The following is a 144,179-nucleotide window of genomic DNA, read 5'->3' as shown; positions in this document are numbered from 1 at the left end:
ATGACTTGGAGAAGTCTCTCCTCTCTCTCTCTCTCTCTCCTCCCCAACCCACTGGCCTTGAAGAAGCAATCTTGCATGAGTTCCTCTGCAAGGACATAAATTCTGTAAACAACCTGAATATGAGTTTGGAGGCAGATTCTTCTCCAGCTAAGCTTCTGATGAAACCTCAGCCCTGGCCAATACCTAGATTATAGCCTGATGAGATCCTGAAGCAAAGAATTCAGATAAGCCACGTTCAGACTTCTAACCTACAGAAACTGTGAGATAGTAAGTATCTGTTATTTGAGGCTGCTAAGTTTGTGGGAATTTGTTGTACAACAATAGAAATCAAATACACCCACATATGCCTCTTTCTGTTACCAATTTCTACAACAAGGTTCTCAATTGCAAACCAATTCTAATTTAGACATAAAGCAATTCTGATGTAAACATAAAGCAATTCACTGAAAGCATACCAGATAGGCCACAGAATCAACAGAAAGGCTATAGAACTGGTCTTGCTCAGTGTTTAAGAGGCAAAGGAGAGAAGCAGCAAAACCCACAGTCAAGGTGCTTCAGCATCAGTCTGGTAAGATACCACTGGCACAGCTACACTGTTACCACCCTTTCGAGACAACACTGCCACAGGGCCTTGTTGCTTACAACTGAAGCCATATGTGTGGTTAAGATTACTTAGTATAAGAGTAAAGCATGGGGTTAGAAGAGAAACATGAAAAAGCTTCAAGAAACTCCAACATTCCATGGCCAGGGAGAGAATTAATAAGTGTTCAGAAATGGAGAAGTGATCCATGAATCTCCAGGTGTGACCCTGAGGAGAATTTCCCAGGAGGGCTTCAATTTTATACAGCAATTAATTATTTTCAATTAAGAAATATCACTAAGTGTTCAATAAATATAACTTGTTTCAATAAAAATAATTGTAAAAACAAGGAGAAACAAAGTGTTTCTTTTAGACTCTGTGTCCTGACTTGGGATTTGGAAGTTCTGGTTACTTCAGAGGCAATATTCAAACTTTCACTTGTAGTCTGCAGTTAGAAGGAGGGATCAGGACCCAGGATTTGTGGCCCAAACATCCTTAGTGGGGCCAAAATAATTTCCATCAAATTTCAGCCTATCCAGTCTCCTAATTACTACACATTGGAAAATGCAATATATTTGTAAAGTTGAATGAAATCTTTCCTAAAATAACCCAGATGAATTTTTTTTAATTATTGAGAACATGATGTGGTCATGATATAAACCTGAAAAGTTAATCAAGAAAAGTTGCAGAACTTAACAAATTGGACATGGCAGGCCATCTCATTTCTCTACAGAAAAGCAAGGATGATATCAAATTTTAATCAACTGTGTCTGACATCTCTGGTTCATAGAGAGAATGGGAAAATCTACTTTAAAAGTTGAATGGAGAAGAAGACAGAAATGAAATAGATACCTATGCATGTGAAGGGAGAATGTTCTTGCTAGAGGGTGGATTTCAAAAACAGTGAAGAAATTCAAAAGAAGGTGAGGGAAGGTGGCAGAGAGGAAGAGCTTCTTGACTGAGCAGGCATGAACTCAGGGAAATAAACAGCGTACAGGACAGGGGGACAGGAGGCAAGTGCTCTAGACAGCTAACTGGCTCTGGGTAAGCTATAGGGATAGACTATTCTTACAAGATAGATTATTTTAAAGCATCTTTGTATTGGAAAATCCCATGGACTTTCAAGTCCAACATCTTTCCTTTGTCTAGGAGTAAATCCAAACACCTTTGTGTGACCTTCAAAACACTCCAGTCAGACTGTCTCTATTTCTTTTTGCTCTGACCACACTGTGGTCAGCTGTGCTGTTTTTGTTCCAAACCACTGTTCACACCAGAATCCTGTCTTGATTTACTATTTCAAACCTCCACTTAGCAACTCCCTGTCCTTGGAAATTCTGCTCCTGATCAGCTTCCTTCCAAAGGCAGCCATCACCCAGTCTTCTGTGCCACTATCCTAGCAGTTAACACAGATTTCCTGGTATTATTTGTCTTAAAGGAAATAGAATTTGTCACAAAGAAAGGCAGGGTCTTGGCAACAGGAACAAGTAGGTGAGGGCAGATAGGACCGTGTTAGGAGAACCATGCCAATTTTGAGGCTGGTCCTCAGTTGGGTTATCCAGGAGCTCTGAACAAGATGTTTTAGGAGGTACAGTGAATTCATGATTGATTACGGCTAGTGTTGACCATCAAGCAGGAGCAGACTGATGTTCTGATCAGCGTATTTGGAAGAAGAAATCAAATTGTGTCTGAAGAAGACGTATCTAGCCACAACAGGAAGAAGTTGGGAAGGCCACAGACCTGGTAACAGACCTTATTCACTAGAGTAGGAATCCATTCTCTGTGGGAAGATCTACAACTATTTGGGCTACTACTAGAACTACTACTACTACTACTACTAATAATAATAATAGCAGCACTAATAGCTACCATCAGTTGAATCCCTTCTCTGTGTTAGGCTCTATAGCCAGTTACCTCATTAATTCCTCATAACATCCTTCAAGTGGCAAATTATCATCTCCTTTTTGCAGAAAAGGGTTATGTATTGGATCAATACAGCTAGAAAGTGACAGAGGAAGGATTCAAACCAGGACCACCAGACTCCAAAACCCACCTGTTGTCCTATAAGTCATACTGCCTCTGCAAAAACTGTCAAGCTGAAATAGAAGCTGAGGCCAACCTGTGCCTGAGGAGGAGCTGGGAGTAGTCTCCAATTAAAGGTCAAGATGATCTGGGGTAAACCCCAAGCACATTGGATCTCAGGCTTTCCCTGCATGCAGGAGGAGCTGAGCGTTTACTCAGCATTTCCTGTCCAGTAGGAATTGGGTCAGGGACTGAGTATGGTTGAGTCTGTAGCTAATAGTGGCTGGGGAAGACAAGGGCTGGCATATTCTACTCATCTTCCCAGCTGGATAATGAGCCCCTTGATAAGAGGGACTGAAACTGTGTACAAGCCCCTATGTCCTTGTCTTCTGAAGTAAAATGCTGACTCAAGAGTTAATGATTGGGAAATGTGAAGATGTAGAAACAAAGAATAGCTGTTGGGCTATGGAACTGGTAAAAATTTAGACTATAATTCTACCACACTGCAGAGTCACCGAACACCCAGTCCCCTGAAAGATACAGATACAGGCCTGACACACAGTCCTAAGTTGTTTTTACAGGAAGCTGACCCCCTCCAGATGAAAACTGTGACCACAAGCACATAGACCCTGGACCGGTTGGAACCAGAAGGTTGATGATGCTTGAAACTTCACCTTGATGCCAGCCAATCCGAGAACTGTCCACGAGCTGATCACACCCTGCTCCTCCAGGGTGGGTCACACAGTCTTGAGGGCATTAGCCTGCTATGGTCCCCTTTGCCTGGCACAGCAATACAAGCTACTCTTTTCTACTTCACCCAAAACTCTGTCTCTGCATTTCTATTCAGCACCAGTGAACAGAGGCTGAGTTTCAGCAACAGGACCATAGCTTGGATAATTTCTATCCATCTTAAGGGCTGGCCCACACTAGGTTCTCAGTATGTGCTTGTTGACGGATTGATAGGCCAACTGATTGAATAAAAAGCATTAGGGAAAGCCACAATGGGTTTAGTTCTTCCATTATCCATTATCCCTCTATGCTTCCTCAGACCTGCTTCACAGAGATGTGACTTATTACTCCCCCCTCTCCCCTCCTTCTCAGAAAACATGACATGACCTTTCTAGTTCCACAGAATATATTTACTTTCCCCCTGGGTACTTTCAATTTGCATTAAGTGAAACAATGCTTACTGTGCTTTCTCCTCCGTCCTTAATAAATGGGAGCCCTGACTATCCTGTGTCCAGACAAATAAATGGTCAAAATCACACGAGCTCTGAGCAGATCTGCTGGCCCAGCTCAACAGGGCCAATGGCTGCACACACACCCCATCCTCCATCTCTCATCACCACCCTCCACCCTCATCCCACACTGCAATACTCTGGCTAACTTGTTTAAGACACGAAGGATGGTACATTAAAATGAATGCCTGCAGGACAACATATACCAATCTCTTAGACTAGCCAATGGAATTGGTTAAAAACCAGTGTACAGAAAGCCAGAGGTCTAATGGAGCAGACCTGCATCACAAGTTTCTGTCATCAGTAGTACTGGGTATCAGCTGCATTAGCTCGTATCAGACAAGGTTAAGTCCTTGTTGGTTAAATGCCAAACAAGCTCTGACCACTGGGCTACCTCACTTACTAGGATGCTGCAAGTCCTCTTCCAGGCATCTCGAGGTTCCCTAAATGCTGAGAAGTGCAACTTTTTGTCCCAAGCTCTTGGAGCATTCTGTCTTCTTATCCTTCAGAAGATTCATTTAAGAATACCTTATTACTAATAGTAGCAGGGTGAACCATTAGTTTATTTTTTTAAATCGAGAAAGTTTTTATAGTGAAAGAGGTCACCATTAGTAAGTATACAGGGTTAAGAGGCATGAGTTGGGACCATCCTAGGCAAACCAGGACGTGGTAACCCTACTACTGGCTTCTCAAATTACCATGTGAGTTCCCTACAGGCTGGGTAAGTGGTCCCTCCTCCTCTGCTGCCCCACCTTGCTCCCTTAACCTCCAGTCCTTACTCAGGGCACAGTTAGAGAGCTCGCTACACACCATGTTTAATGGCCCCTGTTAATCTGCAGGTTTAACTGTATAAGAGTGTCATCTTTAAGCCCAGGACCACCTACTCTTGACCAAAGCATGAGCATGAATGTTCCAAAGAATCTCAAAATGCAGTTTTCCAAGATCTTGGTCAACTTTGATGAGTTCCTTTTTCTTCCCCTATAAGCAGTCTGACTGTGGCCAGAGAGGTCTGACAGCTCTGTGAGTATCATAACAGGTACAAGAACTGGGAGAGTGGGCAGGTAGGATGCCAAACCACCAAGCTGGACCTTTCTGAAGCATGGATCTTGAGCAGCAAATGCCAAAGTCAGACAAGGCCCAGGGCCTGCCGGATAAATGCCCTCCCCCTAACAGAGTTGGATCTGGGGACCCCCTGCAGTGGTGCAGCTATTGTAGAATTCCTGGCCCTCCTCGCACAGCTTCTCAAGACCAGCCCTTTTGTGTGTGCTGTCACACCACAGCCTTTCTCTATTTCACACTCAGAGCCAAAGTCCCTGCAACCAGTTTCTGGGGCCCTTGCACAGCAGCAGGAGGTTAAAAGATCATCTATCAGTCTCACTGGCTTCCTGGCTTCACAGTATCAGTCCTGGTTGTCCTGTTCCAGGTCCTCCCCGGGTACTCTTGAGGCTGGATCTGGAGAGTGTGGTCCCTCCATCCTTCTTCTGAGGCTTCACTCTATCCCTCTTTCATCCCATCTTTAACAAAAACAGCTGACTGCTGGCAGACAATATCCATTATCTCTTCATCTCCTGGATCCTATGGGGATCTTTGTACCCTGGGGCTCCCTGAGCTTCTAGGGACCCAGGAGAGGACACACAGTCTTCTCTTAGTAGCATATGTGGCCATTGTTTTAGTCAGGATGACCACATTATCTTACTGATATCCAGCCAAGCCTGTAAGTGTTATTATCCCCTTTGTTTATACCTGGGGAAAATGAGCTAAGTGAGTTGAGTTGAAGTAGTTTGCCCAGAGTCATGGGGCTTTCTGCTACCCTGTAGATAAAGGGGAGTTACTTGCTGAAAAGAGACTGAATATTCTTGCTGAGGCACAAACATAGCTTCAGGAAGTAAAACTAGATAGGTCACTCAAGAAATCCAGGGAAGAGGCCTGAAAAGGAGTTACAATTTGGGAATTCTTGGCAGAAAGACACAACAGAATTATTTCACTGTGAGGGCGTTATTCTGTAACTTGTAGTCAGTGTTAAGTAAACAACTCCCCAGGGTCTGCTAGGACATGAGAGTTAGAAGATCTCTATGTATAGAATTTCCTTAACTACTGTCCAATATTCAATAAATGGAGGCGAAAATTTTAATTCTGGGAACTCTGGCAAAAATATAGCTAAGAAAATATTTCTTTAAGGATTTGAAGTATAATGCTTCAAATGGTACAATTACAAAACTGTATCCAAAACCATGCAAATGGAAAAAAGCAAGAAAATACATCAGAGAGCTAAATGTGGCAACGGACAATTAATTTCTTTTCCAAAAAAAATCTAAGTTTTTACAAAACTATTCTAGTCTAATTTTTTTTTAATAGTGAAGGGAAAGAACGTGACTTGAACAGAAGCTCCACTCTTTACCAGGTTTATGGTTTTTCTTTCTCTGAGCCTCAGTTTCTTCAATTTACATAATGGCTATGTAATTCTGGGGATAACCGGTCTAATCCACTGCCTGATGCTCAGTGTTACTCTCCTTCTCTTCCTAACACTAAGTGAAAATGTCCCACCAAGATCCACCAGGTCAGTCATTTCCCAGTCTTTTCCTAAGAAATGTTCCCCCAAAGCCAGGAGGCTGGCGTTAGGACCCAGCTCAGTGCCCATAGTTCCATCTCCTTCCACCACATGCAAAGCATCAAAAGAACAGCTCTGTCCATGAAAATCATAGCACAGGGAGGAGGGAAATCAAACCCAAAATTAATCAAACAGGATGTGATTCCCTGAGCAAACATGCATCAATTAGGGGAAATGTTACCGTCAGGTACGGGGTTTGGAATTTCACGAGGGACTCATAAGGTGAATAAACCAAGCTCTGGCATTGATTATGGAAAGCAGCAGCTGTATGATGTCAGGACTGCTGTGATCAGTTCAGCCAGAAATTCACTTTTCAGTGCCTTGATTCTTGGGATTACCTTTGTGCTGACTGACAACCAAAGAAAGAAAAACTGCATGGCTTAATGGAAAACTGTTTCTGATCTGTTCATCTAATGGCTGATATACCAGTGCTGATCTTCTTTGCCTGTTTTTCAGCTATACATGCTCTTTAAATCGGAGCAAGTCAAAACAAGAAATTCTTTATTGCCCTTTCTATGTACAAGGCACTATACTGACACAGTGAAGGATACAGAGATGAGAAATAGTCTCTCCTCTCTGGGAGGAGAAGGAAGAAAAGATGATCACTACTGGGACCTGGCTCTATGCCAAGCACTATTTCCCAGGTTTTAAGTCTATTATTATCTAACTCTTTCTCCCAACAAGCATATGTGGTAGGTTATATTGTTCCCATTCTCTGGATGAGAAAACTGAGGCTCAGAGAGGCTATTCATTTGAGCCCTGGCTTGTTGAACTCTGAAGTTCCTATACCACATGGCCTCATAATCTGTTCGTAGATCAATGTCCAAAAATCATCCTATCTCTGCAAAGACCACAGAAAGCAGTAGAAGATAGGGAGCATCAAGCCATTACATCAGATTCATTTGCACCTCCTGGATACCAGGCATCTGCCTCTGCAGAGGCTGAACTGAAAGTCAGAGAGTTTTCCCTACTCACCTGTCCAAGTCTGGGCAACATGACCCATTCATTCCCTGAGAAAGTACCCTCATCTCTCCAGAGAGAATCAATCCCTCCTTCCTTTGAACTCTCACTGTATTTTGTGTGCACTTCTCTTAGGAAACTTATTCTTTTGCTTCACCAAAAAAATCACTGGTTGATTGTGTGCCTATTCCTTCCCAAAGATCCTGCTTTTTGGAATCCTATTTATCCTCTAAGAGTTGACCCAAATCATGGATTTAGCAACTAGCTGCTCTTCACTCTGAGTACACGTGTATACACACACAAACACACACACACACACACCGTAATTCGTATTTCTCAAATCAGATGTGAATTTCAATCCATCAAATCAGCTGTGAAATGTGACTTCTTTCCCCTCTAATTCAACTATCCTTTGAGATCCTCCTCACCTTATTTCATCCTCATTGATGTCTCCCTGTTGTCACTGCAAAGCCATCCCTCCCCCATTCCCATCTGCATGGTAACTCCCCGCTTTACTTGTGAGCCGTGTTGGGGTTCAGGAGCTCTTTGACACTCTCAAAGTAGCCAATTCATCTCCTTGGCCTTGCCAGAGAAGCAGAGACCCTCTACTCTCAGATCCCACAAACCCATCTGCAATCCGAGTTCCCCAGGGCTTCTTCTGGCTGGGAGACAGAGTCTGGAACCTCCTTCTCCAGAACCTATCATCATCTTTACTCACATAGCATTTTCCTTCATTTTTCAACACTCCCAAGACCAGGGGAATCCTTTCTAGTTGGGAGTCAAGGAGAAGGAGAGAGAATCTTTTTCTTCAAAGCATCTAACATTTTGGCTATACCTGCAGTCCTCTTATTTTTCCTAAGAGCACAAGCATTTTGAAACTAAGGACAGTCACATCTTCTCTTGAGGAAATGCACACATAAGGAAAGGCTAACGTGATTAAAAAGAGCAAGAGAATGCTGAGAGGAAACTGGCAAAAAACAAAAAGGCATTGTTTTATGTCAAAATATCTTGCTATGCTCTTTTATTGGCATTTAGCTCAGAGCACTATGGCTTTTTACTTTTGGTTCTACCTCCACCATGAGAAGCAAACACCGCCTTATTCACTGTGGCTAAATATAGGGACATAGCCTGGGAAGGTGCACAGAGATATGGATTGGGTGTTGGGAAAATTGGTTTTTATTTCCTGTTCTGATACTAATGGGATGTGTGGCCCTGAGAAGGTAATTTCCTCTCTATTTCTCCTGTGCATGAACCATAAAATCAGAGGACTGTACCAGACTGATGTTCCTAATTCCTAGTCATCCTCATACCATCTTTCTAATAATCATCCGTATTATTTTTGTTTAATATTTTCCTTAAATTGACTCACTTTTAAAAAACTCAATTAGATTTACTGTCAAAGGAAACTTTATATTGCTGTCATATCACTTAACAAGCCTAAAAAGTAACCAAAAAGAAAAAAAAAATTCACTGATACAAAATAATGTCATTAAATCCTAGCTGAGCATTTTTTGCCTGCCAAATGCTTTTTGCTTTGTTAAAAAGTGAAAATAGCACCCCTCAGAGAGGTGTTAAAGATACAGTAACAATAACCTAAAGCTTTCTTCTTGGTAAATAGGAGAATTGAAATAGATCTGAAAATGAAGTAACATTGTTATTAGAGATTCAGTGTTACTTAAAAGCATGCCCTTACACTAAACAAAAGCTTCTCATGCCACCAAAGGTAGGAGTCCTGGGTTGAAAGCACTAGACTAAATGATACTTAAGTCTCTTTACAGCTCCAAAACTCTGCCTAATCTTATTCTCTTTGCACACAATCTATTTCTTGACCAGATCTTCTTCTCTCGCTTCTGTCCTCAGCCAAGCTGCCCCGCCTCCATTTCCTCCAGTTTTAATGCCTCTTGAGAGTCTGGAGTGTTAGGGAGGTCCCACCTCTACCTCCTAGGTCTAATAGCCCCCTCATGCATCTCCACAGGGCTGTGCTCTCCCTCTGTGCTCCCCACTCCATTCCAGCAGGAAGAGCCCAGCCCCCTAGGGTTCAGTGGCAGATGAGCTCCTGACACACCTGGCCATGCTGCTGAAGCCTGTATTTTTCATATATCACACTTGTCTGCCCATGTCACTCACACCTGTGGTCAGCACTGTGTTGAAAACACACCTGCTCCAGAGCCAAGCCTGCAGAGAAGGGGTGTCAAGCATGGCTAATTCCCCAGCAGGATCCAGGCAACGGCCTGCAGGAACTAGTTTTGATCCTTTCCTTTCCAAGGCCAGCCTGAACTCAGCCCTCCAAGGAAATGGTTCAGCATATTCCTAGTGGTAGATAGGAGAACAAAAATGCAGCCTTTAAATTGATATCTAGAATGGGATCAAAGCTATATGCCACCATCTCTTGAAGTTCCTCTTTGGCCACAGTAATTCCCATCCTTTCCAGTTTTGTAAAAGAATAAGAAAGAGTGACTTGGCTTCCAAGAGTATGGCAGTCAGATACTCAGCAGTGCTCTCAATACACACCAACTATGTGTTGTATAAAACATACTGCTGAGTGCACTTCTGGGCTTCAGAAAGTAAGAGAAATCTCCAAGCACTGGCCCTCCCACTCAAAGGCAAAAAAGATAAAAAACATGAGCAAGATTTATAAGCAAATACGGACGGCAAAGTTTTTCTGAAGTAAATGCCAATATTAGTGATATATCCTGACGAATATGCCTTGGGCCAGAGTTGTTTGCCCTTAGACATTCACACTAAGCTAGAAATCCAGGAAGAGGTTTAAAGAGTCCCAGGTAGGCGGTAACCCTCTGGCTCCCAGAAGAAGCAAATACATTTTTTTTCTTGAAGAAAGCATCCTTGATTTAGGCTACACAGGATTCCCAAAATTTAAAATCAAGCAACCAAGAACTTATAATAAAAGATTAAGAATATAAAGAAATAAATCATCATGAGTAAGAATCAGCAGAAACAGCATATACCAGATGTATACCCTGTACCACACATCTCTTAGATAGCAGTTCTGGTGCACTTGACCTCACCTTTCTCACATTCTGGTCATTGCTCTCATGACCAGTTCTGAGTGGGCTCTGACCAACTTCATGCAGGTACAGCCTGAAAATGTCCCACCTCATGCTTACTGCATGCTTTTCAACTCCTGACCCAGGGCTTCCCTGTTGCTACAAAGGTGAAAAACACTGAGAGACCCTGCTCAGTGTCCACGCATGTGGAAACCAGGATTGTGGATGCCCCATGGGTCAACCTTTGACCAACAGGAGAAGGAGCCAATGGGCAATTTCTTTCTCATACCTTCCTCTAGATAAATGATCCTGGGAAGAAGTTTATATGGCTTCTTGAGAAGCTATTATATAGCATAGTTCTATGCTATGGAACAAACAGTTGCACTTAGTGGCAGCCAGCTGGTAACACATCCTCATTTAGACTGTCTCTTCTTTCCTGCCTCACTCCCTCTGCCTTCATTCCTGCTCCCTAGGATTGTGCTCCCTAAAAATACAATTGCATATAACCTCTGCTTTCTAGACAACCTAGGCTAAGCCAATCAGGAACTGTATATATCGCAGTTATCAGATAAAACATATGAGAACTGTATATGAAATATTTTTTAAAATTAAAAAAAGCAAGTAACTAAACACTATAAAATAGCCAGAAAGATCAGAAAAGGTATAAAGTAGAAAAATTTGTAATTATTAAAAATAATTTTTTTAAAACTCACTGATATAACAGATACAATTAAACTGAAGAGAAAATTAGTGAAGAGAGAATTTGCGAAGATATATCTGAAATAATTACCCAGAATGTAACACCAAGAGCATCAAAAATATGCAAAGTTAAAATATATGGTGGATAGAATGAGAAGGTCTAATACATGTTTAATCAGAGTCCCAGAAAGAAAGAATAGAGATATGATGGAAAATAAATATTTTTAAAGTAGGTGAGAATTAGGCATAACTAATGAAAGACATAAATCCATAGATGCAGGAAGCACCACATTTAACAACTAAGACAAATTTTTAAAAAAATCTACACTGCGTAAAGCAGTGCCACTGACAAAGAAACAAAACCAGCCAGAGAGCAGGGAAAAAAGCAGGTCACTCACAAAAAAATGACAGTAAGACTGACTGTATTAGTCAAGTTTCTCCAGTGAAACAGAACCAATAGTTTGTATGTTTGTATATACGTGTGTGTGTATATATATGTGTGTGTGTGTGTATGTACATATATAGACAGACAGAAAGAGAGAGAGAGATTGATTTTCTTATAAGAAATTGGCTTACACAATTATGGAGGCTGACAAGTCCTAAAATCTGAAAGCTGGAGACCCAAAAAAGCCAGGCTGGCAGTCTCCAGAACCAGAAGTGTTTCAGTTTGAGTCTGAAGGCAGAAAAAGAACCAATGTCTCAGTTCAAAGGCAGCCAGGCAAGAAGAATACTCTCTTATTCAGGGGAGGGTCAGTCTTTTTGTTCTGTTCAGACCTTCAACTGATTGGATTAGGCCCATCCACATTAGGAGGGCAATCTGCTTCACTCAGTCTACTGATTTAAATGTTAATATCATTCAAAAACACCCTCACAGAAACACTCAGGATAATGTTAGACCAAATGGGCACCTCGTGGCCTAGTCAAGCTGACACATAAAATTAACCATCACACTGACTCTAAACTTCTTGACTGAAATGATGGATGCTCAAAGACAAAAAAGTATCTTCAGTGTTAAATGAAAATAACTGTGAACTTAGGTTTGTGTAAGCAGTAAAACTTTCTTTTGAGAATACAGATAAAATAGAGATTCTTATATTAAAATTTATCACCAACAGATATTCACTTTTAAAAAACCTCTAAAACAATGTTCATATATCTTAAACAGGAAGAAGGAAAACTATCCCAGAATGAGGAGAAAAGCTATCCCAGAAGGACATTCTGAAAAGCAAGAAGATATGGTGAGAAAAGAAATATTAAACATTAGATAAAGATAAGCAAATCTTTTCTGTTTAAAATAATAATAATAATATCTAGTTTGCATATAAAAAAGAGAACTAAGATACTTGATAAGCAGGAAAATGTTTCAAATTGAGAGTTGTTCAGAAAGAGAATTACAATATTAATTTCAGATTTCACTGTGTATCAATGGCAAATATCACAGATAACCATCAAAAATAGGAAAATAATTTATAATTTCCATATTATTAGAAGGAAAAAATCAAAAAAGAAAACAGCAAACAAAAAAATTCCTCAATCCAGAAATAAAAGCAAAAAAAGCCAAATGGAGATAAAAAAGAAACATAGAAATATAGGACAAAAAAAGGTAAAAACATGCCCAAATATATCAATAACCCTCATAAGCATAAAGAGATTAAACGTACCAGTTAAAGACAGCAATCCTCAGTTTGGATAAGAAAGCAAAACCTAGTTATATGCTCTTTGCATGAGATATATCTAAAACATGAGAACTGGAAACTTTTAAGTAAAAGGATAGAAAAAGAGATACCAGGCAAATATTAACTGAAAGAAAGCAAGGGTGTTTGTATTATTATCAGACAAACTACGTGTGGTAAGAGTCCTTGAAGGTAGCCCCTGCCTCCTGGTATTCACAACCTTGTACCATCTTCTCTCCTTGAGTAGCTTGCTTCTAATCAATAGAACACAGCAACATTGAGACAATGACACCTCCATGATTCCGTTACAAAAGATTATAACTCCTGTCTTGCTAACAGACTCTCTATTCCTTCTCTGGCTTGCACACCTTGAGCAAGCAAGCTGTCATCTTGGAGAGGCCTGCATGGCAAGGAACTAAGAGCAATCTCTGGCCAACCACCAGTAAGTAAGTGAGACCTTCATCCAACTTCCCATGAGGGATCAACTAATGCTATTGACAACCACAGGCTGACCTTCAAGATGAGCCCGGTCTGACACCTTGATAGCAGCCTTGTGAGAGACTGTGAAGCATGGACCTGGCAAAGCCATGCCCAGATCCTGGCTCATAGAAACTGAGATAATAAGTGTGTATTGTTTTAAGTTTGGGGGTTATTTGTTACTCAGCAAAGATAACTAATATACTAGAAGCATTATTAGATATGGAAGTATTTTTATTGATGACTACTTAAGATAAAGGTTTAACTCACCATGAAGACACAGAAATTCTAAATGTATATGAATCTACTATAATAGACTCAAGCTACATATTGAAATTGGAATTTGCACATGCAGTGCAAAGAGAACTGCGTCAAGAATGACAAAGGAGACCCTAAGTTTCAGATCTGGTAAAACTATGGTATAGTTTTCCATACAATCTTGTGTAAATTACGTCATTTTCCTAAGCCTGAAATCCCTACATTTCTGTGACTGTATGTCCAACATATTTTGTTTCCTTTTCTTCTAAGTTTTTTTGAAGTCTATAAGCATTTACTAAATGAAATAACTTTTAAATATTGCTACAGATGCATGTATTTCTCTTTCATTAACTAACACTGCTGTGGAAGTTCTTTGGGGTTCCTGGGCCAGTCCAAGCAAACACTCCATAGTACACTGAATAGCAGGGACAAGTATTATTGCAGAAAGCCAAGAGAGTTTAGCTCAAAAAGAATCAAACAAGCCCCTTTGGGACATGGCCCACTCCTCACCCCAAGTATCAGAGAAGAGCCCTGTGCAATTTGCTCCTCCCCGCCAACTTTTTAATCAATAGGTTAAGTCATCATGATTGAAGAACCCAAGCCAGATGAGCAGCAAGCAAAAAAGCCACATTCGTGGTAGGGCAGCATACCCCAGAAGATCTGCTTTCAGAGGTGAAGTAAAAGAAGCCTCTGCAGGAATTAAGACCATGGAAGTATGATCACATTGAGGCTGATAGTACCTTGTCCCACCCAATAGGTAAGGACATTAAATAATGCAAAAGTCAGTCTGCCAGGTATTGATTTGGCATAAAAAGTCTCACTGGTGAAACTATATATTTATGCATAAAATATATATAAAAAGCTACAATACAAAAAAAGAAATATACATTCAAAAATATATATCTATCTATACACATATTGCTTTTTCCTTCTGCTTTGTAAATTTAAGGCCTGATTCTTTGTCTTCAGGTAGAAATTTAGCCACATTCTCCTGCAGGTAAGTTGTGTACAAATTCTAGCCTGAGGGAAGACTTTTCTACTTTGTATTTAATGCTGTTTGAAGATGTCTGAGTAGAACTTATGAAATTCCCAGCATCACAGAAGAGGTTTGTATTTTCCATTTAACCCCTGAGTTCTTCCTCCTTTTCACAAATTGTCTCTATGCTGCAGGCGGTCCCCTCCAGCCTAGAGTTGCCTAAGCCAGGAGAGGCCTGTCTGAATCTTTCAGGACAGCTTTGAGTTTGGCATAATATTTTCACCACAACCAATCCCAGGTGAATGTGAAATTTGGAAATATTTGTATGATGTCAGAGCACATTTCTAGCCCAGAAACAGAAGCTGATCCTTTACATCCAGAGCAAAAAACCGACTGTTTAATATCAACTTCTGGCATCAAGCAGGCTTGTTTTCAAATCCTGGTTCAGCCACTTATTATTTAACTTTGGGTAAATTTCTTGATGTCTTATACCCTAAGCTGCCTCATCTGTAATATGGGAATTGATAGTGCCAGTCTCAGAAGCTTTCTCTGAAAAAATTAATTTTAAAATATATATAAAGTGCTGAACATAGAACTTGGCATACAAACATTTTAATAAATTCTAGTTACTATTAATAATATAATTATCACAAAAAAAGAAAAACATAAGAGTTTTATTGTGTCAGAACTCCCCAACCAGTTATAAACCAGCTAATCCAGTGCTGCAGGGACCACAAAGATAAACTTCTCACCCTATTAATTTATAAACCAAAAACCTAAGTCTCAGAGAGGTCAAGCAAATTGCTCAAGTTCACACAGCAAGGTCATGCATATAGTCTTGCAGACAAATAGCAGGACTAATGTTAACCAAAGCAGAGTCAGTAGGGATCCTGTAACATTAATTCAAATAGCTCACCCCTAAAGTTAATATATTTTTAGGACCGATAAAGCTCATGTAATGGGGAATGCTTGGGAATCCAAATCTACTTGGCATTCTCAGAAGCGTCCTTGGGCTGCTTGAAGATTCACAGCCTATAGCTTTTGGCAGTCCCCAAAGAGGGAGCTCTTTCCACTAACAAAATACAAAATGCAAAATTAATAAAAAGACCCTTTGAAACTGACAAATGTGCCTCAGGCAAACTATCTGCCCAGCAGCTGGTTAAAATTTAATCAGGTTTTTTTTTTTTTTTTTTTTTCAGGCCTGTACATCTTTTGTATGGAGCTCCCAGTCTGAGTGTGGTCAAAGTTTGTTAAACAAGAAATAATAGCCAAAGCTTTTTAATTCTGCAAATAAGCAGTGGATGCTTTAAATGGCTCTGTAACATTCAAGAAACTAATTGCCCAGGTCTCAACAAAGCTGGATAATTCTTTAATAATTTTTGTTCTTTCTCTTAGAAAACCTAAATTAGCAACTATACACCATGCAGTGAATCTTAACAACAATTTAGGCTTATGAATTACACTGTGGCTTTTTCTGGGAAGTTGATCATGCCCTAGAGAAGAGAGGTAGAAGAAGAGAGGGAGGGGAAGAATGAGAATGAATATGAGAATGGATCAACTGGCATAATGATGAGAGTTTTATAAAACAAACAAATACTCTATAAGAACTTAGTGAAGAGTCTACTGCTGTCACTGTCACCTGGACACTGGGGACCAGAGGATTTGCAACTCTTAGACAATCATGTGTTTCCTACCAAAAGAACCAGACTAAAAGGCCCAAATTTGATTTGTTTTACCTACTCTTCTCCCATGAACATGTATGCAATTAAAGACCCATATATACAACCATCTAAGATGGAAAGTGTCCACCAAGAAGTAAATTAGACAAGTCCCTGGTTGTCCACAAACTGTAGCAACAATCACACAACTTCTCCGGTTCCAAATAAAGAAGAGAGAGAAGTTTTAGTCAATGGTGATCAAGGAGTTATTTTTGCAGTATAGCCTTGCAAGAGATGAGGGAACTTGAGTCTAAAACACCAAGGCCTTGGAACGGAATTCCTATGGTGTGACAGGTGTATGCTGGCGAGTGAGGGAGAGTTGAGGGGAAGGAGTCAGGTTAGAATGTCCTCCAGGTGCTGCTGTGGCCTGGTTGGGAGCAGTCTTGTATCTTGGAAGTAGACACTGAGAACCTTCTGAAGACATGAGGGTTTCTCCTCTCAATTAATACAGTGAGTAATTGCTATAAATGCTTTATGTTATCATAAGAATCCAAGTCATTTGTATGTTTTTGGCCAAAACTATATCCCAGGCTGCCCCATTCTGAGATATGGTCTGGCAACGCCCCTAATAAGGGGAAGGATAATACCCATACTGCCCAGCTCTCAGCACTGTAGGAGGCAGGCTAGTGCAGAAGGATGCTTCTGGGCTTGAGAGCTGGGTCTATATCTCAATCTCAGTTCCCTACGTACCAACTGCTTGACCTCCGAAATCGACTTCACCTCTTGAAGCTTGTTTTCTTCATTATATGTTGAAATAATAATACCTGACTTTCAGGGTTGTTGGGAAGATTTAATTAGATAATGGTTAGAAAATGAATAGCAGTGTATCATCTATTACTGATGCAGAGTAAATAATAGCTTCTTACACATGTTCATATATACATACTATCATACACCCAGGAGCTCAGACAATTGTTCTTCTCCTGTCAAGTTTTGAGTTCTGTTAACTCATATACCTCCCTAGTTCCAAATTCTTGGCTCCTACTTCATTCCTGCTCAGTGGCACTTGTGCTCACTGGAAAGCCCAGTAATTAATTCCTGGCTTCACTCTGTGATTTCACTCTTTGCTTCTAAGATCACACTTGACAGAACTCTGGAAAACTCAGACAGTAAAATAACAACAACAAAAATAATTGCTGACCATTACCTACTGCTAAATATACCAGGAACTCTTCTAAGAAGTTTAGGTATTAAGCCTCAAGACAAACATGTAAGATAGGTACTATTTTATCTCCATTTTGCAGATGAGGAAACAAAATAACAGAGAAGTGATTTGTCTAAGCTCATATAGCAAAGCCAGAATTTGAACTTAGGCAGCTGACATCCAGAAACTTGTTCCTAAAACTAGAGCTAAAGTTAAAACTAAAGCCAGCCTGCAGTGGTTGGATGGGTGGCAATGGTTGAGCACTTAGTATGTGCTACTCACTAAATTAAATGCTTGATATGTTTTATATATTTAAATCTTCACAATGACTCTGTGAAGTGGGTGACATTACTAAGTTCATTTTCAGATCAGAAAACAGAAGCTGAGATATATTCAACGACTTATTGCAAGTCCATCAGTCTTCAGACTTGCTTAACTGAAATTGTGGCACTACCTACAAATGCATATATTATCTAAGTTGTCCTCTAGGAAAAGCCCTAATATATTAACACCCAGAAATCAAGTAAAAATTTCATATTCAAAGACCTTCATTCCGACTTCTAATTCATTCCAACCCAGTTTGGCTGAACCAACTAGAAATTTTCTACAAATCAACTTTTGGGGTCCCAAGATTTATTTTGTTTTGTCTGTCCCTGTTCTCCTGACTGTAATCATGCATGCCCCAAAACATGCCTGACTGTGCATTTTGCTATCCATGTCTGGGCATTGACTCTGGACCCAACAGAAACCATATGGAATATTTAAAAGTAAATTTTAATTTTAATAAAATTGAATTACATATATGAAAATACTAAGCAGAGTTTTATTAAAATGTTCTATTTTTACTTTGTCTCTATATATTTACTATTGTATTTTCTGATTGCTTATTTGCTTTATATATGTTGATTTTATGTTATTAAGTATGTAAAAATTCATAGCAGTTATATTTCTTATAGATTGTAATCTTCATCTTTTAAAAATAACATTTTCTAAGGAACATCCATTATTTTTCCTGCCCAATTTCATCCCTTTTCTTCTACTAGTAATACTTTAAAATTCCTTACGGTAAACAACCCCATCCTCAACCTCCATCTTTGAAGTTTAGATGGAACTGAACAGGAATAAGCCTGTAACCTAAGAGAATCAGATGGTGTATTCCAACCATTCAGTCACTTTAATTGATTTCGAGATACACACATGATCAAATTCAATGATCATGAGAGTCAGGAATAGAATTAAAAAGAACAATCTCCAATTACCTACTTGAATTCTTAACTTAGCTGTCCAACAGACATCTTAATTTTAATATTACTAAAATGGAATAACAAAATCGATGGTTTTGAGTTTGTCATTTTTTCCCTCTCAATTTTGCTCTCCCTACATCCTTGCCTAAAACCCATTCCTTGCCCAGTCTATTCCAATCGGTAAATGACATCAGTATCTTCCCAGGTGCTATAACAAAAAGCCCAGGGAACTCAACCGAGATGCAACATAGGAGACACCTGAATTTCCCTCCTCCCATGGATGCACCAAATGTTCAGGTACCCATGAAGCAATTCCCTTGGAAAAAATCCAGAAACTAGTTGAGTGACTCTTATACATCAGGCAAGGGAGAAAATAGCCATATTGAAATGGGTAGGAAAGGCTGTGAGACACTCTCACCATAAACCCCACCCCCAGCACAGAGCCATACAATCAGGAGGAAACCCCCAATTCCCAGCTTCTCCCTGAGGAGGGAAGTGTTTGGACCACATATCTAGTGCCCCTACTTTTAAGTCTGCCACCCAAGGGAGGAGCCCCCAAATCACCTACCTCTGAAAGCCAATGGGGTTTATGTTCACAGGTCCTATAGGACTTTAGCAAACAAAGCAGCAGTTCTTAAGAGCGTTGAGTACTTGCTAATGGCTATCCCCCAAGAAATATTTTCAGTGATTTATTCCAAGTCCATCTGACTTCAGACCTGCTTAACTAAAATTACAGCACTACCTACAAATGCATACATACATCATCTGAGTTGTCCTCTAGGAAAAGTCCTAATGTTAACACCCAGAAATTGAGTAAACATTTTATATTCAAAGACCTTCGTCCCAACCTCTAATCATTTCCTAGTTGGCTGAACCAAATGAATAACCAAAACAAATAAAAGCCATCCAAACTGGAAAGGAAGAAGTAATTCCTATTTATAGGTGACATGATATTATATATAGAAAATCCTAAAGACTCCACCAAAAAACTGAATTTATAAAATAAATTCAGTAAAGTTGCAGAATACAAAATCAACATACAAAAATCAGTATCATTTCTATACACTAACAGTGAACTATGGGAAAGAGAAATTAAGAAAACAACCCCATTTACATTAGAATCAAAAAGAATAAAAGCTCAGGAATAAATTTAATCAAGGAAGTGAAAGGTCTGTATACTAAGAACCATAAAACATTGATGAAATAAACTGAAGAAGATACAAATAAATGAAAAGATATTCCACATTTGTAGATTAAAAGAATATTGTTCAAACGTTCATACGACCCAAAGCAATCTACAGATGCAATGCAATCCCCATCAAAATTCCCATGGCATTTTTTACAGAAATAGCAAAAAACAATCCTAAAATTTCTATGGAATCACAAAAGACCTCAAATAGCCAAAGCAATCTTGGAAAAAAAGAACAAACTTGGAGACATCACACTTCTTGGTTTTAAACTATATCAGAAACTTGTAGTAATGAAAACAACATGGTATTGGCGTAAAAACAGACACAAAGATCAGTGGAACAGAATAGAGAGCCCAGAAATAAACCCACAGATTGTCAATTAATTTTGACAAAGGAGCCAAAAATATACAATGGGGAGAGGATAATCTCTTCAATAAATGGTATTGGGAAAACTGGATATCCACATGTAAAAGAATGAAACCTGGACCCCTATATTATACCACACACAAAAATCAACTCAAAATGGATTATGGACTTGAATATAAGACCTGAAACTGTAAAATTCCTAGAAGAAAATGTCAATGATCTCCTTGACATTGATTTTGGAAATGCCTTTTTGGATTTGACTTTAAAAGCAGGTAATAAAACCAAGAATAAATTAAAACTAAGCTAAAAAGATTCTGCACAGCAAAGGAAACCATCAACCAAAAGAAAAGGCAACCTATGGAATGGGAGAAAATATTTACAAACTACATATCGGATAAGGGGTTAATATCCAAAATATACATGGAATTCACATAACTCAATAGCAAAAAAAACCCACAAATAACCCAATTAAAAAGCGGGCAGAGGATCTGAATAGACATTTTCCTTTATATAAGTGAAACCATATAATACGTACATTTTGGTTTCTGTTGTGCAATTATGCTTATAGGATTGCTTCATATTATTGTATGTTGTGGTTTATTCATTTCTATAGCTGTATCTATCCCATTGTATGAATAATACCACAATTTATTTATCAGTTCTACTGTTAATAGACTTTTGGATTGTTTCCAGATTTTGGCTGTTAGTGCCACAATGAATATATTTCCACCTATGTTTTGGAATGGAAAATCTATGCATTTCTGTCAGGTATCAGTTAAGTTCTTTTCAAAACCTTGTAAATGTCTTTCTTTTAGAATGCTGATACACATTTTAGAAAAATATTGCCAGGGATTCTGAAAGGCGCTTTCATTTCTTCGTGCATGTGGAGAAAGCTGAAGGATTCTGTATCACACAAGTTGTGGCTGAGGTTCAAACAGCAAGAGGTCCCCATTAGCCCACTAATCTTCATATTTACCTGAAACAGTCACCACAGTGTGAAAATTTCCAGAGAGAAAGCCCAATTTTCTTGGTGTTGGGTGCCATAAGGATCGCCTACGAGGTGCTAAGGATTGTGGGTCTTTAATCGTGTGAATTTAGTGATAACAGGGCTGCCAGTTTGGGGTTGTTCTGCCTAGATTTAGCATTATCCAGACCACCCTGGCTATCTTCCAAAGTTCTAATGGTTTTTCTTGTGCTTCTGTACTAGGCTGGGTTTTAAAATTCACAGGAAACACTCTCTTATGGGCTCCCTTTCTCACTTGCTAGGCTCTCCCCCACCCATCCTACTCCATTCACCTATTTCAATGCCAAGAAAAGGAAAGTGTGAAATTCTACCCAGCTGGAGTTTCTCTAACTACACATATCAGATGTCATTAGATGGGGAAGTAAGTCCTTGGGGGCCAGCAAGTCTATAGAAAATTCCTAGTCTGGCATTCGAGCCTCTTTGCAATTTGTCTCCCACATAATTTTCAACATCATTTCCCATTGGTTCCAATATACCCTGTTCTGATACAGTTGTGCTGCTTTCCTCACTGCTTCCCATCCGCTGAAGACAAATCCACACCTCCCTGATTTCTTCATACTATTTCTCCTTCCTAGGAAGTCTTATTACATCCCTCCTCCTATTCTATCTACTTAAGTTTTTCACCTTCATTATGTGTATGTGTGTGTGTCTGTATGCACTTCCTATGCTTGAGACACTTCGCTAGGTGTTTGGGAATAAAAATGAGTAAAACATGGATCTACTTTTAAGACACTTTTATTTAGATGGGGGAACAGGAGATCAATATTGGATACAGGTATTCCCTATAATTGGTGAAGGGAGATACCTAGGTAATACCAGGGTGACTGCTGCATACCTGTCTAGATCAGAACTAATCAGGAAGCTCTAGTAGACATGAATGACTACATAATTTGGAGGGTGCAGTGCAAAATAAAAATATAGGACTCCTTATTAAAAATTTATTAAGAATTTAAAGGTGAAAATAACAGAGCATTAAACCCAGCAGAGGGTCCTGTGCCACTACTCAGTTGCCCATGAAGCCATCTCATTGTTAGAGAATACTTCAGAAAGATGAAATCAAGAGAAAACCTCACGCATCTGCCTGTCTCAAGAGGAGATTTAGACAATCAGTCAAGATTGGGATTGGATTAGAGATGAGTAAATAGAAAACTAAGCAAACATCAACAACACAATAAGACAACTATTCCTTCTAGAAAAAAGAAGTTGGGCAGAAAAAGAAAATTAATTGTTTATTTCCGTGGCTCAGCTGTGAATACTGTTTGCATAGTATATTAGCCAGGGTTCTGCAGAGAAACAGAACCAGTGGGAGATACATATTTATATCTATGTATTATATATATAGATATACATATATATACATACATACATATATATTACAGAGACAGAGAGATTGATTTTAAGGAATTGGCTCACATGACTGTGGGGCTTGCCAAGTCCAAAATCTGAAGGGAAGGTCAGCAGGCTAGAGACCCAGCAAAGAGGTGAAGTTGCAGCCCAAGTCCAAAGGCAACCTGGAGGCAGAATCTCCTCCTCCTTGGGGACATCAGTCTTTTACTCTTAAGACCTTCAACTGATCGGATGAGGTCCAACCACATTATGGATGGTCTTATGTTTTACTCAAAGTCTACTGATTTAAATGCTAATTTCATCTAAAAAAATGCCTGCACAGTGACATCTAGACTTGTGTTTAACCAAATATCTGGGCACTATACCTTAGCCAAGTTGATACAAAAAATTCACTGCCATACATAGTCATAATAATTTAAATACAAGTGTGTTCTCCATGCAAATTCTTACTTGGCTTAAGTGAGTCCTTCTTAAGGGAAACTTCCCAGTCTCTCAATCAATCCTGAATGGGTCTGTCCTTATTCTCAGTGCATAAGCCTCATTCTATGTCAGCACATCATTGATTTCCATTGTTTTATATTTAAATTGTTATGTTTGTCTCCTGTGGATATCTTTTGGTTAGATACTTATCTAACCAAAGTTATGACAAGCTATATTGGAAGGATGGGGAGGACAGGAGGTATGCCTGTGTGTACAGTGGTAGGGCTGGAGGAGAAAGAAAGGTAAACCTCATCTTCCACACAGCACAGGGGGACGTCAAGGAATAATGACAAAAGTGACAAGTCAAGAGGAGGCAATACAGCCATGTTTTTAGAGGAAGGGAAGTTGATGCCAACATCATGGGCTAAAAGAGGTGCGAGGGTTGCCTTTGGAGAGGGGGGGAAAGGATAGGAGGGTGTGGGAAAATGCTCTTTTATATAACACACCATGTAGATACATTTGCCTTTTAAAGTATGTGCATGTATAATTTTGATTTAAAAATATAAACATTTGAAGAAAGGAAAAGGAAGAAAAGATATCCACAGGAGACAAACATAACAATTTAAATATAAAACCATGGAAATCAATGATGTGCTGACGGAGAATGAGGCTTATGCACTGAGAATAAGGACAGACCCATTCAGGATTGACTGAGAGACTGGGAAGTTTCCTTTAAGAAGGACTCACTTAAGCCGAGTAAGAATTTGCATGGAGAACACACTTGGGAACGGCTTGGCAGGCAGATGTCTTACATCCCACTTCCCATAAGTTCCATTTTGCTCCTACACAGACACTTACTGAGGGCCCTGCTCAAGTCTCCCCTCATCCTTGACATCTTTCTGCATCCTCCTAGAAAGCTGATACTTCCATCCTCAGAACTCCTGCTTCATATGAAGTTCAGCCAACATTCATTGGATTGCTTAGTGAGTGGATCTTTCCTTGACAAGATCCCAGGTGCTTTGAGGTCAGAGTCCTGTCTGATATTAATAATATCCATGAACACCATTATTAAGCATCTACTCTTGTCTGGTCCTAGGTTAAGTGTTCTGAATCCGTATCACTTTAATCTATAGTTGCCCTGTGAGGGCAATATTGTAATGATCTCTGCCTTATGGAAAAAGGAAATTGAGGCTTAGTGAGTTGACTTGACTTGCTGGCTAGGAATCAGAATCCGATCTTTCTGACTCCAAAGCCTATGTTTTTTAACCTCTTTGTCATGTTCTTCTCCACTACCTCAGACTGCTTGTTTTATCACATGTGCTTAGGACGGTATCAAGCACGTAGTACGTGTATGGAAAACGTTGGTTGATTGAGAGAGAGGGGGAGAGAGCCGCGTTTGGAAGGTATCTTGCTGCCCCCTTGCAGAAACACAGGAAGTCAAATTTCCATAACCAAACTAAGCTGTCATGGTGACAGAACATAGCTCTTCTGACCCTACATATGCATCTAATGACAGCTCACTGTGTGTAAACAGATGTCAGGTTTAAATCAATCTTGCTTCCTGACACCTTACTTAAAAACAGTAATTATGTGCTCATTTTTGAATATGCAACCCTAGGTAAATTATCTATCTCCACCCTCCTCCCCAAGTTTTAATTTTTTAATATCAATTAAGTTTTTTTTTAAGGCACTCACAGCAGGAGACACACACAGTGAGGCCAAAACAAAAGAGTGAGCCTCTGCAGAAAGTGGGAGGGAATAGAGGGTAGTGAGGCAGCAGCAACTGTAGCAACAGAGCAGGGTGACATGAGAAGCAGAGGTCGCTGAAAACACACAGGCAAGCATGAGGGTTGTGGTAAGAGGACAAGGATTAGCAGGGCTCAAGGCAGGGCATCCAGGCTTGATCAGATGCAGAAATATGTTCAACTCCAGCAGAAACAGACATGACACCATGCTGAGAACTCAAGGGGGATCTGCTCAGTCATGCTCTGACCTCTGAGGACTTATAGATTCTGGACCTGCCCATTTGAGACTCCTCAGTAGCCAATGCCTGAGACAGGGATCAGCCCCCTAATGATAATGACACCTCCGCCTTCACCTCCCAGCAAAAGATGCCATTGCAGGAGAAGAGGCATTCCCTTGTCCCTCAGAAGAGAGCAAGGGCTTTTCATTGCATCTCAGTTCTTATTAGCTATGTGATCACAGGCAAACACTTAAGCTCTCTGAATGAGGGAAGACTAACTCTGGAGACTGAGAGGTTGTGTTTTCATTCAGCGCTGTGTAACTTTAAGCAACTTACTTGACATTTCTAAGCTTCAGTTCTTCAGCTGTAAGATTGATATATTAATTGTTCCTAACTCATAGGGATGTTGGGGAGAATAAATGTCAGGCATGTAAATCTCTTACCATATGGTCTACTACTAATGACAAAATAATAATTTTAATTCTTTAGGACCTTGATGGGTATAAAATTGACAAGGATGTATTTGAAGCACCAGCTTCCTTCTCCTTTCTATAGGTGGATGAGAGTTTAATCATGGATTCCAGGTGCCCACTTTGAGTTCTGTTAGATGGGCAGTCCCGTTTGAGAGGAGGAGTACCTGACCTTGGCATCAGTGTTTTATCATTGGCAAAGAGAGCCAAAATGGAAGGAAGGGATCCTAACAGACAGAAATGCAATGGGACAGACTGACCAACAATGGGATGAGATAGATCTGAGTAAGACCAAGGACACATGCTCAACCTGAAGACCAAACATCACAGGAAAAGGAGAGATTATTATCCACTTGTGCCCAAATCACACTAGGATTCCCAACCTCTTCCATTTACTCCAGAGTTTTCCATATAGCAAATGTGACTCCATCTCTTTCTTCCCAAATCTCACCAATCCAGAGGAGATGGTGGGAGGGACTTCTGCTACCCCAGCCATATTTAGCTCACTAAAAGTCTAAGCTAGGAGATGTGCAGATTTCTCAAGAGGCAACTCTTCTCTCACCTCTGCCTGGTCCTGTATATCACCCTGTACCACTGCCTAGGTTCCAGCACTGGCACTGTTCATCTCAAGTCTGAACTACTTGCTAGGACCCAGACCCCCTTTCTCCTTTTTAGTCTGTGCTGCTCCACACCTTCCTAGCTTCTGACCTGGTTACCTGCTCCCATTTTCAGTCCTGGCTCATCTTCCAGATTGGGCCTTGCACTGGTTCAGGGGCTACAAGTTGGCCCCCTCTCTCTATTGCCACAGCTGCCTTGGCTAGGGACTCCCCTTGTGTCCTCCAAGGTTTTGTATCTTCTTCTCAGTATCCCTGGGGGTCAATCTCCAGCTCTAAGAGTGAGCCCTCCCTGCATATCAAATGCATCCCAAACTCTAAAATGCCTCTAGACGATGGGGAATGTTGCTCTTCTGTTCCTCAGAGCAACACAGCCATTCCTTGAGGTCCAGGATTATTTTTTGTAAATGTTTGCTTTGTTTTGTTTACTCAGGACAGAAGCCCTGCGCCATCATTTTAACAAGAAAAAGTGCTTGTGGAAACTCAAAGAAATTAAATGCAGGAGTAAGCCCAAGAGGACTCATCCAGAGACCCCAATATGTCCGAGCTGGAGGTACCCTGTGGGTCCACCTTTCTAATCTCTTCATTGTATAGAAAGGGGTTGTGGCCATTTGACCAAAATCTCTAAGTGCAGTGGGATACATCTAGGATTAGAACTCAGAACCCCTTTTCTTCACCCACTGCTATCCCATCATGTGTATCCAAATGGACACACCTGTTGGCATCTAAGAGCAAACCAGGCTCCCCCACAGTGTATATAGCACTCCTCAGGAATCTCTGCTGGTTTGCCGACTGTCCCTCACTCCAATCCAGGTCCATCAGCTAAGTCAGTCATGGTTCCATCTACTTGGCCCTTTGAACTTGGATTCTGTTCCTTGTCTGGCTCCTCCTCCAGTACTCTGCAGCAGTTCCTCACTTAGACTGTCTCTCCTTGGGCTCCCTGGGACTCACACCGCTAACCTGGCCCACTGACAAGTGTCCAGTCTGGGCCCACCTGCTCCCTCAGGAAGGGGTCATCTTAATACCCCTTTAAACAATGCTCCATAAGTATTTGCCCAACAGCCCCTTGAGCCATACGTAGGCTAACGGCAACAGTAATGACCCTGAGCAGGAGGATGGGTCAGTGCCCAGAGCCACACTCTATTTGAATCTATAGTTATTGAGGTATGGAAAGTGTCTCATCAGTGTCAGGGGGCTTATATTTTTCTCCTCCTTCACTTTTTAAACGCCTCTAAATAGCCAGGATGAGTGAACTGTTTAAAGAATCTTCAGTAAAGTGGGAGTTGCTTTGCAGATGTCCACAGAGAGATGAGGAGTCCAGGATTCTCCCGGACAAGTATGGGAAGCCTTCCAAGTACCGAAGGGACAGGTTTATAAACACCCGCTCCAGTACCTTGCTGGGGACTCAGGCCCAGAGCCAGGCTTCTCCACCCTGTGATGAGAAAGCCATTATCTCTTCATAGGCATTCTCCTTGTGCCTCCCTTAAAGCCACTGCCTGAATGTAGTACTTTGACCAGGCAAACCCAGCCCTCCTCCTTCCCACATTCCTGGACAGAAATGAGAGAGAAGCTGCTAAAAACTTTCTGAGGGAGTCAGGGAACTGATACCTGCTCTGGGAACCATTTTCTTTCTCCCCACCTTCACAAGGCTGCAACACCATGGCCCGGGGCTTTCCTATGAAGGCCACTCTGGGGCCTGGGAGGAGAAGACACAGTGGTCCCTATTGTTCTTCCCTGGCAAAGAAAGTTCCTGATGAAGTGTATGAGGTCATGGCTGCAGAGGCAAGGCACCTCCTAGGGTTTTTGCTCCAGTTCAATTTTGCTTTCAGAAAATCCACGTTAAAGATTTGGCAGATATCAAGGTGTCATGAGACCAGAGCAAATACAGATATGCATACACTCAGTAGCATCCTCTTCATGTCTTCTGTCACATCTCTGATTTATTTGGGAGAGCTGCCACTGTAACAGGTACTCAGCTGAGCCTGGAAAAGCCAGCACACTGTGTAAGCCAGCTGCCCTCTGGCTGCATCACTCCAGCACCTAAGACAGCAGGAAGCACAAAGCCTGTCCCTGACGCATGGTTGATCCTCCAAAAAGAGCTTCAAACGCCAGTACCTGAGACAGAGCCTGCCACACAATGTCTTCATTCACTCGCTCATTGGGCATCTGTTTACTGAGCCCCTGGGCACTGGACATGCGATGGTGAGCAAAACACTGTCCTCCTCATGAAGCCTGTAGCCAATACTAATTAAATAATCACATAAATACATTTTTAAAAATCACCACTGTGCTAAGTACCATGAAATTATGCTGTAAGAGGATAAAATATGTCTTGTGTTGAGGACATAGAGCCCCCAACTCAATTTGTAAGAGGGCCTATACTCATATTACCATGATCAATCAGATTTTACTATGCTTTGTCATTTAGCAGATCCAAAATGTAAGACCTTTTCCCCAGGCCCTTCTCCACCCAGAGATGATGATCACCCATTCTGGGGGCCACCACTCCTCTTGTTCAAGGACATGGCAGACAATGCCACTTCACACTCTCATCTACTGGACCCTATAGGTGTGGCTCAAAGGCCAGCACTAGCCCTAATCAAGGGAAATGGGAATATCAGATGCAAACTACTGGCCATCCAGTGATCTGTAACATTACTTCTAGTCTTTAGCTGCACATTCTACTCACTTGAGAAGATTTAAAACAAAAACAAACAAACATCAAAAACCAAAAAACAAAATCTTGGGCTCACCCTGGCCAATTAAAGCAGACTCTTCAAGGGTGGGACCCAGGTATCACTGTTTTCTAAATTATTCCCAGGGGATTCTAATATGCAACCAGGACTAAAAACATCTGAATGCTATTTTCATCACCAATGCAGTTTAAATGAGGCAACTCAACATCCCTAAGGCCCTGGCCTCTAATTCCATTACTAACTGCCGGTTCTACATCACAAGAGCACAGGCCCAGAGCAGCTGGAGTAATGAAGAGTGATACAGCACAAGATCTACTTACAGAGACTTTTTAGATACAGACATATTATTTTAGAAAGAGCATGGTCTTAACAGCATTTAAGAGTTGCCATATATTTGAAAATTAAAAATCGCAGTCTTTCAGAGCTGAAAGGAGCTTATTAGATATTACCTAAAGCCATTTCAAACCCTCATTTTTAAATGGTAGGAGCTGAGATCCAAAGAGACTAGAATTTACACTGCTAGCTAGTGGCTTACAAGGAACAATGCCAGGTCCTCCAATCTCTTATTCCAGTGGCAAAAGTTGGACATACCAGCACTCACTGACCACCAGCCTCACAGCCTAAACCAGCCTTTCCTTACCTACCTACTCACCTACCTTCTTACCCCATGATTCCTACTATGGCACAGGTGCAACCTTTGGGATATGCTGCCTGGCCTTTGCCTGTTTCTCAAAGAGCAGCAGTTTTTTGCCTCATAAATACATGTGTTTGTTGGCAACTGCTCCTTATATGCTCTCAATCAGGTCACTCCTGGCCCACCCACCACCCGGCCGCTGGGAACGCCTGTCTCCCCAAATACAGACTCTGCCCAGTGACTTGCAGCCCACAGGAAGGAAGGGATAGACCTTCCTTAGCATCTTACTTCACGCATCACACATTCCTAAAAGGGTGAGATCATCCTTCTTCTAAACATTTTATGATTTACAGTTAAAGCAGTATACGGTTTGGACACTACGCCTAATCTTTCTTTCTTTTTTTGTTTTTTAATTCTGCAATAGTTTGTTTGTTTGTTTGTTTAACATCTTTATTGGAGTATAATTGCTTTACGTTGTTGTGTTAGTTGCTGCTGTATAACAAAGTGAATCAGTTATACGTATACATATATCCCCATATCCCCTCCCTCTTGTGTCTCCCTCCCACCCTCCCTATCCCTCTCCCCTAGGTGGTCACAAAGCACCGAGCTGATCTCCCTGTGCTATGCGGCTGCTTCCCACTAGCTATTTTACATTTGGTAGCGTATATATGTCCATGCCCCTCTCTCACTTCGTCCCAGCTTAACCTTCCCCCTCCCTGTGTCCTCAAGTCCATTCTCTACATCTGCGTCTTTATTCCTGTCCTGCCCCTAGGTTCTTCAGAACATTTTTTTTTTTTTTTAGATTCCATATATATGCGTTAGCATACGGTATTTGTTTTTCTCTTTCTGACTTACTTCACTCTGTATGACAGACTCCAGGTCCATCCACTTCACTACAAATAATTCAATTTTGTTTCTTTTTATGGCTGAGTAATATTCCATCATATACATGTGCCACATCTTCTTTATCCATGCATCTGTCGATGGACACTTAGGTTGCTTCCATGTCCTGGCTACCTAATCTTTCTTATAAGTAGCTTTTCTCCAAACACTCAAAACCTCGCACAGATGAGGTGCGTATCCAGGGAGTTGTTCTGTTGGTTCAACATGTGAAACAGAGAAGTGAGATGTGTGAGGTGAGATCACATGTGGAGTCTGGGCAAGAATATCTGGGCAGGTATGAAGTCTGCGATTGACTCTGCTCTGTCTTTAAGATTCCCATTCTCTCTGTTCCTTACCGCCTCATATACTGGCTTCACCAACAGCCTCCTGAATTGCTACCATCATCTCCTTGTTCAGCTCACCACTTTAAGCCTTGCCACCTCTAATTCATCCTGCATACAGCTGCCAGAACACTGTTCCTAAGCTGGACTGTGCTCAACTATGATATTGGCAAAGGTATCCTTCAAGTTTAAAAAAAAAAAAAATTAGTAGATCATTGTGTAATCCTAACACTCTATGCAACTCTGCATGGTAGAGTGGGGGGCATGAATCAGGCCTCCAAAGGGGGCTAGGCTTGAGAAGCAACCTCATGGGACATCTAGAGAATGACCAGCCTAGGGCACAGCCTCAGACACATGTGAGTGCTAATGGATATGTTCTTGGCCCTGGATCCAGTGTGGGTTTATGAGGAAAGGGCTCAACAATGCTGCTCCAGGATTCAGCAGAGAGGCCTAGAGTCTGCTCCTTCCCTCAGGCTCTCACCTAAATTATGTCTATGATAATAGACATAATTTAGCAGCCCTGTAGACACGGCACCCCGTGCGAGGCACAGTAATGGTGGTCACGATAATGGTGAACACGATAATGGTGGTCCTGGGCAGTGGCCTCCTGCTGTCTTCTAAACAGAGTCCAAGCCCCTAGGAAGGCCCTCTTCAATCAGCCCTACAGACTTGATGCTGCCATCATGTACCTCCTGCTCTAGTTAATCTGAATTCCCAGTCTCCCTAACTCTCTAGTATTTCCCTCCATCATGCCCTGCTCAGTTGTTCCCTCTGCATGACACATCCATGCCCCAGTATTCACACGCCTAACATCTCCTGCTCCAATGACATTGCAACTGGAAGGACCCCTCTCAGCTCCTCAGCATTTACTCCTATTATACTTACCCAGCCCTTTCTGGTATTCCAGATGCATTCTCCTTAATTCTTGGAACTGTCCTGAGTTCCTTGAAAATAGATTTCATGCCTCATTAAACTTAGAACACCTAGTCTCATGCTCAGACCCTTCAACTATCATTAATTTGGCCTCTACCCTGTAACTGTCCTACCAGATTTCACCTGACCTCTACCCTCTGACTTGTTAATGCCTTATCATTTCCTCCACCCCCTGACATGCTCTGTGCTCTGATCTGACATCTGCCCCCTAACTCTGGTAAGTTCTTATCTAACCACTATGCTCTGGCTTTGTGTTTCTCTGTGACTTCTAAGCACCCTCCATCTCAAGTATCCTCTATCCTCACTTGTACAAACTTAGAGCTGGGAGATCTGGGTCCTAGGCTGGCTCTGTCATGCTCCAGCCACCTGATCCTGGGCAAGTCACTTAACCTCCAATGGCCTCATTGTCTTCATCTATAAAAAGAGCAAGTTAACCCAGATAATCCCTGCACTCCTTCTCAATACGCAACATTTTATGGTTCTAAAATCCAAGTGGTAAATGTGTTAATCTTCTCTATACATACATTTACACTATCATTATATTTATATTGAAGGGGGCATGCAACAAAAGGCAAGCAGCAGTTCTAATAGATTTTCCTGACCTCCCTGTTCCAACGGGCCCTTTCCTTAGGGAGTGCTTGTTTTTCCTGAGTCTTTGAACCTCTCGCAGGCCTGCTCATTATTTTGTTGTCTGAAGTTAGGCAGGAACGTTTCTGTGATTAATTAAGCAAAAGGCACCAGTGCTAGCTGTGAAAGAACCATCAGATAATCACGCCTTTGGGGTGCTCACCAAGCCTGGGGAGCAGCCAGGCTGGGGTCCTCAGAGGGTTGATTAACTCTGGGAATCTCAGCCCTGCCCTAGACATGTGGTTGCCAGAGACACCATCCCACTTTATAGAAACAGTCAAAGGCTCACTTTGCAGGGTGTTACAGGGATTGGAGAGTCAGGTTTACAAGGTTCCCCTACTGTGATGGGCCCATTGGCAGACCTTGAGGACTAGTGAACCAGAAACTTTAAAACAAGGACTTTCAAGCTTTTCCTGAGGAGTCCAAGATCTACAGCAGCATCTCATGAGCTGTCTGGGTTTGGGGAAGTAGATGAGAGCTAGTAGTGGGGCTCCACCCCCAATCCAGCTCGGCTTTGATCTGTGTATCAGTTTCCTAGGGCTGCTGACACCAAATACCACAATTTGGACGGCTTAAAACAACAGAAAGGTATTCTCTTGCATCTCTGGAGGCTAGAAGTCTGAAATCAAGGTGTCGATCACGTTGGTTCCTTCTGGAAGCTCTGGGACAATCCATCCCATGTCTCTCTCTTTGCTTCTGGTGGTTGCAACCAACCTTTGGCATTCTTTGGCTTGTAGACACATCACTTCAGTCTCTGCCTCTGTCTTTGCCTGGCCTTCTTCCCTATGTGTCTGTGTCTCTGTATCGAGATCTTCCTCTTCTTTCTCTTATAAAACACCAGTCACTGAATTTAGCATCTGCACTAATCCAGTATGAACTTAAGTTGATTACATCTGCAAAGACTATTTCTAAATAAGGTCACACTCATAGGTACCAGGGGTTGGGACTTGAGCATATGTTTGGGGAGGAGACAATTAAACTCTCTATAACTTGCCTTTTATATTGAGCACCTGAAGTGTTTCAAATGCTTTCATTTGAAGAAAGCATTCCATAACTAAAATAAAGTTCGAAATCAAAGTTGTAAAATATTGGAGGGATTATGATAGAAATCTTCCTGCTCCAGAATCTCCATTGAGCCTGGGATGCCAGTCTCACAAGGACTCAATCGGCAGAAAATTGCCACTCTGACCACTCCTCCCCTTGGCCCCTGCCCCAACCTTTGGCCTGATGTTTAAGTCAGGGTTCAGTCAGAGAAGAAGAACTTTGAGTAACATGGCTAAGCAGACTCTGTAAGGCTGTCATCTTCACATCGGATGCTGGAGCTTGAACAGTACAGACAGGAAGGGGAGATGGATGTAAAGTGGGGGATAGCAAGAACAAAGCAGAACCCAGAAGCATGAGCTGGAACCCATGAGGACAAACCAAACCAGTACACTTATTGTGACCTCTGACCTTGTGGGTGTGGGTGTCCTGCGGCAGGCAGGGCCCAGGGAATTGACAGTGAGTATGGCTGCATCCACACAAGAATTTCACCCTAACTGGAAACACAAAGGAAAAGGAATTCTGGGGAATGTAGTTCAGCTTAGCCAAGCGGGTACATCACAAAGCTGCCATATCTAATTAAGGCCTTCCTCTGTCAGTCCCTTCAAACTCTCTGTCCCTCTCTCACTGAACTGTGAATTCAGGACCAGAGACCAGGTCTAACTCATCTCCATAAATCCATGTTGTGCACAGTACCTAGGATTCAATATTAGGTGCTCAAAGAATGATAATCGAACTGCACAGACCTGAACAACAAGGAGACAGATCTCCAAGACAGATCCCAGGATAATCTTGGCATTTCAACTAGACTAGACTCAATAACCATCTACTGAGCACTAACTGTGTGCTAAAAACTGTGCTATCATAGATATTGCCTCTTTAATTCTATTGCAATGCTGTGAGGAAAGGGCATGCATCTCTCTTTTCAGATAACAAATCAAGCTTCAGGGAGATTAAGTCATTTGTTTGAGGCCACATACTGAGAAAAAGGCAGGCTTAGGTTTATTTATTTTTAACATCTTTATTGGAGTATAACTGCTTTACATTGTTGTGTTAGTTTCTGCTGTATAACACAGTGAGTCAGCTATATGTATACATATATCCCCATATCCCCTCCCTCTTGCGTCTCCCTCCCACCCTCCCTATCCCACCCCTCTAGGTGGTCTTAAAGCACTGAGCTGATCTCCCTGGGCTATGCAGCTGCTGCTTCCCACTAAGGCAAGCTTAGATTTAAATCCAAATCTTCTGAAGCCACGTCCACTTCAGGCTCAGAATTAGCTAAGGAAACTTCATCCCTGCTTTCAGGCAATATTAAAAATATCAATAGCATAACTCATAGAGGAGAAAATCTAATTTGACTTTGAAAGGCTGGACCCAGTCTCAGTGGTGCTCTGGAGAAAGTGGAAAGTGTGGTGCCAGAGGCAATTAACCCTGAGTAATAGGAACTTTTAGCAAACCAAACGGGCCACGTGCTAGAGCAGGAGTAGCTGTTTCCAGGCAGAAATAATGAACTTGCAAATAAATCCCTGTCACCCCTCCAAGCCCTTCAGACCTGGCTATGTGTTTACTAAATTAACTAATAAGGAGAGTTATTCTAGAGGACTTCACCAGAGAGAGGTGACAAGCAGCGCATGGAGGGTGAGGAAAACAAGAAAAAAAGATGGGAAAAAAGATGGGAAAAAAGAATCAGAGGAACAGTTCTTGCCCTGGAAGGCTTCCCGGTGGGGAGACTGGATTAGATTCAGGAAAGAGAATGAAGATTGGCCATCTTGAGCTGAATTAGATGAATGGGTTAGAGTGGGTCTGAAATATCAATTCCAAAAATTGTACTTCCTGTTTCCCTCAGCAAAAGAAGGAGTTAGGGGGTTATCAGGAAGTTTGGGCTTGTGGACTTCATGAGAGTATCTGTGGAACTAATAGGTCTAGATCTTAAAATAAGTTCAGTTAGGAGAAAATGATAAAGTTGGGGGGGGGTGGGGAGGAAGGGCTTGTCAGAATGATAAAGTCCTCTATGAGAAAAGATAAATTTCTCTGGCAAGACAAATCAGGAAATAAAAGTAGAACATGCAAATAAATATATACCAAATGAAAAAGGAAAACTAGCCAACTACAGAGCAGGGGATGGGGGTGGGAGGTTAAATAGGTTCTAGCCTTTTCCATTCCTGTTTGAAATGGCATCTTTGGACAGGCCATAGTCTTCTGCCGATCCAAGGAAGCTCTCAGACCTCCTGAGCTTCTGAGGGTACATGAGAACTCCTGAGCCACCTGCATTATACAAGCAGAGGGAGTCAGCAGCACTGCCTAGGCTTACCTCTCTCTCATCTCCCACTGCTCCCACTGCACCATCATCCCACACCACAGGGGAAGATGTCTCATGGAGGGCTTTTCTGAAAGTCTCTAGGAAGTTGGACCTTCAAAGGATGCCTAGAGAAAAGTGTCACTTGTGCTGATGGCCTCAGAAACAAATCTGGGTGTTCCTATGTCCCCTTTCTGAGGTTGGGCATTGCAGAGGATGGGCAGGGAAATGAGAAATTTGAACACTTTTCCTCTTTCTTCTTTATCTCCACAAATCTCTCAGGATGGAAGGGGAAGTCTTTCCTCTTTTTCTTTCTATCAGGTCTAAACCTCCCCTGAATAAACTTCTATGATCTAGTTCACCAGGCCCACCTTTTCATATATAAAGGAACAGAAAAAGGAAATTAGAAATATTTTTCTGTCTTTGTAATTTCTGTACAGTAGTCCCCCCTTATCTGTAATTTTGCTATCTGCAGTTTGTTTCCACAAACGTAGTCAAAAAATATTAAATGGAAAATACCAGAAATAAACCATTTATAAGTTTTAAATTGCATGTCCTTATGAGTAGCATGATGAAATCTCATGCCATCTCACTCCATCCCACGCAGGATGTGAATCATCCCTTTGTCCAGTGTCCTGACTGCCCATTAGTCGCTTACTAGCCATCTTGGTTATCAGATCATCTGTTACGGTACTGCAGTGTTTATGTTCAAGTAACCCTTATTTTAATTAATATAATGGCCCCAAAGTGCAAGAGTAGTGATGCTGGCAATTCGGATATGCCAAAAAGAAGCCATAAAGTGCTTCCTTTAAATGAAAAGGTTGTTTACATAAAACAGACTGCCTGTTATTCCTCCAGCAAAAATGGGTTTATTTGGGATCAACAAAGAATTGCAATTTGGAGTCTGCAACCATGATGAGTCACATGCAAGTCCCCGCACAACAAGGAGAGAACTCTATTAAAGAGGGGAAAACGAAGTTTGGAGGGCTATAGTAAACAAAGAGTTCATAGAAGAAATTGAGAGTTTGAAGTATAGTGGCTTTTCATTGGCTGAGCTGTGACAGTTTCTAATTGGCTGAGCTCTTGCCAGGCAAGAAAAGGAAGTCGAAGTCTTCCTTCTCCTTGCTGTGCTCTGCTATCATCATAGAGTGTGAGAACTCTTCCTCCTGTCTTCCCAACTCTGTTTTAATTGAGGTTTACGTTTATTAATTTTTACATTTCCCTCTTTTGATCAAGATCTTTCCCTGAAAGCACTGTTGATCAAGAGTCAGGTTTTCAGGTTTCAGTGGCTCTTTGTCCCTCAATGCCAGGAAGGACCTTTCCTGGTGTAGTGTTCCACCAAGGAGGGAAAGCATACAGATTAGAAACCTATTGAGGTCACATTTGAGTAACAAGGAGGGATAGGAGGGAGAACTCTCAGGCACTTTTTATCTAAAGTTCGTAAGTTATCAAGATCATAGACACTGGAAATCATCTGATGCATTATGTCATCATCAAATGTTTAGCAGACAAACTTGCAAAGTTTAGATCTTAGTATATTATTCCCTTTTTTTCAGATGTTACATGACCAAAGATGAAATTCCCAACTGACCCAAGCCCACTTTTTAAAAAAGTTTTTAATATAGTCACCCAGCTAGACATTATTATTCACTTTTAGTCAGTTTCAGTTAATTTTTTTTTTGTCCTCATCAGGTTTTTTCCTTTGTATAATTTTAAACTTGGTTGACAATTATAATTTTATCTTAAAACTTATATAAATAAAAATACACTCTTCATCCTACATTTCTTGAATTATTTTGAGTGTTAAAAATAACACAATCTCTGATTTTCTTTTATTTGCATTTGTTTAACTTGTATTTTATCCAACCATATGTTTTGCTTCTTTCTGAGTCACTTTTTTCATATAATTTTTTTTGAATTTGAGATTGCCACTAAATATAAACATTCAACAAATTTGCATTGGTTGTAGTAACTGTTGTACTTCTATCATTGTTTTTAATGTTTCCTGCGGTTGTCTTGTGCTCTGTTTAGTTTTATATTTTAGTGTTTGGGCTGAGTTCTTTTATTGATTTAAAACAGATAAATAATGGTTACTTTAATACCGAAAAATGACTTGAGTGTATGTTTCTCCAATTGTCAACAGTAATTATAACCCCATGTTTATTAATTCTCTTTAAAAAGACAATGAGATTTCACATTTTTAATTCTTCTTGTTCTTCCCTCTTCCTATTATAGCCTTTGGTTAAGAACTGTTTTTACATTTAGTTCATTACTATCTAATTTTATAGGTCTAAGATTTATCTAAGCTAGTGATAAAGGAATTTTATTTTATAACCAAATCATAGACCTGATGTTGGGTTTAAATCTGACCACTTATCCTTTTACAGAATATATTTTCCATTCATAAGTACTCTGTTTTGAATAATTTTTTGGTTGGCTAAAGCACAGATCTTCAGAGTAGGTTATGAGTACTTTGGGGACTATCAAGACTTTTCAAGGGCTCTATGGGTAGAGGCAGTTTGAATACAATCATTTTCCAGATCTTCGAATTCCATATACACTTTTTTCTATAATTTATCTGCTTAGGAATTCTCCCCTCACTGAGGCTTCAGACAAGTTCTCCTTCCCATCACCCTTTTACACTTAACTTTGGTCATATTTTTCACACATCTAGTATCTTCCTATGGTGAACTGATCCATAATATGAACTTCCTGGACATGAAACATATGGATAATTTTAAATATTTGGTATCAGGGAAGCTCATTTAAGCAAGAAACCATAAACTCACCACTTTCTATCTTATTAAAATATTTTTCCAATAAAACTACTTTTTGCATTTATTATTTTTCAAAGTTTTAACATATTATGTTTTTGAATTATGTGCACAGTAATAATTATTTTAATGATAAGTCCATTCAGAATAAATCTTTCAATACTTAGGGCCATATATTGCCAGGAAATAAAAACAAATTTATATGTCCATATTTTTGGCTGCAGAGAAGTATAATAGGGAAGTTTTATATATAGTTCTAATAGACAACAAGAAGTTATAATAGTCAATAAAAGACTCCTGAGCATAAAGATATATTCTGGAAGGACATAGAATAAGTGAGGGAAAGGAGAAAAAGAAGTAATACAGAAGTTTTAATAGCTCAAAAAAGAGCTTGTTTATTATTTTATTATAGATGATATTAGGTAGCAAATCCCCATGGTTTTTATTTTCCACTGTCTGCCACTGTATGTATTTTTTAAAAGTGAAGTAAAAAGTTCACTTTTAAAATATTCATATGACCCAGTTCTCCCTCTCCTCAGTATTTATCCATGAGAACTGAAAACATATGTTCATACAAAGAACTGTATGTGAAAGTTCATAGCAACTTTATTCATAATCATCAAAAAGTAGAAATAGTCCAAATGCCCTCAGCTGGTGAAAAGATAAACAAATGGTGGTACATCCATACAATGGAATATTACTCAGCAATGGAAAAGAACAAACTTCTGATGTAGATGTAACATGTAACAAGGATGGCTCTCAAATGCTTTATGCTGACTGGAAGAAATCAGTCGTTAAAGGCCATCTACTATCTAATTTCATTTACATGCCATTCTGGAAAAGGAAAAACTATAGAGAGAGAAATCAGATCAGTACTTGACAGGGGCTGGGTAGAAACAGAAACTGACTGTAAAGTACATGATGGATCTTTCTGGGAGGAAAAATATATTCCTTATCTTGATTGACGTGGTGATCATATGACTACATACTTTTCTCAAAACCCATCAGACTATACATATAAAAAAGGCCATTTTATCTTTGTAAGTTATTGTCAATAAAGCTGACTTTTTAAAAAAAGATAATATTTACTTTTTATATCATTTGCAACTATTATAACTTATGATGCAAAATTTTAATCAGTTAGAATATGTGAAGACATTTTAGACAGCATTCTTTTTAAACAATAGGCAAATAAAATTGAAAACCGTTGGGCTTTATAAAAAATGAATGTCTGACAATGTATTTCTGCTGCACCTAAAGTGAGTGATAACTTAGCTGGAGATAGAATTTCTGGCACATAACATGTTGTCCTTCATAATATCAGAGATATTGCTCCCTTGCCATCTGAAGTTTAGTTTTGTGATGAAAGAATGTGGTCAGGTTAATTCATTTTAGGGAATCTGATTTTGTTTTCTACATGGATACATGTAGGATGTTTTCTTCGCCCTCAAAATTGAAATTTTCAATAGAACAAATCTGTTAATCACTTTTAAAGTTAGTTTTGCCTAGTGTTCTTTTCAATTGGAAAATTGAGAATTTTGGGGCAATTAAAGTATAATTGACTTGCAATATTATATTAGTTTCAGGTGTGCAAATAGGGATACAATATTTGTATACACTACAAAATGATCATGATAAGTTTAGTTACCATCTGTCACCATACAAAATTATTACAATATTATTGACTATATTCCCTATGTTGTACATTACATCTCTGTGACATTTCTTTTGTAACTGGAATTTTGTACCTCTTAATCCCCTTCGTCTATTTTGTCCATCCTCCCATCCCTGCCCCTCTGCCAACCACCAGTTTGTTTTCTGTATCTATGGGTCTGTTTCTGAAACAGGAGAGAAGGGGGCAGGGCACAACCTTTAAAAGAATGACATAGCCATTGAACTGGTTAGAACCAACTAGGTCCAAGATAGTGGAAGATTCGACTTCCAGTAGACCTTGAGCCTCATTATATGCTCATTGTGATGCATTAGCATGCTAAATGACGCACTCACAGGTGCCATGACGGTTCCGAGGGCAACCATAAAAGCCCCAAAAGTGTGCAGTGGCCCAGTTCCTGGAAACCCCCACCTCTTCTCCAAAATATTTGGAATAATCCTCCCACTCATTAGCCTATGAAATTACCCAGCCCATAAAAACTAACCACCCCATTTATCAGGGCCTCTTGTCTTCTGAGATGGTCCACACTCTGTCTGTGGAGTGTGTTTCTCCCAGGGTCATTCTTGCCTTTTGAGACAGACCACATTCTGTCTATGCAATGTGCTTCTCTCTAAAAAATCCACTTCTTACCTATCACTTTGTCTCTCACTGAATTCTTTCTCAGATGAGACATAAAGAATCTGAGCTTCATTAAGTCCTGAGACCAGGTATGTGATCTCAATTAAAAGACAGTGGGTTCAAGTCCCAATTTGGGTTTTGGCTGTGTTTGAGTCCCAGCCTGTTTGTTCAAGTCCCAGTCTGAGTTGTGCAGTTTCATTTCTGTGTCATTATGTTTGTTCATTTGTTTTATTTTTTAGATGTCACATGTAAGTGAAATCATATGGTATTTATCTTTCTCTGACTTATTCCACTTAACATAATTCCCTCAAGGTCCATCCACATGGTTGCAGATGGCAAGATTTCATCCTTTTTTATGGCCAAGTAATATTCAATTGTGTGTGTGTGTGTATGTGTCTGTGTGTATGTGTGTGTATACACACTCCACATATTCTTTTTTTTTTTTTTTAACATGTCAATCCCAATCACCCAATTCATCACACCACCACCCCCACCCCACTGCCGCTTTCCCTCCTTGGTGTCCATATGTTTGTTCTCTACATCTGTGTCTCAATTTCTGCCCTGCAAACCGGTTCATCTGTACCATTTTTCTAGGTTCCACATATATGCGTTAATATACGATATTTGTTTTTCTCTTTCTGACTTACTTCACTCTGTATGACAGTCTCTAGATCCATTCACGTCTCAACAAATGACCCAATATCGTTCCTTTTTATGGCTGAGTAATATTCCATTGTATATATGCACCACATCTTCTTTATCCATTCATCTATTGATGGACATTTTGGTTGCTACCATATTTGGCTATTGTAAGTAATGCTGCAATGAACATAGGAGTGCATATATCGTTTTGAATTTGTGTTTTCATTTTCTGCAGAGAAGTACCCAGAAGTAGAATTCCTGGATCTTATGGTAGTTCTATTTTTAATTTTTTGAGGACCCTCCATACTGTTTTCCACAGTGGCTGCACCAATTTACATTCCCACCAACAGTGCATGAGGGTTCCCTTTTCTCCATATCCTTGCCAACACTTGTTATTTCCTTACTTTTTGGTAATAGCCATTCTAACAGGTGTGAAGTGATATCTCATTGTGGTTTTGATTTGCATTTCTCTGATGATTAGTGATGTTGAGCATCTTTTCATGTGCTTGTTGGCTGTCTGTATGTCTTCTTTGGAAAAATATCTATTCAGGTCCTCTGCCCATTTTTTAATCAGATTGTTTGTTTTTTATATATTGAGTTATATGAATTCTTTATATATTTTGGATATTAACCCCTTATCAGACATATCATTTGCAAATATCATCTCCTACTCAATAGACTACCTTTTCGTTTTGTTGATGGTTTCCTTCCCTGTGCAAAAGTTTTTAAATTTTGTGTCTTTTATTACTGCTTCAGAAGCATTTTTTCTGGTTCTTATTATGGAAACCCAAAATATCTGCACTTTAGACTTCTATTCTCTGCCCTCTGCATCTATCAATTTAGAGCTTAATATTTTAATCTATTTATCCTATTGCTTCACATTTTAGGAAACATTTTCACATTTGTCCCCTACACCACTGATTAGATTTTCTGCGATGTTTGTTTTGTTCTTTAAAACTTCTAATACAATTGAAGTTTTGCCAGGGCATTTTCAGCATTCTTTCTTTATCTTATCCAGTTCCCTTCTGCAGTTTTACCTTTCTCTCACTCATCTTCATTAGTTTCTCAGTCTTGTGTCTTATACAGAATTTTACCAGAGCAGAAAAAGTAAAAGATTTACTTCTGTTTCTGGTTTTACTCAGCCCATCCAGAGCTATGTTCTTCTTTTTCATTTTGTACATCATTTTGAATAGGTGTTTTCTGTTACTGTTGTGTTTTATATTCCCATTCTTGAATGACAAAAGCTCTTTCAAGACTAGATGTTTATCAAGAGAGGGTAGATGAAGATATTCCCTTTGAATTGTCTCACTGTCCCACCTGACGTGGTTAGAATTTTCCTTTTAGATTGTTAAGATGTAGGTCTGGATAGATGTAATTTTGTATGACTTGTTCAGAGATGCAGCCACCTGGGAGGCTTGGGGTAAGGGCCCAACCTGAAAGCACTCCCAGTGAGAAGTGTCTCTGCACATCCTGGTGTTTGTCAGAAGGTGCTGCAGGGCCACCAGACCATATTAGTTCTTTTGTTTGGACTGATCAATATTTCAAGCACCCCAGACCTTTGGCTTTGAGCCAAAAAAGCCCTGACACCCACCAGCTTCCTGTGTGGATCTTCATGTAGCTTGTTCATATGCTGGTGATCTACCTACCACAGCAAATGTCATTGCAGGTCAGTGCCCCCCAACTGTTGTGAACATGATCCCCACGGCTGACCACTGCCATTCTAAAACAGGAAGGAGCACAACTTTCTTCAATACCCTGTTACCAAGCCACCACAACACTTCCTCAGGAGAATATGTGAGGGTCAGACTTTGTGCCCTCTTTCAATCTGGCCCCAGCTACATTCCATGCAGCAGAAATTTCCTGAAATTTCTGTGGATGACATTCTCTTTATTTTCTAGGTACAGGTTTTTATTTTATCTTTCTTAAACCACTAAAAATATTTCTAAAACATTTAACTTAGGACTTGAAAATGGGGCATTTGGTGTCTAGTTTCAAAACTTTAACTCAGAAATCTGCTTCTGCTTTTAAGCATGGGTAACTGAAAGGTTAGGTGAAAAATCAGAAGAGAAAACAGTGACCGGATGAGAGCCTGGAAACTGTGCCATGGTAACTGTGACAGAAATGTGATGTGCCATGTTGAAAACAGCTACTCAGACCCCCAACCAAGGCTCCAGTCCCAGCCATGCCCCATGTGTAAAGTACTTTTATTCGACCTCCACTTAACTGACTCACTGGATTAAGACACTCTTCAGTCCCTCTGAAGAGCACTGACTGATTCCCTCCACACACTGAATTTCTGTAGCCAACAGTCTGTTCCCCATCAGGCTCCACACAACTGCTCTCATCATTTGGGTATGCTCTTCTGCAAAACTGTTTGTGTCAATACTACTTGTTTTTAACTGTATGCTTAATAAAATATCACACAATCAATTAAATAAAAATATAAGAAAAGAAAATTTTGCTTCTATGAAAACTAAGTTAAACACTTTGGAAAAGTTGGGAAGGAGAGTTGCTAAAACTATATATTGCTGTGAATTAAAAGTAAGAAAACTCTAACAGCTCTGGAAAGTTAAGTGGTAAAATCTGGAAGGAGTCTTCTTTCAGATGGCTTTGAATGTATCATTAAATTCTAGATCCACTTTAATAGAATCAAAACTTAGAATCAGAACTGATATATTATGGAAATGATTGATGCAAGAAAGACTGTTCAGAAATCTAGTTAAATGAGCATACACGAAAGAAAGGTCTTATTAAAATTATGAAACTGTCAGTCTATTCAGGCTGCTATAATAAAATACCACAGACTAGGTGGCTTGTAAACAACAAAAATTTATTCCTCATAATTCTAGAGGCTGGGAAGTCCAAGATCATGGTGCCAGCATATCAGGTATGGTGGCTGGGGAAGGCCTATTTCCTGGTTCATAGATGTTGTCTTCTCTCTGTGTTCTCACATGTTTGGAACGGGCTAAGGATCTCTCTGGAGCATCTTTTACAAGGGCACTAATCCCATTCATGTGGGCTCTACCCTCATGACTTAAGCACCTCCCAAAGGCACCACCTCCTAATACCATCACCTTTGAGGGCTAGGATTTCAACATATGAATTTTGGGGGGACACAAATATTCATACTATAGCACTAATGTATATTTATTTTGCTGGCTATCACTATTGCTGTATAAGATTGTCCAAAGGCAGTTCTCTCTGAACCAATCTCTTTCTTTCATTTTCCCTCTCTCTCTCTCTCCACCCACTCCTCCTCGTCTTTCACAGTCTCTTTTTCTGTCACCCATCTATTACTACCTTTGCTCTATCTTTATGTTTCTCTCTATATGACTTGTGTATTTTCCCTTCTCCCACTTTCTCCCTCAGAGACACAAGATGACTATCCCTTGTTCTGTACGCTATAGAATGACAAACGGAACATAAGGAGCAAACTACTGAGTAGCTCAGTCAAAGCCCACAGGCATTTTCTAGTGAACCACCGTTAAGCCAAGCTCCAACTCATCTGTACCAATAGCCCAGCTCTCTTATTCAGAATTAGACCTTCATTTTTTGGTCAATACCTAGAATTCAGGTCTGGAAGTTTTGAAGAATGGACATAGGGGAAACATATACTAGAAACTTATCAGAATCTGCACTGTTTGATCAAAAAGCCTATTAAAGTGTGGAATCGTAAGAAAATACGTATTTACTTCAGTCTATTTTGATGGTGTGATTAAACCTGGTGAATGATGTCCTTGAGGAAACACTGCCCTTCCTCCAATGGCCCTCAGTTGGAAAGAGAACCCTCAGCAGGACAGACCAGGTTTTGATCTATATCTGTATTTTTAATGTGGTTCTATCCTATCTAGAATCTAAGCACACAATTATCCAGTCAAGGTATCTGGTGTTGTGGAAAGAATATAAAATGTAGAATAAGACGGAATTCTGACTCTAAGACCTTGGGGAAGTTCTTTTACTTCTCTCACACTCCGTTTTCTCATCTATGAAATGGACATGCCATACATATCTCATAGGACCGTTATGAGGATTGAATGAGATTAAGATACTCACGATGCTCAACCAACTGGTTTGGCCACCCAAGCAATAATCCTGCAATAAATATCTTTGCAATAAATCCCAGAAGAGCTCTCCTCTCTTCAAGATTATGGCTACTGTAGATCCATGCGATCACAGAACTCCAAATGCTGAGGTTCATGCACAAAGATATCAGCAACCTTGAAAGGTATTGTGTACAGGGAGGCCTAGCAATTGAGTTCAGGTTAGGGTCTGGGCCTGTGTCATGTGGGTGGTGTCTGGGCTAATCATGCTGTAGTAAGAATTTGCCCTTCAGATTCTTTCAGAGATAGAGCTAGTATATTGCACACCACACCTGTTATACAGCACTAGGGATTTGGAATGGAATCTTTCTCTTCCTCTCTAGGCAACTCTACACAGAAATGAGGCCCCAGAGGGAGAAGAAGGATCATTCTTCTGTCAAGAAAGGGCATGTGAGTAACTGTGCTACCTTGACGGAAAATTTCAGACCTATTGTCTCTCTTTCCTCTCCCAACACACACACACACACACACACACACACACACACACACACACACACACAGCATCTTGTCAGTTGCGGAAACAAAAACGCCTCTTGAAAATGAATTTCTGTGATAGTAAAACATAGTTAAGAGTATGGGTTTTAGAGACAGACACACCTTAGTTTAAAACTGGATTCTGCCACTTAACTACCTGTGTGAGGTTGGGAAAATCAGTCAACTTCTCTGAACCTCAGCCAAGTGTCAAATAAGGCTAATAATAACAACTTTGCAGGGCTACCGTTTGAATGAAGTGATATCACAACACTTGGTTTACAGTATTTGGCACCCATAGTAGTACTCAATAAGTAGTAGTAGTAGTAGTAGTAGTAGAGGAGTAGTAATAGTAATAGTAGCAGCAGCAGCAGCAGCAGATGCAGATACAGGTATTGCTGATGTGTTGTTGCTGCTGTCACTGCCTGACTCGGGATCCAGGCACCACCTCCCTAGTTAGTGAGGGGTGTGGTGGAAACAGGTAGCTCTAAACATGGTATCGTCCCAGAGTGAGGGCTCACTTGGGCTTTTTCTCTTTTTTCCTCCTCTTTCAAAGGAGAGGAATGAATGTTTTCACAGTCTCCACAGGATGGGCATGAAATCTGCACCTGTGCCGACCACCCACACCAGGGATATACCTGGCAACCTCATATGCTTTGTGAACCTCTCACCAGCATTTAGGATTTTGAAATGAAAATGATGGATGACTTTATTCTGCACTCTGGCAATCTCAGCCCTTCCAACAGTTCCAACAGCTTCTAGTCATAACCCTGTGATTTGAGAACAATGAATCTTAATATAATTGAGTTAACTGTATCATTTTTAATGTAAGACAATCTTGATTACAGCCAAAGGGCACCATTAATACGCTGAAGGAATGGCCGAGATTTTAGCATGTGAATGTTGTACAGAAAATAGAACTAATTAGCACTAATTTAATTCGAAGATTAAAGAAAATTCTGCGTTTACTCTTTAAGACAAACCATTTTACTTTGAACAAAGAAAGAATAATAAGTACATTTTTTTTTCCATCTGAAAGGCGATTTTTACTTTTGCATTATTACACTAATATGGGACTGTGGGAATCCTGACCCCATTAGAGATCAAATAATCAGCATTTAATTATTGACAGCAAATTAATATTTAATAAAGACACAAGGGTTCCGGTATATGAAAGGCACCAAGGTTCTGCTGACCCAGAAACGTCCAGAAGGTCCCTTAGTCAGAACATGATCTCCTTGCTGAGGGTAACAAGTAGGGATCCCCAAAGGGTCCTGACAGTTTATTTCCATCCCAGCTACCAAGACGAGGAGCAGGAAGACCAGAGTCTAAGCAATTGCCCCTTCCAGTTCCTACTCCACTCCCCACCAGTTCTTCCTTAATCAAGCACTTAAGCTAAATAATACATCGAATGTCACAACCAAAAGGAGGACAGTCATAATAAAAAAATAATAAAAGAAGTGGCCAATCCCCCTTTTTATTCTGCAAAATAATACTGACTTTGCTGTGGGACTGCTTGTCAGGGATAATTTCTAACCAAAGAAGACATAATGGATTTACAATGAAACGCTGATGCTTTCCCCCAGCCTCGCAAAGATTCTGAAAATAAGCACTATTACATTAGCAGTCCAAGGAAAGCCAAGAAAAAGCTGTTAGGCCATTTCCTGAGAAAGCCAGAGCTATGTGCAGAGAATGGCCTGTGGGTGACCTGGTGTTGGCTCTAAAAATCTATCTGCATTCCCTTCAGAGCTCAGCAACAAAAATCAGAGGCCTTCTCTGGACCTGTTGAAGTGATGGCAGCTGCCCTGGGTGGAATATCCTTGAACCAGGTTAGAGGACTGAGTATTCAGCATGGGGTGCCTGGCTCCAGGCCTCAGTCCCTTAAATCATTTCAGGTAGACACCTTCAGGGCTCACCATTTGGACATGCAAGGTAGATCCAGCCTAACTACTTGGAGATGCCAGGTTAGACTGATGTGCAGGGTTTGTGTTAATACTGACCTAGGGGAGCTTTCGCTGGGCCATTCCATCCAGGCCTCTGGTTCCACTCCACGGTGCAGCTCCGGCTTGCCAAACTCAAAATACCCTGTGTCTTATTTCTACCAATTCCTCATCGATAAGCTATACAAGGAAGTTAACAACAAGCAAATACTTTAGTGGGACACTCTCTGCCAGGCCTGATTCCTTGTTGTAGAGACTAAAGAAGGAATTAGTTACACAGAGCACACAGCAGGCCGACTAAAGGAGTGTACATATTGTGGCTGTTTGGACTGGGAGGCAAAAGCTGGATGCCTGATGGTACTTGTCTGCCTCTCAGTGTGTTGAATTTATAATGTTTCAATAAAGAAAGCATGGGATTTAGAATGAGAAAGCAATTGGGCCTGAAATCCTGGGGTGCTTTGATGGATCCAGAAGCTAAGAGTGGCCTGTAGTACTATCTACAACAGGCAGCTACAAACAAGACTGCACAACTTAGGAGAGGCTCTTCAATGAAGACTAAATGAAACAATGCATGAAAAATTCTTAGCACATTAGTACTGGATAAACCATAGCTATCAATATCATTTTTACTGACCAAGATCTTTCTACTATTTCTTCGTTGGGTTGACACGGAGTTGGAAGAACCCACAGCTGTGACCTAAGCCAACTCCTTCCTAATGGGGAGATGGAGGCCAAGGGAAAGCAACTGTTGGCTTGAGGTTGCATAGTGAGAGTGAGGCAGAGCCAAGGCATGAATCTGCATCGCTTCAACCAGTCTGGAGTTTTCACTGGGAACCCTCCCCTTCCCTAGGCTGGGACCTACAGGAGTCAACTGATGAGGGGAACTGAGGCAGTGCCAACTTTGGATGCTGTACTGTGCTGTGTCTCAACTAGGGTTGGACTCCAAACTCTCTAAGGACACCCACAGCTCTGAGGCTCTGTCTCTGTAGAGCTCCCCTAACATATTCCCATGGGACCTAACAGCAAAGACCAAGGAAGAAAATGGTCAATGCATCTGGAAGAGGCTTCCCAAATGGTCATTTCTAAGGGACAGTGTCTTCTGGCTCGAGAGAGTGCTGCTAGCAAACCAGACCCTGGAACCCCCTAACCACCAATGCCTTTTCCCACAAAATAGCTCCAGAGCCAAGAGAGGGGACTCATATGGCTGTTCTCTCTAATTTGACTCTTGCATGAAATAACAGTTGTAGCTGGGATAGGCCCAGACCTGAAGGGGGCAAGTATAGAACTCTGCAGATAATTACCACCTTCTGCCCAACCACTGAAAAGGGATCTACAGGGCTGTCTAAAGGCAGCAGACTATTTTAAAAGGGCTTTATTTGCTTCTTGCTCTAACCCAGGGGCTAATGTAATGGCTTATATAGCCCACTGTATTCTTTCCCAATATCAACACCCTACTGAAGTATCCTGGGCCTGTGTACCCTTATATCTATTCCTTTCCCTTTTGGGGGGCTCTGGTCTTATAGCACATGGATGCTGACCCCTGCAAGCTATCTCTCCAGGCTCCCTTATCATCTAGCCTCCAGATGGATTTAGCCAATGGGAAGCACTGGAGGGAGACTGGAGAGGAGGAGGAAGGAAGGGCCAGGATGTTTCTCTGCCTCAGGTAGCTTCTCTTGCAGCAGCTGCATTTTCTCTTGGGCCTCAGATCATACTAGACAAGCCTGTCTTGGTTGCAGATTCCACTGGGTGACCCACAATGCTGCTTCCTCCCTCTGTCCCTTCAGGCTCAGAACAGTAGTGCCTTCCCGATTTTGCTAATCTCTGGCTACTACTGTCCTGTTTGACTTAGCTCCTCCAAAATTTCCTGTATTAAAACTCATCCACCACATAAACACTGAAATGGTTTCTTTTTTCTGTTTAGGCTATGACTGATACATACAGTGCCTGCAATATGGCATATCAACAATATAATATTTGTATTCATATTCATTTAAGTATATAGGCTCCTATGACATCCATCAAACAGTATTTTAATTGCCCATCCCGCCTCCCTAAGGAAAGGGAGACAGGGAATGGACATTTGTTTAGTGTCTGTTTTATGCCAGGCTTGGTGGTAATTTTTCCACACATCATACTATTTAGTCCTTGTAACAATATCATGAGGTAGGTTTTAGTATCTAATTTTTAAGAATGAGAAAACTAAGGCCACAAAAGATTATGTCACTAGTGAATTTGCGAGCAAGAATTTAGACTCCAGACCCACAGAACTCCCAAGAAAGCCAGTCAGTATCATTTCTCCTCCACCAGAATTCTTAAGGTGTTCTTGTTTTTGCTTTATTTTTATCGTTGTTGTAGTTGGCAAACCACCGTGCAAATACAATCATACTCTGACCATCATTTTATGAAATTTAAAGATGCTCAGCTGCTCTGATGGCTCTGGTTGGACCAAGGATGGACCCTGGAACTTCACCTTCTCTTCTCCCCATCACCACCACCACAAGGGCTTCTCGAACCATTTTGGAAACACTTGCTCCTGTCCACAAGCTGACATCTATTTGGCTCCCTTGCATCAAGTCTCTTCCTTTCTCAACCTCTCCTATACTCAGGTGCCCAATTAATTTTCCTAAATTTCACCTCTAATCATATTGCTCCCTAATCAAAGAAGGCTTCCCTTTGCCTGCCAGATTGAGAACAAATTCCTCTTATAGGCATTAATGATCCACAACAGGCCAATCTTACCATGGTCTACACCCTTATACTCCACCCGAAGAACTAAGCCTGCATTCCAAATATTCCCATAGTTTCTCTTAATACTTCTCCACATGATGTTTCCTCCTCCTGGAATACTTTTCTGCACCCTCACATTGGCACGTGTCAGACCACCATCTACTCTTCAAGGGTCACCTATAATTCATTTTCTCCATGAAGTCCCCACCAACGTGGTATAATTTCCCTTTTATATCAGGTCCTTGATCACTTTTCGTGATATTCTGATGTGTATTAGAGTTATTCGTGAGCATGTCATATCCTTGCTTGAGAACTGAGAATCATCCCTGGGTTCCCCACTGCACGTACCATCATCCCTGCATATTTTGGGCATTCAGTAAGGGTTTGTTGAATTGAACAGAGTTGACAGTATTTAATTTAATTTAGTGGCAGGTCAGGAAAGCACTCTCCCCTATATTGTAAACTAGGCAAAGTTTGACATCCCTCCATCCCATCAGTGTCTTCTTTCCCTCACTGATGCCTCTCTCTCTTAGACATCATTTGTCTGCCCCTGCCCCAATTGGCCATTAACAGATGCCTGGGGGAAAAAAAGCATGAGTTTAGAGATAACTAAAAGCTTGAAACTAGGAAGAGCCTTTCTCTAGCCTCCCCAAGGAAGGTGCCACCTGAGCCTTCCAGCCCCTATGAAGAGAAACTGTCTCCCACCTACCCCCTCACACACCAGAGGCAGTGAGCTAATGATACCTGTCATGCCACCTCCCAATGGCCAACACCCTTGCTCTTTGTAAATGAGTAAATCAGTCCTAGATGCCGGCCTCAGGCATTGCACATCTAGGGCCTGTCACCTACTCCCCCTTTCATGTTTACTGGACCACCCTTACAAGTATGACACTTTCTCATGTTACTTTGCAATTTTCATACCCTTGAATAAAATGCCTCCTTCCCATTACCCTTCTCTCTCTCTCCTTGCCCCATTCTCAGAGTGCCTAGTTTGTTCAATCAGGGAATTTTTTATTTGCTTTAGCAAAAGAACACTTAAAGGAAGTACAACTAGGCTTAATAAAGTTCAAAAATTCACTTGGAAGATTTTTGTCTCTTTCTTTCTCTCTCCACATGGTTTCTCATCACTGTTTGAGTCTGCATCTCACTGCATCGTGGCTTCCCCTGATATCGCAATTCCCATTCTCCCATCACAGTGACAGATAACACTGCCTTTGGTTTGCCTTGGTACCAGCTCTTGCCCTGACCCTACCACCAGCTAATTAGTCTTTTTCTCTTAGTAGAGTCTCAATATTAGAGATTCTGATTGGCTTGACCGAGTTCAGGAATTGGTTACTACTGGACCAATATCATCTGTTGACAGAGTCCTGGGCACATCCATAGATGTCTAGACCCATCCCTTTGGCAGGGGTCCTGGCTAACATGTAATTACAAAGATGAGAGTACGGATACACAGTTTGAGATACTTGTAAGGATCTCTGATGAGACTAATAGGCTTATGAAAACAGACTAGAAGATGAAAGAAGGAAGAGAGGAAGGGAAGAAAGGAGGAAGGAAAGAAAGGGGGGGGAGGAAGAAAAGAAAACTAAGTAAAGTGCTGAACCTCTGCTACATGCTAAGCACAAATTCAGCTCTAAAACTAGTATCACCCTATTTTAGCCTCACAATAATTCTTCCAAGTAATTATTATCAATTCCTCCTTCCATGTTAAAGGATTCAGTCTCAGAAAAGTGAACTGATTCATCCTGTAGTTAAGAACAATGATTTGAACTGGGAAATATCTGACTTCAGTTTCATCGGAGATGGAAGTTCTGTGTGATAAACTGAAGAAATAACATCAAAAACAGTTTTCCTTAAAACAATCAAAACAAAAGAGTGATTATTGAAGAATGTTAATTGATATCTCACTGCACTGGTTACTTCTGCCTGATGGTTTAATTATTAGTAGCTCAGCGAGTTTCATTAGAGACCTATTGTGCCGATGTTGGCGAAACAACACTGGCATCTCATGTTCAATAATTAAAAGCAGGAAAAACAAACATTCTCTTTGGAGTCCTGTATTTATAAATAGCAGTGGTTTGTGAATCCTTTAATCAATAACTAGGCTATCTAGCCCATCTTGGACGATGGAGACAACAGACATTCTTGTCTCTTAATTCCCCTTGTCTGCTCTAAATTTACAAAATCCAACTGGGCAGAGACTGGGCTGCTTGGGTAGCCATCCTATCCTGAAGCCTGCCTTTTGGCCACATGGCTATTAAAAGATAACTTCCTAAAAAAGCAATATCATGACTTTCATATATACATAAATAAAAAATATAAAATGAACATATATGAAAGAAAAAATTGTAAAAGATGCTACAATCTGTTCAAAGGAGAAATCAAAGAACTATAAATTGATATGGAGTAAAGGAATGCTGAAATGAATTTACAAATTGATGTTATTTTTTTTTGAGGGATCGAAGGGGGAGAGTTAAGTAAACCTATACTGGATAGAGTTTATTTGCATCTCTATAGACAAGAATTATTTTGCAATGCAATATCTCAAGGACAATGAAAAGCTAAAATTAGATAAACCTCAAGCAAGTGTTCTCTAAATAATGCGTATTTTTTTTCCATCGGACACATCCAGTTATCTTTCTTGCTTATTCCAAATTTCCTTACATGGTATAGTGAAAAACACGTGCTTTAAGGTCAAATCAAATTAACTCTACTGCTCGATTGCTACAGGTGACCTTTGACAGGTGATCAAACCTCTCTGAACCTCAGTTTCCTCATCATAAAATAAAGGCACAATACTCACTTTACAGGCTTAAGATGAAGATCAAGTTAATAGCTAAGAGTTTAACATAGTATCTGACACAGAATAGTACTCAGTAAGTGTTCATTCCCACAGGCCTTTCCCCCAAACTCAGCAGCCCAGGGACTTCAGAAATCAGTCTCTACTTGGTGATTGCCAGGAGGGCTGAGTTAATAAAATGGACACTGGACACCCCAGGTCTCTCTGGCCCTTAGCAAAATAATACAGAACCATCCCATCACAATAAGCCTGGAGCTGAGCTGAGATTTAGGAGTGAACATGTAATCAAATGCCACCAGAGGCTGTGATCCTTGGAGAGGAAGAAAGAAAAGAGGCAAAAAGAAAGCCAACATCTCTCCAGGAAGCCCTTCAAATCCTCAAAGCTGACACACAAGGGATTCAGACCTGGAAAGGATGAATACAGAAAAAAATGGAAGTCCACCTGATGTGTTAACCTGGCAGTGGTGATTGTAAATGGTCACTGATGCTATTTCATTCAACAAACACACTGATCACTGACCACAGGACCAAAGCAATAAGGCACTGTGTGGGGGGGGTGGTGGTGCAGTCAATGGTTCTAATCACAGGTGCTGGAATCAGGCAGACTTATGATGGAATCCTAACTCTGTCACTGACTAGTTTTGTGATCTTGGGTGATTTCAGTCACCTCCTTGGCTTCATGTTCCTCCTTGGTAAAGAGAGATTAACAATAGCAATTTACTTAAAGTGTTATTTTCAGGATTAATGAGATAAATTTTTGATGGGCTTAGCAAGTCGATAAACAATAAATGGTAGCTAAAATAAATAAAGTTCGAGAGAAAAACTGCGTCCACACTGGCCTGTGTTACACTCTTTTAGAAGTTCTAACCAACCAAGCTGATGACAGACTTTACAATTAAAGGTAAGGAGAACTAAGATGAGAATCTTCACCACCTGTAGTTTCTCACCTGTGCACATCCAGTGAGTTGGTCTTGGGACAAAGATAGAATTCCTCAGACATTCAGAGGGGATATGACCACAGATGTGCAACCTGAATCCACCTTGGGGCAGCCTAAGTGTTCCAAATGTGCATACGGCAACTGTGGACTATATCGTCCTTGCAAATCTGTCCCAACCAGAAAGTAAGTATAGTTAGAGGCAGTGCTAGTGCCTTGTGCCTCTAGGTGGATCTCAAGCCATTAGTCCCCTCTGAAAAATATTATACTGTTTTGTTCTCACTCTGCTAGACCACCAACATTGAGAAGCATCCTGCCAAGATATCAGCTGGCAGGGGTTTCCCAAGCTCTGCTTTCAGCAGGGAGCGGATGTTGAGGTAGAGAGCAGAATGTCCTCCTGGGCCTGCCTCTCACTTGCATGTGAATCACTTGTCCTTCCTTGTGGTACTTCATAATATGTATACTTCATCCTTTTACCTAAGCGCTGTACCCCCTGTCCTGCTACCCCCCAATTACTGATGAGTGAGTCTGTGTAACAAACCCTCTGAGAGTTCATTAACACTGACCTTCTAGATAGCTCTGCCTTTCCCTCTCCAGGACCACCAGGAGTCTGTTCTCTTAGGAAAGACACCAAGGATAGAATTCCCACCTGTGTCTAGGGCAGGTATGTAAGCCATGTCCTTGAATTCCTGCCCTTTGACAAACTGCAATGTCCTGCATCCACACTATGCTCTGCTGTGGTCCAAGAACCTTGAATGCCAAGGTGAATTGATTACCTTTAATTCTGTGGGTCCTAGGGAGATAACAAAGGTTTCCCACCTGGAGACTGACATTATCTGAATAGGTCATTGTGTATGTCAGTGACCTGTTCCAAACCAAAAGAAAGAAAGAAATTTGAGTATTGAAAAGGGAATGAGAAGGCTCTACATGGGGCTTACTTATTTATTCTGGAAAGAAACCACTGAAATTTAAACAAAGGGTATTCTCCGCAATGTGAAAAGGGAAATACTTTCAGAGATAGGTGAATGATATGACTTTTTTTTTTTCTTGTGCATGTGACAAAACCTGCCCAGTGATGGAACACTGGATCGTTTTCCTAAACCAAAGAGCCAAGGAGAAAAATAGGCAATAGATTTAAAAATGGACATCTTCCCCAGGGCCTGAGCCCTAGAAGCACTGGTTCAGAAGGCCAGACAACTCACTCTACTCTCTGAGCCCTGGGACTGCTCCTGGTATCCCTTTACTGCCCAGCTCAGTGGGTGTCTGCGGATGGGGAATAAGTTAAGCAAAGCTAATGTCAGATCAGGCATGATGGAAAGTGTATATCCCTTCTTGAGACTCTTTATCACTCAGAGTGAGTGTTTTATAGCCCTGCATAGAGGTTGCCATAAAACACCATTTTAAGGAGCATGAGGCCATATTTCATCCATTAACGTCCTCTTGCCCCAAGAGGCAAAACAAACTAGCAGGTGGCTCAGGATTAACATCTTTATTACAGATGACCTCATTATTGTGTTCTCTATAAAGAAAAAATATTACAAAGCATTAACGCACTTTAACTATTAAATTAATACAGATTTACTGCTCATATCCGGATCTAAATTTCTAGGCTTGCAGGGTCGTTATTTTTCTGTGATTTTTTTTGACAATATTGCTAATGGGGACCAGAGCAAAATTGATATGAACTGTGATGGTGGATGCATGAATTCAGGGAGGCAGCAGGTTATGCCTCGTCATAAATCACTCCAGTGGCAGTTTTGCACTAGGACTTACACAAGTATTTTCAATATTTGAGCAAAAGCCATAGAAGGACATTTAGCTGAGAGGACGCAAGTATTAAGATTCCAGTATTTACTCTGTTCTGACAAATGGCAAAACATGAAGACTGTTCTTTAATTACTTGGAGAGGCTTTGGCGCATGACTCCCCCTGCCCCCACTCTAATGCTTAAAGTAGCCATTACTTATTTTATCTCGATGGGTCGCTACTGAATGTTGTTTGGTTTCAGATATGCTTAGATTGAAGTTGTCCTCATTTCGGCTCCTTTCTGGGGTTCTGAGTGATGGTATACACTGGTCATTAGTTAAATAGGAAGCAAAGTATCAATTATATTGTTAATGACCAGCAAGAACCCAAAGCCCCAGAGTTTGGTGAAAATGGATTATGGAACAGGGCTTAGTACTGAACATAGTCTTCTTCCTTCCTTCCAAATCTAAAACTTGGGGAACCCACAGTCATTCACACCTTAAGGGAATGAAAGAGAGAAATGACGTCTATGCCAGTCTATTGATCATGTCACAGAGGTGAGGAGGTGGCAGGAAGCTCAAGAGAAGGTTGAAGGTTAAGAGGGCATTTGCATGAGCTCTGACCTTGTATATTTTCCTTGAACACAGAGCCCCTCCTCTGTATATTTTCTACATTCAGGTTAGCAACTTCTTTGCAGGGAGATGTGGGTATGCAAGGTATAGAGGGGCATTTATGGCCCCACCAGCACCCAGGGGGAGCGGGGAGAAGAGGGTCCTTGAAAGAAAGCCTGGGTTCCCCATGGCCTTAAGGGAAAATACCCTAGGGAAAGGTAAAACATGGAGTCTCATTTCAGAGGATTTGCTGTTCAATTTATCACCATCTAGTCCAAGTTTCATGTATCATTTAGGGTGAGATAATATCTTGACACATGGACTCTGAAAATATATAAACCATGCCTTGGTTCAGTAACTTCCTCCCTGCAAAGTCCTTGAAAGAAGTATGTGTACATAAAACAACAACAAAGCATCTTAACTTGAGAGTAAAAAAAATTTTTTTTTTTTTTTTTTGGCATGCAGAATCTTAGTTCCCCAACCAGGGATTGAACTCATGCCCCCTGCATTGGAAGGGCAGAATCTTAACCACTGGACCACCAGGGAAGTCCCTAAAACTGCTCTTTGATAACAGCAATAGCTATGGCCCCAAATTCTAATGCTGAACTCTAGCCAGCTAGGCCAGCCTGGGAGGAGGAATGCTTGGGATAATCTCAGCCCCCCTCCTCCCTATCCCCGCTCCTTGCTGGCTGTTAAGACAAAAAGGGTAGATCCATGCAAACCACAATGAGAGCAGAGTGCACATGTCCTAGAGGTGAGGTTGAGAAGGTCCTCCAGGTCCCTCTATAAATCATGGAAGCCCCTTCTAAATTGCCACTCCTGGAAAACAACAAAGGTCACCTTAAAAACAGGATGTGAGATGGAGACAGGGTTTGTTTAGCCAAGAACTGACTTCTAGAAAGGAAATGAAATGTGAGATTTTGCCAACCCCAAAACCACCACTGGTAATAGCTGCCATCTAAGGAGTCTACATTTTTGAGCATGGAGTTTCCAAGCATGGAGTTCTCCTTCTTGCCCGATCAAGATCAAGAATCTCTCTCTTCTCTTTTCCACCCCCATCATGAGGAGTCTAGAAACCAGTCAGAAGAGAGAGCTCCAGAAAACGTACAAGCCCATCCCAAGAAAACTCAAGTCTCAGCAGAAGAGGTGGACAGGTGCATGTCCTAATATCTTTGACCCACAGTATTAGGAAACCAACTGAAAAAGAAATGACAAAAAAAATCTTAATAAAAGACAATATAGCAATGTGGAAACCACTGGCTAGTGTTTCTTGATATCTCCCAGGAACATAATCCCAAGAAACGTAACTCTTTCCTTCTCCTTCCAAAACATGAATATTCATGGGCATATAATCAGTGTGCACATGTATGTGCATGCTCTGTGTGTGAGTATATACAGCATTCTGCACTCTGGGTGTGCATGGGTAATCAGATGCATACCTATTGGTGTGCTTGCGTGTACACCCCATGAATAGTCAGGCACCTGTATGTACACTTGAGCATCAGTGATCAATGAATGCATTGTGTGAAGGTATCTTGTGCATATCTTGCACACTATTTTGCATGTGTACACACCCAGGTGTGTCCTGCGTGACCTGGAAAGCATGTCATGTGCATGCACAGGTGCATGTGTAGCTTCTGTGTCTGCGTGTTTTTGTGAGTCTCGGTTGTTAAGCCCTACCACGCACCAGGCTATTTGCAGCCGATGTTGAGCCGCTAATGATTTTAATGAGAGTGCCTTCTGGATTCATATTTTTTTCATAAAATACATCACACTAAAACCAAATCAATGAGAAACATTAATTAGGGGCTTTGTAGATGCCTTCTGTGGTGGTGTTTTTCTTTTGAGAAGCACCAGATGACGAATGCTGGGCTTTATTTAAGCTAAGTTGTTTGACATTTAGATGAGAGAAAAAAGGGGAAGAAACTAGCCAGCCCAGGAACCGTTTTTGACAGCTCTTTGTCATGCAAGGGAGAAAAAAGGCGCTGGCTGTGAGAGTCTACTTTGAAGCCCTGGAAATTTGTAATGAAAAATTTAAGATACAAGAGAGGCAGAAAGATGAGCTATTCACGGGGCTCTGCATACATTAACACTTGTAATGCAAACTAAAGGTTTGCTATGTGTTTTTATAATTTGGCCGCTAATAAATATCTTCCAGAAGTGCTTTGATTTTCTAAGCTCGGGTATGGAGTTCGAATCCATTAAAAAGTAAAAGAAACAATTGGCATTGGACTTTGGTCCCTGATTAGGGGACCATGCACATCAATTATTACAGACAGACCACTGACATATTTCAAAGAATGCTGGAAGCCCTTGCACACTCGGAGGAAGCCATGCGTCTGTGGATATATCCTCCAGTGCAACCGTCTTCTGTGCCGACCTCCAGGTCAACTCTTCCTGAGCCCCCGATCCTCTCCCCTTAAAAACCACCTGGGCATGATTAATAAGGATTCTTTCTCCAGGGACAGGCAGATGCTAGGGACCCACTGAGGAAGTTCTCAAAGAGCAACATCTTCATTACCGAAAGGGCAGAGTTTCTGTGATGTCAAAGCAACTTTTACAAATTTGGGTTACCAAAGCAAATCAGTTCCATCCATGTATTACATCCCCACAGGCCTTGATCATACTCATTTTGCTCAGCCTGTTTGATTACAGCCCAAGACATCTTTGTTTCCTCTCTTCTTTCTAGATCTTCCAATGATCTTCTTCTCCCCAGATCTTTTTTCTTTTGTCTGGAATTTCTATTCCCTGATTAACAAAAACTCAACATCTTTACACACTCTTCAAAATTCTTTTCTCTTTGCCTCATGAGTGGGCAGGCTAGGTTAGGAGGAATGTGGGCCTGGCAGTCAGATGGACTCAAGTTCCAACCTCGAATGAACATGAGAAGGAAGTGGTACATAGAGGCCAAGGAGTGTGCAGGGAGCAGGCTAGCAGCTTTCAGCCTGGGCTCCAGGCTTTGGCCCCCCCACCAAAGCAGCTTTGGGTGGCACCAACATTCAGTGCCCAGGGCCTTCATCTCTCAGGTCGAACACTCAATGCCACTTCCTCAGACTCTTGCTCTGTCTCTCTTAGAAAAGTGTTCATCCAGAATACTCAGTCCTGGAACCTTACACATCAATCCCTCAAAACACCCCTATAAGTTCTTCCAATTCGTCAAGCAGAAATGGTGCAATAGGTCAGGGGTTTTCAACCTCTGTTCTATTGACATTTTGGGTCAGATAATTCTTTATTGGAGGGGCTATCCTGTGCATTGTGGGATATTAGCAGCATTCCTGGCCTATTCATCTTGTTAAAATGGACAACACCAAGTGAACTGCAGGCCACTGGCTATTCTCATGAGATACAACATGGGGATCCAGGGTCCAAGCAGTGACCCTCTTAATCATAGTCATGGTTTGTAAGGCTGGAGAAAAATTACCAAAGGACATGAAGTGGAAAGAGTGGCCTCAGTGAGGGACCTGACAAAGAGATAGCACATTTGACCTGGTAATTTAGAGAGTTTAACAAAAGAACTATTTGTAAGGGTGTGTGCAAGGTTTAAGGAAAGGAGACTGCAATACTCTAGAGCTACTGCAGTTGGGAGCCGCTATCACCTCTGGGCTAGAAGGGGAAGGGAAGGGAATGATTAACCAAAAAGCTGTATGGAGAGGGACTTCTGAGAAGAGCTGTGGTAAACAGCCCATTCACAGTGATCCAGAAGGAGAGGAGCAGAGAACAATGCCCCGCGCCGACCCATTTTCCTCCCAAACTCATTCCTTCCTCCAGGAGCAAAGGATCCACTGAGGCATCTCTGATGGGTCAGACTCCCAGAGAAAAGAGTACCGGCATACCTCCTTTTATTGTGCTTCGCTTTAGTTGTGCTTTGAAGATATTTGCATTTTTTACAAATTAAAGGTTTGTGGCAATCCTGCATTATTAGATGATGGTTGTCATTTTTTAGCAATGAAGTTATTTTTTAATTAAGGTATGTACATTGTTTTTTTTCGACATAATACTATTGCATTCTTACTATTGACTACAGTATAAACATAACTTTTATATGCACTGGGAAACCAAAAAATTTGTGACTCACTTTATTGCAGTATTTGCTTTATTACAGTGGTCTGGAACCAAACCCACAGTATCTCTGAGGTCTACCTGCAGAGTGGAAGGAGAGTGAGTAGACTGAGGGGCAGTGGAAAATATCCAGCACAGGTGAAAGGTGTCCAAGAGATAGTTTCTGGGCTGCTGCCCTGGCAAAAGGTATACTCAAGGAAATTAGGAGAATAATTAGTGGCAAGGCTAAAGCACCAGCCAAAAGTGAGCGGTGAAGAGTGAGCCAGCTAAATCCTGAATGCCTGGTAATGGCAGTGGTGGCTTTGTGATGGCTGCAAATCTCACATCCAAAGGGGTTAGGTTTGTTTCAAGGAGGCTAGAAGGAAGGAAGTCCCAACCAACCCAAACTCCTGGGCTGCTGACTAAGACTTTCATGATTAGATTTTATAATTGTCTTGCCAAAAGTGAACTTCCTTTTGATTTTGACCTCCCTGAGGGCAGAAACCTTGTCTGACTTGTCTGTGTGTACTCCCCAGTGCCTGCCATGGTACCTGGCAGAGAGCAATTGTTCGTTCAGCTTTTGAGTGTGAATGTGAAGGTCCAAGCTCTGGGATTCCCTTATCTGCCCTATATGGTCCTATGAGCCATCGTGTGTAGGAAGAGTTCAAAACATCAAGTTGTACACCTTAAATCTATATAATTTTTATTTGTCAACCATACCTCAACAAAGATGGGGAAAAAAAGAGTTCCCAAGAGTCACTGTCAAAGCAAAGGGTCTACATTCTTTCTTTCCCTTCAGCAGATGGAAGAATCCTTCCCACAAAGTGTGCACAGTTCAAGCAGAGCCCTAGCAACCTGTCCACCTCTCATCTATTTCTCAGGGCACCTGGTAGGGGGGCAAGGAGTAGGAACTTGGGGTGCAATGTTTCTTGTCTCCCGAACTGCACAGTCACCTGAGCCCTTAGTTAGGGAAAGCCACCAGACATCCTTCCAGCAGCAAGCACTACAATCTTGGCTGATTCCAGCTGGTAGGAGGGTGGGCAAAGATGTACCTCTCCATAGTTACAGCACCTAGTTCTTCAGACACATATCCAGTTTTATGGCACCAGGTCACTGGACTTCCTGAGAGTGACAAGCTTCCCTTGGTCTTGACTCCTGCAAAAAGCCAGGCAGTCTACACCAGCCTCCTATGGTATGTTCCAATTGTCTCCCTAAGGAATCCCCTCCCAGTCCTTCTTTTCCTGAGCAGGAGGCTAGGGCCCAAGCACAAATTGCCTCTGCGAAGTTCTTCAGTGTGTTTGGAATCCCAGATTAAAAACATTCATTGTGGGGGCTTCCCTAGTGGCGCAGTGGTTGAGAATCTGCCTGCTAATGCACGGGACACGGGTTCGAGCCCTGGTCTGGGAGGATCCCACATGCCGCGGAGCAACTGGGCCCGTGAGCCACAGCTACTGAGCCTGCGCATCTGGAGCCTGTGCCCCGCAACGCCAGGGGGGAGTCGCGATGGTGAAAGGCCCGCGCACCGCGATGAAGAGCGGCCCCTGCACCGCGATGAGGAGTGGCCCCCACTTGCCGCAACTAGAGAGAGCCCTCGCACGAAACGAAGACCCAACACAGCCAAAAATAATAAATAAATAAAAATTTAAAAAAAAACAAACATTCATTGTACTTCTACCCTGAGCTTAGTATGATGAGGGTCATGAAGGGACCTTAAAAATAATGTATTACCTCAAAAGGATTATAGTCCAGCAGGAAAGGTTAAAAAAAAAAGTTTAAATGGATTCCCAGCAGAAAAGGACTCCTGGGGATACCTCAGAAGAGAGCCATCCCTTGCTGATAGGGATGAGTCATAATGAGGTAGAGGTTGATGTGGGCAGGTGAGGAAGGGATGGAGAAGGGGGTACTTAAGCCACACCTTGCCTATGAGCAGACTCTCATCACCTGGGATGGCTACATCTTTTAAGTTATAACCAATGTGTCAGACCTTCCCCACTCCCTGCCTGCTGCCCCTTCTACTTGTGATTGCTGGAAAAATTTTAAGAAAAAGAAGATGTTCTAAAGATGCTGGTTAAATATCAATAGCTCTGTCTCTGGTTCTCCATTTGAAGCCTTCTTAATTAAGGCACCACTGCCTGGACATAAATGCATTTATGTCTATTAATTTTTGCTCCACTTAGCAGAGTGATCACTTAATTAAATGTCTTCAGTTGTTTTATTGGAAAAAACATAACCCATCCTCCCCCCCACAAGGCATTCGTCCTTCCCACTTAGCTCCTCTGTTGTGCTGTGAATTTAAACATACTATTTGTTGCTTTCCACTCAGTTCATTTGTAATCCCGATGCCACTGCATTTGTAGGAACTCATATTAAAAAGTAATATCTGAGACTAAAGTCGCTAGACTGTTTAGTAGATTTTTAAATTGAAACCAAAATTATACAGATTTTTCATTCTGATAATTCCACCAATTCACTAATTCTTTAATCTTTACAGGTCATTGAACAGTTCCACATTAATGAGATGTAGTTAAGAACAAATTTTACACTTTTTCCTTTTTTTTTCCTTGAAAAATGTTTCCTATCATTTGTAAATTAGAAAGAACTTGTTCCATTTATGGTCCATTTATTTAAAATAATCGAATGCATGGGATCTGGCTGAACACTGTGTGTAATGATGCTTTTAAACAAATTACCATTTATTTATAAGCAAGAAATAGACTTTTAAAAAGCACCCAGACTTGGTTACATTATTAATGATGTTCTCCAAGCCCAACAGCTCTAGGGGGTGTGTGTGTGTGTGTGTATGTGTGCGTATGTGCATATGCACACACATGGATGTGGATTTTATTCCAGTGAGAAGGTTGAGGACTTGGGAGTAAAACTAAGAAAAAAAAAAAAAAGCTTCTAGAAAAGCAGCATGTTTTTCCTTTTTCAGAAAGTTGCAAATGTTACTGAAATTCACCATGATGAGCTATCCATTCCAAAATCTTCACTGTAAATGTGTGGCTCTCATCACAAGCACCCAAAGCGAAAATCAACCCTAACCCTACTTGTTCAATGTGCCAAGGTTATGGAACAAACAGAAAATGTCTTTCATCCCATTAAGACAGACGCATGTACAAGTATGCAAAGCCCATCTCTTCCACCAGTGGCCCAAGAGTTCCTACTTAGAGAACAATTGCATTTTTATAAAATACTGTAGAGTTAATTGCTTGGATTCAAGTATTGTATATCAGTATTATTCCTTGCCACACACTACTGCTGGGAGGAAAATGTTTATCCCGTTAAGTGATAGTTAAAGAGCTTGCATTGTAGAGAACCAGGGGAGATGGCTGACTATGCTAAGAATTAATGGGGAGAGATTATTCTGGCTTCATCAGCTTTGGCCCTATCCATTCATAAGACTATCTCCATTCCCTTTCTATCTTTTTTCTTCTATACAGACCAAATAAAGAATAAATAAATAATAAGTAGTGTCCGGGACTTCCAATATTTAATCCCAGCCCCAGCCCCGCAACTGCCAACAAGTATGCAATCCCCAGAGAGCATTTGTCAGCTCCAGCAAAATCAACTGAAATAGCCCTGTTCACCGGGCTATTTTTTCTTTGAGAAGGGAGTCTACAAGCCTGAAGGAGTTAAGGGAAGATAAAGGAGAAAGGATGAAAAGGGAAGGAAGAAGGTGGAAGAAAAAATATGAATCTAAGGTACCAGAGGTATCAAAGCTGCTAAGCAGAGTAAGATATTAAAAGTTTCCAGGCCTGAGAGAATATGTGGATAGGACTACTTCATGCCAGTGATTTTTTGAGAAATCACGAAAAAAATTAAAGGAAAGGTGCTTAAAGACAAGATGAATGCATGTAAAGATAACTCTTGTATTGCTAGCACCAAGAACTGTGTCTGACATATAATGGACACTCAATAAATATTTGTTAAATATTAATAAATGAATGAATGAATGATGTGTTGGTTTTCCAAAAAAGGCAGAGGTAGATCTAGACTCTGAGGCTAGTTTCTTCAACCACTAACAAAACAATAATCATTAAATCAGTGGTTTTGAAAGCTTAGAAAATAAGCAATAATGGCCAGGTCCCATTAGGACAAATCTTGCCAAACAAATCTAATGGCCATTTTTTTCACTGAGTTATCAGTAGACAGCTATATCTTATTTTCAGTCATGTGTTTGACAAACTATATTGTGATATGTCTGCAATCAGGAAAATGTGGGAATTTGCTGAACATCTATATTAAAGTGATAATGACTAATAGACAAAAAAAAACTCTAGTGGAATCCTATAGGTCCATTGACTATTTGTTGTACTAATAACTGAAGATAATAGAAGACAGTATTTGTGATTGGGACCATGATAAGAAATTCTGGAGTTTATGGTCATATTTAGTAATAGGGCTCTGTCCTCAGCCCTAACCTATTTAATCTTTTTCTCATAATCTTATATAGATGTATCTAACATGCCAATCAAAATTTGTAAATGACAAAAAGTTGGGAGAGTAGTCAGATAACTGAATAAAATATAGGCAACTATCAACCTGACAAGGATAAATATAATGTTTTCAATAGGTTCAAAAAGTCAGCTTCTCATAAATAGACATGGAGAATACCTAGCTAAATAGCAGCAGTCACTGGGGATAAAAACATAAGCTTAAGCTGTTTTAATTTTACAAGTTTGATATGCAAAAAGTATATAATGTAACCCAAGGTTGTTGGTATTTGTATCAATAGAAACTACCACTGACAGGTGGCAGTTGGTTGAGAAAACAGGAAGGGGATGTGATATAACAGGGAGAAGACAAGCTTTTGGCAGGATATGGCTGCTATCTTTAAGTATATGAAAGGCTGTATTTTGGAAAAGAAAAAAAAATCATGTTTTTTGCTGTCCCACAGGAAAACGTTCCAATTGGAACTGTCTAAAAATGGAATAGAATCCTTTGTGAAAATCAATGATCCCTTGCTTGGAGGGAGCCCAATGTCCTTTGTCAGAGCTGTTAAGAAGATAACCTAGCAGAGAGGTTATACTTGGTTGCTAAGATTCATAAAATTCTGAGATTCCTTGATTCTCTGACCCATTTCAAGATGGATCAAAGCATAGACCAGTGGCACATAGACTTGGAAGTTGTGTGTTTATGTGTGTCATTAAAATAAACAAAAAATTAAGTTAGAGGCACTAACACCAAGCTATCAACTTTCTATTTTTTCAACTTAGTATATTAATATTTAATAATAAAAATAAACATCCAAATACCACATCCATCATTTCACAGAAAATCATTTTAAACACTAAAATCTAAGATGAACAAAATCTCAGTAAAAGGATAATTTTTTTTATATTGAATAAGCTTTGGATCATGAAGACCACTCTATTTTCCCTACTTCTCTCATTTTTCCACAAATGAGTAAAAATTCCTTCAAAGCCAACAACAGCATTTGAAAACCACTGAGACAGGCAACATTAGTCAGGGTACTAAGGCCATTTGGCAGTGTTAGTCATGGAGCTAGGATAAAAATGTCAGGTCATCCAGAAAGGGTAAGTGTGGTTTTAACTGCCGCTTCCTTGGTTCATAGATGGTCACATTTTTGCTGTATCTTCACAGGGCAGAAGGGGCAAGGGAGCTCTCTGGGGTCTCTTTTATAAGGGTGTTAATCCCATTTATAAGGGCTCTGTCCTCAAGGCCTGATCACCTCCCACATGTCCCACCTCCTAACACCATCAAATTGGGGGTTAGGATTTCAATGTATGAATTTTGAGACGATACAAATATTCAGCCTATAGCAGCCTAAAAGGGAAATTTCATCATTCCTGTTCATATTTTTCAGAATTTTCCTAGTATCTTCCTACATATAATCTTCCATGTGAATTGTAAAATAACTTGGTCTAAGTTTCAGAAAGAAAACTCTCTCTTTAGTGTTTTTTTATTTGAACTGTTTAAATTTGCAGATTAAACTGGAAAGAGTTGACGTCATTTCCTATTAAATTTTCTCATCCAGGAACATGACTACTGTTCCATTTCCGTTTATTTGAGACTTCTTTTATGTTCCTCAGTAAAGTTTTATAGATTTATTCAAATACAAGGCCTGCAAAATTACTCTTGTTAGTATTATTTCTAGTCCTTTGAAGTTTTTCTTGCTCTTACAAATGGTTATCTGTCTCACTACTTTTTCTGGTACATACGAAATCTATTTTTAAATATTATTTTATAAATGAACTTTTATTGAATCTTTGTATTTGAGTGGTGTTTTTAGTTGGTTCACTTGGATTTCCAAAAATCTTTATGTCTATTCTCTGCTAATATTTATACCTTTTTTCTTTTCTTATTGCATCAGCTAGAACTTCTCAAACAATGTGAAATAAGAGTGATGACAGGGCTTCCCTGGTGGCGCAGTGGTTGAGAGTCTGCCTGCCAATGCAGGGGACACGGGTTCGAGCCCTGGTCTGGGAAGATCCCACATGCCACGGAGCAACTAGGCCCGTGCGCCACAACTACTGAGCCTGCGGTCTGGAGCCTGTGCTCCGCAACAAGAGAGGCCGCGATAGTGAGAGGCCCGCGCACCGTGATGAAGAGTGGCCCCCGCTCGCCGCAACTAGAGGAAGCCCTCGCACAGAAACGAAGACCCAACACAGCCAAAAATAAATAAATAAATTTAAAAAAAAAAAAAAAGAGTGATGACAGTGGGCATTTTTTTAGTACCCCTTATTTATCAGGATAACTGCAATGTTTCTCAACCAAAGGGACCTAGCCTTTAGGGGGCTGTGTGATAAACTCTTGGTACAAGGGACATGGAAGTAGAGCCATCATACTCCTCTCCCTGTGAGATTTTGATAAGCTGTTCTTGAAGTGCTGTCAGTTGCAATTTAGAATCATTGCATAGTGATGTAACATCAGCAAAATTTGTTGTATCATTCAAGTACATCTGAGTGCAAAAAAATGTTAAAAAAATGAGAAACCTGTGTTTTAGTACTTCACTACCTGTTTGATGTTTGCTATTCATTTAGGGTAAATATTCTATAGGATTGTATCATATACCTACATTACTAACAGGAGTTTTTGTTTGTTTTTTCCGTCTGAAATAGATATGGACTTCCTTGAAATGTCTTTTGGAAATCTGATATGGTTACATGATGCATTTTCAAATGCTTAAAGAACAGGTTCTTACAGTGAGGTAGTGGTAATATCTTCACTACACTGTTGCTCACAATTTGCCAACATTTTGTCTAGGACTTTTTCAGCTCTATTCATCTTTATACCCTTAGTATTTCATGTATCCTATGCTTTAGTCAAACTGATGTATATGCTCTCAATGTGCTTTCCGATTTCTGTGCCTTGGACTTTCCTTTCCTTTCCTTTATTTACTTCATTCTTCATTTCTATGTGCTCAAACCCAAATCAAACACAGCATCTTCCATGACAGTCTCCCTGAAAACTTCAATTACATGCCTCTTTCCCCTTCTACACTTAATTTGTTTCTGCACCTTTCTAATGACACTTATTTCTATGTGTCATAGTTGTTGATTTAGCTTATCCCTTCTCCTAGCTGGTGAACTTCTTGAAGGATCTACGTCTGACTCACCTTTATTTCCCTTAGTGTTTTAGGATGGCGCTGAGTATATACAGTGTGAGAACATCCCAGCTCTGCCTCTTTCTAGCTACGTGAACTTGGGTAAGTTACTTAACTTTTCTCACCCTCAGTTTCTTCTCCAATGTGGAATATCAATAGTGAGGTAATGTACGTAAAACCACTTGGAATAATTCCTAGCATAACTTTAGTCCTCAATATCCTCTATTTATTATAACCTATTAGAAATAAGCTTAAGGAAGGCAGGTGTTTCCTCTGTTTTGTCATTTGCTGATTCTTAACACCTAGTACAGTTCTTAGTACATAGCAGGCATTCAATTAATATTTATTTAGTAAAGGTTAAATGAGTAAATAGATGTATGGATGATAAAATTGTCCTCTGCAAGTTTGAATTCTCATACTGGTTTTACTTCCCTGTTATTTTACCCAGAGACAGTAGATCCCATGTCACAGAAACCACAAAGTTCCACCCGGTAATTTCTCTTTCCCTGGAAGTTATATACTAGCCCTAAGATAAACATGCAGCTGAGACAGAAGAAAAGGAGTTGGGGAACCTCTGATAGCCTACTGAGCAAAACCGGGATCTGACTTCCAGCATACAAATACAGTATTCTGTGCCAGTCAATATCTTTGTGGTTACAATGAATAAACCTCTTTATTTTTGAAGTGTTAGATAGTTCAGGTTATTTTTCTGCTTTCTCTAAATGCATGAAGGATAAAACTTATGTGGCAAAGAAGGGAGGGAGAAGCCAAGTGCTAGAACAGAACATAATCCATTAGTAGCAAGGCAGTGGTTAAGACAAGACTTTGAACAAAGATCTCTTTACTAACCTGTGGATAGCTATACCATGAGCTCCTTCAGGAGGCTATCACATAAAATTGCTACAAAAATGCTAAGTTTTGTTCTGTTTTCTTTTACTGTTTCCATATTCCACTTTAGTATTAAAAAGACTAGTCTCGGAACTTCCCTGGCAGTCCAGTGGTTAAGACTCTGTGCTTCCAATGCAGGGGACTCAGGTTCGAATCCTGGTTGGGCAACTAAGATCCCACATGCCACGTGGTGTGGCAAAAAAAAAAAAAAAAGGCTACTCTCTGAAATCACACCACCCTGAGAATGAATTACATATAATCTTAGAAAAGTAACTTCAACCCTCTGAGCCTCAGTTTCCTTATCTCTAAATATCTACCTCATAGAATTACTGAAATGACTAAATGAGATAATGTGTATTCCTGGCCCAGATCTGGACATATAACAGATGCTTGCTAAATGTTAATGCCTTTCTCCCTTCTACCACCGTCACTTTTACCATAATTAGGAGTAACATATGTCTGTATTTCAGAAATACCCTCTTTATTATTGCCATCATTACGTTCAAAAGCTGAAAGATTATTCTAGTTCAAAGTACTAGATATCAGTTTCAGCCATGGAGTATAAAACATAGCATTTACAAAAAATTCTGGCTGTAAATTTTGGGCTTATAAAAGAAATGGTTGATTTGTATTGATCATTGATTTTTTATTGAAGTATAGTTGATTCACAATGTTGTATTTATTTCTGCTGTACAGCAAAGTGATTCAGTAATACATACATATACCTTCTTTTTTTATACTCTTTTCCATTATGGCTTCTCACAGGATATTGAATATAGTACCCTGTGCAATACAGTAGGACCTTGTTGTTGATCATTGATTATTTTGTTCCTAGATGGTAAATGTGAGTTTTCAAAGACCCCTGTTTTTTTTTTTAGTGGAGCAAATTGGTAAAGATCAATCTTGCTTTTCAGTCAATACAGAATATTCTGAAAGAAACAAATGTTAAAACACAACATATCAAAAATCTGTGAGATGCTGCTAAAACAAGAGTCAGAGGAAAATGTATAAAATTAAATGCTTAAATTAGAAAATAAGAGTATTAAATTAATAATCTAAGATTCTACCTTAATAAACTAGAAAAAGAAGAGAAAGTCAAACTCAAAGTAAGCAGAGGAAGAAAATAATAAATATAACAGTAGAAATCATAAACTAAAACAAGGGGGATGGGGACCTCCCCTGTGGTCCGGTGGTTAAGACTCTGCCATCCCACTGCAGTGGGCGGGGGTTCAATCCCTGGTCGGGGAACTAAGATACCACATGCCACGTGGCACAGCCAAAAAACAAACAAAAAAACAAGGGGGAAAATAGAGAAAATAAAATCAAGGGCTGGCTCTTTGAAAAGATCAATTAAACTGATAAATCCCTAGCCAGACAATCCAGAAATAAAGAGAGAAGACAAATAGGCCTACAACAGAAATGAAAGACAGAATATATCTACACATTCTTCAAACATAATGAGTATAAGAAAGTATTATGAACAAATTTATGCTAATAAATTCTATATCTTAGATGAAAGGAAAAATTCCATGAAAGATATTTTTTAAAAGCTCATTCAAGAAGAAAGAGATAATCTGAATAGCTCTATACCTATTAAACTTACTGAGGGTTCTGTCAAATATGTAAAGAAGAAATAATGCCAAGTCTACACAAACTCTTTCAGAAAATAGAAGGGCAAACACATCCCAGCTTATTTTAGGAGGCCAATGTTACCTGAAAACAAAACCTACCAAAGAAATTACAAGAAAAAATACCACAGATTCATATTCTTCATAAACATAGACACAAAAATCCTTTAAAAAATGTTAGCAACCACTCTATTTCAACATTGTACTGGAGGTTCTAGCTAATCCAATAAGACAAGAAAAGGAAATAAAAGGTATACAGATTGGGAAGGAAAACAGAAAACTGTGTTTGTTCACAGATGACATGATCATCTATGTAGAAAACCTGAAAGAATTGACAAAACAAAACAAAACAAAAAAACAGAAGCTCCTGGAACTAATAAGTGATTAAAGCAAGGTTGCAGGATACAAACTTAATATACAAAAGTAAATCATTTTCCTATATACCAGCAATGAGCAAGTGGAATTTGAAATTATAAAAAAGAATAACATATTAGCAACCCCAAAATAAAAACTTAGGTATCAATCTAACAAAATATGTACAAATTCTATATGAGGGAAACTACAAAACTCTGATGAATAAAATCGAAGAACTAAATAAATAGAGAGTTATTTCATGTTTATGGATAAGAAGCCTCAATACTGTCAAGATATCAGTTCTTCCAAACTTGATCTATAGATTCAACGCAATCCCAAGCAAATCCCAGCAAGTTATTTTATGAATATAAGCAAAATGATTCTCAAGTTCCTATGGAGAGTCAAAATATCCAGAATAGCCAACAAAATATTGAAGGAGAAGAATAATGTTAGAAGACTGACACTACCTAAAACCACAGTAATCGAGACAGTGTGGTATTGTTGAAAGAACAGACAAATAGCTCAATGGAACATAATAGGGATCCCAAAAATAGACCCACATAAATATAATTAAGTGATCTTTGACAAAGAAGCAAAAGTAATGCAATGGAGGAACAACAGTCTTTTCAACAAATGGTGCTAGAGCAACTGGACATCCACATGCAAAAAAAAAAAAAAATGAATTTAGACATAGACCTTGCACCCTTCACAAAAATTAACTGAAAATGAATCATAAACCTAAATGGAAAACACAAAACTATAAAACTCTTAGAATATAACATTGGGGGAAATCCTAGATGACCTTGGTTATGGCAATGACTTTTTAAATACAACACAAAAGCCATGATCCATGAAAGAAATAATTGATAAGCTGGGCTTCATTAAAAATTATAAACTTCTGCTGGGTAAAAGACAAGGTCAAGAAAATGAGAAGACAAGCCACAGACTGGGAGAAAATATTTTCAAAAGACAGTTGGTAAAGAACTGTTACCCAAAATATGCAAAGAACTCTTAAAACTCAACAATAAGAAAACAAACAACCTGATTTTTAAAACGGGCCAAAGACCTTAACAGACACCTACCAAATAAGAACAACAGATGGAAAATAAGCATATGAAAAGATGCTCTGCATCATATATCATCAAGGAAATGCAAATTAAAAACAACAATAATATACTACTACACACCTATTAGAATGGCCAATATCTTGAAACACTGACAACATCAAATGCTTGCTAGAATGTGGAGCAACAGGAACTCTCATACACTCCTGGTGGGAACGCAAAATGGTATTGTCACTTTGATGGTTTCTTACAAAACTAAATATACTCTTATCATATGATCTAGCAATCAACCTTGATATTTACCCAAGGGAATTGAAAACTTATGTCCACACAAAACACTGGACATCGATGTTTATAGAAGTTTTTTTCATAATTGCCAAAAGTTGGAAGCAACCAAGATGTTCTTCATTAGGTAAATGAATAAACTGTGGTACATTCAGACAATAGAATATTATTCAGCACCAAAAAGAAATGAGTTATCAAGTCATGAAAATACATGGAGGAACCTTAAATGCTTATTACTAAATGAAAGGAGCCAATCTCAAAATGCTATACACTGTATAATTCCAACTATATGACATTCTGAAAAAGGCAAAACTATGGAGACAGTAAAGAGATCAGTGGTTGTCATGAGCTGGAGCCAAGGGCAGTGGGTTGGAGGGGGGGGATGAATAGGTAAAGCACAGAGGGTTTATAGGGCACTGAAAATACTCTGTATGATAGCATAATGATGGATATATATCAGTACACATTTGTCCAAACCCATAAAATGTACAATACCAAGAATGAAACCTAAGGTAAACTAGGGACTTTAGGTAATTACCACGTGTCAATCTGGATTCATCAACTGTAACAAATATACCACTCTGATGAGGGATGTTGATAATGGGGAAGGCTGTGCAAGTTTAGGGTAAGGGGTCTATGGGAAATCTCTGTATCTTGCCCTCAACTTTGGTATGAACCTTAAATTGCTTAAAAAAATAAAATCTTAATTTTAAAAAGTTAGCAAATCAGATACAGCAATATTTAAAAAGAATAATCCATCATGTTCAAGTGGGATATCTCCAAAACTGTAATATTGGTTTAACATCTGAAAATTAATCAATATAATCCATATTAACACACAAAAACAGAACCATATTATAAATTCAATAGGTGCCTAGAAAGATGTGACCAAATTCAATAACCATTTATGATTTTTTTTAAGTACCCTCAGTGTCTTAGACCATTTGAACTGCTATAACAGAATACCACAGACTAGGTGGCTTAAACAACAAACATTTATTTCTCATAGTTCTGGAGGGTGGGAAGTCCAAGATCAAGGCACGAGTAGATTTAGCATCTGCTGAGGGTTTCCTGGTTCATAGGTGACCTTCTTCTCCCTGTGTTTTAATATGGTGAAAGGGGAAAGGCAGCTCTCTGGGGTCTCATTTATAAGGGCACTAATCCCATCTATGAGGGATCTGCCCTCATGATTTAATCACTTCCCAAAGGCCCCAACTCCTAATACCATTGCGTTAGGGGTTAGGATTTCAACATATGAATGGGTGGGGGGAGGATATAAACATTTGATCCATTATACTCAGCAAACTAGACAAAAGTGAGGCTCAGTGGAAATACCCAGAGCTAGCATAGGATTCAATAGGAAAAACTAAACACATTCCCCACATATCAGGAATAAGGCAATGACATCTGTTTGTATATTTCTGTTCTAAATTTTCCTGGAGTTCCTAGCCAGTACAAAGGAAAACAAATAAAATTCATACAGATTTAAAAGAAAGTAAAACTGTCTTTGTAAGATGACATGATTACCTATGTAGATAACCCCAAGGAATCTACCCAAAACTGTCACTAAAAATAATAAGCAAGTTTATCAAAGTTGCAGGATACAGGGCCAATATACAAAAATCAATTGTTTTTCTATACACTAGAAATGAATAATTGGGAATTGAAATAAAAAGCAATATAATACAATAACAACAGAAAGATGAAAACTTATAGGTAAATTTAACAAAATATGTTTAATATATCTATGTAGAGAAAACTGTAAAACATTAGAGAAAGTAAAGAAGACCAAACTAGGTGACAAATTATGTCATATTCATTGATCAGAAGAATCAATAGTGTTAAAATATAAATTCTCCCCAAATTTATCTATATACTCAAAGCAGTTCCAGTAAAATCTAAAGTTTTTTTTTAACACAAATCTAGGCAAGCTGATTCTAAAATCAGCTTGATTTTATATATGAAAATGCAAAGGACCCAAATTAGCCAAAATGATTTTGAAAAAGAAAAAAATTATAGGACCTACAATCCCTGATTTCAAAACTTATTACAAAATTATAGTAATCAGGACATTGTTTCAATGGCATAAGAATAGGCACATAAATCAGTGGAATAGAATAGAGAGTCCAGAAAGAGCTCACATATATCCTCAGTTCATTTCTGACAGAGATGTGAAAGTATTTCAATGGAGAAAAAGTCTTTTTCACTGGTGGAACAATTGGATTTCCCCATGTGAAGAAGGTGAAGGAGGACAGTGGGGAGGGATGGGGGAGGGAGGAGGGTGGGGAGGTGAGGGAAGGAAAAGGAGAAAATAACCTCAACCCGTACCTCATGTCATACACACAAAAAAATTGACACAAACTGGATCATAGGTCTAAACATCAAAGCTAAAACTATAAAACTTCTAAAAGAAAACATAGCAGAAAATCTCTGTGACCTTGGGGTAGGCAAATATTTCTTAGAACATAAAGAGCACAAAACATAAAATAAAAAAAACAATAAATTGTACTCCACCTACATTTAAAACTTAAAAATTTTGGTTGTTTGAGAGGCACTGTAAAGAAAATTAAAAGGCAATTCACAGACTGGGAGAAAACATTTGCAAATCACATGACTGATAAAGGACTTATATCAGAATATACAAAGAACTCTCAGAACTTTTAATAAGAATGAAACAACCAGTAAAATAATGGACAAAATATTTGAACAGACACTTTATCAGAGAAGATATATGAATGGCAAATAAGCACATGAAAAGATGCTCAACATAATTAGTCATTAGGGAAATGCAAAGTAAAAGCATGAAATACCAACACCCACTAGTATGACTAAAATTAGAAAGACATACAAAGTGTTAGGATATAGAACAACTAGAAATCTCACATATAGCTGGTGGGAATGCAAAAAGATGCAGTCACTTTGGAAAACAGTTCAGCAGTTTAAGTATACACTTACTACGTGACCCAGCAATACTACCCCTTGTATTTTCCTATGAGAAATGAAAATATATGTCCACACAAAGACTTGTACATTAATGTTCATAGAAGCTTTATTCATAATAGCCAAAAACCTGAAATCACCATCAACTGGTAAGTGAATAAACATATTGTGGTATATCCATACAATGAAATGTTTCTCAGCACTAAAAGGAACAAACTACATAACATTACATAACATAGATGAATCTGAAAAGTATTGTTAAGTGAAAGAAGTCAGACACAAAAGACTGTTTGTATTATCTGTTCCTATAAAATTTTAGAAAATGTAAAACTACAGTCATTGAAAGCAGATCAGTGGTTGCCTGAGCCTGGGGGTGGGAACAGGGATTGACTGCAAAGGGCACAAGGAAACTTTTTGAGGTATGGAAAATGTTCTGTATATATTGATTATGTTTACACCACTGTATATATTTGTCAAAATTCATGACACTGTTCATTTAAAATTGGTGAGTTTTATACCTCAATAAAGCTGTCAACCAATCAATCAATAACCATAAGTTAGATCACATCATTCCCACACTCAAAATCCTCTAATAGCTTCCTATCATGCCTATAATGATATCCAAAATCTCTGCCACGGCTTATACTGATGCACATGATCTGGCTCCTACACACCTCTCCAGTCCCCTCCATCCGCTTCTCCCTAAACGTTTTCTGTCATACTGTCCTCCTTGGGGATCCTAAAACACACCAAGCATGTCCTGCGTCGGAGCATTTGCACGTTCCATTCCCTCTGCTGGAGATATTCCTCCCCTTCTCATCGATTCCTCACTTTTCCAGGTCTCTGTTTAACTCTCAGCTTATCCCATCTCCTCCATCACTCTCCTTCTGCTTTATTTTATTCATAGCACCTAACATTGTCTGACATTATTTTATTTACTTACTCATTTTATTTTCCCCATTTGAATTAACTCCTTGAGGGCAGGGATTTCTAAGGTCATATCCCTAGCCAGTAGCACAGTATCTGGCACAAAGTAGGATCTCAGTGAATCCAGGTTATTCAATGAATGAAGCATCCTAAAATCTCTACGTATTGGAATCTATGTAATACAGCCAAAACAGTACACATAGAAAGATACACAGTCATAAAAACTTATATTATTAAACAAGAATGAAGCTGAATGAATTAAACACTGAATTGAAGAAATTAAAAATAAAATGAAATAATCCTAAAGAAAACAGAAAGAAGGAACTAATAAAATAAAAACAAAACAATAAATTAGAAAATAGACTAGGAATTGAAATAACAAATCTAAGAGCTATTTCTTTGGGGGGAAATAATAATGAAATAGGTAAATCACCAGCTTATTTACTCCTGAATAAAAGGAATAAAATTAGAAATGAAAATCAGGGAAATTAGAATAGAGAGGAATTTTTTTTTATTATAAGAAAAAGATTTGCTCTCTATGAGACAAATGTATTTGAAAACAAAATTGCTTTGACCCCCAAACTCCTCACTTTGTTTGACATTCTTTGGGCCCCTTGCTAATCACTGGCTCTCATGTGGCTTCATTCTGCTCTGTGGTCTCTGGGCACGTCTCTGCTATGTGGACCCCTGAGGGATCGATCAGCTACCTTTGGTTAGGTGATGCACGTTCTAAGCATCTCAATTAGTCTCTTGGGTCAGACCATCCATGCTCTGCCAATAACTAACTGTGTGATTTTAGTTGTGTCTCCAAATCGCAGTGTCCTTATCTGTAAATGGAATAATAATGCCTACCTCACAGGTGTGGATAAGTGAGGTGATCAGGTAAAGTGTTGTGCATAGAGTGCTCATTAAACGTTAGTTAGAAGTACTGTATGATAACGCTTACACGTGGAATCTAAAAAAGTTAAACCTATAAAATCAGAGGGTAAAATGGTAGTTACCAGGGACCGGGGATGGAGGGCGGTGGATAAAAGTGATGATGTTTAAGGGTACAAACTTGTAACCAGTAGTAAATAAGTCACAGAGAGCTCACACACGTATAATGAATACAGACAATAATATTGTATAATAATATTATATAACTATATAGCTACATCAGCAATCCTATTACAATATATAAATGTATCAAAGTAACATACTGTACACCTTAAACTTATACAGTGTTACATGTCAAACTTATTCAATAAAATTTTGTAATTAAAAAAACTAAAATAAAAACGAAAGCCTAAATCTTAGTTGGTATTCAGTTACAGGTGAGTTCTGAGTCTGGGCAAGGGTAGCCTGTAAATTCTGGGGAGGTCTGACCACTGAACCATCTAGGGGAGGTGTTGAGAAGCCTGAATCACCATACTTTCCTGGTCCTCTAACTATTCAGTCAGCATTGGCTAGACTGCTATTGCAAACTCATCCTGGGTGTATTTAAGAGACATGGGACTTGGTTCAAGCTAAAGTCCTCATTAGCACTTGGCCTCCACAATTTGCAGAATGCGTTTACAAAGATGTTTTCTGGTGCAGGCCACACCACCAGCTGCCTCTCTTGAATGGACAGGAGTAAACCCTCCCAAGAAATGTCTAGAAGGAAGGCTCCCTTAATGTTTACCCCTGGCTATCTCAGCACACCAACCCACATGCACCTATTCTGGGCAGACTTGGGCACACACAAACATGGAGGTGGCAGTTAGCATCCCTCAGAGCTGCATGACATTCATTTGTGCTGTGCAGAAACTGGAGAGGATACTCACTAAGGCATTTAGAGATTATTTCCAATCACTTCCAAGGATAAACCAGCAGTATAAATAGCCATGTCCTAAGGCAGACTCACAGATGCCTCTGAGTCCTCCAGGGCCTGAGCCAAACGAAAAAGGCAAGGAAAATGCTTTTTCCATCCCAAGGACTTTACGCCGTGAGGCTCCAAGTAGAATTGGGTTGACTGTTCTCTGATAAAGAATACAGAATAAAAGCTTCCAAAGTGACACCAGCTTGAGTGCAGTCACTCGCTCTTAAACTTGAGATGCAAGTTCTCAGGGATGTTGTTCTCATTTTTAAAATAGAAATTTAAACAAATGAGAAAAGAGTAAACAGTTGCCTCAGCCCAAATCCTTCCCAGAATCCTTACCAAGGAGCCTGGGTCTCAGTAAATTAAGAACTGCAGCCTGTCAGAGGCAGAAGGATCCTCAGAAAGCATCTCCTCCATGCCCCTCATTGTATAGCAGGGAGGTTGGGGCCAGAAAAGGGGCCTATGTATGGTGTACAGCAGGTCAGGAATGAGACCACAGCAAGAAATCAGGTCTCCCCACCCTACTATGATGCTTCTTAACTGCACCGCTTCATAGGCCTGTACTGACATAGCTCAAAAACTGCAAATTGTGAACTCAAATTATCTGAACCACTTGGGAACTGTGAGTATCAGATGTTCTGCTCTTGTCCAGATGTTGTTCAACTTGTTAGAGGAAGGTCTCAGGAGATCTTGTGATAAAGTGCCTTCATCACCCACAAAGCCCATTAACAATTCCCAGAAAATAAAAATAGAATCTGGGTTATAAAGTCCAACTTTTTTTTTTCCTTTGTGCTTAGTCTAGTTTCACTTGCTCATAGGGTGCCAAGTGCAGAGGCCTTGCACCCAGCCCTTCAGACCAGAGTACCCCATGCGAAACGGCTGTACCCAACACCTCAGAGATGCTGCGCCCAGCACTGTGATCTGGAGCTGAGAGCACAGCTGCACCTGACCCATCAGATCTCCACCTTCTCCTCACTGACAAGAACCCTGTAGAGCTGCTCCACCAACAGCCTTTCAGAGGGAGCATGTGCTCTAGAGTGCGAGCTTGCAACTCTCCATTCTTTGCTCAAAGAATAAAGCTTTCCTTTGCTTCTGAACCAAACTCAGTCTCGTTCTATTGACTCAAATGACACTGGGCAGAAGGACCCTTGTGGGAGCTGATTTGGGAGGGTCGGTAACAAAATTTTTGGCAACCATGAAGGGACAGACCTTGGCCCTTTTGCCTGCACCTATCCACTAGGCCCCAGGCTGGCCCTGGTTCCAGCAGGACGACAGTGGAGGCTTTGGGAGGTTCACATGAGGATGAATGACTCTGACCTTTGAGTACACTCTGATAGGTTAGAATGGTGGCAGCCTTCAGCCAAATTCAGACCAACTGTGTCCAGCAACCCAATAACTGGGTGTTGTGCGTGCACAGCGTAGCCCCCAGTGTCATATGGACTGCACCCCCTTGAGGGGATAACACTATGGCATCATTGGGGATCGGAGACTGAAACTAATGCATGTATGCCCACTGCCTCTGGCTGGCCTTCCCACAATGCCAGATGCCTGGGGATGGTGCAGACCTGTGGACAAGAGGGAGCCATGACAGTCTTGCCCACTGTCTCACCAGTAGTGCTGTCCTCTTGTCCCCTTTTCAAGGCAGTAGTGGCCACACCAGGGCTTTTGCCTTCCTTGCTGGCCTCCAGGAGTCAACGGTAGCATTCTCTATAGTCACTTTCAGTTTAGAAAAAGAGACTGGCCAGTCCCGTAAGCCAAGAGGCAAGACTGGGAAAAGGCCCAGGTAATGAGGACCACCTGACAAAATGGAACAAGGATGATCCATCTGAGTTCAAGAAAAGGTACCAGGGTGCCCACATGCAAAAAGTTTCCAAAGTAGGTACAGGACCAGTAACTTGACCTCTTCTGATCAGCGCTAGTTTCTCTGAAGTGGGCTGGGGAGCCCTGTGAACCACCTGCATGACCAGGAGCCCCATTATCAGTAAGCCCTGTGAGCTTCAGGCAAGAACAGGAGATACCCACCACCAAACCTCTCCTCTCCTCTCTGCTTGTGAGGTGAACCCTCGATGATTCTTTATCAACTGAGGTTCCACAGGTTCTCCTCCAGGTATCAGCACAGCATTGCAGCTGCCCTTTGATCTGGAGAGCACCCCGTGGGAATTCCTCGTTTTTAGCTCTCACCTGGGAGGAAGTCCAAAAACTCCTCCTTTTCAGCTGAAAGGAGGAAAGAGAAGGCCTCTGCCTCAGACAGCTCTGCCACTCCCTAACAGACCAAGTTGGTCAGAAACTAACGTAGCTAAGTTGCTCTGACTCACAGGCAATCCCATCTAAACTCTGGTGGGATATTCTGACTGAGGAGGGATTAACTATCTCAAGCACAGGCCATTACAAATTCAAGGGGGACCCACAGTTGTATCAGAGTCCACATAATTTGGATGCCTCATTTTGGTCTTTTGAGGAATCCATTAATAGTTTGGTGAGGGTTCCAAATTTCCCAGAGAGGAAATCTTATTTGGGGTCAAATTTTGTGGCACTTGCATACCAACAAATCACTCCAACTTCCCGCATACTCCCCGTAGTTGGAAACGAATCCAAAACAGAACTTCTAAGGTAGGGGGAACCAAATATCCAGCACACCAAAGGATAGTCCGTTAGGGTACATCCTGCAGAACTGGACGTTTTTCAGTTATCATCCCCTGACCCTCTCCACTGGGAGGCCTTGTTGGGCATTGCCCCTGTTATACAGGGCCTAATGGACCAGGGCCTTATTAGACCATGCCAATCCGCCTGTAATACCCCATTCTCCTCATAAAGAAACCCAGTGAGGAGTACTGGATGATACAGGACCTCAGGGCCGTCAATGAAGCCACCAAGGATATACATCTAGTAGTCCCTAATCCCTATACTCTGCTGGCAGCTCTAACATCCACCAGGACCTGGTATTACATATTGAATTTAAAAGATGCCTTCTTCTGTATTCCATTAGCCCAGAGTCACAAGAAATATTTGCTTTTGAGTGGCAGGACCCAAACACGCAACAAAAACAATACTGCTGGACAGTTTTGCCCCAGGGGTTAAAAAATTCCCCACCATCTCTGAAGAAACTTTAGCTAAAGACCTAAAAGATCTACACCTGGAGGAGGGAACCAGATGTTCTGATGGTCAGCTCTGCTAAGGAGGCCTCTGACAAAAATACTGTAACCACCCTGAACTACGTAGTTGATAAAGGATATAAGATGTCCAAGAAAATGTCTCAAATATCACAGAGTAGGGTGACTTACCTAGGCTTCATTCTCACAGAAGGTCCAAGAAGCCTACCCCAGGAAAGGAAAGAAGTAACTTGCAGCCTCACCCTCCTAAAAGTAGAAGATGGCTTAGGGGTTTCCTGGGGATGGCAAGGTTTTGCCACATCTGCATCCCTAACTATGGTCTAATAGCTAGGCTTCTATATGAAAAGTTGAAAGGAAAGGATGATGATCCTTTTGAATGGAATTCAGAATGTGAAGGGGCCTTTCAAGAATTGAAAAAGCAATTACTTCAGGCCTCTGCCCTGGTCCTCCAGATTTAGCTAAACCCTTTGACCTTTACATTTTTGACAGAAGGGAATCACCCTTAAGGTATCAGCTCAAAAACTGGGACACCTTATTAGCTCAAAAACTGGGACTGGTTGCTTATTTCTCTAAACAATTAGATCAAACTGCTAAGGGATGGATCAAACTTCTATGGGCAGTAGCAGCTACTACAACCTTGCTAAAGGACGCTGAAAAGTTAATATTTGGTCAGCCAACCACTATATAGACTCCACACCAGGTTCAGGCTTTAGTAAGTTCTAAGGAAACAGAATGGCTATCCCCCAGAAGTTCAATTCAAGTTCAGGATGTGCTTTTAGACAACCCAGTAGCTGCCATAAAAACCTGTCACAGGCTAAATCCTACCACCCTGCTACCCACAGAAATGGGGACCCTGGAGTATGATCATATAGAAACAATGGACACGATCTATTCCAGTCACCCCATCTATTTCTGATCTAGGAAGTGAGCCTCTCCCAAATGCCAAAAAGGAATGGTTCACAGATGGGAGTTTTATGAGAGAGGGAAAAAGGCCGACAGGATATGCAGTAACCTCCCAGACCCAAGTCATAGAAGCAAGAAGCCTACCTCCAGGGACTTCAGCCCAAAAGGCCGAGGTGATAGCCCTCACCTGAGCCTTAGAGCTCGGGACAAGGGAGATCTTAAATGTTTACACTGACTTCTGGTATGTGTACGCCACCCTACAACCACACGGGGCTATTTAAGAAAGAGGTATGATTACAGGGGAGAATAAACAGGTAAAAGTGGCTTAAGCATGTTGAAGCTCTTAGAAGCAGTGTAGCTTCCAAAATAGTGGCAATGATTCATTGTTGGGGTCACCAAAAGGGGGATGCAGAGGTAATGAAGGGAAACCAACAAGGCAGAGGCAACTGCCAAAAGGGCAGCCCTAGAGCCAGTAACTTGGCAACTACCGCTCATATCTAAGAGGCCAAATCCATCCAATTATCCCTCAATTTACACAAAGGAAGAATTAGACAAGCCCAAAAACAGGACTTCAATAGAGATCTAGGAGGCCATGGGTGGCTAGTTAATGAACATGGGCAATACTTCTTTCCCCAAACTGCAGCTTGTCAAGCCATCAGAGAAGCTCATCAAGGAACTCACTACAGGAGGGAAGCTCTGTATAATTGGTTAGTTGAGGTCATGGTAACTCCCGGCATGAAAAGTACTGTATAATCAGTTGGATAGTTGAGACCTGCCCCATCTGCACAATAAACAACCTCAACACCAGACCCCCCCAGAGGCTCCCAGATAAGCCCCATTCAGACCAGAGGGACATATCCTGGGGAAGACTGGCAGATTGATTTCACTGTCATGCCAAGAGTACTGGGCAATTTCAGTTATCTCTTGGTGCCAGTGGACACATTTTCAGGGTAGGTAGAAGCATTCCCCACTAGAATTGAAACAGTAGCCACAGTGGCTAAAGTATTACTAAAAGAGATAATCCCCAGGTTTGGGCTCCCAGGATCCCTACAAAGTGATAATGGCCCAGCATTTGTGCCTCAAGTGACAAAAAGGATAACAAGGGCACTGGGCATAAAATGGACCTTGCACTCAGCCTGGAAACCCCAATTGTCGGGAAAGTAGAGAGATCCAATCAGACCTTAAAACAAACCTTAGTCAAGCCATAAGCTAGGAGACTCAAGAAAACTGTATTAAATTGCTTCTAATTGCCCTGCTCTGCATGCAGCTAGCCCCAAGAGGTAAGTTAAAGTTAAGTGCATTTGAAGTCATGTATGGTAGACCTATTCCCAAGCCCAAGAGAAGGGACACTTTAGCCCCCATGACATGGAACAACTCAAGTATACCCTCCAGGTAGGAGAAACCATGAAAGCCCTCACGGAATATGATGATAAGGTGCTGCCTGCACCCACCGACCTGGCCCTCCACCCCTTCCCCCAGGAGACTGGGTGAACCTAAGCACCTGGAAAACTGGCAACACGCAAGATCAGCTCACTCCTAAGAGGACCGGACCCCACTCAGTGATCCTAACCACCCATCCTGCCCTGAAACTGCAGGGATCACTCCATGGGGGCATCACACTTGAGTGAGGGGGGCCCCTGACCCCCAACCTCCGGAGAGACAACCTAGGGCAACAGACCCCCCCCGACTCCTCGTGTGAACCTCTCTATGACCTCAGGCTTCTCTTCCAAAAAGAACACAAAATTGTGACCAGGGATATTCAGCCACGGCAGTGAGTCTCTACATCAGGACGCACTTGTACCTACAGGCAAAGACTAAGAAACCTTCATTTGTAGGAAAAATTTAATGCGTGACCATTATTCCCTTGCTAATATTTGGGCCATGCATCCTAAACTGTCTGGTGTCCTTGGTCTCCAAAGTTTAGAGTTTCTAAAACTCCAAATGGTGGTCGCTCAGGGATGCGAACAGTCCGGGCAGAGGCCTGTGACAATCAAGCACATGTAAAGGCAGCTGGGAGAAGCTCTGCTCCTCCACCCGCGGTTATGACGACGCCCCAAATCAGCCAGAACCAGTTAAAGACGAACCTGCGCTCCTCGGCGCCCCTCAAGAGTGAGGAGCAGGACAAAAGACAGACGAGGGAAATTAACAATTCTCGGGAAATACAAATAGAATCTGGGTAATAAAGTCTAACCTTTTTTTCCTTTGTGCTTCATCTATTTTCACTTGCTCACAGGATACTGCATGAAGAGGCCTCGCACCCGGCACTTCAGACCAGAGTTGCCACGGCAAAACGACTGTGCCGGCGCCTCAGCTTGAGAAAGCGCCGTGCACTACACTGCAATTCAAGATGGTGGCGGCGGCAGAGGGCCGCGTGCAGAGAGGCTGCGCCCGGCACTGCGAGCTGGAGCACGAGCAGCACAGCTGCGCCTGCTCCGTGAAGCTCCGCCCCCGCCCCCCCCCCCCCCACTTGAACCCTTTAAAGCAGCCCTGCCCACGGCCTGCCAGGTACGCTACAGGGAGAGCTTGCCCCTCCTCATTCTTTCATGGAAGAACAAAGCTTTCCTTTGCTTCTTTTTTTTTTTAACTTTTTTTTTTTATTATTAATTTATTTATTTATTTTTGGCTGAGTTGGATCTTCATTTCTGTGCGAGGGCTTTCTCTAGTTGTGGCAAGCGGGGGCCACTCTTCATCGCGGTGCGCGGACCTCTCACTATCGCCGCCTCTCTTGTTGCGGAGCACAGGCTCCAGACGCGCAGGCTCAGTAATTGTGGCTCACGGGCCCATTTGCTCCACGGCATGTGGGATCTTCCCGGACCAGGGCTCGAACCTGTGTCCCCTGCATTGGCAGGCAGATTCTCAACCACTGCGCCACCAGGGAAGCCCTTCCTTTGCTTCTGAACCAAACTTGGTCTCATTCTATTGGCTCAGATGACACCAGTCAGGAGGACCCTGTCAAGGACCGACTCAGAAGGGTCAGTAACACCTCTGATGAGAATAGAAACGTGAACTGGGTGAATTTGATGGTCTGTGAATTTCGGGAAGCAGTGTACCTCAGGAGTCAGGCAGTTACTGGGTTGCCTCCAGCTATCTCTCATTACCTTGCTGCTAGCAACCTGATACCAGCCACCATTATATCTAGCCTCAATGTCTTACTGTGACACCACCCAACTGGTCCCCTGCTTCCACCCTGGCCCTCCTACAGTTGATTCTTTACACGGTAATCAGAGTGGTCCTTTTCAACATAAATCAGCTGTGTCACTCCTCCACTCAAAATCTTCTTAGAGAAAGCATTCTTTGGTCGTGTATATCCTGGTGGTGGACATGCTTGCTAGGATATATGCCCTTTCATGCTGATAGTTTGTATATAAAAGTCATATGTTTTCTGAGCCTGAGCTGGCAGTCCTCCCCTTTACTTTCCTTCCTGCTCATTACCTGATGTCTAACCAGCCCAAGCTGAGACTGTCCTCGGTGAGTTGAACAGAGGGGAAAAAACCCAGCTTTTATGACCATAGTTAATAGTGTCACACTTGGAGCCCATGGCAACTACACAATTGAAGAGAATGTTTCCAATATCACTAAACCTAGAGATTGTCCTCTTCTGCCTAACAATCCAGGAAAACTTATAAAAGTTCCACTAGCACAGTGCAGAGCAGCAAAAAGAGAGACCCAAGCTCAGACTTGGGCTTCAGTCCAGCAGATAAAAGTGAAAGGAAGAGAGAGAAGGACAGAGATGTTCCCACAGTAATAATCAGCAGACATTTTTCAGAAGGCGATCGGGAACAAAGAACAAATACTTGAAATTCTAACATTGCATGGATCTGTGCAGCAGAAAAATCCAGAATAGGAATGGCCACAGCTACATCTAGAAAGTTTAAGCTGGACATAAATTGAGGAGTTGGGGGCAGAAAAACTGAGAATTATCTGCAGTCAACAACCATTTCGATTACAATGAAACAATAATTTCAGCCAATATGGTAGAAGACATAGAACAGGAAGGAGTGCTGAAGAGAATGGAATAAGAGGAAAGCAGGTTGATACGGTCAGGGTGCACATGGTGACAAACCAGAGATATGTTGCTTTACCCGCAATTGGCTAAGGGTTCCCCCAATATCGTAATGAGAAGGGATTGGTGGTAAAACCTCCACCACCTTGAACTTTAGTAGATCCTTCAGGAGTAATGATCCTTCAACTTCAGAGTTGCTTCACTGGAGATGCTTGATGAAATGCAAATTCCTGGGCCTGCCCAGACCAACCAAGTCACATCTACTGGGATCTATTATTGTTAATAAGCAAACCAGGTGTTTCTGAGGCAGCTGGGCTTTGTGTTGGTTGTCAGCAGATCTCACCTTGGAAACCTTTGCTCCTTTGTGTCGGCAGTTTGTTATATAAATAATGTGATGCCATGTACTCACATGTGCTCTTACACAAATAACTGTTTTGGGGAAAGAATCACTGAATAAACTGTTTACAGTGATTACCTGTGGGGAGATGGAATGAGAGCCAAAGGGGGAAATGGCAGCACTTTCCTTCAATCGTTTTTGTTTAGTTTTACTTTTTTCACTTTATATATTACTCGTATGGGGACAGTAGTAGTTATCTGGACATGGAGCTTAGGGCCATGGTTTTGTTTGTTTTCCTCTTTATACTTTAAAAATGGTAGCAAATTTTAGATTCACTGTTTCTTTATTCAATGTATTGAGTGCAGGGCTTCCCTGGTGGCGCAGTTGTTGAGAATCCACCTGCCAATGCAGGGGACACAGGCTCGCTCCCTGGTCCGGGAGGATCCCACATGCTGCAGAGCAACTAAGCCCATGAGCCACAACTAATAAGCCTGCGCTCTAGAGCCCGTGAGCCACAACTACTGAGCCTGCATGCCACAACTACTGAAGCCTGCACGCCTAGAGCCCGTGCTCTGCAACAAGAGAAGCCACTGCAATGAGAAGCCCACTCACCACAACGAAGAGTAGCCCCCGCTCACCGCAACTAGAGAAAGCCCGCGCACAGCAACGAAGACCCAACGCAGCCAAAAATAAATAAATTTAAAACAAAAAAACAAAATGTATTGAGTGCCTACTATATGCCAGGCACTGTTCTAGGTATGTACTTGGGCTACAGTGTTTCCAAGATAAATACACAATTGAGCCTAAACTATCTGCTTTGTAAAATATTTATAATTCAACATTTGCACATGATCAGCTATCAGTGTTTTCATTATCTCAGGTTGAAAGTGTTCCTCCAGGTTGGTGAGCTGAGCCCTTAGGAGACAGTGAGGCCAGCTGACAAATGTAACCATGACCTAGGAGCCAAGGGTGCACATACCAGGTAAGAGACAGCTTTGCCCACCCTGTCTTAAAGAATGGTGTGTGGAAAGGACTTATTCTTTCCTGTTATGCTGCATGTTATTCATACAGCAGAGCAGAGCCTGGAGAATTGGAATTGCAGACTTTTGGCACTGAAACTTATTGAGCAAGATAAAAGTGGGTATAAAAATGAACCTGAGATGAGATATTGAGCAACTAGCTTGAGAGACAAGAGTCCAAATTTTTCTCTCCTTTTTTTTCTCCAGATTGGTCATTGTTCATTTTATTTTCTTTAGAGAGAAGAACCAGTAATAGGAGATGACTGGGAAAGTTCCCATTTGCAAGAGGCCCTCTCTTCCTATACCACACCCACCTTCAAAACCGTGTATCAGGACATGGAAGCAACCTAGGTGTCCATCATCGGATGAATGGATAAAGAAGATGTGGCACATATATACAATGGAATATTACTCAGCCATAAAAAGAAATGAAATGGAGGTGTTTGTAATGAGGTGGATGGAGTTAGAGTCTGTCATACAGAGTGAAGTAAGTCAGAAAGAGAAAAAGAAATACAGTATGCTAACACATATATATGGAATCTAAGGAAAAAAAAAAAAAGGTCATGAAGAACCTAGTGGCAAGATGGGAATAAAGACACAGACCTACTAGAGAATGGACTTGAGGATATGGGGAGGGGGAGGGGTGAGATGTGACAGGGTGAGAGAGTGTCATGGACATATATACACTACCAAATGTAAAATAGATAGCTAGTGGGAAGCAGCCGCATAGCACAGGGAGATCAGCTCGGTGCTTTGTGACCACCTAGAGGGGTGGGATAGGGAGGGTGGGAGGGAGGGAGATGCAAGAAGGAAGAGATATGGGAACATATGTATATGTATAACTGATTCACTTTGTTATAAAGCAGAAGCTAACACACCATTGTAAAGCAATTATACTTCAATAAAGATGTTTAAAAAAAAAAAACCGTGTATCAACTTCCCCAACGCAAGTAGATTTTGTAAAATGTGCATTGCATTAAAAGAAATAACTTACAAAATACTATATGCAGAGTTCTCAGAAATATACATGTTTTAAAACTGAAATATGTTATGAGTTCACTGACCTCCCAGAAATATCATATTTATTCCATTATCAATGATACCAATAATTACAACTAGTTACTGTAAAAAGTGTATATATTTCATCTTATTTGACCCTCACAGTCTTATGAGATAAATATTATTATCATCCCCACCTTTTAGGGGAGGAAACTGAAACACAGAGAAGTCAAGCAACACTCAGGGTACTCACTATCAACCCAAGAGCTTGTCTCCACAGTCTGCAGTCTTACCTACTCATTCTCTGTCCCTAAGTTTCTCTGCAGTAATGAACCCAGACCATCCATTAATGTGTGTCCTCGAGCACAAAAGAGGGGTGGACGGATCCACATGAAAAAAAGAGAGGAAAGACCCAACTATCACTGACCCCTGTCCTGCCTGGCCAGAGCCAAACAAGCAGATAAACTTCAAGCAAGCCTTTACAAGACAAAGCCACTCCGTGGACAGTTGCTATCATTGGGCTGCATGAGAAGCCTCCAGGTGTCAATTTATCTGTAAGTTGAGTTTTACTCTCACCTACTGATGCCCAGATGGAAAAGAACATCCATAGACACAAGAGATACCCTTGGTCCTGTATTCATATGGAAGATTCGTATGTGCTTATGGGGAAGTGCTATTTCACAGAATTCAAAGAGCTCACAAAAATAAAAATGAAAATGATTTCTTAAAAATAAAAGTTACCAGATAAGAACTCATTGAAGAAAAGTCTTCAGGTTAATAACAAAAATCACATTTGTAGCCTTTCTTCATATGTCTCTCCCTATAATGCCTCCACCAGATGTTATGGAGACATCTTATATAAGCCTTTTTCCTAAAAGTATCTCTTGGAGTAAGACATGATATTCAGTTCTTGCACCATGATTCCCGCAGGCAACATGGGGCCAATAACATTTCCTAAAAATCTTCAGTGTCTAGGCTGAATAATAAAGAATACTTTCCTCTCTGCTACTCTGTTCTGATTGATGAGAATTGGTAAGTCTGGGACTTTGGGCCAGGAGAGGTGGATGTATAAGTGAATTGTCTTTAGCAAGCACGCATAAAGGAGGGTCAACAGCCACAAAGGGAATAGACACAAAGGACCAACAATTGCAGGGCACCAAACACCCTTTCATCCCATCTTACGGTAACTGATGTACAGTCCCCACAGCCCCAAGCTAGGATTCCCCCGCTTCTCCAATGAGGGACAAGCCAGGGATTATCACAGTTGCATTTACTTTTAAGAAAGAGCATTCAGCATCTCCTTCAGAAGAGGGACAAAGTGAACCTTAACTAGAGCAGTAGAATGAAAAAAGAAATGTCAGAAGAGAGGCAGGAGGCATTTTAGAAATTTAATTAATGGGCTTGTCCACTAAAGGAAGCTGCCAGAGGCCCCTGCGTTCATGGCATCATTCATTCAGTTTGGAAAGCACACATGTATAACTCTTGACTGTCCAGCAAATATTTCTTTCAGTAAACTCCCTAACACCCAAGTCTCAAACTTGAGGATGAGAGATCTGATTTTATATCATAGCCCCCTGAGTCCTAAATACCTGTTCTAACCTGATTCATTCAGCCTTGGCCAGTTTCTGTGCCAGATTTCCATAACCCACATAGCACTCACTCTTACTTGATCAGCCAGCTGGTACTTCCTCCAAAGTTTAATTAGAATACAAAAAAGAAAAACTATACCAGGGAGAGCACAGCAGACGAAGATGGCAATTTTATGGAGTTTTATGTCCATTAATTCTGTCAGACATTCAAAAACACATACAGTTGACCCTTGAACAATGTGGGAGTTAGGAGTACCAACCCTCCACGCAGTAGAAAATTTGTATATAACTTATAGTTGGCCCTCAATATATGTGGTTCTTCCATATCCACTCAACCAGCCATGGATTGTGTAATAATGTAGAAAAAAAATCTGTGTATAAGTGGACCAATGCAGTCAAACCCATGTTGTTCAGAGGTCAACTGTATGGGGCACCTGTTAGTGTCCAGATACTTTGCCAGGTGCTGGGCATGCAGTGGTGGATAAGAGAGATGAGATTCCTCTCTCACAAAGCTTACATTGAGGGGAGGGCAGACATTAAACACATGAACAAAGGAGACAATTTAAGAAAGTAATAAATGCACTGAAGACCATCAAACAAGGAGAAGTGAAGCAGAGTGACTACATGGGAGTGTTCCTGCTTCAGAAAGGAGGGTGGTGTGCAGTCAGTGGGACCAGCAGGTGCACAGGCTCTGAGAGGAGCACAGGCTTAGCTTGCCTAAATGTCAGAAAGAAGGTCAGTGAGCCGGAGCACACATGAGGCCGGCTCAAGAGCAGGTTGGAGAGGTGCACAGAGGCCCAGTCATGCAGGGCCTTGAAGGCCACGGTGAGGCTCAAGTTCAAATTTTATCCTAAGTGCCGTGGGATTTCATGGGAAGATTTTTAAGGTATGACAGGATATGATCTGTCTTATGTTTCAAAAGACCACTCTGACTGCCATGAGGAGGGGAGATAGTAGTACTGCAAGGATGAAGTGTAAGAGAAGTTACAAGTCCATTTTTTTTAATTCCCCCATGACTCTATAACAGGATGAAGGTTGCACTTAAAGTGAAATTAATTCATTAGTATTAATACTGGTAAAATTTTAAAAACATATACATTCACGTACACGTTCAAAAACATAACACCACTTTACCTGTAAAGAGAAAAAAAATCTCTGTTTTCTCCAAAGTGCATTTTCTTATGTATTGGTAGATCTGATAAAAGGCATCATTAGCTACCTTTTCCCCTTGGATCTTTCATGAATACTTCACTGGTAATTGGTTAGGTCCCTTCACAAGGGGAAGAGGATTACCCAGCATGACATCCATTGCTGTCAGGAACACACAGAAATTGCTGATATCGAAGAGATAAATGGGGTGAAAATTGTTCTCACCTCTGAGGGGTGGCTGGGCCTTCCCATTTGTGAGGGCGAAGACAGACTTGGAAAAACAATGTGGCCATTATGAGACCCTCAAGAAGGCTAAGGCCACTGTGGGGAGGCCAGAGACTTGTACCTTCCAGGTATCATTAGTTGTCCTTAGTATCAGGGATTGCCACTGTTCTTTACTTCAGGTAAATTGCAATTACAGAGGCCATTAGAATAAATATACTATTATTTCTTCTAAGAATTTAGAGGAACTTCAAACTAGGATAACTAAGGCTTGCCTGGTGTGGGTCCTTTCAAACCCTGCTTGAATGAATAAAGAGCATATTTAATAAGTTCTTTGATTTGATTTTATTATTTCCTCACTCTTTTTTTTTCTTTTTTTTTAAATTAAGAACTACTAGGTGGTTTTCAGACTGGTTTTTGAGAAGCCCCGTGTTTTTTTGTTTTTTTTTTTTAATTAATTAATTTATTTGGTTTGTTTTTTGTTTTTTGTTTTTTTTTTGGCTGTGTTGGGTCTTTGTTGCTGCGCATGGGCTTTCTCCTGTTGAGGCAAGCGGGGGCTACTCTTCGTTGCTGTGCGCAGGCCTCACACTGTCGTGGCTTCTCTTGTTGCAGAGCACAGGCTCTAGGTGCCTGGGCTCCAGTAGTTGTGGCACGTGGGCTCAGCAGCTGTGGCTCATGGGCTCTAGAGCGCAGGCTCAGTAGTTGTGGCGCACGGGCTTAGTTGCTCCGCGGCATGTGGGATCTTTCCGGACCAGGGCTTGAACCCATGTTCCCTGCATTGGCAGGCGGATTCTTAACCACTGCACCACCAGGGAAGACCCTCACTCTTTTTCAAACAAGAACTTGAAGTGGCTTCTAGTATTTTGTTTAAATGGAAAAAAATAGTGTTTTGCAAATCACGGGGTTGGATCATTGTAAGGTGGTTCAGCTGTTTCTTCTTGATTCCTTTCATTTTTTTTCATATGCTTGGTCATTCTTCAGAAACAATCTAAAAGCAAAATTCATCATTATTGAGGTGTAAGTTGATTCTAATTCTGAACTTTCTGAGTCCAAATTAATGAGGCATGGCATTATTTACATTGGTATGGTTACTTACAGGTCCCATAGATTAGAGGTTTAGAATTGCTGGGAATGTTTACTAAGCATTAACTAAGTATAATGAGGCTGGCACATAATCCGGAAAGAAAGACCTGCCCAAATAAGTAAAGGCCCAATCCCCCAGTGAGAAGGACAGCCACGCTCAGAAAGAGAAATGCCCTGAGACTCTACAGCATTCTTGGATACCTTTTTCCTCTTGGAGGTGAGAGGAAACTTGGAGATAAGAAAATCCAGCCTCCTCATCTCAGGAATGGAGAAACTGAAATCAAGGTAGCAGAAGGCCCTTGCCAAGGGTCACACAGGCTTAGGGATAAAACAGGCCCAGAATCTCCTGACTCCTGGGTGATTTCATTATGCTGCCTTTTCTTCATAATTTCTCAGATTTCACATCCCAGGTCCATTTAGAGCTGGCTCGTCTTAGGGAAGGTTGGACCCTCTGAGGAGCCTATGAACAGAGGTGACAAGAGACAATTATAGCCCTAAAGCATGCAGGAGACCCAACCAGAGAGCCAGAGATAACAGGAAGTTTGTTACTCTAGTACAGGGCTCCCCAAGCCCCACAGATCCACACAGAACCCCTGAGCTATCACAACTCACCATTACCATTCGTGAAGGCTCCCTGTAAGTGCAATACTGGCCTGAACACTTTTCATATATGACCTAACTTCAATCTTCACAGAAATCCTACAAGGTCAGACAGGTTAAGAGGTGGGCTCCAGAGACAGGCAGGCTGCATTTGAATCCCATCTGCCCTGCTTCATTGTTCTTTCCTCCCCACATCTCAGTTTCCTCTCTGTAAAATGGGAATACTAATGTTACTATTTCCATAAAGCTGTCATGACAAGTAAATGAGTGAGTTCATGGCAAGTACTTAGCAAAGTGCCTGACGCATGGTCAGTGCTTGGTCAGCACTGCGATTATTATTGTCTGTTTTACAGATGAGGAAATTGAGGCTAACAGAGAGTAACAAGTTGAAAATTGCACGGTAAGTGGAAGAGATGGCATCTGAGCTCCAGACTGTATAACTTCAAAGCCTGTGTTATTAATCACATTTCTAGACCACTTCCTTCTGGGGAGACTCAGAGGTAATTTGTGCTCTGGGTTCCATAGGTTGTCAATCCACAGCACACCGGTTCTCCGTAACCAGCAGGGAGTGGATCCCAAGACAACAGAGCTGCCTCCTCATCTGTTCCAGCCCACCTTTTATTTTTAAAGCATTTTAAATTTTTATTTATTTATTTATTTATTTTTGGCTGCGTTGGGTCTTCGTTTCTGTGCGAGGGCTTTCTCTAGTTGCGGCAAGCGGGGGCCACTCTTCATCGCGGTGCGCGGGCCTCTCACTATCGCGGCCTCTCTTGTTGCGGAGCACATGCTCCAGATGCGCAGGCTCAGTAGTTGTGGCTCATGGGCCTAGTTGCTCCGCGGCATGTGGGATCTTCCCAGACCAGGGCTCGAACCCATGTCCCCTGCATTGGCAGGCAGATTCTCAACCACTGCGCCACCAGGGAAGCCCCCCAGCCCACGTTTTCAGCCTCTTTCCAGCCCCTCCTTCCCTCACCATTTATGAGTCCTTGATCTAGCTTCATTGGGATCATCTTACCTTGGATCAGCAGGTAGGGACATTCCATACAGGTTGACTCAGTTAAATTAAACAATCAGCCAGTTCATTCCTTCATCCATAGAACAGCCATTGAGGACTATAGGAAAGATCATGATTTCACTGGGACTCGTGTTCCTATAAATAATTAGAATAGACATGCAGTTAGTTATTAAAGAATCCTCTGCATCAGTGGTTTTCAAACTTTAGTGGGCATTGGAATCACCTGGAGGGCTTATTAAACCATTGCTGGGCCCCACCCCTAGAGGCTCCGACGTGATAGGTCTGGAGTGGGGCTTGATAATTTGGATTTCCAACAAGCTCCCAGGTGATGTTCATGCTGCTGAAATAAAAGATCACCATTAGAACACCACCACCACCATGGTAATAATTGCTGCAGGCAAAGATCACTGAGAAATGCTAAAATTAGTGAGCAAAGCATTAAAGAAGAATAAGCTATTTGTACAGTCTCAAAGTGTCTCCTACAAGTATTTATTTATTACTGGGGTGGTTTTAACGTTTGTTCACAAATTGTTTGATATTTCTCTCTCTGGGAGGTGGGGTTTAATTCCCCTCCCCCTGAGCATGGGCTGGATTTAGTGACTCACTTGTAACAAATAGAGTATAAAACAGGGAATACAGTAACTTCATACTGTGGAAACCTGGCAGACACCACCCTCACCAAGTGGCCAAGACTAAACCAGAAATAAATCACATTGATAACATGTACCTCCTGATGTGATGTGATAAGGGTACTTCATCTTTGTGATATTCTTCCCCAAAATCCATAACCTCAGTCTAATCAAGAGAAAACATCAGGCCAACACAAATTGAGAAACATTCTACAAAATAACTGGCCAACTTTGCAAAGGTTTTTACGTCAAATACAAAGAAAGACCAAGTAAATGTCACAGATTAAACTAGGAGATGTAGTAACTAAATATAATATGGTATTCCAAATTGGATCTTGGAACAGAAAAAGGACATTAGTAAATTAAAAAAAAAAAAACTGGTAAAATCCAAATAAAGCCTGTAGTTTAGTTAATACTACATCCATTTCTCAATTTAGATAAATGTACCACAGTTATGTAGATGTTGACATTAGGGCAGGACTGGCTACATAATTTGGTGGGCCCAGTGTAAAATGACAATGTGGGGCTACTTGTACAAAATTGAAAAGATTTCAAGACAGCAACAGAGAATAAAACCAAGCATGGGCCCTTCTGAGCATGGGGCCCAGTGAGACCGCACAGGTTGTACACCATGCAGCCTGCCCTGCATTTGGGGGGGAAGCAAGGTGAAGCGTATGGTCAGGACTTCAGCTGAGCTGGGAGAGAGCACTGAGCTGTCAGGTGTCTGAGTAGCTGATTAAAGCAACAAGCCAAAAATGAAAGAGTTAAACCTTTAATCACTTACTCTGATGATATAAGAGGAGAAAACGACGTCTCCCCCTGGAACCATGCATAGGTTGAAGGTCAGGTGAGTCAGCGCGGATGGTGGGGTTCATCTCACTGTTGAGGGAGCCCCAAGAACAAAAGGCCCCAGTAGTTTTGTAGACTCTGGAGCAGTGGGAGGTGAGGAAAGTTAGGAGTAAAAAAGAACTGGGGGAGGGTGGGCACAGAGTCAGAGTTGGGCAAATGTCTTCAAGTTTTCCTCTCCTCCCCCTAATAAAGAGCATTTAGCAGAGGTATCTGAAAAAAAAAACCTCAGCCAAAGCCTCAGGTAAAAAGAAACCATGGTGCCTGGGCTAGGAATGTAAGTATGAGAAAGATCGCGACCGGTGGGAGGGGGGCCTGAGACCCTGACTGCAGCTCCCTTCAGAGACTGCAGTGCATTGTTGGGCATGAAGTCCGGTGGGAGCAGCACATCCCCATGAGGCCTGCCACGTAACACATCTGTGATTGGCTATGGGTGGGCCTGAAACATGACACGTAGGTTTTAACCAGGAGCTGGACTCCTCATTCTTTGCACTATATTTGCAAGCCTTCTATAAATCTATAATTACTTCAAAATAAGAAGTTTTGTTTTTTTTTAAAAGGCCTCTCTCACCATTCTCTCATTCTTTCATCTCCCAGACCTACAAGCCATGTTGTTTATAATTGAGCCTCATAAAGTAGTCTCTAAAAACTAGTTTCTTTGTCCCTCTTTCCACCAGTCTTAAACGTGAATCACTGAGACTGGACCAGGAACCTCAGAAGACTTGGAGCAAGGTCTACTCTGCCCCTTCTCCTCACGGCACAAGTAGGCTTCTTTCCCAAATGCAAATAATCAACTTGCGCGAATAGATGCCTATGAGCCAGCTGCCCTATCATTTCATCAGACATACCTGGACCTGGAAGGGTTGAGCTCTACCTGCAATTCCCCCACGAGGTGTTCACTAAGTTGGCTGCACTTGTTTCTCTCCACTCAAATTATTTTCTCCATCTCTGACATCTCCCCTAATTTCCTCCAAGTACCTCAATGTAGGGAATTCACTAGTGCCTCAAGTTCAATATGTCCAGAAAGGTATTAAACCCATCACTACCCAGGCCAAAAAAAAAAAAAAAAAACAACCCTACTTTCCTCTTAACATCTGATTTTTAATGACAATTTCATGTTTCCAATCACCCAGGGCTTAGAACCCCTTAGCTGTACCTTGACCTTGCCCTCTTTCCTACCACACTCAATCAGTTATTTAGTCATTTCCATTACATCAATATCTCTCATCTGCTGAAGGCCCACCTATGCCACAGTTTTTGATAACTCTTTCCTGGCCTATTACAATAGCTTCATTACTCATTCTATTATCAAAACTTTATGCTATACCTTTTGCAGGCACGCCCTTTCTTGCTTCTGAGCCTTTGTACAGACTGTTCCTATACCTGTCACACTCTCCCCTTCCTCCAGCCCTTAAGCTAGGTAGTTCTCATTCATCGTATATATACTTGCTGAACCATCACTTTCTTCCCTGCTCCTTCCCAGGCCTGGGTTAGATGACACTCTCAGCCCCTGGGTTTGCCCTAACATGCTATACTGTAGCTATGTTTGTTTGTCCCTTGCTTTAGGCTTGAAACTCTATGACCATGACCTGATTATAGCCTTAGCAACCAGCATGAAGTGTGCTACATAGTCTTAGTTAAAACTTATTGACTGAAGGAATGAATGAAGACATGAATAATGGAATGAATGCTGGGCACCATCCCAGGATTTGGGGTTATAAAGAAGAATAAAACTTAGTTCTTGTTTTCAAAGATCTCACACTCAAGTGGGAGACAAAAGTACAGCATGCAAGTTTAATAACAGCACTTATTGAGTGCTTGTTATATGCTGGGGACTAAACAATTTGCATGTATGAACTCATTTGATCATCATAATAACTTTATAAGCTAGGTACAGTATTATCCCCATTTTACATGGGGAAACAAATGAAAAGTTTAATTGCCTGAGGTTATATAGCTAAAAAGTGGTAGACTGGGAATTAATTATAGCCGAAAGTCAGAAATAACCCAAATGTCCAACAATAGAAACATATATGAACAAACTGTGGTCATTCATACAACAGAATTCTACTCAGCAACTAAAAGCAATAAAGTACTGATACAACAACATGGGTAAATCTCAAAAACCTCACGCTGGGACTTCCCTGGTGGTCCAGTGGTCTGCCTTCCAATGCAGGGGACACGGGTTTGATCCCTGGTCAGGGGACTAAGATTCCACATGCCACGGGGCAATTAAGCCTGCGTGCCACAACTACTGAGCTCATGCACCTCAACTGGAGAGCCCACGTGCTGCAAACTGCAGAGCCCACAACTAGAGAGAAGCCCACTCGCTGCAATGAAAGATCCCTCATGCCTCAGCGAAGATCCTGCATGCTGCAACTAAGACCTGATGCAGCCATATAAATAAATTAATTAATTAATTACTTCAAAAAAAAACACCTCATGCTGAGCAAAAGAAGCCAGACACAAAAAAGTACATGCAATACGATTCCGTTTATATAAAACTTCAGAAAAAAACATAAATCTATGGCGTAAGAACACAGATCAGTATTTGCCTGGGGCTAGGGAAAAAGGTAGATACTGATTAGGAAGGGATTCAAGGGAATTTGAGGGTGATGGTAATGTTCAGTATATAGACTGTGGTAGTAGTTACACAGGTGTATATATTTGTCAAAAATCACCACACTCGGGGCTTCCCTGGTGGCGCAGTGGTTGAGAATCAGCCTGCCAATGCAGGGGACACGGGTTCGAGCCCTGGTCTGGGAAGATCCCACATGCCGCGGAGCAACTGGGCCCGTGAGCCACAACTACTGAGCCTGCGCGTCTGGAGCTTGTGCTCTGCAACAAGAGAGGCCGCGACACTGAGAGGCCCGCGCACCGCGATGAAGAGTGGCCCCCGCACGCTGCAAGTAGAAAAAGCCCTCGCACAGAAACGAAGACCCAATGCAGCCAAAAATAAAATAATTAATTAATTAATTAATTAAAAGAAAAAAAATTTTAAAAAAAATCACCACACTCTACCCTTAAAATTAGTGAACTTTACTGATGTAAATTATATCTACATAGAGTTTATTTAACATTTTTTAAAAAGTGAAATTAAAAACTCAGTCTAACTTCAGAGTCCTTGTTTTTAACCACTATGCCACCTAACAAATGTGACATACATACATTCATAGAGATTGTATCAGGTATTATGAAATATAAAACTTTGGCTTCTGCCAAAATAGTTGACTATTTTCCCCTCCTTCCACCAAAATTAACGCTGAAAAAAATGTAGAAGCAAGAGGAAAGTATAGGTTCCAGGAGTTAACAATAATAATAACGACAAAATGTGAACCCTCCGGGAACAAGTCCTGGAACTGTTGTGTGTCAGTAGGTAAGTAGCTGCAGCTGGAAGCTGACAATACCCAAAGATGGTGCCCCCCAATGTGTGGGAGGAAAACTCTGAAATTTTGCTCTCACCTCCCTGCTGTACTGCCTTGGACAGACCATCACCTGCTCCTTCATAATCCAGCCAAACCCAGACCCAACAGGTCAGGAGGAAAGTCCTTGTGGGGGGGGGGGGGAAGAGTTGATGAATTAAAACAACGATGAGATCCTACCACACATCTATTAGAATGGCCAAAATCCAGAACACTGACAAAACCAAATTCTGTTGAGGATGTGGAGAAACAGCAACTCTCATACACTCCTGGTAGGAATGCAAAATGGTCCAGCCAATCTGGAAGACAGTTCGGTAATCTCTTAACAAACTAAACATACTCTCACCATGCGATCCAGCAGTCATGCTCCTTGGTATTTAACCAAAGGAGTTGAAAACACGTCCACACAAAAACCTGCACAAATGTTTATAGCAGTTTTATTCATAATTGCCAAAACTTGGAAGCAAGCAAGATACCTTCATTAGGTGAATGGATAAATATACTGTGGTACATCCAGATGATGCACTATCATTCAGCACTAAAATGTCATTCAGCACAGAACTTTAAATACATATTACTAAGTGAAAGAAGCCAATCCGAAAAAGGTACATACTGTGTAATTCCAACCATATGACATTCTGGAAAAGGCAAAACTATGGAGACAATAAAAAGATCAATGGTTGCCAAGGGTGGATGGGAAGGCGAGAAGAATAAATAGGCAGAGCACAGAGTTTTTTTTAAGGCATTGAGGATATTCTGTATGGTATTATAATGATGGATGTATGTCATTATACATTTGCCTAAAACCCATAAAATGTACAACACCAAGAGTGAACCCTAAGGTGAACTGTGGATTTGGGGTCATTATGATGTGTCAGTGTAGGTTCATCCTTGGTAACAAATGTACTACTCTGGTGAGTGATGCTGATAATGAGGGAAGCTGTACAGGTGTAGGAGCAGGAGGTATATGGTAAATCTCTGTATCTTCCTCTCAATTTTGTTGGGAACCTAAAACTGCTCTAAAAAAAAAAAAATAGTCTTTAAAAAAAAGTTCATGAAAATGGGTTGGGTCTGCTCTGCTGCCCTTAGGCTTTTATACCTCCATCCCATCCTCTCCCAAACCCAGACCTGACATAACCTGAAGAAGCCACCCTCTCCCCATGCCAATTCACCTTGCAGGTTTAAAGTGGAACTCCACCTAGGGGACCTGGGGAACCTTGGACTTTCTGCCCTCGAACTCATCTGTTCCCCTCTCCTTAAACCCATGGAGACAGACACCTGAACTTGACCTCTTTCTGCAATATGCATTACCAAAGTGATTGATTGATAGCCTCAGGGAAACATAACTTCATAAACTAAAAGAACTAGATTTGAGGATATAATTACTATGAAGAAAGGCAACATACAGAACAACACCTGAAGCAGAATTACTGAAACAAATCTTCCAAAAATGTAAAATAAGCGTGATGAGGAGAAAATATTATCCATAGGAAGCAAGAACAAGAAATCAATAAGATCCCAAGTGGAAATGTTAAGTATAAATACTATAACTAGCTAAAGTAAATAACACAGCCAATGGGATAAATGGCAAGATGAATTTGAAGAAAAATGAAGTAGTGAATTAGGAGATCAGACTGAGGAAACGATAGACAGAAAATATAAAAGAAAAGCTAAAAGATGCTTTTGGATGTGAAAAGATAGACTAGATATTAAAGATAGAATAGAATAAGGGAAGTATAGGAGTCCCAGAGAGATGGGCAGAAAAGTGCTGTGAAACCCACAGAAAGCTTAAGACAGAGAAGTCTTGAGCTGAGACAAAAAGAAGGGTGGGAACTTGCCAGGTGAGCATGCAAAGGAGAAACATTTCAGACAGAGAGAAACAATACGTGCAAATGCATGGAGGTATGAATAAAAATGATCACCGTGACCAGGGACTAGCAGGTAGTCTGGTGTGTCTGGAGCAAAGGCTATTGGAAGGAGGGTAATGAAGGCTAACGTTGGAAGGCAAGCAAGAGTCAGATCGGGAAGGGTCTTGGGAGATCTATAGTATAATTATACCCCATCTTAAATATGAAGAAACTAACTTGAGCTCAGACAGCTGAGTGAGTTGCCCCAGGTCAGGCTTCCAACTGCCTGGCTCGGCCACTTCACTGCCTCACACACCCTTCCACTTGATGGTGGCTCTGAGGTTGCTGAGTTTGGATGTCTCAGTGTTTGGCAAAGTCAGTTAAAATTTTTTACAAGTAAGTGAAGTTGGGAAGTAGGGGAGCTGTACGTCCAGGATCAGGTGGGTTGTTCTTAAGTTTCAGAGTGTCCAGTTGACAATTAGAAGTTTAGGGTTAGAGGACCTTCAAGATGGCAGAAGAGTAAGATACGGAGATCACCTTCCTTCCCACAAATACAACAGAAATACATCTACACATGTAACAACTCCTACAGAACACCTACTGAATGCTGGCAGAAGACCTCAGACCTCCCAAAAGGCAAGAAACTCCCCACGTACCTGGGTAGGGCAAAAGAAAAAAGAAAAAACAGAGACAGAAGAGTAGGGATGGGACCTGCACCTCTGGGAGGGAGCTGTGAAGGAGGAAAGGTTTCCAGATACTAGGAAACCCCTTCACTGGTGGAGACAGGGGGTGGGCGAGGGGAATCTTCGGAGCCACGGAGGAGAGCGCAGCAACAGGGGCGCAGATGGCAAAGCGGAGAGATTCCCGCACAGAGGATCGGTGCCGACCAGCACTCACCAGCCCGAGAGGCTTGTCTGCTCACCCGCCGGGGCGGGTGGGGGCTGGGAGCTGAGGCTCAGGCTTCGGAGGTCAGATCCCAGGGAGAGGACTGGGGTTGGCTGCGTGAACACAACCTGAAGGGGGCTAGTGCGCCACAGCTAGCCGGGAGGGAGTGCGGGAAAAGGTCTGGACCTGCCTAAGAGGCAAGAGACCATTGTTTCGGGGTGCGCAAGGAGAGGGGATTCAGAGCACCACCTAAACGAGCTCCAGAGACGGGTGCGAGCCGCAGCTATCAGCGCGGACCCCGGAGACGGGCATGAGACGCTAAGGCTGCTGCTGCCGCCACCAAGAAGCCTGTGTGCGAACACAGGTCACTCTCCACACCTCCCCTCCCTGGAGCCTGTGCAGCCCCCCACTGCCAGGGTCCCGTGATCCAGGGACAACTTCCCCAGGAGAACACACGGCGCGCCTCAGGCTGGTGCAACATCACGCTGGCTTCTGCCCCCTCAGGCTCACCCCGCATCCGTACCCCTCCCTCCCCCCGGCCTGAGTGAGCCAGAGCCCCAGAATCAGCTGCTACTTTAACCCGGTCCTGTCTGAGCGAGGAACAGACGCCCTCAGGCGACCTACATGCAGAGGCGGGTCCAAATCCAAAGCTGAACCCCGGGAGCTGTGCGAACAAAGAAGAGAAAGGGAAATCTCTCCCAGCAGCCTCAGGAGCAGAGGATTAAATCTCCACAATCAACTTGATGTACCCTGCATCTGTGGAATACCTGAATAGACAACGAATCATCCCAAATTGAGGCAGTGGACTTGGGGAGCAACTGTAGACTTGGGGTTTGCAGTATGTGACTGACTAGTTTCTGATTTATATGTTTATCTTAGTTTAGTCTTTAGCACTTGTAATCATTGGTGGATTTGTTTATTACTTTTGTTGCTCTCTTCTCTTTTTTTTATTGCTTTCTTTTTATTTTTTTATTTTAATAATGTATTTTTTAATTTATAATTTTAATAACTTTATTTTATTTTTTTCTTTCTTTCTTTTTTTTCTCCTTTATCTTCTGAGCCATGTGGCTGACAGGGTCTTGGTGCTCCGGCTGGGTGTCAGGCCTGAGCCTCTGAGGTGGGAGAGCCGAGTTCTGGACATTGGACCACCGGAGACCTCCCAGCCAGATGTAATATCAATTGGTGAGAGCTCTCCAGAGATCTCCATCTCAGCGCTAAGACCCAGCTCCACTCAATGACCAGCAAGCTCCAGTGCTGGACACCCCATGCCAACTAGCAAGACAAGAACACAACCCCACCCATCAGCAGAGAAGCTGCCTAAAATCATAATAAGGTCACAGACACCCCAAAACACACCACCGGACGTGGTCCTGCCCACCAGAAAGACAAGATCCAGCCTCATCCAACAGAACACAGGCACCATTCCCCTCCACCAGGAAGCCTACATAACCCACTGAACCAAACTTACCCATGGGGGGCAGACACCAAGAACAACGGGAACTACAAACCTGCAGACTGTGAAAAGGAGACCCCAAACACAGTAAGTTAAACAAAATGAGAAGACAGAGAAATACGCAGCAGATGAAGGAGCAAGGTAAAAACCAACCAGACCAAACAAATGAAGAGGAAATGGGCAGTCTACCTGAAAAAGAATTCAGAGTAATGAGAATAAAGATGATCCAAAATCTTGGAAATAGAATGGAGAAAATACAACAAATGTATAACAAGGACATAGAAGAACTAAAGAGCAAACAAACAATGACGAACAACACAATAAATGAAATTAAAAACTCTCTAGAAGGAATCAATAGCAGAATAACTGAGGCAGAAGAACAGATAAGTGACCTGGAAGATAAAATAGTGGAACTAAATACCACAGAGCAGAATAAAGAAAAATGAATGAAAAGAATTGAGGACAGTCACAGAGACCTCTGGGAAAACATTAAATGCACCAACGTTCAAATTATAGGGGTCCCAGAAGAAGAAGAGAAAAACAAAGTGTCTGAAAATATTTGAAGACATTATAGTTGAAAACTTTCCTAATATGGGAAATAGTCAATCAAGTCCAGGAAGTGCAGAGAGTCCCATACAGGATAAATCCAAGGAGAAACACGCCAAGACACATATTAATCAAACTATCAAAAATTAAATTCAAAGAAAAAATATTAAAAGCCACAAGGGAAAAACAAAAAATAACATACAAGGGAATCCCCATAAGGTTAACAGCTGATCTTTCAGCAGAAACTCTGCAAGCCAGAAGGGAGTGTCAGGACATATTTAAAGTGATGAAAGGGAAAAACCTACAACCAAGATTACTCTACTCAGCAAGGATCTCATTCAGATTTGACAGAGAAATTAAAACCTTTACAGACAAGCAAAATCTAAGAGAATTCAGCACCACCAAACCAGCTTAACAACAAATGCTAAAGGAACTTCTCTAGGCAGAACCCACAAGAGGAGGAAAAGACCTACAATAAGAAACCCAAAACAATTAAGAAAATGGTAGTAGGAACATACATGTCGATAACTACCTTAAATGTAAATGGATTAATGCTCCAACCAAAAGACATAGACTGGCTGAATGGATACATAAACAAGATACATATATATGCTGTCTACAAAAGACCCACTTCAGACCTAGGGACACATACAGACTGAAAGTGAGGGGATGGAAAAAGATATTCCATGCAAATGGAAATCAAAAGAAAGCACAATTCTCATATCACACAAAATAGACTTTTACAATAAATACTATTACAAGATACAAAGAAGGACACTACATAATGATCAAGGGATCAATCCAAGAAGAAGATATAACAATTGTAAATATTTATGCACCCAACATAGGAGCACCTCAATACATAAGCCAAATGCTAACAGCCATAAAAGGGGAAATCGACAGTAACACAATCATAGCAGGGGACTTTAACACCCCACTTTGAACAATGGACAGATCATCCAAAGTGAAAATAAATAAGGAAACACAAGCTTTAAATGACACATTAAACAAGATGGACTTAATTGATATTTATAGGACATTGCATCCAAAAACAACAGAATACACTTTCTTCTCAAGTTCTCATGGAACATTCTCCAGGATAGTTCATATTTTGGGTCACAAATCAAGCCTTGGTAAATTTAAGAAAATTGAAATCGTATCAAGTATCTTTTCCGACCACAGTGCTATGAGACTAGGTATCAATTACAGGAAAAAAACTGTAAAAAATACAAACACATGGAAGCTAAACAATACGTTACTAAATAACCAAGAGATCACTAAGAAATCAAAGGAAATCAAAAAATACCTAGAAGCAAATGACAATGGAAACACGATGGCACAAAACCTACGGGATGCACCAAAAGCAGTTCTAAGAGGGAAGTTTATAGCAATACAATCCTACCTCAAGAAACAAGAAACATCTCAAATAAACAACCTAACCTTACACCTAAAGCAATTAGAGAAAGAAGAACCGAAAAAAAAAAACCCCAAAGTTAGCAGAAGGAAAGAAATCATAAAGATTAAATCAGAAATAAATGAAAAAGAAATGAGGGAAACAATAGCAAAGATCAATAAAACTAAAAGCTGGTTCTTTGAGAAGATAAGCAAAATTGATAAACCATTAGCCAGAATCATCAAGAAAAAGAGGGAGAAGACTCAAAACAACAGAATTAGAAATGAAATAGGAGAGGTAACAACTGACACTGCAGAAATACAAAGGATCATGAGAGATTACTACAAGTAACTTTATGCCAATAAAATGGACAACCTGAAAGAAATGGACAAATTCTTAGAAAAGCACAACCTTCCAAGACTGAACCAGGAAGAAATAGAAAATATAAACAGACCAATCACAAGCACTGAAATTGAAACCATGTTTAAAAATCTTCCAACAAACAAAAGCCCAGGGCCAGAGGGCTTCACAGGTGAATTCTATCAAACATTTAGAGAAGAGCTAACACCTATCCTTCTCAAATTCTTCCAAAATATAGCGGAGAGAGGAAGACTCCCAAACTCATTCTATGAGGCCACCATCACTCTGATAACAAAACCGGGCAAAGATGTCACAAAAAAAGAAAAGTACAGGCCAATATCACTGATGAACATAGATGCAAAAATCCTCAACAGAATACTAGCAAACAGAATCCAGCAGCACACTTAAAGGATCATATACCATGATCAAGGGGGTTTATCCCAGGAATGCAAGGATTCTTCAATATATGCAAATCAATCAATGTGATACACCATGTTAACAAACTGAAGGATAAAAACCATATGATCATCTCAATAGATGAAGAAAAAGCTTTAGACAAAATTCAACACCCATTTATGATAAAAACCCTGCAGAAAGTAGGCATAGAGGGAACTTACCTCAACATAATAAAGGCCATATATGACTAACCCACAGCCAACATCATTCTCAATGGTGAAAAACTGAAACCATTTCCTCTAAGATCAGGAACAAGACAAGGTCTCCCACTCTCACTGCTATTATTCAACATAGTTTTGGAAGTTTTAGCCACAGCAATCGAGATGAAAAAGAAATAAAAGGAATCCAAATAGGAAAAGAAGTAAAACTGTCACTGTTTGCAGATGATATGATACTATACATTAGAGAAACCTAAAGATGCTACCAGAAAACTACTAGAGCTAATCAATGAATTTGGTAAAGTAGCAGGATACAAAATTAATGCACAGAAATCTCTTGCATTCCTATACACTAATGATGCAAAATCTGAAAGAGAAATTAAGGAAACACTCCCATTTACCATTGCAACAAAAAGAATAAAATACCTAGGAATAAAGCTACCTAAGGAGGTAAAAGACCTGTATGCAGGGAACTATAAGACACTGATGAAAGAAATTAAAGATGATACAAACAGATGGAGACATATACCATGTTCTTGGATTGGAAGAATCAATATTGTGAAAATGACTATACTACCCAAAGCAATCTACAGATTCAAAGTAATCCCTATCAAACTATGATTGGCATTTTTCACAGAACTAGAACAAAAAATTTCACAATTTGTATGGAAACACAAAGGACCCCAAATAAGCAAAGCAATCTTGAGAAAGAAAAATGGAGCTGGAGAAATCAGGCTCCCTGACTTCAGACTATACTACAAAGCTACAGTAATCAAGACAGTATGGTACTGGCACAAAAACAGAAATATAGATCAATGGAACAGGATAGAAAGCCCAGTGATAAACCTACACACCTATGGTCAACTAATCTATGACAAAGGAGGCAAGGATATACAATGGATAAAGGACAGTCTCTTCAATAAGTGGTGCTGGGAAAACTGGACAGCTACATGAAAAAGAATGAAATTAGAACACTCCCTAACACCATACACAAAAATAAACTCAAAATGGGTTAAAAACCTAAATGTAAGGCCAGACACTGTAAAACTCATAGAGGAAAGCAGGAAGAACACTCTATGACATGAATCACAGCTAGATCCTTTTTGACCCACCTCCTAGAGAAATGGGAATAAAAACAAAAATAAACAAATGGCACCTAATGAAACTTGAAGGCTTTTGCACAGCAAAGGAAGCCATAAACAAGACAAAAAGACAGCCCTCAGAATGGGAGAAAATATTTGCAAACGAAGCAACTGACAAAGGATTAATCTCCAAAATATACAAGCAGCTCACGCAGCTCAGTATCAAAAAAAAAACAAACAACCCAATCCAAAAATGGGCAGAACACCTGAATAGACATTTCTCCAAAGAAGATATACACATTGCCAAGAAACACATGAAAGGATGCTCAACATCACTAATCATTAGAGAAATGCAAATCAAAACTACAATGAGATATCACCTCACACCGGTCAGAATGGCCATCATCAAAAAATCTACAAACAGTAAATTCTGGAGAGGGTGTGGAGAAAAGGGAACCCCCTTACACTGTTGGTGGGAATGTAAATTGATACAGCCACTATGGAGAACAGTATGGATGTTCCTTAAAAAACTAAAAATAGAACTACCATATGACCCAGCAATCCCATTACTGGGCATATACCCTGAGAAAACCGTAATTCAAAAACAGTCATGTACCACAATGTTCATTGCAGCACTATTTACAATAGCCAGGACATGGAAGCAACCTAAATGTCCATCAACAGATGAATGGTTAAAGAAGATGTGGCACGTACATACAATGGAATATTACTCAGCCATAAAAAGAAATGAAATTGAGTTATTTGTAGTGAGGTGGTTGGACATCGAGTCTGTCATACAGAGTGCAGTAAGTCAGAAAGAGAAAAACAAATACTGTATGCTAACACATATGTATGGAATCTAAAAAAAAAAAAAGGTTCTGAAGAACCTAGGGGCAGGACAGGAATAAAGACACAGACGTACAGAATGGACTTGAGGACACGGGGAGGGGGAAGGGTAAGCTGGGATGAAGTGAGAGAGTAGCATTGACATATATACACTACCAAATGTAAAACAGATAGCTAGTGGGAAGCAGCTGCATAGCACAGGGAGATCAGCTCAGTGCTTTGTGTCCACCTAGAGAGGTGGGATAGGGAGGGTGGGAGGGAGGGAGACGCAGGAGGGAGAGGATATGGGGATATATGTATACGTATAGCTGATTCACTTTGTTATACAGCAGAAACTAACACAGCAATGTAAAGCAATGATACTCCAATAAAGATGTTTAAAAAAAAACTGTCTGGGGTTAAAAATAAGAAGATCAAGATTGATAATACAAATTAGGAAATTATCAACATATGGAGGTGAGTGCATTCATGGGAGTGGATGGAATTGCAGCAATAATGCCCCTTGTAAACTTGGCAAACATTTTCTCAGGACAGAAACATTTCACTGGAGAAGTAGGACATCATTGGCCCAGAGAGGAAAACTGAAAGGCCCACAGTCACACTGGCTTGGTGCTTTCACTGTTAGTCAGATCCCAGTTCAGTTGTAACATCTTCTGCCCACCAGACACTGCTAGCACATCAGATAACTCTGAATGGGATCAGAATATGATGTTAAATTGCTTCTGTCAACCACCTGGTGAAGATAACCATCATCAGACACAAATTGTCAAAAGTCTGACTTCTAAGTAACACCCAGTTCTGGGATCCAGGAATACAGGAGCACTAGTGTCGCTTGAGAAACCCAAATTGGGTAGAGGTATCTCTGAATGCCACGTACCCAGAAAAGCGTCCTTTTATCCAGAAGGAAAGCATTATTACTTCTACCTTGTAGATAAAGAAACTAAATCTTAGAGAGGTTAAATGACTTGCCCAAGGTCATTCAGCTAAGAGGCAAAGCTGGAATTCAACTGGAGAGGAGGTTGGCTCTGGGACCAAGGAGACGGACACGAAAAAAGACAGTGCTGAGTGTACCCATGATTCACTCTCATTCTTGCTTTCTCAAAGCCTAGTACTCAGAGTGGGTCAGGAGGGAAAGGTCTATGTCCTCACTCCTAAGAAGCTTAAGAATTGAGGTCGCCATTTGATGGAGAAGAAAGAAAAGCTTTAGGCTGCAAGTCAGAGGAATTGGTCCCAGACTGAGCCATGGCACAACTTGTTGTGTGACCATGACCAAGTAGCTTCCCCTCTGTAGTCCCCATTCTCTCTGCATAAGGAAGACTCTGGAATCCTAGGTGTCTGTGACAGGCAGGGGGCTTCCCTTAGACCCTAAGCCCCACCCAAGCAGGGCTGGCAGCATCTAATTCTTTCCTCCCAATGCCTTTCCCCCTCTCCATTCATACCAGCCATTCCAGCTCGGGCTCCCCAGCTGAGGGCTCGGTGTGGATTGTTAGAGAAGCCATATGGCATCCCAGTGCAGCGGAGAGTCCAATCTCAAGGGGAAACCATTGTTCATTCATCTGGACCGAGTGACATTCTTTATGCAAGAATAACTCTTGATTAAAGGGTGAGTTTTAATGGAAACTAATTAGGCAAACTCTTTAGCCTGGGCATAATGATCAAATGAGCTGTCACACCGTACCTGATACAATGATCTCACTTGCTACAAGATTTTATTCCTTAGCAATTACACTCCCACATGGCATTGCGTGCCGTTATTGCCTGGAGCACACATGTCAAATTAAAGAGCAACTTATGCACCTGATATTTAATTATTGCCTAGTACTACAGACACCCAGGGAATGTCAAAGTGAGCAGTCCTGCTTGGGAGAAACGAAAACTGAAATCTACTTCTGCAAGGGAGTGAAAAAAATAGGGATAAAATATGTATAGGCTACTATAATTCCTTATTCAGCCATCTTACAATTCAGTTACAAAACCTGCTCTCCACAACCTTGAATAATTTACCACTTTTTTTCTTCATCCAGAAAGTCAGCAGATGGAGAGTTGTAGGTAAAGGCACAGGGGTCCTACTGGTATTTGTTTTCCTACGTGACTGATGTGGTCAGATATAGTCAACATTGAGTTCTTCCTGTAAAAGTTATTCTTTCCCTAACAGGCTCTGACAGGGAAGAGGATGCCTCACATGCCTCTCTAGCCCAAAGGGAAATGTTTGCCCTCAAGGCTGAGCACTCAGGAAGCCCCATCTCACACTTCAGTCACACTAGGCAACAAATTTGAAAAGTTGACCAAAGTTTCTCCAAAAGTTGGGACAGTGAGAGGCCATGAGGATGGAAGGCTCAGTCACTACTTTGGGTGCATATTAGAATAATCTGGAGAACTTTTCAAACATATTGATGCTCAGAATCCCATCCCAGACTATTTACATTAGGATCTGGAAAGGAGGACTGGGTAATTTTAAGGCTCCTCAGGTGATCCTAATATTCAAGTAGGGCTGAGAACCACTGGTCTGGATTGGAACCAGCCAGACACTAACCAGCGCTTAGTGTTGTAGGAGCTGCTTTCTGTCCTCAAAAAGACAGACTTCCAGGCCTCAGTGCCTTTGCGCATGCTGTTCTCTCCTCTGGAATGCTCTTTCTCATCCCTTCTTTCTACCTGGAAAAGAAAATTATCCTTCAACATCAAGTGCATATGTTACTTTCCTGTGAAGTCTCCCCTGACTTCCCCAAGAAGAGTGGCTCAGCATCCACCAGGAGCCAGACACAACACTCAAAGGATCATTAAACTAACCTGCTCTCCTCAGCGGGGGTTCAAGAAGAGAATCCCCATGTCCTCAGCAACCATCTGTGAGTCCCAGCTGAGCAAATTCTGAGAATGTCTTGGTCCCTTTTGCTCCAGATAAAGAAATTCAATTACTCGTTATCAGAATTGCACTGCCTAATACTAAAATGCCTTAATATGAGAGCTTTTGTATTTAGTAAACTGCACAGCTTGTGAAAACCCCCTCCAAACATCTGGCAGGAGGCCCAGCAGAGGTAGGGCTGAAACCTCTAATGATGCTGGCAACATGTAAACAAGTGTTTTGTTTCAACTGATAATCATTAACTTCCAGTGTCAGCCTTACCCCCAGAGGTCTGGTGCCTCAGCATTGCAAAGGCCTCTGGGAAACAGCAGCTGGGATGGGGCCTGTGCAGAGCCGATGGGGAGGGAGGGGGCGAGCAAGCCTGTCACTATCAGCCTGGAGAGGCAGGAAGTGACGGGAGCAAATGCCTCTGATGAAAGGGAGTGGAATCAGGAAGTCCTAACCTTCTTTCAGGGACTTTGATACTGGATAAGAGTTGCCTCTCAACTATGCCCTTGGCTAGCCATGCGACCTTGGGAAGGAAGCCTTAGTTTCTCTATCTGTCAAATGGAATTAACAAACGTCCCTACTTTATAGGGTAGTTGTGAGACGTATGTGAGAAAACATGTTCCAACCAGGCTTTTGGCACAGCCTTGACTTACAGAAAGCAGTTGATAAAGGAAATTTCTAATTTCTTTCCGTATTCTTCCCTTCAGATGTTCCTAACTGGGACCTAGACTAGTCTGAAGACCCCTTTCCTAACTCTCTAAGTAAAGGCTATTTGACCCCAGGATCACTGGGCTGAAGTTTGTGGTGTTTGTATACATAAATATCTAAATAAAAACTCATAAGAGAACAGCTGGACTTTTATTCTCATTGACCATTAACAAATACTGGTGCTGAGTCATCCTTCACACTGTAATTCAAATGAAAATATCAACTCATTCCATAAACATTAACTGAGTAACTACCATGTTCCAGACAGTATGTGCACTAAGATGATTTAGAAGTGTGTCCACAGCTTGGGTTCTGGGAATGCAGACACTGAGACAGACAAAAGAGAGAGGAGGTTACTATGGAGTGCGTTTAGGACCCACATCTGTGAAAGGGAGATGTTTTAGGCTGAATTGTGTCCCTCCAAAACGCATATGTTAAAGCTCTAACCCCCAATGTGACTGTATTTGGAGATCTATAATGATTATCAGTTGAAATACAGAGATATCCAGCCTGTATTACTATGGAGTGCGTTTAGGACCCACATCTGTGAAAGGGAGATGTTTTAGGCTGAATTGTGTCCCTCCAAAACGCATATGTTAAAGCTCTAACCCCCAATGTGACTGTATTTGGAGATAGGGCCTTTAAGGAGGTAACTAAGGTTAAATAAAGTCATAAAAGTAGGACCCTAATTTGATAGGACTGGTGTTCTTATGAGAAGACGAAGAAACCAGAGTGCGCTCGCTTGCTCTCTCTCTCTCTCTGCATAAGCACAGAGGAAAGACCACGGGAGGACACGGTGAGTAGGTGGCTACCTATAAGCCATGAAGAGAGGCCTCACCAGAAACCATCCCAGCCAGGAACTTTATCTTGGACTTCCAGCCTCCAGGGCTGTGAGATAACAAATTTCTGTTGTTTAAGCCACCCATTCTGTGGTATGCTGTTACAGCAGCCTGAGCTGACAAACACGGGAGATGAAGGAAGAAGGAAAGGGCAGAGGCAGACACTGAGCTGTAATGCAGGCCCAATAAAGACCTCAGGTGACCCCATGGGGAGCTCTGGAGCAGGCATGGCGCATCAGAGCCATCTCCAGATACAGTGAAGGGCTGGGCCTTTATGACCCCCAGGTCAACAGTCCTTGGATGCAGGCTGCCCCTGAAAAGAGGCATGACCCTGGAAGAGGCAGTTTCCTTCAGCAGAGCCACTCTCGAAGAAGGCTGGCAGGACTCTGTGCATCACAGCATCCCATTGCAATGAGTTCCCTGTGGACCTAGCGACTAGTGCCCTTTGACCAGCAGCCACCATGTACCAGAAGCCTCATAAATGTCATTTTATTTGATCTTCACAGTACTTCTGTGAGATAATACCCATTTCACAGAGAAGGGGAAATAACTTGTCCAAAGCCACAAAACTGATACATAATGAAGGCAGAACTGAAGAAGCAGCTTCTCTTTCCCAATAACCCTACTCTTGCCTTGACGTCATGCTACCTCCCCCTTGGAAAACTTCATCTTCTGCAAGAAGTACTCCCTGTCCTCCTCCAGCAGGTAAATGTCCCCATAACACCTTGTGCATCTCTCTTCAAAGCCTATAGCACTTTGCCTTATCAACAATCATATTAGTAGATACATAATTAACATTTACCATGTCCCAGGCACTGTTCTAGCACTTTTCAAACATTAACTTATTTAATCTTTCCAACAGCCCTATGAGTTATTATTTTCATCATTCTCATTTACTGATGAGAAAGCTAATAAGATGCAAAACTATTAAGTAACTTTCCCAGAGACACCCAGCCAGGGTTTGAACCCACATGATCTGGTTCCAGATATCATACTACTCTGTCTTGGGGTCATGTCTGCCTCCCTTCTGATCCACATATACTTGGAGAATGTGGTCAAGTCCTATTCATCTTTTCCACCCCAGTGCCTTACCTGGGACTGACATATACTAAGCTTTTTGTAAGATTTTCCTGAACAACTGAATGATGGCTTGCACATGAACATTTTGAAAATAATTGGATTTGATTTAGGTGGACAAAGCCTAGAAGAAAAGACAGACAAATAAAATTCATTTGCTCTGTTGAGACATTGAGATCATGGGTGAATTTTAATATCTGGATATTGAGAGAATATTGGTTTTTAAGAGCTCAAAATGGATGATGGCAAACTTTCTCTGCATTTCCTATTGCTGTCATAAGAGCAGACATTTAGTACACTGCTGATGGCATTCCTGCTGGGATGCAGGCTTCCCCGGTCTATGAGGTTCGGACCCAGAAAACATCTTGGGTATCACAGTAAGGCAATGTCTTTCCAGTGATCCCATAACCAATTCTAAGATGAAAAGATCAAAACTCCCATCATCACAACTCAGAAGTTATTGATACCCAGAAACGATGTAAAGAATATTCTCAGTGGCCATTTAAGCCTGTTTCTAAGTGAACTCTAATGACTGGGCAGATTCCCCAAGTCTTCAGATCTTCTATCCATTAGGATAGTTAGATGAGTGGACACTTACACAGCTGGTAAGTAATCAAAATGAGTCAGTGGCCAGAGAGGTTCTCGGACAGAAATTACATTGAGTTCTCTCATCTCACTCCCATACCTGCTGTTTACTTTATATTCATTCATTCATTCATTCATTCATTCATACATTCATACATTCAACAGATGTGATTGGGGTCCTACTGTATGCCAAGAAATTTTCTAGTCTTAAAGAATACATAATGGACAAGCCAGATGAGTCCCTTTCTTTCATGGAGCTTATAGTCTGGTGGGAGGAGATGAACGATAAACAAATGATACAACTTCAACTCATGATAATCTCTATAAAGAAAATAAACCGGGTGATACCATGGAAAGTGAACAAGGTACAGGGAGAAACTGATTTTGACAGGATGGTTAGGGAAGGATTCTCAGAGGTGATATTTAAATAGAGACTGAATAATAAGTGGCCAACTTTCAGGAAATCTGGGAGAACGGCATCTCAGGCAGAGAAAAAAGTGAGTGCAAAGTCCCTGAGGCCGGACTAGGCTTGCCAGTGTCCCGAGGACAGAAATCAGGCCAGTGCAGGTGGGGCAGATGAGCAGGAGGGAGAATGGTAAGACACAAAGCCTGAGAAGCAGTCAAGAAGTTTGGATTTTATTTCTAGCATCATGGGGAACCATTGGAGAGCTTTAAAGAAGACAGAAATGCGATATAGTTTAAATATTTAAAAGATCACTCTGGCTGCCAAGTGAAGAATGAACCATAGGTAAAAAAATGGAACATTGGAGACTCAGTTCACTGTCTCCTAGATGTCTGGTCTGCTGATTTGGCTCTTATTTCCAATCCTAAAGTTTCTGCAAGCAATTCAAATTGCCTATTTCCTTTCGCCTCCACCCCTGGCTTCCCAGTACTCAATGTTGCTGCTAACTACTTCAGCCACCAACCCATCTGCCCAGCTGGCTCTGCACAAGTGGGGATCAGATGGGTCTTCTAGATCACAAAAGGCAGTGGTTTAGCTCATTAATGTCACTTATAAACCTGAAAAGTGTCAACTGCAAGATCCATGAAAGCAGAGAAAAGAGTTGATACTGTTTATCAAAGTTTCCCCAGTGCTATGCATAGTGGGTGCTCCAAAGACATTGGTTAGATGAATCAACGGATATAGATGTGCTGGGTGCTTACTGTGCAGCTGGGATGAAGAGAGCCTCCACTTGGGATCCTGGGGAGAAGCAACAAGGAAGCTGCAGCCCAGCAAACATCACCTTATCTTAAAGGCTCCACACTGGCTGGGGTGAAGCTGCCCAGAGGCCCCTCCTTGGATCAGGTGGGACCTGCTAGACTGTCAGACTGGTTCATTAGTGACCTGACATCACACATCTGCAATTGGGTAATTTCTATGTTAACTACTCCCTCCCGCCATAATGAGAGCTCATAACTATGTTTTATATAAAGCCGATTATGCATTTGCACAGAGACCATAAAGGGTCAGTGATTATAAACTGTGTTGGGAGTCTCTGGGGCACCCATCATACTACCCAGTCCAGATCCACCCTGTGGGATGCATTTGAATGACAAAGGATGGGTGTGTTGGGAGGGGAGGGAGCTGTGAGTGTAGAACTCCTGGCCGACCAGGAAGGGTTTCTGGAGTATGGCCCTGTCCTAAAGCACCCTGGTACCACCTATTAGAATTTAAGACAGACTTAGAGTTTGCTGAAAATATGAGGTCTAGGAGGGGGTCATTTTTTGAAGCTCTTTTTCATTTTAATTTCTCTCTTACTTTTTCATATTTATATATAAATATATAAACATATGCAATATTTGATTCTGCTTTTACTGAAAACTTTTTGGAAAGGAGGCCACTCTTTCGTCTGGACGATAAAGGGTTTTTGAGGACTGGCATAAGGTCTGAATCTTCACCCTTAGGTTCTGTTATCATCTCCACACTTGCTAACTGTGTTACCTTGAACCATACACATTACCTTCGTGGTCTCAGTTTCCTCATTCATAAAATGGGATAACCATACCTTACATTTTTGGCACGATTGTTTTGAGAATTAAAGCATAACAACATATATATTGAGATTTATGAGTTTCAGGTACTTTCTATGTGTCAATTCATTTAAACCTCTCAGCAACCATTTGTGGTGGGCCCTGGTGACATCTCCAATTTTAAAACATAGAAACTGAGAAGTTAGGAGGTTGGCTCAAGGTCACAGAGCCGATTAGTGACACAGCTAAAATTCAAGCCCAGGCAATCTGACTCTGGAGCCAAAGAACCCAGCAACAGTGCCTAGAGCAAAGTAAACACTCAAAAAATAAATGAAAGTTTCCATCATCATTCTTACTAGCTTCGAGCCAATTCCATGCACAAATCTTTATGACTATTATCAGACTTTGGGTATGACTCCAGGTCCTATTAAAGGGGATAGAGACATTCTGAGGGGCCATTGCAAAGTAGAGCCAGAGTTGCCTGGTACCCCCAGAGGGTTGACCCCTGGGCTACTGAGGGGATAGAACAGAGCCCTGAGAATGAGACAGAGACAAGCCTCTAGTCCCCACTGTCACCTGACAATCATGGGACCCTGAGCAAAGTCAGCTGCCCTCGAGGTTCTGCCCAAGAGATGGCAGGGGCTGGCTGGGCTGGCTCTGGGACTACATGTGAGGGGTGAAGAACAGGCCAGAGAAGACAGTATGCTCACACTGAAATATGGTTTACACTGCGCAGGGGGTCATGGGCCCCTTGCTGGGTTTTCTTCCTGGAGGTCACCCAGCTTGTTTGGATGGCCTAGCCTCATTGTCCTGAGGTTACCAGAAACACAACCAACAGAAGACCTTGGTAGAGAGGATCAGGGAGCCAGAGCTCTGGCCTGGCCCACCAAGGATCTGTGGCACACCCGGGCCCAGTTACAGCCCCTTCTGACCTCAGTTTTTCCCATCTGAAAAATGAGAGGGTCAATGAAACAAATTTTAATGGCTCTAACATCTTGAAAATTCCACATCCCCAAACCTGACTTCATCCACAGCCTTATACTAATATCCTTGGGGCAGAGCGATTTCATTTAAGTCAAATGATTTCCCTGCACATAAACAGAAATGAAACAAGGGCCCCCTTTCTCCAAGTCGTTAGCTGTCTCACACACAGGCGCACACACACTCACACACATGCACGTAAACCCTCATAATGCTCATACAGCCCACTCCCCTCCCCAGTCGTGCACAAAGGCTCACACACACAGGCACGCAGAGGCACAAACACCTGGACTCTCGAAGCTGCTCCTTCTCCCACCCCACTACTGCTCACTCCCCACCCCCAGCCCTTCCAATTCCCCTGCTGGGAAGCAGAGCGACCCTACCAACCTCCTCAAGTTACCTAACCTGATGGGCTGGTGCCACCCAATGGTCAGGACCAGAAATGCAGTCTTGGTTCCAAGAACCAAAAAGATTGGAAGGGGTCCAGGGTCATTGCATCCACCCCTCTCCCTCTAACAAGGCTGTATCCAGAGCTGCCTTAGATGGATGAGGCTTTCTATAATCTTTAAAACCTTTCAAACAAGAATTTCCTTGCATGATGCTCCTAAAATGGATCTTCTTTTCTGAAGATCAGTGTCTTATCATTAACACTCTGGGCAGGCTTGCACTAGAGCCTAAAATAATTGTGTGTGAACTCTGTTCAGCACCATTCGAGAAGCTTTAGATGTGATATCTTTTTAATCCTCACAACAGCTGTCTTTGCAGGGCGTGTATTATGGTCTTCATTTCAAAGAGCTACAACCACGAAGGAGTGGCACTAAGTACTGGACTCCAGCTCTAACTCAGCAGCCACTTGGCCATACTGGACCTCAGTTTCATCATTTGTACATGACTGTTTCCAGTCATTCATTCAGTCATTCTTTCCTTCACTGAGTATTGATTGAGCACCTATTATGGACCAGGATCTGTGTTGGGGCTGAGAATTCAGCAATGACCGATGGATGGCCTTTGCCATTAAGGAAGTCTCAGTCCACTAGAATCAATGACCACTATCATCCTCCTAGGTCCCTGCCTCTATGATCTTAGTGTATCTTCTCGGCCAACTTGGACAAAAGCCCTGAGGAGAGGTCAAGGGGAGAAAAGTGAAAAGCTGTAGCCCAGGGGGAAGAGGCAGCCAGCCTACAGAGCAGGAGGAAGGCCAGCGTCCTTGCCCAAGAGTCCCCTGATCCACACCCTGCTACTCTGGGACTGCCTCAAGCCCTTCCAGGGCCCAGATCCTCTCAGAAAGGAAGGGGAGTGAGCTGTGGTTATTTGGCTTCAGAACAGCTGCCACTTGTGCCACATCAGAGACTTCAGGGAGCATATCAGAGAGGTCAGAGCCAGAAGGGCGGAAGCACGTCAGGGAATAGAAGATGAGGTGGGAGAACAAAGCTTTAATGATAATTGTGGTTGTTGCTCTGACAGTCACAGCCCCTGTAACCAGATTCCACCCGGCCTTACTAGGTATCTGTCTCTCCATCTATTTCCTCACAGAGTCACACTGCCCCAGATTCACTTCCTATACCTCAAACACCACACGGTCTACCAGTGCTTAACCTTTGCTCTTTCTCTTACTAATTAACAGACAAAGTAATAGAATAATAGAATCCTATAATGTCAAGCCCTGCAAGAAATCATCTAGTCCAAACTTCGTAGATGAGGAAAATACAACCAGAGAGGGGTTAGGACTTGTCCAAGGTCACACAACTAATGAGTAGCATGGTTGGGCCTAGGATTCAGGCACCCCTTTCTAGTGTGAAGACATTTTTCTACTTTCCCTCTTATTTTCCATTCACATGCAGTTAGACACTGATGAGAGTCTACTTCAATTCTGAAACATCTTTTTATCCTTCCTCTCCTCTTCACTTCTCCCATTCAACCCTGTGAGATCATAAGCCCCTGGAAGATAGAAAATCTCTTTCCTTCTTCCAAAGCCTTAATATTTAGCACAATGATAAGCATGTAAATGCTTAAAATTGGACGGGTGGATGGATGGAAGGATGGAGAGAAGCATGGATGGGTAAAGTCTTCCACATGGAATTTTTGCTCTCATCTCTTACCTTGTCTCCCAGTTTCCAATTTCCCCACAACCTATCCTCCACAGTGGTCTTAGAATGACCTCTTTAAAAATAAAACTGAATCTTTCTCTTCCCTGTGCAAAAGTATTGAAAACTTTCCTATCATCTAATGGATAAATCAAGACCAGCTGGTCTACAATATTCTATATGGGTCTGTCATCTACCATGCCAGCCTCATGTGCTATTAACAATGTAAACACATCATACACATTCATACCCCAAACTCTAGAAGTACCTGACAACTTGCTATTCCCTGAATGAAGAAACATGCGTGGCCTCATCTTCAGGAACTTCTTGTGTCAGATTCCTTTCCTGCCAATACCAGAATCTGTTAACACCCTAACCAACCTTCAAAGCCCAATTCAAATGCCTCCTCCATGAAGTCCTCCCTAATTCCCTTAATGAAATGTCTATGCTCAGAGCACGTAGTCCTTCAGGCTTTGGTAAGCATGGCGCACCTCATTCTGCCCCTCCTAAAATGACCTTTTGAAACCTTTATCCTGCCTTTATCCTGGGCATTGTAGTTAGTCGTTTTTAATGTCCACATCTCCCAACAGACTCTTGGCCGCAGATCTGAGGATCTCACACAAAGTAAGCGCTTATTCAGCATTTGTTGAATGGAAGTTCTTCTTACTACACCATATGCTCCAATTGTCCCTGAGGGTGCAGTTTTATTTTATTCTAAAACCACTTAAGTTACTTTCTAGGCCATTATAAACAAGAGCCCTGTGGGAGCGGAACAGAGTCTCCAAAGAGCCACAGCTCTAGGGCAGGGACAGGGCAGGGACAGGGCAGGATTGTAGAGATGAAAATTGCATACAAAAAAGCAGATCTCTTAGGGAGGAAGGAGGGTGAGGGGAAAGAACTAAATCCCATTGGGGGAAGACCCAAGGAGTCAAATTTTGATTCAACATAAGGATCTTGGTCACGATGAAAGCTGTACAGCAGTGGATCAGGCTGAGCAATGCCTCAGGAAGTAGTGAGCCCTCTGGTCCTGCAAGTATGTAAGTAGTGGCTATAGATGACCACTGAGGACAAACCTGAGAATATAAGTTATTGTATAGGGGACCACAGCAATGGGAATGAGGTTGGACCATAGACTTGTAAGGTCCACTCCAGCACTGAGAATCTGGGATCTCATCAAACCTCACAGGAGTGGCCCAAGCAAAATTACCCAAAGTTAGTTTTGTAGGACTATTACTGCTCTTTCTCTCTCTCCATTTCAGCACTTCCTCTCACCCTGATCCTCCAAGAACTCTGCCATCACAGAGTTGCTGGGAGTAGGAGATGCTCTTGGTGCCCCTCTCACATCCAGCCCACCCTGGAGGTCACCTGTGTCTTGATGGACAGGTCTCATATACACCGACCTCTCAGGAGGCCCCAGTGGGACTGAGGCCCAGGTGCCCACAGAAGTAACCAACCCACTAACGTACCTTTCCTTGGCTTCTTTCCTTTCCTTGTTCTCCCCCACTATCTCACTTCTTCCTGGAACCACTTTCTAAATAATCTACGTGTACCCAAATCTTTGTCTTGGGGTCTGCACTGGGGGATACAACATGTTCTACATGTTGAGGGGTCAAAACACAAACTTTGTGGTTACTGAACACTGGATAGGAAACCCAGTTTAGTGACCTCAGGAAAGGCAATAAATCTTTCTGAACCAACTTCAATGTATAAAAAGAGGTTAGTAAGACCTACTTCCCAGACTTCCTAGCACTGTGTGTGACACAGCTCTGTATAGTTACATTCACTGAGTGCTTACTATGTGCCAGGAACTGTGCTAAGATAAATGCCTTATATATAAATATATATATTTATATATTATCTCTAATCTTCACACCAAAGGAAAAGTAGGAAGAAAACTGTAATGGACTCATGGTGGCCCCAAAGAGATATGTCCACATAATAACCTCCAGAACTTGTGACCTCATTTGGAAAACGGGTCTTTGCAGATATAATTAAGTTAATGATCAAGATGAGAACTTCCTAGATTACCCAGGCGGACCCTAAATTCACGGAAGGATGTTCTTATAAGAGACAGAATAGAAGAAGACACTGAGGAGAAGGTAATGTGGAGGTAGATACAGAGATTACAGTGATGAATCCACAAGTCAAGAGGCACCTGGAGTTACCAGAAGCTGGAAGAGGCAAGGAAGGATTCTCCCCTAGAGGCTTTAGAGGGAGCTCAACCCTGCTGACACCTTAGTTTTGGATTTCTGGCCTCCAGAACTGTAAAGAAATACATTTCTGCTGTTTTAGCCACCAAGTTTGTTATAGTTTGTTATAGCAGCCCTGGAAAACTGATACAAAGGTATTGTTGTCCTTGTTATACACCTCAGGAAACCAAGGCTTACAGAAAAGTGCCTTACCCAGAGTCATCCAGCCAGAATATGGCAGAGCTGGGATTTGAACCCAAGTCTGTCTGACTGCATAGTGGCCACTCTTAGCTACTACACCAAGGGAAATAAGTTGTGTGATGTGCCTAGCACTGTGCCTAGCATTATAGATGCTCAGAGAGTTGTTGATTTGCTCACTCTATCTAAACTTTCTCTTCCCAATGCCCATTTTACCCACTGACCATTAATAGGTCATCAAGAGTTAATCAGATAACCTTGTTCCTGCTAATCCATGAGATTTTCTGCAATGGGCTTCTACCTGGGATACAGTTACATTACATATATCTAGGAGGTTCTTAAGAATCACCTTGTCTGGTAAGCATTTCAGATCCATGGCAGCTGGTGGAAAAGATAGATTGGGGCCCATGCCTTGAGTTAATGTCAGTCTGAATTGAAGATGTGCCAGCATCGTCAGGATAGATTCTTTAATTAACCTGCTAATCCTGTCAGGGATTGGGTTCACTGTCTTTCTCCAGAAATGTGTTATGTGTCTCTTCTTTCACCACTTTGTCATTTGCTCTATTTTAGATTCAAGGTGTCCTTAAGCTGTGCTTTAAAAGACTCTCTGTCCTCTAAGTCAACAGCTGTTGGCAAAGTGGACCCTCAAACAGTATCTCATTGCTTAATCATCACAGCTCTTCTCACAATGTCTGCAAGAAGCAAACATTCAGTGATTTTGATGCAATAAATACATTTTGAGCAACTACTGTGTGCTTGGCCCTGATGTATGCATTGCAGAAGACAAATAAGACACAGGTCCTGCCTCTCAGAGATAAAATAAAGCAGGTGACTGTAGTATTTCCTGGTCTTTTTACTTCATGGTGGGCACAGAAAATTATAATAATTTTAAGGGAAAACTGGGAAAAATTTACAAGGCTGCTAGTGGTCTGAGGCAATCAGCCCAGGGGTTCCAGCTCCCCAGGCCCCACCAAATCACCCCATGGGATTGGGCAACCAGGATTCCCACACACTAGTGAGCCATTCACCCTCTACCTTTTGGGAAGATACGCTGGTAGAAAACCATAGTTCTCATCTTTGCTCTTTGCAGGCATTTGTGTCCCACCAGTTGAATGTGGATTCTCCAGTTAAAATCCAACACTGCTATACTTTTCCAGTTTGTAATGAGGATTACTTATTTAGCTATGACCTTTTTTTCCCATAATTTTTTAAAACTTCAGTCTACCTCTAAAGTGCTAGACTGGGCTCCCAGGAAACAAAATGAATAGGCAAGGAATAAGATATTAACAGGAAAACTCAGAGACAATTGAATTGTTTTGCTTCTTGTTTAGTGTGAGGATATGTGGGTGGTTATACAGTTTGTTTTCTGGTATATGCATTTAGAAAGAGGTTCTTTCAAAGATCTGTAAAGAGGGCCCAGATTTCCAGGCATTTCACAACCTGAACAGGTTTCCAAATCCATTGAAACAAAACAAGAACTAATAAATTTGTCCTCCAAAAAGTACAAATAAGGTGCTCAGAGATTATAAAATTCCTGTGTGTGGTGATGAATGAATGGATGAAAAAATGAATTTTCCTCCCCAAAGTTATATTTAGTTATAGTCACTGTTACCCTGTTGTTTTTATTTTTCAACGACACAGCAGAGTGTGTTGGGGGAGAGGAAGTCAATGAGAAAAGCCAGCATTGTGGGTGAACATACCAGAACCTCAGTGGTTTCCTGCCAGAGATGTACACTTAAATCTAATCAGGAGCAAACATCAGACAAACCCACAGTGAGGGACACAGTACAAAACAGATGACTTACACTCTTAAAAATATGTCCATATTTCAGACGAGGGAATTTTTCCAGATAAAAGGAGACTAAAGAATCTCAAAATTTCAATACAATATGTTATCCTGAATTGGATCCTGAGCCAGAAAAAAAAAAAGTGCTATAAAAGACGTTATTAAGGTAATTGGTGAAATTTGAATAATTTCTGTAGATTAATATTGATCTTAAATTTGATTTTGATAATTATACCACAGTTACATAAGGAAATAGCCTCATTCTTGGGAAAAGCACACTGAAATACTTAGGAAAAAAGGAATATATATATATATATATATAATTACATATTTATAATTATATATGGTATATATTAACTATAAAGGACTGTGGCAAAATGAGGCAAATGTCGACAATTGGTGAACCAGGTATAAGGTATATAGGAGCTCTTTCACTATTATTGAAACTTTCTTGTAAGATTAAAATTATTAAAAGTTAAAAATTAAAAAGCTAGTACATAAGTCATTAAAAATTATAGCTTGAATTTCTTTGCATTGCTTCCCACTTCCTGTATTCTTTGCTCCCTTCTGCGCTTGCTTTTAAAACTTCCACCAAAAAAAAAAAAAAAAAATCACTGAAAAAAATAGGGAAAGTAAATCTAACATTTCCTACTACTTGGTGGTAGGAACAATTCACTGATGTTCTGCAAATATGCTGGTTGAGTAAAAAACAGAGAATCACAGTAGAAAGAGCTTAGCTCTTTGAAGAAAGGATCACATATGGAGGAGACCAAACAACGTCTTGAAAATAGCCTCTAGTGCTGAGATTCTTCATATTTAATCAAGCCTGGCCAAAAGCATCGACTGTCCTGCCTAACTACAAGTGGCCTGGGTACTTGTAGTACCCAGGTTTGGGCCTCAGTTTATCCACTGTATTAGTTTGCCAGGGCTGCCATAACAAAATACCACAGATGGGGTGGCTTAAACCACAGAAATTTCACAGTCCTGGAGGCTACAGGTCCAAAGTAAAGGTGTCGGCAGAGTTGGTTCTTTCTGAAGGCTGTGGGGGAAGGATCTGTCCCAATTCTCTCTCCTTGGCTTGTAGAAGGCCATCTTTTATCTGTGTCTTTTCACATCGTCTACCCTCTGTAAGTGTCGCAGGGTCCAAGTTTTTCCTTTTTGTAAGGACATCAATCATATTGGATTAGAGCCCACCCTAATGACCTTATTTTAACTTGATTACCTCTATAAACACTCTATCTCCAAATAGGGTTGCATTCAGAGGTATAAGGGGTTAGGACTTCAATATATGAATTTTAGGGGGGGACACAACTCAACCCATAACACCCATCTGTGAATGGAGGCCTAGACTCTATTAGCTCTAAGAGTCCTTGCAGCATTTTACATTTCTAGAAGTCCAAAACCCTCACTATCCAATCAATACATATTAAATGGCCAAAACAAAGCTCCAATCCATTCCAACGATGTGGAATTTCACATTTCCAAGCCTGCAATGAGGAAATAAATCAAACTTTGGAGAAAACACATCGGCAGCCCATCTCTACCATCTTTTGAATTATCAAAGCAGTAAGATGGAGATGTTGAACATGACCACTGGGGCTTGTTCCCCAATGGACTATCCACCATAGTCTTCTAGTATATTTCCTGTGGCTGAAGGTTGAAGGATTAGCAAATCTTTTTAATCATTCTTTGCATAAATACTGAACGAGTGCCTACTATGTGTCAAGAACAGTGCTAGTGCTAAAATGACCAACATTCCAGTGGAGCTTACATTCTGGTGGGAGTGAATGAGGGTCACGCTTACTGCCAACTAAATCCTTCTGTTTAGATGGAATAGGGAGGAAAAGAGATGGGGAGATAGGGATACTGAGCTGTACGTACTTCAACAGGAGGCTATTCCACTAATGGTTAGGGTGTGTCCTGGAGGGAGCCTGAAATGAGAAATTGCTTTGAATCTACTATCCCCTCATTTTCGCTCATTTCCCATTGGCCTCTCATAATGGAGCTTCTCAAATTTCTTGAGTGTGATTCTATGGGATTTTCAAGGGTAATTTTGACTGAGATTCTTGCTTTAAACTTTGGAGCCATACGCCCATGATCCCTGAGGTAAAATCAGCTGATAAAATCAACTAGTATGCCAGTTTATGGACCTATGATTAATGACCAAGTTTGGTGGATATAAGAGAGAGAAAGAGAGAGAGAGAGAGGGAGGGCGGGAGAATGTGGACAATTTACAAGAAAGAGATAGCAAACTAATAAACTCTCCTTTCTGTTCCTCAATCCCCCAAACTAGTGTTTCCTTGTTTGCTTATTTTTGTTTAAGGAAGTAAAGACCTGTGTTTAGATTAGAGGCTCCAGATATCATGGTTCTGAAGGACTTGGCATCCTCAGGTATAAATTATAAGGTGTATAAAATGTAAGGCTAACTGCAAAGCTAGACAAAGTTTGGACTAAAATAAACTCCAGACTTTTATCTCAAAGGCATAAGGGCTCTGTCCCAATTCTGAGTCCACAGTAGGCCTGATTAAAAATCTGTTGGTTAAAAAAATTACCTTTCATTATAATGCATTTTCTCATTTTTCTTCCATATTGAGAGTGACTATTTCCGTTTGTGATGATCAACCACAACATAGATGCAAATGTGTTAAGTAAAATCAGGTGTATCGGAGCGACTGTCTTACAAAAGACCTTTTTACAGCCTAACCCAGCAAGCGGAGAATTATTCCTGCTCTATGTACTATATGCAAATGCTCAGATTATAGCTAATTATATTGTTGCAAAGCAGAGCCAAGAAACTGCTACAATACTCCTAGTCTCCTTGGGGAACACACCATGAAAAGAACTCTTTTTTTCCTCCTTTGTAAATTACACCATGATATAATTGGGTCTCACTGTTCATGTAACACCCCACTCAGGGACAGCGCAAGAGAGACGAACAATGTCTTACTAAGTCCCTGTTAAGATCATTAAATGTAGATCACAACACACTAGCAGGCGCCCAAATCTTAATGTGTCACAGTAACAAAACCGGGAAAAGAAAAAAGTGACTAGTTGCGTCATATTATTTTTCTCTTACAATGGAGTTTAAGGTAATAAAGTGTTAATGAATTTTGCCCTGTGTAGTTGGCATTGTGAGAGAACTTTTTTTTATTTTTTACTATATTATAGGAAAAATTGTCGTATTCTTTTAAGCAGCTGTTTAGAGAAAAGATTTGACAGTGTATAATTGACTATTTTTACTGCATTTTCATACGGCATTGTTAGGATTATATACTGTACTGAGTTCTGCTTTTCAGTTTTATGCACTAAGAAATTTTCCCCTTAGACAACTTTTCACTAGGGATAAACCAGAGCCCAGCTAGACAGTCAAAAATGCCCATCCCCAGCTTCTCCCACTGGACACCCCGAGAGGAGCTGTGGAATTATTGTCGCAATTCTTTCCGAGGGAAGAGACCTCTAAGATCGACCCCCTCGGCCTACAGCTGAAGTAATATATAAATATATTTCTAAAATTACACACGCACACCCAGACACACACAGAGCACACCAAAATGGTAACCATAGTTCTCCAGATTTTCTCTAGGAGCTAAGAATTTGAGAACGGTGGGTGATTTTTCCTTTATTTATTTATTTATATATTTATTGCATTTCTCATTTTTTTTCAAAAGCAACCTTCTCCTGGGAGAGGGAGGAGTGTTTTTAATAAGGCAGCTCCCCGACTCCTACCACAGTGCCCTTTCCTTCTGCCAGGCTGATTATGTGTTGCAGACACACTTGTTGACCACTTCATTCCTAAGATCTTGTGCATTTTAAGTTTAGCTTTATTTCTCTTTGGATTCAAATCAATGTGTCATAGATTCTAAGAAGATATTCCAAATTTGTCTTTTTTTTCCACCTCCCACTTTTGATTATAACAATGTAATATTGCCTCCTGGTTGAGTAGAGCAGTGATAGAAATATTTGACAGCCAGTACAACAGGGGGCCAAGGCATCAGAAAGGACAGTGGTTATAAACTTCCTGTGCCATCCCGGCATGTCCTGGCTGGACATCAGCCCTAGTTAAGACCATGACCTTTGGAGTCAGAAAAGCTTGTGTTTTTAACTTGGCTCCATCATATACTGGCCATGTGACCTCAGGCCAGCTACTCTACTAAAGCCCTTTTAATGAGACCGACCATTGAAAACCCAGTAGGATATTATGAAGATTAAATGAGATAATGCATTTATAAAGCACTTAGCAACATGCCCGACACAGAGTGAGTATTCAATAAGTGATGGCTGTAGATGTTATGATCCATGACAGACAAGGATCCAGAGCATTATTTTTTTTTATAAAAGGGAGGCATTAAAACCCTTGTCTTGACAAACTGTTAACTGATTCTCTGACTCTCCCACACCCACCCCTCTTTGTGCACCTTCCCCTTGTCTATTCATATATTTCCGTGAACTTGTGGTTGCTGCCAGATGAATAGAGCGAAATGGGAACTCAGTTTAATTGAAAATGCATGTGTCATTGTAACAATGTGAGAAAGGTGCCATCGTTCAGGCCATCACTTCCCATCACACACACATATGGGTGCTCGCACGTACACACACATGCAAACACACACACACACATTCACACACAGAATAAAACGCACTGCATGTGTCTGAATTATTCTGCAGTTCTCCAAGGAAGGAAAGGCCTCTATTTTTCAGTGTAGGGGTGATCATCTGTGGAGGTGAAATGACTATTTTTGTAATAGTGATAACAGCAGCACAACTTACATAGTACAGTTATATGCTCTTTATACATATTAATGGATATACCACTCACTGCAATGCTACAAGATAGGCAGTAACATATCTGTTTCACAGATGAAGAAACTGAGTCACAGAGAGGTTAACTGATTTGCCCCAAGATCACACAGAAAGTAAGGGTATGAGGTGGGATTCACACCCAAGAAGTCTGCCTTCAGGCAATATACATTTACTGTTCTCTTACAATCTAACATCACCCACATGTTGAGAATTTTCTCTGTGCCAGGTACCCTGTGTTTATGGTATCTCATTTACTCACCTTACTAGATATTGTAAAGTTGGCAAGGGATAGAACCCAGATCCAAACTTAGTCCTATCTGACCCTAAAATCACACTGTTAGCCCCCAGAATATACAAGACAGTGGTGTCTTTTGAGGAAACTCTAGGAGAACCAACTCAAGTACCACCTCCCTCAGAAACGTCTCCATCAACAGCTGCCTATACTTATCTCACCTTGCCAGGAATCCACACAACCTTTAGCACCTGCATCTCAAGAGTTTGTTGCCTTTGGTTTCCACAATTGTGTCACATGAATTCCTTGAAGCTCCCTGAAGAAAAACATGTCATTTGAGAGCCAGGCTCGTATCTTTCCCCTCTCCTATCCCCACAGCATCTCGCACAGAATTAGGCACATAATGGGCAATTGCTCATTTTGGTGAAGACTTTACATGAAATCTAAAAATCTAAAGAAACAGAAGTACCACAGAAAAAGAGGTAACCTTTGTGCCCCAAATTCTCATCCTTTGTCCATGCTCCAGTTATCACTTCAGTAAGACAGAACCTTGTCACTTTATATCAATAGCAAAACTCACAGAGCAGCAGGGACAATGCCCTCCTCAGAATAACTTCTAATGATGAAGCAAGAGTCAAGTCAGGAGACGTCTCTGATGCAAGTTTCACAGTAAGTTTACTAAAGGACTCATCAAATCAGTGCATTGTTATGTGACTTTAACTTCCGAGTTTCATAATAGTCTTAAACAATTCTCTTCCAACGCCTGTGGCCACTGCCATTACCTTGGTACCAGTTCTCATGAATTCTCCTAAGTGGTCTCCATGTCTTAGTCCATGACCTCTCCCTTCCATCCTATCTGTGGCAAAAACAAAAAGCTGTGTGGTCACCAGATTCATTTCCTTTTCCTTCTGGGCACATAGATGGATAACATTCATCCCCCTCTGCAGTTAGATGGGGCCTATGACTGGGTTCTGACCAATGAAGTGTAGAGCGAGGTCATGCATGCCACTTCTAGTGTGGCCCACAAAAATCCCCCACTTGCCATCTTTCACTCCCCTCCCATTTCACAGTGACCACATATTGATGTTGAAAATGGGACAACAAAATGGAAGACCCCAGGTTCCCGAGTCAACATTTGGCAAAAAACTGCCTGTTCTTCACTGAACTGTGTGTGAAGAGAGAAAAACAGAATTTTTATTGGATTATGTCACTGATCTTTGGGGTTGTTTGTTAGAGCAGTCAGTGGTTACTTACTCTAGTACTCACTCCGTGATGGCAGATGAGTCAATCTCTAGTGGCGCGCCAATCATTTCACTTCCAAAAATTACCAGGAATTTCTATCCCATATTGGAGAGTCTTCTGACCAGGGACCATGTCTCACTCATCTCTGAATCCCCAGTACTTACCACACCACCTGACCCAGAGAAGAGAAGGAAACAAATAAACCTCTTTATTTAGTAAATATTTGAAAGTGCCTACTGTATACCTGACATCCTCCCAGGTACTGGGAAGACCAGGTGAACCAAAAAAATTCCCTGATTTCCCAGAGCTTATTTTCTAGTAAGGGACACAGACCACAACATACCAACAAAAATATATATATTTTAACATAATTTCAGATATTTGTGTTATGAAGGAAATGAAATGTAGCAATGGTATACTGATTGACTTGAAATGGAAGACTATTGTCCATAACTTGGTTAAGAAAGAGTCTTCTCAAGAGATAACATTTAAACTAAGACTTAAATTCATTTATCCATATATTCATTTAACAAATAATTCTTGACCATTTAATTTGTTTTACTCACTGTGCTAGGAACTAGGAGTTGATAGATATTTACTGAGTGTACTAATGAATAAATTTAGCATGAAATTCAGTCCTTTAACTTGGTATCCATGATCTGGCTTCAACTCACTTTCAACAAAGAAAGAGGATCAAGGCAGTAGGAAGGAAGAAAAAGACAATGACAAAAGGTCAGAGTCAGAGAGAGAAAAGGGAAACAGGAGAGGGGACACAGACTGGGAGGTAGTTTGATCCTGTGTCAATCCATTCTCTTTGATCAGCTGCCTCTGCAGTCCCAGCTAACAAGTGCCTCCTGATAGACTTGGAGGCTTCCATTCTGGATTGTCCCATCCAACTCAGTGAGGGCACCTGGGATCCCCTTCCTAATGACCCCCTTCATGCTAGACCAGCATCCTCAGAAAAGTGCTCTCTAGGCCCATCCAACTCTTGGACTCCAGATGGGCCCCCTTTATCTGACCACCTCCCTGCATTCTTCGGGTTTCTTCTAAACACTGGCTGCTTCCAGATCCATCTTTAAGCATTCCCTGAAGGCTAAGGCCCATGGCCACTAAACAAGGAGAGAAGTTTCCAGCAACCTTTGCTGAGGAAATGAAATTCAACATTACCCTAGAGAAATTCTCAACATACAGTAGCCAGGCTACAGTCTTGGAAAAAGTTGTGCCTAGTGCCAAGATGTTCACACCAAAGCTTCCTCTATGCCCTGTAGGGCCCCACTGGCAGTTATGGGTTATAACTCTTGAGAACACGACTTTCAAATATCCCAGTGACAGGATCCTTTCCACAAGCAATAGAAATATCCTAAAAATGTTATTGTGTGAAGAGTCTAAACCACACACCGCAGCCTTTTTTTTTTTTACTCTGAGAGCAAAATATTCCTCTCAAGCCATATATTACTATTGCTCTGTTCTCCCGTCTTATCCTTCCCTATCTGATGCCACCCCAGTCGTGACAACCAAATATGTCTCCAGACATTGCCAAATGCCCCCTGACGGGGGGTGGGGGACAAAACCACTCCCAGTTGAGAATCACCGCTCTGGTTGGAGAAGGATGGGCCTTCCCTATATCCCCATAGCACAGGGAAGGGGAAGAGAGGAGTGGAGAGGAGAAGAGGGGAAAGGGAGGAGAGGGGAAGGGGACATGAGCTATCTTGGTTGGGTCTCTCTATGCCCTGCAACCAATGGAGCATGAGTAGAACAGCTTCCTGTGAGGCTGGTAGGAGCTCAACATAGTAGCTATTATTATAGTCATTGTCATTACAATTACTATTTATAGAGGGGAGTTGAGCATGGGGGTGGGGTTGGACCAGCTGATCTTTAAAGTTCCTTCAAGCCCCAGGAGCCCCTGGTTTCTCGCCCAGAAAGCCCCCAAGTGTGATGTTTCCTTCTTGGTAGCAATCTTATCATCTCGCCTCCCATGCCCTTCACTGCTGTCTCTTCAATCTTTCCACCTCACCAATTCAAAATACTTTCCTAACACATGACAATACAGTGAAAATAGCAAAAATCAAGTCCCATGTTTCTGTCAAATCACCTAATCATGAAACTACCAAAGTCAAATGCAGAAAGTCTATAAATTAAAATTCCCTGTTACAACAATGAACACCTGACCCAGAGCTCCAGCAGATGGCTGGGAGTGACATCAGCCATGCTGACTCTGGACCTAAGTGGTCCTTCCAGGAATGCCTCCTGAAATCCTGGCCTTTCCTGGGCCTCCATGGTGACTGTCCCAGCACCACTAGAGACTGGCAAGTTGGGCCCAGGCCGTTTTTCTTCCTGTCCAGAGATCAAGGAAGGATGAAGCCCAGCCAGGTAGAAGCCCAAGGGGCAACCTGACATGCCAATGTGTAAACCCTTTGGGAGGAATGGAAGTATGAGAGTAGTCCTCACACAGAGTCCAAGTGCAGCTGGGAGATGTCCCAGCAGAACACTGCCATGCATAACCAACCCCTCCTGATATCATTCTTTCTAAGTCACTCTTTGTGCCACATCTGTTGAAATACAGATAAATTATTCTGAAAATATTTATTGAACACTTGCTATGTGCCAGGCAAATTCACCCACCTACCATAAATATACCTATATAACTGCATATGATTACCAGGACACAGAGAGACACACGAGGATACACAGACACACATATTCCATAAATGGTAGCACATACATGAATATACACAAATATACATGCAAACACATAGCATTGTAATGTATATGTGTGTAGTCACACAGAATCATACATATTACATTACAGTTGGTGCAAGTGACAGAAACAACTCACGTTGGCATTAATTAGAAGGTGAATTTATTGTTTATAGAATCAAGATGAGGTGGTACAATGAAGCTGGGTGCAGAGCAAGGATACAGCTGAGTCTCAGGAACAATTGAACTCAGAACTATGGACTTTATCAATTTCATGTCCTGCTTTGGTCTCTATCTCTCTGGTCTATTTCTATCTGGGCTGACTTTGCATGAAAGGCATATATGTAGCCAAATGAGGGAAATATGACCTTTATTCATGTATGGGAAATGTAACCAGACATTTCCTGATCTCTAGCCACAGATCATGGTAAATAGAAATTACTAAAGTGCTTTCTGGTTCCAAAACCAAAAGTCCAAGGGATGGGACAATTGATCCCAGTGCCCATTTGTTTAGTCAGCTTAGGATAGGTTATGCTGCAACATATAGGTAACAACAACAATGAAAACCCCTAAAATCTCCATGGTCTACTCTCACAAGGTTTGCTTTACTTATATCACACGTTTCTCATGGGCTGGCTACAGCTCTGCTCTACAGCATCTCCTGTCTGGGTCCCAGGATGGCAGAACAGCCTTTACCTGAATATCACAAGTCTCATGGCAGAGGACAAGGAGAAGAAGTGGCAAGCCAGGCAAGGGCTCTTAGAACTTCTGCTCAAGTGTGGCATGTGTCACCTGGGTTCTCATTTCCATTGGCCAAAGGAGGTCATTCAGTCATTCCTAACATCAGTGGGGGAAAGGGGAAAAAGAAAGGTTTGAACAGTAATCCAACCTACCACTCCATCTCCTGACCACTGTAACCAGGTGAGTGGGTACTAGAATTGACTCATCCTTAGACAAATTAAATTGGGCCAGGAGGCAGGACCAGGTTGTGCTACTATGGTGACTTCAGTGGTAATACCGTGAATAAGGAGTAACACTGTTATAAGTTGCCCCAAATGGGGATTGCTGGGCAGATAATACCATTGTGTTATAGAGATATCTCAGATGAACTGACGTGCAGATATGTGCTCAGCCCAACAAACCACATGGCGTACACGTGTACACACACTTGATAACTCCCAGGTATGAATACAGGCACACATACACAGATAGGCACACACACATGCACGCATATGCACACATGTGAACCTGTAGCGGTGCCTGTTTGTGCACACATACATGCACCATGCACATGTTGGGGTCCAGTCTGCCTTCATTTACATGTGAACCCACACGCACACGCCACCCTCAAGCACACATGCACACTCCAGCTCAGCGGGGAGTGGCTGCTTCCTGCTGGAGAGATCAAAGGCAGCTGCTCCCTCTGCATATTTAAGGAGCCCCTGCTGCGAGCCTGTAGCTCTTAGCTGAGCCCCCTGCCTAGGCAAAGCCCCACTCTGGGAAATGCCGCCCACCCCCAACTCCACCCCAGGGGAAAGTCTTTGGAATCTGATCACTTACTTCCCCAGGCCTTTTAGGAAGGACCCAGAGAGAAGCCCAGGGCGGGGCCCTGGAGGAGCAGTGCAGCCTGGCCCCCAGGTCCAGGGCCCGGGGCTGCAGTCAGGTCTATCAGGCAGAGGGGATAGTGCCCTTGGGGCAGCCAAGCTCAGTGCAGGGGAGGAAGGACTGGCATTGCCCATTTGCCGAGAGCCTGTATTTCCTCCTGAGGAGCACGCCTGCTGCCCAGGGACGTCAGATTTGAGGCTTCGTAGAAGGAGGCCCAGACATGGAGCCGAGCCCCCGGACACAGGCCTGACTTTGCCACAAACTCATTTGGACAAGTCACTTTCCTTTTTGGGCCTCAGTTTCCTAGAAAAGTACACATTCAGAGCTACCTGAAACCGCCCAATCTAGGAATGGCAAACACCTGGCACACCTACCTCTGCTGCAACTCATTCCAGGCATGGGGACACTGCAAAGCCAACACAGCGCGCCTTCTGGCCAAAACAGAATGAGGCCTCAATCATTTTACACTAAATACTCTAGAGATACTGATTCATCACAGTAGACTCATGAAAGGAAACCTATCACCAGTCCTGATCTATTCCTAGGACTTCATTGAATCGATGAAGAAAATGAGGCCCAGAAAAGGAAGAACTCTTCTTCTAATCTCTCAGAAGTAAGTTAGGAGGCTGAAATAGATGAACTCTCAACCTTCCCTTCCCCTTCCACCCTCCCCCACCCTGCTCTCATCCAAAAGAGGCAAATGGGTTTCCTCTTGTTTGCAACCTCTGATCAATTTGCAAGAACTGTAGGAAACTTGGTGTTGAGCAGATTCCCTAAGACTGTGCCTGGGCTCCATAGGAAAGGGCATAGCGATCATGGCATGCTGATCTGCCATCAGCACAGGTAGGCAGAGTTGGGCACCAGGCCTTATTCTAGGCTAAGCCATGTTTATTATGGGGGCAAATGACGCACTTTCCTACACATGCAAGATAATAATCCTGATCTGCCTGTAAAAGGAAATATATTCTTTCCCAGGAGTGGAGATGCTTTGTGTTGAGCCCTGGGAGGCGTGTAGGAGCCTATTTAAAATGATACTGCTGGACTTCCCTGGCGGTCCAGTGGTTAAGACTCCACGCTTCCACGGCAAAGGGGCGCGGGTTCGATCCCCGGTGGGGAAACTAAGATCCCGCATGCCACGTGGTGCGGCCAGAAAAACAAAAACAAACAAACAAAAATGACACTGCCAAGGAGGAGATAAATCCTGGGCTCAACAGCCAACTGGCATTCCCTTAAAATCTGTTTCTATGCTGATTCAATCTGCCCACCAGAAAAAAAAATGGGCATAGTATCCATACTCTCTGGTTCCTTTTGCAATAATAACAATACCAAAGCAACAACAATATAATAACAATTATTGAGTACCTACTGTATGTCAGGTACTATGCTTGGCTCTATACACACAGTGTGTCTAATTCTCTCAACATTGCTGCAAGGTAGGTTGTATATTCATACTTTACAGATAAAGAAATGGATGCTCAGAGAAGTTATGTGACTTGCCCAGTAACACTCAGGTAGGCAGAGGGTAGGATTTGAGCCCATATCTGTGTGCCAAAACCTCTTCTCTTTTCACTAAATAATGGTCAGATCTGTTCTGAATCAAAATAAGAGACAACATGAGCTCTGTAAGAAGCCAGATAGCTTTGGGGTGGGGGTAGAAAGAATGGAATATTGGTACCCAAATCTTAACAGCATTTCTCCCATCCCTCGCTTCTTAAATTCTACATTCAATCAAATTCAAAACTAGAGCGAATCACCCAGATTTCCAGATTTTAGTAAACAGATATTATGAAAATTTTATTTAAACCGCTGAATGCTGTTTATTAGGCTTTTATTCTTTTATCTTTTTACCACAAAAGCATAACACCACCAGTGAAGAAAATGGAAAAAATACAAATACGCATGCAAAAGAAAATACAAAATACTCCTAACCTCTTCCTAACCTCTCCACCAGAAATAACCATTGTTAATACTTTAGTACACAACCTTCCAGAATTTTTCTATACATACTTTGTTTACATGAATTCATTCTGCAATACCATTTTTATAATTTGCCTTTTCTTTTCATGATCTCATGTTATTCATCTACTGCATCATTTTAATCCACTGGTTAACAGTACATTGTGTAAATGTATCATATTTTATTTAGCCAATACCTATTATTGGACATTTAGGTTGTTTTCAATTAAACGTCATCAACATAAAAAATATTATAAATAAATCTTTGCACATCTTCATGGTAGGTGATTTCCTTAGAATAAATTTCTAGAATTTGAGGGTCAAATATGTGAATATTTTAAGGGCTTGTTACCTAATCCAAATTGCCCTCCAAAAAATTTTGTATCAACTTACAAATTCTGTCACCTTCTCCTGATCTTTGCCAATACTGGACATTTCAGTTTTAAATCTTTGACTGCTTCTTAACACTTGTGAACATGAAAACAGAGTAAGGCACTTTGGAGAGGTCCCATGGGGCACCCTGCGGGTCACAGGCATTGATGGCAAAAATGGACATGTTGATTTATTTAAGTAGACAGGCATTAGCATCACTTGAAAAGAAGACGCCGATGCATCAGATCATGTGACGACACGCTACCCCACAAGCACACTGCATAGATCCGAGTGTAACATACTATGGAGCATGACCTCCCCAGTCAGAGAGCGAGCTCTGTGAGGGCAGGGACTAAGCCATACTTGTCCCTACAACCTGCCAGGGCCTATTGCAGGGCCCTGCACACAGGTAGTGTCTCTGGATCTACTGTCTTCATCTTGGTCAATGATGAAATCATTGTGGGTTACAGCATCCAGCCTGAGGCCCCACAGTAAAAACTGGAAAGGGAGATGGCCTGGCTCAGAGGAACAGTCATGGGGTTTGGATTCAGGAGTTCTGAGTTCAAGTTCTGCCCTACTTACTTTGGGCAAATTTTTTAACCTCTTTGAATCTACTTGCCTCAACTAGAAAAAGACATCAGTACTGACTCATAAGCCTGGGTTAAATGAATTGATGGATAATGCAATTGTCAAGCGCTGTTACCAATATCCTTGTACTAATGATCATATCAAACACTTGGAGCTGTTGTCTGGATGTTCTTCACCTGGGCAAAAATGCAAACTCAGAATTAATCCCTTTGAACTTTTCTTCTCCTTTAAAAAAAAATCCCAATAAATGATCAGGGTTAGGGTGTCCAGGATGATAGACCTGAATTTGAATCTTGGCTTTACCACTGAGTAGCTTTGTGATCTTGGGCAAGTAACCTAAACATTCAAAATCTCAAGTCTTCTTTGCTGTAAAATGGGGATAATAATAGCGTTAACTTCAGAAAGGAAATAGTATATCCATTGTGAGGACCAACGGAGATAATGTATGTTCAAGTGCCTGGCCCAGCCTGGAGGTATAGCAAGAACTCAAGAAATATCCTCTTCTCCCTAACTAGAAATAGGACTCCCCTATCAATCAACCTCAGCCTTCTATCTGTCATTTTTTGTTGTATAAGAAATCACCCCAAACTTATTGGCTTAAAATAACAGCCGTGCATTTAGCTCAGAATTCTGTGGATCAGCAATGGCTGGGAACTGCTGGGTGGGTCTTCTGTTGCCTCTGCTGGGCTCCTGCACGTGGCTGCAGTCAGCTAGCAGGGAATGGCTTCAATCACATGTCTGGCAAATGGCAGAGTATCACTGGGGCAAAGGAGATAACTAGGCCATGGGTCTCATCAGCCCATGCCCTACCAGGCGCTTGTTCACATGATGGTAAGTGCAAATTTCCAAAAGCAGCAAGAGGGCAAGTCACTGTGTACAAGTCTGCCAATGGCCCTCTGGCAAAAGCCAGACACGTAGCCAATCCCAGATTCAAAAGGTGGAGAACTAGAATCTACCTCTGGGTGGGAGAAGCTCCAACATCACGTTAAATAGGGGTGTAAATACTGGGGTGGGAAGAATCCATGGCCATTTTTGCAATTTATCTTAGAGGTGAGTGCTTCTTCCAGGGCTGTCTGCACCCTGTGACCCAGTTACTCACACAGAAAGTATATCTCCTCTATGCACGTCAGAAAAGTCTTCCATAACTTTCCCAGTGTTCCTGCAAATCAGTGCCAACATGGTGCCATGATCTCCAGCCTAGAAGCCTGTGAGCAGGAGACAGAGACAAAAGAACAAATGCTTAAATTATCTGATGAATGTCAGATACATTAAACTAATTTATGTAATAATGTAAGCACAGTGATGGGAAGGTAATATGAGAGACATAAATTATACATTATTATTGTCAGCTCTAGCACTTATCTTAGTAGTGTGTCAAAATACATCCTGATATGTTAACATTTATAGAAATGAACAACAAGTGCTTGTGCTCAGGGATCCGGCAGTGAGACGCTGGATGTCACTTGCATGTGTACACCAAGCCATCACTGTCTTGCCCCGGAATGACCAAGGACACGAGAAGAAGGTGCCTATGTGCTTCACTTCCCTAAAGAGCTCTCAGCTCAAATGCCCCTGGCATGAGTTCCAGGGTGTGGTCAATATGGGAAGCCATGAAATATGGGAAACATGGTCTTGGGGTCAGACTGACAATTTATCAGCTGTCTAATCCAAGTCATCACACCTCTTCAAACCTCAGTTTCCACATCTATGAAATGGGAATAATAAATCAATCCTCAAAAGATTGCCATAAACATAAAATGAAATTATTTGGTTTTCTTCTCACAGAGGCATCTCTGGGGTAGTGGTAGGGGATGTATCTGAAGCAATCTTAACATTGGGAACCTGCAGGAAGGCCTTCCTACTCATCTCAAGCACAGTTAGTGACTGCCTGACTATGGTTATGTTTATTTATCTCCATTCCACCCACAAGATACTGTCTGATATTCCCCTTTCTCTGTCGTGTTATGGCCAGACTATAATTTTTATGCCCAGAGTTTAACACTAATAGCAAACTCCTAGGGCTAATCTGCAAGGAACTGTGGGTTGACCTTGAACACATCCAAGGCCTGGCCTCTGAGGCAAGCAAGATACAGAAGTCTCTAGACATTAGAGGAACCTGCAAGTAGGACAGCTCCCACAGAGAAACATGGCCCTGGGGAAGGGAATCTGGCATACAGGGGCAGGTAGATGGGCAACCATCCTCAGGAGGAATGACCCAAGGATGACAGCCCATCCTAAGGAAGACAAGGGTGGGCCTCTAGCTAAACCAAAGCCAAGTTGTGAGCACAGGAAACCCCAGGGCAGAAGAATGAAAAGGAGGGGCAGGCAGAAGATTGGTAGAGAACACCATGAGAGACTCCGTGTACAGCCCCAGAAGCTCAGTGTCCAGCAAGGGCAGAGGTGAACCAGAGCTGATTCAAACCTGCCTGCCCAGTATACCCACTGGTCTGGACACATGAGCAGGCTGAATCTATAGGGATGGGTGCGGGGGGCGGGACACAGAAGGTACTGAGTCCAGAAGTGGGAAGTTGGAGAAATAGAAGCCAGACATGGGAGAACAGCAATGGCTCTGAGGCTAGAACCTGCACCCCTGGAATCTGTCTCCTCTCCCCTCTCCTTAAGACCCCCACCTTCGGGACTTCCCTGGTGGCACAGTGGTTAAGAATCTGCCTGCCGGTGCTGGGGACACAGGTTCAAGCCCTGGTCCGGGAAGATCCCACATGCCACGGAGCAACTAAGCCCCTGCGCCACAACTACTGGGCTTGCGCTCTAGAGCCCGTGAGCCACAACTACTAAGTCCATGTGTCTAGAGCCCGTGAGCCACAACTACTAAGTCCATGTGCCTAGAGCCTGTGCTCTGCAACAGGGGAAGCCACTGCAATGAGAAGCCCGCGCACCGCAACGAGGAGTGGCCCCCGCTCCCCGCAACTAGGGAGAGCCCGTGCGCAGCAACGAAGACCCAACACAGCCAAAAAAAGAAAGAAAAAAAAGACCACCACCCCCCCCCACCTTCCAGGCCTATTATCCCTTCTGCAGCTGGAACTCAGGAGAGTCCAGATCTACTTTTTAGACCTCAGTTTCTTCATTCTGAATAGGAGACAGAAGGCCTTGCCACTTAATCCATGCTCCTTCTAGACCAGCCATCTCCCCAGAGCTGGGTCTAGGGAGAGGCAGGCAAGGAACCTAGAGTATACATTTAAGGAGGTGCTCCCTCTCGGGTTCATTCAGGTGCAAGCCCAGCACCTAAGAGGGAGTGCCTCCTTCAGTATGGCACCCTGCTTGCCTCCCTTGCCTCACCCTCGTCCTGGCCCTGAGCCCCTAGCCCTCTAGGGCCTGTGTGAGGAGGTCTAGGTTTGAAGCAATGAACGTCCTTGGAGCTCCCAGGGAAATCCTCAAGGCCACAGCATCCTCTGCTCTAACAGGTCACTCTGAGATGAGGAGAACCTCTCAGCTCTCTGCCGGGAGCAGGACACCTTCTCCTGGCTCCTTACAGCCCCTGGGGAAATAAGCAGAGATCCGAATACTTAAATCCAGTCCTGTCCTCCCCTGCCCAGGAGGCCCACATGGCAACCCCATTACCCGTGGAATAACATCCAACCTTCTTAACTTGGCATTCAAGGCCATTATCTGTTCTAGCTTTTAGCACACTCTGTTGTGACCACTTGCTATGTGACTAACGGGACTGGATGCTGAGCATCTCCAGGGAAAACCCTACCCCCCTTCCCGTTCCTGGTGCATAGATATCTGATAATATAGTTACTGAGTTACTAAGCACCTATTTTATGCAAATGCTGTGCCAGGCGCTGGGTATACTACAGAAATCACTGTAGACTAAGCCCCTGCTTTCACAGAACTTATACTCTAGTTGGGAGACACAAACAAAATACAAATTAAATACATCATATACTACATGATACATATACTACATGATATGATGTAGTATACATCATATACTACATGTGGTAATAAGAAAATAAAACCCAGCAAAGTGACAGTGAGACAGAATGGGCTTTGCTATTTTAAATATAGTGCTCAGGGAAGGTCTCTGAGGAGTTGCTGTTTGAGGAGAGAGCTATAGGAGTCAAGGGAGCAAGCCATGTGGATATTTGTGGGGAGATCATTTCCCGTGTGAGGACAGCAAGGAAGGCCTACGCAGGTGTGTGTCAAAGGAGAAATGCATGCCTCCTCTCACACCCCCTGACACGTGCCTTGGCCACATCACAGCAATCTTTCGTGACTAGACTGTTGCACATGCTATTCCCTCTGTTTGACGTGCCTTCTACCCTGTCTTCTCTGCTTGGAAAACTCCTACTCATTCTTCAAAACCCATACTTAAATCACTTATCTGTAGGTTTCCCTGACAGGTAGGTACAATGGGCTTCTTCGTCCTCTGTGCTCTCACAGCACTTTGCACATCCTCAATGATAGTAGTTGAATAGGTCTGTCTCCTCTATAGATCATGAGCTCTCCAAGGGCAGAAACCTCCTTGTTCCAATACAGAACTCTATTTATAGGTATTCCTACTAACAGTCATCAAGCTTACCTTCATGACTGTTCCCTTGTTTCTAAGTAAAATATGTCTCTCCCTTTTTCATGATCTGCTTTGTAGGGTGCAAAGCCTGCAAAGATAGTAATAAGAAATGACTTTCTTCCACAGATGCATTTACAGGTTAATCCTAGGCTTAACTTTATTTTTTTTTAATCTCTGTCATCTAATTCAACAAGTCAAAATAAATTGTTGGGGAGGGGAAAACTCACCCCATCCCCTCTTAGTTCTTTGAGCTGTCGGAATTTAAATGACATAAAACAAATTAACAGGGGAAAAAGCAAATTTAATTACATACACACAGGGAATCCACATAAACATGGGAGATTCTAAAGACAGTCAGGCAGAAGGAGGTATATGTGTCATTCTGGACTAAGGAGAAGGGGGCAGGGTCTGGGACTTCAAAGGGAAAGAAGGCAGTCACAGGAAGATGAAAAAAGAGCAAATGTTTGGTAAACAAATGTTTGCTGGGCCATGTAGAAACAATGGGACCCCAGAGAGGAATTTTAACAAACAGATTTTGCTAGGTTCCTTCCTGCCTACCATACATAGTTCATATTATAGTATAGATATCTCTGGTGATACTTCCCTTCTCAGAACAGCTCCCCTGTCTAAATTCTTTTAGGTAGTTAGGGGGAAGGTCAAAGTTTCTTCCTGAGATTTTGTTTCTTAAAAACAATCAGCCCAAAATAATCTTCATGCCAAAGAGTCACATTTGGGGTGGCAAATTTTGCTTTCCTACAAAATAAATCCTGGCACTGTAATAGCGGATTCCAAAGAAAGATCTTCACCATTAGAATGGGATATCCTGAAGTCAGGATACTTTTTAAAAAAAAACTATCCATGCATCATCATTTGCCCAGCAATGCCTAGTACCTTAGATGAAAGTCAGAAAATGTTTGATGAATGAAAAGTTATGGGTCTTCCTTGGGAGAACATGAGTAGAGAAGAGATGCCCTTTTGTTAAATGTATTATGTCGGTGCAGCCAGCCCAACACAAGACTTTCAACTAGAGCACAGATCAGCAAACCAGAGCCCCCGGCCAAGGATGGCCCCCAACTCTTGTTTTCGTAAGTAAAGTTTTATCGGAACACAGCCACTCCCATTTGTTTACTATTATTGTCTGTGGCTGCTTTCACAGGACAATGGCAGAGTTGAGTGGTTATGACATAGATTATATGGTCTTTTACTGAAAAAGTTAGCTGGCCTCTGAATTAGAGAATCATGGAAGATAATGCATAGTCAAGTATAGATTGCCCTGTGAACAGCCCCTAAATGCTATCTATGGTAAAGACTCTCTCCGTGTCATTTCCTTCCTCTACGGTACAGATAGCCTTCCTCAGCTCAGTTTTCCTAGGCACTGTGTTGGTATAATGACCACAGACCCCTCCGCACCTGAAGGGGCCAGAAGATGGAGGTGCCCCAAAAGCAGGCTTCAGCTGGGAGGGATGCCAACTCTCTTTTCACCTGATCTACAACCCCCCGACACCCAACCGGCAATATCATTTTCCCCATCTTCTTGCAAAGCCAAGCAACTTTGCCCACCCATTTGCCATTCGACAAAGTCTTTTAAACAGATGACTTTTAATAAGTTAATCCATTCATTGTCTGGAGCTCTGAAAACTGACATAAAAGCACAATGACGCCTAATTAAACTTGTTCTGTGAAAACTAATTTGTCAAACCCAGAAGCACAGTTCATAGATAAATGCTAATATTTGAAAGTCAAATTAAAGTTGAAAAGGTTTGTAATAACAGTTAATTAACTCTTGTTTTGTTTTCCTTCACTGCAAACTGAAACCAACTGCATTGCGGGCGCCTCTTTAACATTTTGGACCACAAAGATAAAATTCAAAGCTTTGAGATACGCCTTTGATGTTGGTATTCTCTGCAGATTTGATATTATTTTAAGTCTCTTTGTTTAAAAATTCATTTTTATTATCCCTGTATGAAATGCATGGCAATTCCCCAAATAACGAGCCATCAGTGCAATTAACATCGTCGATCGACACCAGCGTCCTGATAATTAATACAGACGCGCTGCCTCCCCAGCGAGAACTGTGAGGGCTTGGTTTTTCAGAGCAACTGTTCATTTACAGACTCAGCTTCAACCTAATGAAAATGGATTGTGAAACTTTAATGAACAAGACTTTGCTGTCATAATAATAAAGACTTTGAAACAACGTGGAGGCCTCCATAGCAAGCGTCTGGCGCTGTGCTTGTTGCTACGGTACATCAAACCAATTAAGCCATATGATGAATATTTACACCGAGGTTTTTTTCAACTCTATGACATAAGATAAACTCGTAAAAGTGAGCATTAATTCTGCATCAACAGTTTCTGACATTACATCGCAGCAAAGATACATCTGTCCAGCCAAAAGGCTATGTCTGCCTACCTCTGTTTTGTCTTAATAAATGTCAGCGAAGGATTAGAACGTTCTGAAAATCCAATTTGCATGCACAGGTTGTGAGTACAAGTGCACGGAAAGTATCTTCCTTGAGGTGCATGTATATTTGTGTATGTGTGTGTGTTTTGCTTGTGGTATGTGTATGATAGTACCCAGGGGGGCCTGTTTTGTACATGTGCCTGGGGGAGTGTGTGTCTGCCTTGTGTACACGGATCTGTGGGGGTAGGGTGTGTAACAGTGCATAAACTCATTTCTCTGCATATATCACTTGTGTGTATACATTTCTATCTCTGAGAAGGTATATATGGGAATGATTTTATGGGTTTGTTTGGGTTCATATGACTATTCCTTGTATCCATTCAACAATATTTACTCAGCACCTATTATGTACTAGACAATGTGAAGTGACAATGGTTATAAAACCTTTGAAAGCATCTCTACTCAGGGCACTATGATCTGGAGGGAGACTGTACATCAATTAGTATCTAATCAGAGTACAGCATGCCA

The sequence above is a fragment of the Eubalaena glacialis genome, chromosome 10 (genome assembly GCF_028564815.1).
Source record: "Eubalaena glacialis isolate mEubGla1 chromosome 10, mEubGla1.1.hap2.+ XY, whole genome shotgun sequence".
Lineage (NCBI taxonomy): Eukaryota > Metazoa > Chordata > Mammalia > Artiodactyla > Balaenidae > Eubalaena > Eubalaena glacialis.
Note: the sequence above shows the minus strand (reverse complement) of the source record.